The following is a 121896-nucleotide window of genomic DNA, read 5'->3' on the forward strand; positions in this document are numbered from 1 at the left end:
AGACTCCCTGCACGCTGCTGATGAGTATGACCTTGCTAACAAATTTTATCATGGAAAGCGAGGACTGAAATCTTCTCCATGCTATCAAATCATTGTCATGTTGAAGCTCAACAACAATTAAGCACTTCCCATTGGAATAAATCAAGTTGTTTTGCTCGATGGGACTACCATCTCCTAATAAATTTCTCAAACCATCGCTGTTGAGACAAATAATACAAGAGAATATTCTCTTCACCATCTCTTCATTCAATACATGCTCTACCAGCGTCTTTTTTCCAATTTCTTGAGGACCAATGATAGGAAGAACTTCTAAAGAAAAAATAGAAGGTTGCATCAAGAAGTCAATGATATGATCTTTCTCCATATGCCGGCCAAACATGCATCTCTCCATGAAAAGATATGTATTGTATGGTTGCCGAAGGATGCGAGGGCAGTCCATCAAAAACACAATAAATTATTTCATATCACCCATCATAGATTCTAAATTCTCTATGATGACCTGAATTTTGTTCAGATTGAAAGATCGGCTCACCTCAGCGTGTCCCTTGAAAGTGTCAAGCACATAGTGGCCTTTGTACATGACAATTCTTAGTTGCCTGAGCTGCAGGAGCATCCCTTGGTTAGAGATGTACCTGCCATCGACTTCTTCAATGATTGTGAAGGCTCTAAGGAGCAGCCGATGCAGCCTAATCATCTTATCCATAGTGTTCTGCTTCCGATACTTAGCAACGAGGAAGGAGATGACACGGCTGGAAATGTCACTAGCCAATGCAGTTAGCAGTATATCCATGGCCACCTTACACAAAAAGTGGCAAGATAAAAGTAGATTGGTGGTGCTATAGCCTTTCAGCTTGGGAACTTCTTTCAGTCTGCTGCTTGTTTTTTGTGTGCCTGTCATTAATAAATAGAGAGTTAATGAGATGGCGATGAAGCCTAACACGTAAGTTAGGAATGGGCATATGGATTTAAAAATATAGTTCAGTTTGTGGCTATCTGAGGTTGTGAAACTATTATAGAATATTGTGGATAAAATATATTGTACTACAACCACCAAAAAACTAATGAAACTTATTCTTCCAAACCAACCATCTGTAGTCACTTAACTTTGTTCTTGGAATGTATATTGCAGATCAGTTGTACCTAACCATTAATGTGCAACAGTGCATAAGGACATGGATGAGGATAAGCAGGTGCAGTACTGACTGTCAATTCTACGAAGAGTTGTGCATCAAATCAGAAAGATTCAAAGTATCTAAGTTCATATTTGGAAATGTTATGAGTCCACTTTCCAACAAATCAAACTGTGTACGATTTAGCCGCCACTTTTGATTGGAACATCTAAATCGTGCGCCATTTACTCAATTAGACAATAGACTTGATAACCTTTCTCTAACACACTGAGGAGCATTTGCACCTAGGGTTGAGTCGTAACTTGTTTCTCTAACACACAGCCACACATCGTACAAAGCTGGCAAAATGTCACGTTCCAAATAAAGATTAGGAATGGCCAAGCCTCTACGACCTCCATTTGTCAAAAATCAACTATGTCTGCAAAATATTAATGCAACAACAATGCTATACACTGCTACTACAATGACTATCGATTTGTTGCGACTTTCAGGCAATATATTTGTGTTTTGACCTTTGTGTGGCTGCGGTGCGGACTGGCAACTTTAACTATGTTGACTTGAATTAGTCCGAAAATCCTATTTAGCGCACAAGTGCTAGGATTCTAAGTCATGCACGTTTCTGGGTCCTTACCCTTACGCACGGCCCACCAGATGATTTTTTTCCCTTTTATTTTCTTTTTTTTTTCGTGCAACGAAGCTGCTGCATGTGCACAGGACTCAGAGGAGGGACTCGACCAAGGCCCTTATACATTTTTGTTTTGGTTTTATCAAATTGTTTTCGAATATGTTTTTCAGATTTGTATATACAAAGCTTATAGACTCAAAATTTATACACCAAAAATTTATATCCAAATTCAGATTCAAATATTTTTCATAAGAATGTTTATAAAGTTATGTGTACAAAGTTTGTGATGTTTATATTTGTATGTATATAGTCTATACACATGATTGGGTATAGTTTTTTTTTTCATTAGTAGAATTTTCTTTTTCTTTTCAAAGTTATTTTTTGAATTGGTTTGTCATCAAACAAGGTTTGGATGGCCCATATGGGCATGGGAGACAGGGGGAGGCATGCATGTTCAGCGTCGGTATATACCCAAATCACATTTTATTTATGACAACTAGAAATAGATCAGTAACAAAAGATTTGTACCAGCTTCTAGTGATTCTGGTCGTCATACAAAAGTGCTAGGTGTCTTTTGGTTCCGTGCTAGTCGCGACCGGTGACTGGATATTAAGTAAATTTAGCAATCTTTTTTTTCGTTAGTGTAGATGGCAAAGGATATAAATTAGCAAGTAATACTCAGAACCTAGCAAGGCAGTATGAAATGCTATGTACGTGCAGGCAATAATCTAGTGTGTCCTTGTAAGTGGCAGAGATAAGCCTAGGGCAGCTAGGACTTGAGCCCTAGGCTTGTCTCCTAAACTCTTACTAAAATCTATCAAAACTTAATGAAAATTTTGAAAATACAAGGTGTATAAGCAAGTTGAGCCCTACTCTTGGAGATTTTCTAGCTCCGCCCCGCCTTGTATGATACTCCCTCTATTTCATATTATAAATCATCTGATTTTTTTTCTTAGTCAAAGTCCTCTAGGTGTGACCAAATTTATAAAAGAAATGCTAATATTTTCTATACAAAACAAACGTATTATCAAAATATACTAAGAAAAAAGCCAAACGACTTGTAATATGAAACAAAGAGAGTAGCATTCAATGTACATATGCCTGCCATATAATACAGTACCATACCATAAGAGACGGGCGTACTTATCCTTTATATGCTTAAGAAAATAGATTCTTTTTTAAACAAGTGGATTTTGAGTATATTTTTAACTAAATCACCGGGGGGGAGAACTTCCCCATCTGAATTCGTCATTGCATTTGTGATAGAATAAGGTACATTACATAAGATTAAGAGTTTGGAGGGAGGGAAGAGAAAATTTGTTTCCAAACAGAAATTACATGTCTGTTTTCAATCTTCAAATTTTCTGCCTAGAGGGCTGCTTCGCTTACACAACTTTGCAGGCTGGATCCAACTGATGGGGTTCGTCCCCTAAAAACAACATCGTGCCTGTGATTCCAAATCGCCTACAGACAGAGCAGGTAGAAGACTTGAAAGTGTTGTGTCGGCATTTTTGTTTAACTGTGGAAAAGCAGAAGACCTTGCTAACTTCTATTCTATAGCAATCAATATAACATACCAGAAACTCACTATTAAATACAGCCATCAGATAATTATACACTCAATAATTAACACAGAAAAAACTGTTGGTCACAACTATGTTTCACAGGAACTGGTGATTTATACCCTTCTCTTTCTCTTGAGGCCTCTATCTTCAGGAACAACTTCCGAAGCTTTCTGAACAACACATTCCTTTACTAGATAGCTGTAGTATGGGGGTATTGGAGACCTCCATTTCACAAGTTCAAAGCTTCCTTCACTTGGAGCAGCAACACCTTTGAGAGAAATGTCTTCAGATGCTATTTTCCGCGTACCACATTCTACCAAATTCCTAGTGGTACTGTATGAACTACTGCACAGAATGAAGGTACCATCATTATAATTAGAAATGTAGTAAGAGAGGCCTTTCCTAAGGCAGTACAATGGGTGTTCTCCAAAGACATGGAAGTGCCACTGTACTGATTTGTTAAGAAATCTCAAGATATGGCTCCAGAACTCTGCACTAAGGTTAGCTCTTAATAACCTCGAAAGCACATTTGCACATACAAAGTCGCCACTCATTAATGTTGCGATCTTTATTGCTATTGGCAATAGCACCTGATGCTCATCTGGGTTTTCACTTCCAAAGCTAAGGGTCCTAAAGAAATACCAGAACTCATCAGGATGCATCTCTTTTAGTTGTAATGTTGGTGTTGTTCCTAACCTCGAGACCTTCTGCAGACAACTAATTAGTATGACCTTGTTTAGATGATTTATCTTTGAAAACAAGGAATATAACCTTTTCCATGCTACCAAATCAGTATCATGTTCAAGCTCAACAACAAGTAAGCACCTCTCACTGAATGACATTAAATTGTGTCGCTTCATGGCACTACCATTTTCCAGACTGTTAAGATCATTGCCGCTGAGACGAATAATACAAGAAAAATGTTTCTTCACCATCTCCTCATTACATACATGTGCAACCAGAGTCTTTTTCCCGATTTCTCGACGGCCAATGACAGGAAGAACTTCTAAGGTCGAATTAGAAGGTTGCATCAAAAAGCTAATGATATGAGCTTTCTCCTTGTGACGACCAAACGTGCACCTCTCCATGAAAAGATATGTAATGTATGGTTGGCGAAGGATGCGAGGACAGTCCATCAAAAACACAACGAATTCTTTCGTGTCACCTATTGTAGATTCTAAACTCCCCACAGTAACCTGGATTTTCTTCAGATTGAAAGAATGGCTCACCATGGTGTGTCCCTTGAAGGTGTCAAGCATGTGATGGCCTTCATAGACAACTTCTCTTAGCCGTCTGAGCTGCAGGACCCTCCCTTGGTTGGAGATGTACCTGCTATCAGCTTCTTCAATGATTGTGGAGACTCTAAGGATCGAGCATCTGATGTAATCTATCCATCATATCCATGGTGGTCTTCTTCTGATAATTCAGAAGGAGGTAGGAGATGATGCGGCTCGCAAGATCACTGGCTAATGCAGACAGCAGTATATCCATATGCCTTCTTAATACTTCAACTGTGGGAAGAAAGGAAGTACTTCCTCCGTTTCATATTATAAGACTTTTTAACATTGCCCATATTCATATATATGTTAATGAATCTAGACATATATATACATATACATACATATATATATATATATATATACATATATATGCGCGCGCGCGCACCTAGATTCATTAACATCTATATAAATGTGGGTAATGCTAGAAAGTCTTATAACCTGAAACGGAGGTATTATGTATATGGGCAAAACTATGTGTAGCAGCTGTGGTTGGGTAATTTTTTCCATTCCACACATTGTTTTTATTAGCTATAGGAGCTAATTAATTAAGGAGAAGATGAGGAAGTTCATATCTCCAAATTCTCAAAAACAAGGCACATGGCTTGACATACTGGTTGAAATATAATGCTTGAAAGCTCCCATTTGAACAGTGGAGCTGTCCTTGTCAAGTGCTTTGGTTTCTTGAAAGACGTATAGGCATAAAGTCAACAAATGTAATTGTGCATGCAATGACTTTGTATTCAACGGATGTAATTGTGCATGCATATGCTACGTATTTTGGAGTTGAAGAAATAAAGTCATTGCATTTGAACTTTGAAACCCTGTACTGTCTACATGAACCAAAAATTCCTCTTAAGAACTTCATTAATGTTCTACACCATGACCGGGATATTTATAACTGGAACCTGGACCAATCTTTCACTACTAGGAAACATCAAATATATATATGTTGGCACTATATGTGCTGAAAGTGATAAAACCGGCACCTATAATGCCTTTCCCGCCCGCGCGCCCGTCAGCCCACCAAAATGCCAAGAACTGACATCTTTATCTCCTAATAGGTGCCCATTTTTTTATTAAAAAAATCGGCATCTTTTACCCCTGTCAGAAATAGATGCCGGTTTTAATTTACATCCAACATCTTTTAGTTGGCGCAGGACCCACCCAAAAACCAGCATCTTTGTGGTAAAAGGAATAGGTGCCGGCTTTTTAAAAAAATGATACCTATAATATATTATAGGTGTCGGTTTTCTAACCGAGCCGAGCCGCACGGGGAGCCGCGTCCGTTTTTATCCCCCCACCCCCACCCCCTCTCTCTCTCCTTATCTCTTTCTTTATTCTCTCATTCTTCTCCTCTTCTCTTCCCCTTGGCTCTCTTGCGCCCTCCCCTCGGCTCTCTCGCGCGTCGGCTGCGGCCGGGTGGTGGAGATGGCGGCGGCGATGGAGGCGGAGGCGGCAGCACCCTCGGCCAGATCCGGCCTGGAGTGGCGGCCCAGCGGTGGACGTGGAGGTGGTGCGCTCTCTGCCAGATTCGGCCGGGAACGGCGGCCCAGCAGGACGGGAGGCGGGGGCGGGGCGGGAGGGAGGGCGGCGGCGGCGCCCTCCGCCAGATCCGGCCGGGAGCAGCGGCCCGGTAGGAGGGGAAGCGGGGGCGGCGGTGGGCGGTGGCAGGAGGGAAGGCGGCGGCGGCGCCCTCTGCCAGATCCTGCTGAGAGCGGTGGCCCGGCAGGAAGGAAGGCAGGAGTGGCAGCGGCGGGCGGTGGCGAGAGGGAAGGCGTCGACCCGACAGCGGCGGCGGCACCTCCCCTCCGCCAGATCTGGCCGGGAGGATACTCGGCGATGGCCCAGCGGTGGCGAACGAGAGCAGAAGCGACAACGACAGCCTGGTAGCGGCATCTTGTGTTTATGTGTGCTCATGTGTTCTTGATGTTCATGTTGTGTTCATGTGTTCATGTGTTCTTGAAGTGAAATTGATCGATGCATGCATCGAGCCAACTTTTTTTTTGCATTCCTAAGACATCAAAGGTGTCGGTTCTAAAACCGGCACTGATGACCAAAAGTCATCAGTGCGGCCTCCGTGGTACCGGTTGGGAAAACCGACACCTAAGGGGGGTTCCAAACCGGCACCAATTAGGGTTTCTATAGTAGTGTTTCTTTTGTGGTACACTCGATCGGCCGCCATTTTCTCGGGGAGAGGGGGCCTTTGTCTGGTTGGAGTACAATAGCACACATACTTAGAACCATCCCAACTAAAGGCAAAAAAAAAAAGTAAAAGTGATTGTAATTATAGGATCACACAGCAAGAACCAAGCTAATCAGATAGGGGTGAATGGTTGGTATACCCAAAAACCAAAACCGTTAGCGGAATTAAAAGTTGCCCTCGAATTGATGGAGATCGGTCTGACCGGAGTAGATGCGCCGGTCTAACAGCTTGAAGACCTCTTATCTGACCAGCGTTGTAGCTCCGGTCTAACAGCACGATCTCGCCGCCGTCACTTGTCACCATCACCAGTCTAACCGTCATATTGTCGCTAGTCTAATCGGGCCAATATCGTCGGTTTGACCACCGGTGTGACCGTCGAAACCCAAGAAAACACAAATTGAAAATCTCTCCAAGTAGATTGAACTTTATTGCTTATATTCGTGTTTAAAAGTGCAACAACAACACTCCCTCAAGCATCTCGACTAAACTCGAAACCCTAACTTTTCTCTAAAACTAAACTCTCACAAAATTAATATCATGAGGCCTCAACCTCCTCTCTATTTATACCTGAGGTAAGTAGCCTAAAGAAAGAAGTCTTAATATACTAGGAAACCTTCTCGCACAAGAAATAAACAAACTCCAATCATACCAAATTTGGACTCCTTCCAAATTTGACTCCACATCCCATACGCACTCAATATCTCCATCATATGCCATATGGAATCTTTACAAACCAAGTGCATTGATATTTAGCCTAAGCATCCCGCATGATATCTTGGTCGTCTCGATGTCATGTTCTCCCAAGTTGACTCCCGATTCATCACAGGCAACACTCTCTCGAGGCATCAAGACTCACATACACATGAATCAACCAAGAAACCATATTCGAGCACAACTTCTCTTCAACTTAACATTAGCAAACAACAGTATTACAAATGCATAGTATCCATCTAGAAGTAATAAACATGAATTAATCATGAGTATCCAAACAAAAAACCCAAAACCAAAACCGACACAATAATGCACAATAATATACATGAGCAATAAAAGTAAGATCTATTTATAGCATTTGTTTAGTATTGCTAGCATGCACAATAATATACAATAAGCATAAAACAAAGCTTTCTTTTTTCTCATTTTTCATTTATTTTCAGATTTGCTTGATAAAACCAAGAGCACAAACTCCCATCAAAGCATGCCAAAAGGATGAATAATTCCCAATTCTCATGAAGAAAAAGCAAACTGAGAAGCATCCAATGGTTTAGTGAAAATATCAGCAAGTTGCAATTTTCTATCCAAAAACTTCAATTCAGCATAATGATGACTAAGGAAAAATGAGTGAGTTGATTCATTGTCTAAAAACTCTATTTCTATATGATATGATATGATAATATGTCAAAACAAGTTCGATAGCCCATTCATAACACAAGCAATCCCTTTCTCTTGGCACGTGTAACTATTCCCCTCCTTGTCTAGGATTTCTGTCTTCAGGAAGGCCCTAATGAGATCTACCAGTGCTTCGTTTTCATTCCCCCAGCTCCCCAGAGCGCTGAAAAAGCCTATGATAGAAGTATTAGGATTAAGACTAAAAAGAATACCATTGATACCGAACTACCGTGAATAAGATGGATTGGCTAAGGTCTTCACCTCAACGGGGTATTCCAATAGAGTTACTTCTAAGGAGGTTCGCTAGCACTCAGAAACCTGGGAGTCCATGCAGTGAAACGTTCCATAGACTACTCACCCGGCCACACCTCGGAGCCGATGAAGGCTAGCAATACAAGCATCATCTGTCCAACAGCCTACTTCTTATCCGTAAACATCACAGTTCGTTAGTGCAAGCGAGAATGAGAACGGCACTATCTTAGAAGAAATTAGTAGAACTTAGTTCAGACTTCAGAATGCACATACGTATGCTATATACTCTCACTACGATTCCAGATTAGAACCGGAATAGTTAACCGATGGAATAGGTGTAGGCGATTTTTGATCATTTCCTTTTCTCGTAGATAGCTGTACTAGTACTAGTGGCAAAAGAACCCATCCCAAGAACCCTCAAACCAGTATTTACCCTGGAGAACACGGCTCCACAACGTATTTGGTAGCAGATCTACTTTTCCTTATCTGTTAATGAGACTATACCTTTCCTCTGCCTATGAGCTAGCTAAAGATACATCGTTATCCTTTCCAACAATGCAGGAGGAATCAATGGTCATGTCAGGTTTCAGATCCAAAGAGAGATGTCAAACAAGCGCCGAATCTGAGTACTTAACTTGCCCAAGGAACAGATGATTGTAGCATCTGGGGTTTGCAATTCTTCCTATCCAATAGGTCTCTCGTATTCACTTTATCCATTAACAGTAACCAAGTGAAAACTTTTTTTCTCGAATACACAAAAGAGTTATGTATCATTGTATTAATAGAAGAAGAAAGACGTCCAATCACACTAAAAACAACAAAAAGAAATATAAGAATTTGTGCCACCACAAAACAAGTCACCGCAAGACAGCAACACATCAAAAAGAATTAAAGAAAAATCCTAGCAGTGGTCCACAACTAGGGATAGCCCATTAGCTCTTGCCAAACTCCATAGGCGGGCTTCCTCACTTCCCGCCAAACCTAGTGAAAAAAGCTTTGCTTTTCCATATCCAAGAGAGAGTAATTAGAGGATTCAAAGTCCAGAAATTGAGCTTGTTGTTTTTTGAGGTGAAAGCAGCAAGAGCATTGCCGAATATATTAGAAGGATAGAGTTGACCCTGTAAATTGAGCTTGTTGTAAAAGTATTGAATAGTGTACTTGGCATTACCCAAAAATAAATCCAGATATTTGAATTGTTGGATACTGAGAAAGAAGCTAGCTCTTGGTTTGTTTTGAACATATTCATCATAGGCTTGTGAAGACAGTGGTAGCAGAAATTGACTTTAATTTGGACATCTCTCTGGAAATGTTTTTCCACATTATCATTCTTATTCCTGGCATATGATGATAGTCTTGATAGTCTTGGCTAAGATTGAGCTCTTACTTTCCCTTCCCGGATCCTCCTAAAAGGAGTACAGGAATCACCAACACCAATGTTTTGACAATACTTTTAAGAGGAATGTCTTCGACTGTTATTTTCTTTTGCATCCCCTTTATAACCTTGCAGTTATGTCCAAACTATTGCATAAATGAGGGAACCATCATGATAATTAGAAACAAAGTAGAGGACCACAGCTTTTACCAGTGAGATCAAATCAACAATCAAGATTCATGACTTCAAGTGATTTATAATGCAACATATTCACTAGAACATATGTTGAATAGAAAAACCCCTACATATATACCTATTGCATTATTACTCTTTCTCAAATTAACTCCATCACAAAAATAACTAAGAGAACTTTCAATATTTTTTTGAGCCTTTTGTGCTCATTTTAGCATAACCTCTCAATCATTCCGGGTACGTCCTTGTCGTCAAGACTGTTGCCAAGGATTCGGCACCTATTATTTTCCTCATTGCGAATATATCTTTGTCATCAAGACTGTTTCCAATGATTCGGTATTTACTTTTACCTCTCTTAAAAGTAAATACAAGCAATATTAATACTTGCGGCATTTGGATCAAACAAAGAGCAATTTCAGGAATAACATCCAACAAGCATATATACAAGCATTACTCATCCAAACTAAGCACTAGTTTCGACATTGCTTATTCTCTTGATTCAAGTAAAAGAATTTAAGTGACATGCATCACTTCCTTAAAAGGAATATCTAAGCCTCATGAAAAGCCTACAATGCATACAAGCTATGCTCGCGATAAATAAATCTTACTTATATTGCTAGCATGCACAAGAATATACAATAAGCATAAAACAAAACTCTCTTTTTTCTCATTTTTCATTTATTTTCATATTTGCTTTATAAAACCAAGAGCACAAACTCCCACCAAAACATGCCAAAAGGATGAATAATTCCCAATTCTCACAAAGAAAAGCAAAGTGAGAAGCATCCAATGGTTTAGTAAAAAAATATTAGCAAGATGCAATTTTCTATCCAAAAACTTTAATTCAACATAATGATGACCAAGGAAAAATGAGTGAGTTGATTCATTCTGTCTAAAAACTCTATTTTTATATGATATGATAATATGTCAAAGCAAGTTTGATAGCCCATTCATAACACAAGCAATCCCCTTCTCTTGGCACGTGGAACTATTCCCCTCCTTGTCTAGTATTTCTGTCTTTAGGAAGGCCCTATTGAGATCTACCAGTGCTTCGTTTTCATTCCCCTAGTTCCCCAGAGCACTGAAAAAGCCCATGATAGAAGTGTTAGGATTAAGACTAAAAAGAATACCATTCATACCGAACTATCCTGAATAAGATGGATTGGCTAAGGTCTTCACCTCCAGCCAATCAGAATCTGAAGTCAGCGGGGTATTCCAATATAGCTACTTCTAAGGAGGTTCGCTAGCACTCAGAAACCCGGGAGGCCAGGCAGTGAAACGTTCCGTAGACTGCTCACCCGGCCACACCTCGGAGCCGATGAAGGCTGGAAATACAAGCATCATCTGTCCAACAGCCTACTTCTCATCCGTAAACATCACAGTTCGTTAGTGCAAGCGGGAATGCGAACACCCTATCTTAGAAGAAATTAGTAGAACTTAGTTCAGAATGTACATATGTATGCTAGATACTCTCACTACGATTCCATATTAGAACCGGAATAGTTAACCAATAGAATAGGTTTAGGCGATTTGATCGTTTCCTTTTCTCGTAGATAGCTGTACTAATACTAGTGGCAAAAGAACCCATCCCAAGAACCCTCAAACCAGTATTTACCCCGGAGAACATGGATCCACAACGTATTTGGTAGCGGATCCACTTTTCCTTATCTGTTAACGAGACTATACCTTTCCTCTGCCTATGAGCTAGCTAAAGATTCATCATTATCCTTTCCAGCAATGGAGGAGGAATCAATGGTCATGTCAGGTTTCAAATTCAAAGAGAGATGTCAAGCAAGCACCAAATCTGAGTACTTAATTTGCCTAGGGAACAGATGATTGTAGCATCTGGGGTTTGCAATTCTTCCTATCCAATAGGTCTCTCGTATTCACTTTATCCATTAACAACAACCAAGTGAAAACTTTTTTTCTCGAATACACAAGAGAGTTATGTATCATTGCATTAATAGAAGGAGAAAGACGTCCAATCACACTAAAAACAACAAAAAGAAATACAAGAATTTGTGCCACCACAAAACAAGTCACTGCAAGACGGTAACACATCAAAAAGAATTAAAGAAAAGTTCTAGCAGCAGTCCACAACTAGGGATAGCCCATTAGTTCCTGCCAAACTCCATAAGAGGGCTTCCTCACTTCCCGCCAAACCTAGTGAAAAAGCTTTGCTTTTCCATATCCAAGAGAGAGTAATTAGAGGATTCAAAGTCCAGAAATTGGGCTTGTTGTAAAAGTATTGAAAACTATACTTGGCATTACACATAAACTGTATTAGGTGTTATATTACCCAATACATAAAATTGTCACATATTCTAGTCCTTAACTGTGAGTTGTCAGAATATGGCTCCAGAACTATACCCTAAAGTTATCTCTTAGGCCGAGTTTAGTTCCAAATTTTTTCTTCAAACTTCCAACTTTTCTATCACATCAAAACTTTCCTACACACACAAACTTCGAACTTTTCTGTCACATTGTTCTAATTTCAACCAAACTTTCAATTTTGGCGTGAACTAAACACACCCTTAATAACCTAAGGCTTCCTAAGGCTTTTATACCTTTCTTTTTCTCTTGAGATACCTCTCTTTTGGTACAACCTGTGAAGCTTTCTTATTGACACAATTTCCCAGGTAGCTGTAATAGGGAGCTATTGGAGATTGCCACCGTAACACCTCAAAGTTTCCCTCGGTGGGAATAATTGCGGTTTTATTAAGTAAGTTTTCAACCGTAATTTTCAGAACACCCGTGTCCTCCAAGCTTGTAGTAGAGGTATATATTTTATTGGCTAAAATGACGGTGCCATCAGCAATATCAAAAACAATGTGAGAACGGTTTTTCCCAACACGGTCATTTGCGTGTTCCCCAAATAAATGGAAGTGCAGCCGTTGTCCTTTTATCATGCGATCCAACATATGGCTCCAGAATTCTGTACTAAAGTTAGCTCGTAATAGCCTTGAAACTATATTTGCACATACAAAATCACCTTTCGCCAATTTTGCCATCTTCATGGCCATTGATAACAGAAACTGATGCTCATACGGGTTTTCACTTCCAAAGCAAAGGGTCCTGAAGAAATTCCAGAACTCGTCTGAGCGCATCCGTTTTAGCTTCAGTGCTTGTGTTGTCCCCGATGTTGAGACCTTCTGCACACAACTAATAAGTAAGACCTTAATCATAATATTTATCTTCGAAAGAGAGGAGCGAAATCTTCCCCATGCCACCAAATCAGCTTCATGCTCAAGCTCTACAACAAGTAAACTCCTCTCAGTAAAGGAAATTAAGTTGTGTCCCTTGCTAGTACTGTCATTTTCTATATTGTTAAGATCATCGCTGCTGAGACGAATAATGTGTGAGAAATGTTTCTGTACCATCTCCTTGTTCAGTACATGCTCTACCAGCGTCCTCTTTCCGATTTCTCGAGGGCCAATGACAGGAAGAATTTCTAAGGACAAACTTGAAGGTTGCATCAAGAAATCAATGATACGATCTTTCTCTACATGCCGACCAAACATACACCTCTCCATGAAAAGATATGTGTTGTATGGTTCGCGAAGGAAGCGAGGGCAGTCCATCAAAAACACAACAAATTCTTTCAAATCACCTATCGTAGACTCCAAACTCTCGATGCTGACCTGGATTTTGCTCAGGTTGTTGAAAGGTTTGTTCACCTCGGTCTGTCCCTTGAAGGTGTCGAGCACATAATGGCCTTCATACATGGCGTTTCTTAGCTGCCTGAGCTGCAGAAGCATCGCTTGGTTGGAGATGTGCCTTCCATCAGCTTCTTCGATGATTGTCCGGGCTCGAAGCAGCAGCTGATGTAGCCTAATTGTCTTATCCATGGTGGTCTGCTTCTGATACTTGGCAACGATGAAGGAGATGGTCCGACTGGCAATTTCACTGGCTAATGCAGAAAATAGAATATCCATGCCTACTTAGTACATAAAAAATGCGGCGACAAAAAAAGAAAGTATTCAGATAGTTCGAGCTGTATATAGCACTTCTGGTTGGGGAATTTTTCATTCCACTGCTTAGTTTTTATGTGCTAGTCACATTCATATAAAGCTGAAGGCGTTAAGGAAGTCCAACAAACAACGCATATGACTTGGTATTCTGGTTGAATAGAATGCCTGCAACTTTTCATTTGAACCGTTTAAAGCTGTCTTTATGAAGTGCTTTAATTTCTATGAAATACTAAGTGTTTATCAAGTTCAACTTTTCAATTGTGCGTGTATACGCTACGAGTTTTTGCAGTTGGAGAAACAAAGTCATTGCATTTGAACTTGGAGACGTACTAGACAGATGAACCTAAAATTCCTCTGAGGTTAAAATTCCTCCGAGGTTTTCCTGGTCTTCACTCGCCAGCCATTTTGCCCCGGCGAGGGGCGGTAAATGTCTAACTTTTTTTTTTAACAAATCGAGAAGCGCCAATTTCATTAAATAGAACAGAAAAAAGCCATCATGCTATGAGTAAATGTTTAATTGAAGCACAATCGTACTCATACGTACAACCATCCCAAGTAATGGCAAAGAAAAGGTCAATCATGCGGTTGATGTATATGACACGGCCACATTCAACCATCATTGCTATGAGTACGAAAATGAGATTCAATCGGTTGCAAAATGTAGGCGTGTGCTTTGACCTCCGCTTGTGGACACGAGAAAAGGCAAAGATTTCAATTATGTTGATCCATTCAGGAAAAAAAAACTATGTTCATTTGGATTAATCACGTTGAATTGTTTGCACTAATAAGAGTTAGAATTTTTCAACTGCGTAGGCGAACCTCCTTTTTTTCTTCCAACAGATTTCTCATTTGTCAATTTAGCGGATTGCTCCGATCACTTTTTGGCAGCTCCACCACGAAGTTAATACCGTTAAGATGACTTAACACAGTAGGGACAAATCAAAGCTTCAGGTAGAAAAGGAGAGCAAAATCATAAAACCTAAAGGGAAGGGGTAAAGTCACAATTACGTGGGAAGAACACAACTTCCTTTTCTAAACTACTCCAGTTGACAAATTCAGAGCCGTGGTGGACATTCCTAACCCATGACGTGGCTGCCGGCTTTCATTTACAGGGCCCATGTATTGACGCCCATGGGCTTGCATATGAATTGTCTAAGATCTCTCTAATAATACTACTACTAATGGCTGGACAGCACCGAACTGCTACAGTCATGCAATAACCGGGAAAAAAATACTTCATCCACTTTGGAAAATCATGCTACAGGCTGTGTTTTCTGAGGCTCGTAAAACCCTTAACGCGGCAAGCCTGCAATGCGACTGATGGTTGCCTGGAAGAGCATGCTGTTCTGTTCCAAGATAAGAGTCGGATCAATTTATGCGGTTATATAAATAATCTGTCCTGTAGCACATGATACCACAAAAGAAATTCCAATAAAAAAAAAAGACCACTGCAACTTAATAAGGGCATTATGAACCTCTAAGTTTAAAACAATTGTTATTTACAGTTTGATTGACAATGATACAAATGTTAATGTTAAAAGCACTAGTCTACAGGTGGTCCCTCTACCATGAACCACAACATAGCGAAACGCAGTGTACAGTTACAACACCATCAAAACTGCAGTAGTGGCACTGTTATGATATGAGGTAATCTTTTGCACGGTGCACCTCTGAGAGGCAAAAAAAGGATAAATTAATGTAAGCTGGAAAATTCAGGAAGGCCGCTTATGAAGGAAACAGTAAAGCACCTCAAGCAGCTTATGCGGTCAGGTCAGAGATCTGCCTGCCCATTCACGTTCTCTCCGCTTAAGCTTTGCTTGCATCTTGTTGAATTTTTGTTTTCCTTTCTCAAGGAGAGGATCAACCACTACATAGTCATCTGGATCATCTTTCCTCGTCATTCCATCCTGTAAATATCAGATAACAACTCAGGCACTGCACATAATGAATCTATTTGCCACTTGTGTGCTGAAAAAGATGAGAGCAAGAAAAGTAGAGGTTGTGGTAGCATACCTTAGAAGAATCAGGTTCAAAAGTCAGCCGGTTGCTGTGCCACCCTGTGTAATCCTCTTCATCAGTCTTCTTTTCTGTGTTACCAGTTGCAGGGTTCTTACTGAGAAACGATGCCTTGAACTTCTGTAGCTTCGCTAACGTCTAACAAGAAAAACAACAGGTAAGCAACATTTCACAGCTCAACTTAGAGAACATAGAAGCTAAGAAGTAGATGTGATGCTAATTGGAATATGATTATATGAATAGGCATGAACATCTTGGCATGGGATAAAAATGTTGAAATTACAAACAAGCAAAAAAAAATCACTACCTCATCTTCACGGCCTTGAAGACGGCGCCTTTTCTGTTTTTGCAAATGCTTCTCTTGCTCAGCTGGATTCAATAGCTGCAAATTAGCATCGCCTTTGGACATCCTTTCAGCACTGGCTTCTGAGCCAATGCCTTTTTTCTTCATAGAAAATTTTCTAGACTTGGTTAGCTGGTGGTCTTCATTGTCATCATCATTGTCATCGTCACTCCTGCAAACATCAGATAGGTAACAAATTTACTAAAACCATTGGAATAAAATGAAGTTCAGAAGTCCAGTACAGCATGGTCCACTGATTCTGAACAACGTTACGGTTAAAGGATGAACAGAAATAAACCGAATCTTTTAAGATTGAAATAGACCATTTCTTTTAAGATTGATTCTGGTTTGGAAAGATAGTCCATTTGGAGTTTCAGACAGATTCTCGACCCTGAATATTAGTTTGCCAATAACTAAATGTAAATACTGTACCATGACATTTCAGAACATAATCATATAATATTGTATAAGAGAGAGGTATTTCAGGGGGCTGCAGGATTGCATGCTAAGTAGTGAAGTCAAAAAGGGGTATATTATAGTTGTTCAATAGGGTCAAATCCGATTTATCCCCTCCTCCCCTCTTTCAACTATTGCAAAAGTACAGTTCACCGTTGTTCAATATTACATAATAATGAGGCTTTGAAATAAACAACCTTTTCAACATTACACAGCTATTTCAAAGGTATGGTACAGATAAGGTTATACAGAGATATGGTAGATATGAACCTGTGAACTGGTAACTCCTTGTCTTTACGGTGTGCTTTATCTGTACCAAGCAACAAAACAAAGTATTAAACAATATTTAGCAATCATAATTCCGTAAGTATTAAAAAATTGCAAACATTGGCAGGAAATTGCAGAAGCACACTACCTGCTAAAACTGTTACACTACTATCAAATTGTTCAACAGTTGGATATTGATGTTTCTAATATAAACAGGAAGATAATTTACCTGTTTTTTTGGAGGTTTCACTAGAGCGGATGTCCCCAAGCTCCCTGCGTTTTCTTAGAATTTGAGAGCGCATTCTGTTATCAAAATCCTCCTCGTTTTCATCGTCAGGATAATCATCTGTTTCTGAATCATGCTCTAGCTCTCTGAAGTCAGATTTTTTTGATACTAAAGCCTCCCTGACAGATTGAACTGTCTCCTTTTTTTTGTCCTCTTGCTCCTTGGTCTGCAAGATTGGAATAAGCACAATGACTTTTTACATTTAAGAGGAACTAAAACTAATTCATAATAAAGTAAATATGTCCAATGCCATCGTAAAGGAACGCAAAAAAATACCATCCAAAAGGTCTTCTGTAGTAAAATGCCATCATCAGACATGAAAAATTCTGGGGAATACTACTGCTGCAACATTTCCCATTCACTTAACATCTATTTTGGTGAGAGAATTCGAAAGGAGGCAAAATAGATTTTGAACTTGATAATTACATGGATTAGAAATACTTTATTAAATCTGCATAAAGAATTGTTCGCTTGAAAATTAAATGTTTAATCTGATTTTTAAAAATGCTTCCAAGTTTTGATATGTTATAACAGGTGAAACTGCCTAAGTAACAACAAAAGAAAAGAAAATGAAAGTAAAAAGTGTGGGGGAAGGGGGGAATGGGCATTTCATACCCATGGGATGGAAAATGTGATGGTAATGATAATTATCAGAATATTTCATGTTCGCGATAGCATTTTTCTAAATGAGACCATTGTAATGGTTCCAAGATGACATTCCTCTGTAATGTCTCTTAACAAGTTAACTCTTAATCTGATCTAAAGGTGGCACAGTAATTGCAAAACCATAGCAGAGTAACAGTTTATGCCCTAAAGTAACAAAAGACAGATTGTGCATGACTGAAGAACAACATATAACAGGAAATCAGATCATAAATGAGAGTATTCTGATTAGTACTAAGTACAGAGTGGTCCTGAGTTCATAGTACATGTTTCCTGGAAAATAAACTAGGACCTCCTTTGTAACAAAGGAATTTCTAGGAAGCGGTTCAGTTCTCTCAGGAACCAGGAAAAAAATCATGTGTTCAAAAGGAGGCCTAGTATGAAATATTTATTTAAAAAAATACTTTTTTGACTCAATGTCTTGTAGCTAGATACTTGGCTATGAAGTATTATGGACTAGTGAAAACTGAAAACACATAACCTACATAAACAGCTCAAATGAACCACCTTCCTTGGTAAAGTAGAAAAAACAGCACATCAAGTCCTGATTTCATACTGTAAGGTGCTGAAACAGCAGCGTTACTGCAGAGTTTGTTTTGTCCTGTTATTGTTACTGTGAGTGTGTTCACTGGCCAGTTGCCAGTTTTAAAGGCTTATCTAACTACAAATGATATTACTCACCAGTTGTTCATCCGGTGCCTCTCCTTTAAGAAACCGAGGATCATCCAACACATCGTGAATACTTTTTATTTTGTCCTTCACAGAGGATGCTGCCTCATTCTCCTCCTCTTCTACTTCATCTCCAAATGAAAGCACATTAAGTTGCCTGTATGATGAATAAAACAAGTCAAAACAAACGCACATCTCCCTATCTTTTCAAGGGCAACATGAAGTGGCAGACAACTTACTTAACGGCTTTCTTCTTTGATTTCCCCTCGATATCACCCTTGGCAGTAGGCTCAGTCTTCTTAAGTTGCCTTGGAACAATATCATCAAATGGGTTCCAGAGTACCTTCAGAATTAGAAGCATACGTAGCTAACCATTAAATAAGTTGGCTTCACCATAAATAGTTTTTAGAAGGTACTATATCATCAAATTGTAAGTACCAAAACAAAGTGGAAGTGCACCAAAAACGAGAGAACAAAAGACAACCTCAACTGAAAGAATTTTCTGCGGATACACAGGTCGATCATCCTTATCAGTCTCGATATCAGCCAAGGCTAGAAGGTTGAAAATAGAATCGCCAGTGACCTGCATACAGCATACAACATCATAATAAGCAACCATAATCACCCTAAATGAGACAAATGCATAGCACCAAATACCGCCCTGAGATCAATAATCAAGCCAAACACAGTACCTTCCCAAAGATGGTATTCTTCTTATCGAGCCAATCACAACGGTCAAGGCTGATAAAGAATTGACTCCCATTCGAGTGAGGCGTGCCGGCATTGGCACACGCCACTAAACCCCTGTGGTTAAACCTCAAGCGCGTATGGAACTCATCTGCAAATGGGGCCCCATATATGCTCTCACCCCCTGCATATAGCAATTAGACACATATCACCTTCAATTCAAAAGCATTATACAACTCCCCAATTACACTATGGCTCACATACCCAACAAATTAACACAATCAAATTGTTAACCAGGCAGCATATATCCTACTAACTTTTCGGTCACTGTTCAGCAATTCGATCCAACCCCCCCCCCCCCCCCCAAGCAACCTAATCAGGCCAACAAACAGTACAGTCTGGAATCACAAACCCTAGATACAGATAGGCGAAGGATTTGGGGATCTCACCGGTGCCGGAGCCGGTGGGATCGCCGCCCTGGACGAGGAAGGACTTGATGACGCGGTGGAAGAGCGTGCCGTCGTAGTAGCCCTCGAGGCAGAGCTGCACGAAGTTGCGCACCGCCTTGGGGGCCTCCTTCGGCCACAGCTCGATGTCGAGCGGGCCGGCCGTCGTCTGCACTACCACCTTGCCCTTCGTCGGCGGCTCCAGCACGTACACCGACGACATCTCGCCGGCCTCCCGTTCGCCTCCGGCCTCCGCCTCCGCCGCCGCCGCCGCTGCTCTGCCCTAGGGCTCGCTCTCCGGCCGGTCGGGATGGCTCGGGTGCTCGGGTTCGTATGGTCGTCGGTCGGTCGGACCAGGTTGGTCGTGGGGTCTCGTTTGGATGGGTCGTGTACTCAAATCCCAGACTTTCGACATGAACGGGCCGAGATTACGGCCCATTCCTGAGGATGTACCCGGATTGAGGCCCGTATAGGCCTTCTATGGCAAATGCTACATTCCGGCCCATCCAGGGTGGCCATCCCGTGGGATAGTAGGTGATTCTTCGAACTTTGTTATAAAAATTACTAAGCAATTTTTAATATATATTTTTCAACATTGTGCTAGGAGTAAAAAGGTAAAATAATAATGAAACATGAGAGTTTATTGGTACATATCATAAAATAAACTAATGATACCCGCGATTTAATGCGGAACATATTGATAAGTATATATTAAATATTATAAAAATGGTAGATAGATTTGTTAAAATATTGTGAAGATTATGTGAGAGAAGATAATTAGATATACTTGTATGTTGATTTGTATGCTTGCACGATGTTAAATATGTAATTATTGCTAGTGGAGGATAATGTGGCATAGTTACATATTGAGCTTTAGAAGTTTAGTGAGTAAAAATGGCATACGTACAACGCAAGCACAGTGCAAATGATATGGTACTTGATAATAATGGCGTCGTAAGTCATTACGGGTTGATGCAGCTATATGCCACGAGTTATGAGATACTCCCTCTATCCCATAAAAAATCAATCTAATACTGAATGTGACATATACTGGTATACGAATCTGGATATACTACTAAAATATGTTATATCCGATTCTAAATTCGTTTTTTAGGGAGGATGGAGTAAGGTCGAATACAAGGTTGGAGGTCTTTTTTAAATAAGGAATGTGACTAACGACTTCATGGTTTATTTTGCCTTGAATTATACCGTATTTCTTGGTTGTTCTACTGATTATAATACAAAGTAGTTAAGATCGATCTTTTACTTGTCTTTTAGCCATCACTAAGAAAAGAACTGGACAACACAAATTCAAGAGAACCCCTCTCTTTATGAACGATTCAACGATGCATATTGTTTCACCTTCAAGTAGCTTTAAGTGCCTCGCAAATACTCCCTCCGTTTTTTAATATATTACGCCATTGACTTTTTCTCACATGTTTGACCATTCGTCTTATTAAAAAAATTTATGCAAATGTATAAGATATAAATCATACTTAAAGTACTATGAGTGATAAAACAACTCATAATAAAATAAATTATAATTACGTAAATTTTTTTGAATAAGACGAATGGTCAAACATATAAGAAAAAGTCAACAGCGTCATCTATTAAAAAACGGAGGTAGTACTATAAAAGGTCTCAATTTAAGTATAACTAAGCACTGCTTAAATTTTCAAGCACATAATAGCCGAGACAAATGAGTTGTGTAATCTGTATTAGTTCTGTCATTTTTCAGGGATCCAAATCACCGGAAATCCATACCTATACTCGTAAGATAAACTTCTGGGTCTCTCTTTTTTTTTGCTAAAGCTTAATTTTAAATTCTAAAACTTAATTTTGAAGCTTCTTTTCATCCTTTTTTATATTGCCTTTTAAATCGTTTAAGATATATAAATAAAAGTTTTGCCTATTTTTCTTTACTAACAACCGTATACCTTATTAAAAAAAATATTCCCACTAGCTGAATTTATACATAAGGCCTGTTTGGGAGCTTCGGATGGCTGTAACTTCTTCTAAATTAGAAGCTTTCCTAAACAGTCTAGATTTTCGTTCAGATTCTAAGAAATTGTCTATCAACTAGAAAATAAATTAAAAGTTAGAAGTTGGTTTTCCTATCTTTTCTAAATTCTCGAAAGTATCAACCAGCTGCTTTTCCGAATAACTTCCCCAAAAGACCCTTACACCCATTCTCATTCATCCAAAATCTTTGCCGGTCAACGCTTCATGCCCTGCCTATCTCCTTCAGTCAGCAGTCAGCACCACCGGCTACTCGATCGGTTTGCTTGCCCTTATGTTAATGTAATGACGATCACGACGCTAACTACCCGGATCAGCCAGCTCTGCCGTAGCCATTTGTTGGGTTGGCGTAGGCGGGGGCCGCGTCAGCCTGGCGTCACGGTGACGAGGTCACCAGTTTTCACCACCAGACACAGACAGACACGGGCCTCACCTGCGCGCAACCAAAACCGCGTGGAGCAGCGGATTGCGACGGTAGGTGACCGTATGGGGGCGCCAAATGATTCATTCACGTCAGACAATGCGTGGCTTTCAGCATCGCAGATGTGTTTCACGCCGGTGAACCTTGACAGCTACAAGTACGGATTTGTTGGTTCTACCCATTCCTTTTGAAATGTAACTTTACCCTTGAAAAATTATGAATCTCATACTAGTAGCTAGTTAAATTTGTAAGCTGCTGTAGACACTAGAAATTGTACAATTTAAAGTTTTTTCCTACAAGCACTCCAAAGTTATTTTTTAAATATATTCTTAACACTTGCCTTTCTTACAAAGCATTAGAAGTTTAAGATATTTTGCGTTGGACGTCCCAATATTTAATATAGTATCTATCTATGAATATATTTTGCTTCTCCGTTCACTCCCCCCACCTACACACACAAAAACCCAATGCTCGAATTGCTAAGCTTGTCGGACAATATATCTAGCTGTTTGCTACATACACTAATTCACTTCACCCACCAAATTTGCGCTAAGATTGCCTACAGAAAAATAGCCACCATGTTGCTTCTCCGCTCTACCAATAATAGTCACTCTTCCTCTCAACACACTCTCCTTTTTAACACATTATTATTGCTCTGTCTAGCATTGCCCGGTACTGGCTAGGGCCATATCTATCATCTTATCTCAGTTTGATCCATGTAGTATTGTTATGGAGCTACCACCACTCCAAGTCCCATCTAAATCCAGGAACCCCTGTCTCGGCTCCCTCCTCTGACTCCTTTACCTCCTCCCATATTGCTCAATCTGGCAACCATTGAAATGTCATCATGGAGAAGGGGTACATCACTAATCATGACATACTCCAAATGTCAAAAATGTCATAATCTTCATGCCATAAAAAGTCAACTAACGTTTAGCAAATCTATTTGGTACAGTAACTTTCAGCGCATTGCAATGTCTGTTCTTTTCCTCGGGAGATTGGTACGTGTATCAATTCTTCAGTGAATAATCATCACCAGTTTAAATTTCAAAAGAAGAGAAGAAAAAAAAAGATCAGGCATGTGAATCAAATGCCTTCCATATGCCGGGGTATGGTTGCCTGTGACCAATTCAAGTATGGCATCCTGTAGCAAACAATGGAACCACCATAGTACTACATAATTATCATCCTACATGGCCATTCAAATCGATCATCCAAAGCACGGCCAACCTCGGAGACCCAGAAAAAAATGGCGATTTCATTCATGGATACAGCACTTGTCCGGTTGGATCGATCAGATGGAGAAATATTTGCCAGTCATCACAACCAACCCGATTTGACCAAGAACTTAATTAAACCTGATCAGGCCGAACATGGTGTGGCCTCCCCGGCCATTGATGGCGAGCAGCAGCACAATTCTTTCTCTACCTACCCCACAATTAATTATTGGTTTTATCCTTTTATTTTTCCTCCTTTGCTGCTGCGCTTTTTTTATAGTTGACCTTTTCTTTTTCCAGTCGGCCACTAGCTAAGCGCTGCCCAAACTGGACATGTGCGTCCGGTTTGACCGACCCGTACAAAGTCTTCCTCTCCCTGTTCATACTTCCTTTCTTCTGTCCTCCCTTTTTGCGAGTAGCTGTGCCGGTTCATACTTGCTCAGTTGCACTTTCAATAGTTTAACCTGTTTTTTCTATTGGTCCACTAGTGCGATGGTTTCATTAACAAAAGTTCTTTTTTGGGTGCTGTCAAAGGTCTGATCACCATGTTCTATACTGACAGGCAAGATTAAGGCTGAGTTCTCTCCTTAACTTCTCCAGCTTATGTTCCACGTGCACGTTTTTTAAACTGCTAAACTGTACGTTTCTGTAAGAAGTTTCTATACGAAAATTGCTTAAAAATTCATATTTCCATTTTTTTAAAAAAGTAGGTAATACTTAATTAATCACGTGTTAATGGACCACTTCGTTTTACGTGTGCTGGAAATGTGTTCCCAACACACAGCAACGAACACAGCCTAAGTTGTGTTCTGATGTTCTAAAGGCTAATGAATTATGGATGAAACAAGAGTTTATAACAAATATTGATTCAGGGGCACAGACGAAATAGTTGAATATTAGAAACCTGAAAATAGGAATGAAAATGGAGTGAGTTAAAATGGATAAATTGTTTCCATATCTTACACCGTATTTTTTTTCGATCTAGGCCTTGTTTGGATTCCAACTTTTTTCTTCAAACTTCCAACTTTTTCGTCACATCGAATTTTCCTACACACAAACTTTCAACTTTTCCTTCACATTATTCTAATTTCTTCAAACTTTCAATTTTAGCGTGGAACTAAACACATCCCTAGGTTTGGTGCGGATGCAAATACCAAAAATGGTATGGAGTTAGAAGGAGCTCAGCTTAGGAATGGATTCAAGTTATTAGATGATACATGAATATGCATACAACACAACAAAGGTAACAAACAAAAATTTATCATTAAGCCACGAAGCCAATTAGGCTCCCAAACTAGTGAGAAAGTCTCTAAGCCCTTGTTTAGTTCCAAACTTTTTCTTCAAACTTTGAACTTTTCTATTACATCAAAATTTTCCTACACACATAAACTTCTAACTTTTCCGTCACATCGTTCTAATTTTAACCAAACTTTCAATTTTGGCGTGAACTATACACACCCTAACTTAAAAAAAAACATATATATATGAGCCATTTTGAACGGCTGATGATGTTGTATGATCTAATCCATGTAGTGTGGTGATATAACTTAAAAACAATTCACATGTACTGGATTTTATGAATATCATATCCTAATTCATATTGGATTTTTTTTCAAAAAAAGCTTACCATATCTTCAATACGATATATCGTACTCGTATATAAAGCCGATCAGACCGAAAAGTATCCTATCTGTTTTCGCTCATAATTAAGAGAGTTGATTTTGAAAATTTTCTAACAATATTGACTAAGAAAGTTTTTTTTTTCAAAACGCGTGTAATTTAAGAGCTTCATATATAAGCATGTGCCTGGATGATCTATACCAGGAAAGGAACACACACTAGGGGTATTATGCCCAATTCCAAAGGGGTATTATGCCAAATTCCAAAGTTTGGTTGAAATTGGAACGATGTGATGGAAAAGTTGAAAGTTTGTGTGTGTAGGAAAGTTTTGATGTGATGAAAAAGTTGGAAGTTTGAAGAAGAAGTTTGGAACTAAACTCGGCCTTAGTTCGATAGTGTTAACAACCAAATTTGGTAATTTCAGTATCGGAGATAGATATAAAGTCGAAGCGGAATCCAAGATGGAGATCGTTCCACAAATAGAGAAAGAATCGACTAAAGTCCGAATCGGCTGCGACCAGAATCAGCAGAGTCCAAATTGGACAAGGTTAGCCGATTGAGCCGAATCCGACAATATGACACGACATACGTTGTCGGATTGAGTTAATGTGCTTCATGAGGATTGCCACGCATGGATATAGTCCTGAGAAGGCAATTGTATATATTAATTAGGATTTTTCATGTAATTTCCTTAGAGATATGTTTAGGCAAAAGTCCGCCACAAAGACTTATGGTATCTTAGAGTTTGTTAGAGATAAGAGTCATGTCCGACACGGACATATTTTGTAAATCTCGGGTATAAATAGATCCCGAGCCCCATGTAATCAATCTAACACACGTTCAATACAATCTCGGCGCATCGCCACCCTTTTACTTTCGTTTTGTTTCGACGAGTTCTTGCTTTCGATCTTCAACTAGAGGTAAAACTTGTTATGGCGGCTTGCGTTCTCGGGATTAGTGCTTCCATCGTTATGATACTCTAATCTTGTTTATGTAATTCGTCGAGTTATCATATATTTTATATAATCTTCGACAATATTGTTATTTAACCCTCAATCGGCTAACACCTACTGTGAGAAGGCAGCCAATTAGGTTAAATACCAACGTTGACTTAGATTATATAGGGTATCCACCACTCTATAAAACTTCCAACGGCTTGATTGTCTAGATATTATTGTTCTTTACATACTTATAGCTGCATCAGTTGAGTTTGACCTTATAAGTCGTGATTAGAATCTTAATCTCTAGCCTGTCTTTGGTTGCCGATTAGGGTAGTATCGGGGTTTCAGCCGATCTTACCTGATTTAACTACTTTTATCTTATATGCTTGATTGACATGTTAAATCCGCCCTTTATGTTAAGATCTTGCTGTATTTAAGTATATTAGGCTTTTGTTTGATATATTTTACTTGCTTTGATATCTTAATATAGAGCGGTATCGGAGTATTAGCCGATACATACTAGATCTATCTGATCGGCTATACTATGAACATATATAGTCTTGTTGTTAATATATATTTCGATCCAAGTGATTTATACTGTCTCGGCATGGCGACCGATCTATCCCAATCACTTGATTTAAGTATATATCGACATAAGGATTATATATTGTTAATATCTACAGCCGATCAAGTAGATTTAGTTCTTTCTTATTTATTCATGATCGCCGATCGACCTACATATGACATCGGCTCAAAGATAAATGATATGTCATCGGCAACTAGCCGATCGGATATTGTTTATGGATTTAACCGCGGTTTCTTTGTCTTTATTTCTTGTTGATTGCAGGATCAAATCAACTGGCACGCTCACGAACCTGAAGGCAAACTTTTTGGACCTGCACTGAAGTTAAGCTGATATTCCAGGCCTCGTGTTTTCGCAGATAGATATGGTTGGCACTCGTAGAAGTAAGTACCAGTATGGTGCTTGATTTTAATTCGGCAAGAGCAGTGTCATGAATTCGTTTCATCATAAAAAAATGTGTCTCTACGATAATTTAGCAGCACCTTTGGCTGGTTGGGTTGGTCTATCCGATAACTCTATTGTACCAAGAGTGTCAAACGAAAGAATATTTGGGATTGAGTCTACATCAAACATGTTGAACTCTAAAAAAACATCTGAACTCATTGACTAGACGCATGCACGCACACATATATATGCTGATTGGTCAGCAATGATCCTTTCCCCGTGCACTTTGCAAACCACTAATGTGCAGGTCAGGGTGTGTTAATTTCACGTTAAAATTGAAAGTTTTGTTGAAATTAAAACGATATAATGAAAAAATTGAAAGATTGTGTCTGTAGAAAAGTTTTGATGTGATGGAAAAGTTGGAAGTTTGAAAAGAAGTTTGGATTATTTTCTTTTGCCAGAGACCTTGATTAGAAACAGACAGTTACCCATTTTTTTAATACTAATTTATACCTAAAAAACAAATTGATTGACGCAAGTATAGTACTACTAGTTCATGGGTAGTTTTGCTGTGTACACCGGCACCGCCTCGGCAGATAGCTGTGCAGCAGATAGAGCGGAACATGTACAGCACGGCAAGCAACGTGGCCTTTCTCCGCCTCTCCCGAAACGTCAGCGCCAACGGACGGCACGAGGCATGTCGGCTGAGCCCCAAGAAAAGTGCTCGACGCGCCGCCGCGGTTTCTCCTTGTTGTTACCGTGATGCCGTTGTCTACCACGACACCTCATAGCCCCCCATCCCTTGGCCTAATAAATCAAAGTAAAAACTGAAATTCTTTCAACGTTTACTTTTAAACTGCTACACACAAATATAAAAATTTTACATATAAATTAAATTTTATTCACTAATAACACGTTTTGTCTCATTAGAAAATACGGGTATGCCCTCGTCCATTCTCGCGTCGCGTCCCCGACCGTCAAAGAAGCAGTAAAAACGTTTTTTTCCTACGCTGCCACGCCGACATGGCATGGGCGATTCGTCGCCGGTTTGACCGCGCGTCGCATCCCGTCATCCCCGTGCGTCGCGTCCCCACCACCACCCCCCCGCGGCGCGAGGATGATATGCTGCTGTGCGGTGCGCGCGCGCGGTGGCCTCCCCTCGCCGCTCCCCCTGACCGCACGCCACGCCACGCCACGCCACGCCCCCCCCGGTCCACGCGGTGTCGTGCCAGGCCAGCCTATCCAGACCACCACCGCTATCCCCCACCTGCGCGACCGAAACCGCGTCACCCCCAGCCCCAGGGCACGCATCTCCACGCCCCCACCCACCCCAACACAACACACGCGGTCACCTTCCCCGCCGTTTCCTGCACCACACACACAAACGCCGCGCGCACACGCACGCAGAGAGAGAGAGAGAGAGAGAGAGAGAGAGCAGGTCTCCCCTTCCCCCCCTTCCTTGTCCCGAAAGCAACCCCGCGTCATCACCCCCACCGCGTTCCCACCTCGCCGTCATCCTCCCCCTCCCCGTCAACATCACCGGATCACGCCGTATTTATATATGCCTCCCCCCCATTTCACACCAGTCTCCTCCGATCCTCTCATCCACCACCACCATCGCAAGAGAGACGCTCGCCTTCCGTCTCCTGACGCGCACACGCCACCAACACCGCGACGCGACGCGACGCGAGCGCCAAACGTGAGCGCGGAGAGAGGAGAGGTGAGGTGAGGTGCGTGGCCTTGGACTTTCGAGGCGAAACCCCGCGTGCGTGCGTATATGAGATCCACATCCGGCGCCCGCCCCAGCAGCGGTGGAGGAGGAGGGGACGACGACTACGCCTTCTACTACTCTTTCTTCCAGGACGCCGCCGCCGCCGCCGCGTCGCCGCTCGGCCTCGACGACGCCGCCGCTATGACCAACGGTGGACGGAAGCGGAAGAGGGGAGGAGGAGGGGATGGGGCGGACGGCGGCGCCCCCGCCGCGTCCAGGAAGGATGGGCCTGGAGGGGACGGTGAGGGGGGAAACGGCAGGAAGCGGTCCATCGCCAAGATACTCACCTCGCTCGCCGCGCTCGAGGCGGAGGAGCACTCCGACCGCGCCGGCGCCGCCGACGCCTCCCGCCGGGAGCTCGCGCTGCTCGAGTCCAACGCCGACCACAAGTCGCAGGCCATGATGGACTACTACGCCAAGATGGAGGGGAGCTTCGACGCCGCCGCGGAGTCGGACGCCGCCGCGCGGTCCAAGCGCTCGCGCCTCGCCGCGTCGGCCGCCACGGCGGCGGTCGTGGCTACCGAGGAAGGGGCCGCCGAGACGGCCTCCGCGTCGGCGTCGCCGTCGCGGGCGAGCGGCGGCGGGGGCGCGGGGCACCACCAGCGGCGGCTGTGGGTGAAGGACCGGTCGCGGGCGTGGTGGGACAAATGCAACAGCCCGGACTACCCGGAGGAGGAGTTCCGCCGCGCGTTCCGGATGGGGCGCGAGACGTTCGACATGATCTGCGAGGCGCTGGGCTCCGCGGTGGCCAAGGAGGACACCATGCTCCGCGCCGCCATCCCCGTGCGCCAGCGCGTCGCCGTCTGCATCTGGCGCCTCGCCACGGGCGAGCCGCTCCGCCTCGTCTCCAAGCGCTTCGGCCTCGGGATCTCCACCTGCCACAAGCTCGTCCTCGAGGTGTGCGCCGCCATCAAGTCCGTCCTCATGCCGCGCTTCCTCCAGTGGCCCGACGAGGCCGCCGCCGCCGCCTTCAAGGAGAGGTTCCAGGCGGCGTACGGCGTCCCGGGCGTGATCGGCGCCATGTACACCACCCACATCCCCATCATCGCACCCAAGATCTCGGTCGCCGCCTACTTCAACCGCCGCCACACGGAGCGCAACCAGAAGACATCCTACTCCATCACGCTCCAGGGGGTGGTCGGCCCCGACGGCGCCTTCACCGACGTGTGCATCGGCTGGCCGGGGTCCATGCCGGACGACCAGGTGCTGGAGAAGTCCATGCTGCACCAGCGCGCCGCGGCGGGGATGATGCACAGCGCCTGCCTCGTCGGCGGCGCCAGCTACCCGCTCATGGACTGGGTGCTCGTCCCCTACACGCACCAGAACCTGACGTGGACGCAGCACGCCTTCAACGAGAAGGTGGGCGACCTCCGCCGCGTCGCCGTCGACGCGTTCGCCCGCCTCAAGGCGCGGTGGGCGTGCCTCCAGAAGCGCACGGAGGTGAAGCTCCAGGACCTCCCCGTCGTGCTCGGCGCCTGCTGCGTCCTCCACAACATCTGCGAGACGCGCGGCGAGGAGCTCGAGCCGGAGCTCCGGTTCGAGCTCGTCGACGACGAGACCTCGCCGGAGACCCCCGTCCGCTCCGAGGCCGCCAAGCGCGCCAGGGACAACATCGCCCACAACCTCCTCCACCGCGGCTTCGCCGGAACCACCTTCTTCTGACCATCGATCGATCGATCACACCACCGCCGCTTCTTGGTACAAAATCCCCCGACAAAGTAGCGATTCTTTTAGCCCCGCTAGAATAGAAAGATTTTGCTAGTTCTTTTTTTTGGGTCAGCAGTGCAATGCGATGGAGTGTAAAACATAATTTGGGCAGCTGTTTGTTTTCAAATTCAAGATATATACAGTTCAATTTACAACTAGGATACAGATTCCCGGAGATGATTGAATTCAAATAACACTTGCAGCATCTCCATATTACTATTGTGATTTGTTATTGTCCTGCAGACCTGCAGTTTAGTTGTTTGCTCTGTCGTCGGCGTGAACTCTTCATTGTTTGATTGCCTCAAAGGCTGGTTGATTGTTTACCAGTACTCCTTGATTGCATCTTCGTTCGCTGGAAGTACAGGTTGTACAGAAGTTTTGCAGTTGATCGTACACCTATTTGCGAACGAATTTGGGCCGTCTCCACGGTACTCGTCGTGGCAAATGTGACAAAGGCTATGGTACGTGCAGCCTGTCTTGTCTCAATCTTAGCCTAAACCTTATCCTAGCTTCTCCAACCATTCTGGCCAGTCATTCTTCATCATTGATCCGTAGTTGTAGTAGAGTACTCGTCTCCAAACTCGATTGTAGTTAGGCTTATCTGATGGTGGTTTCTCTGTTGATCGCAATTCATCAATTCAGTCCACTGAACACAAAATCAGAGCCTCACATCCTTTTCGGCAGAATGGGCTGCGATGAACACCAGTACACCAACAGACAAACGATGTAATCTTGGACAGGAAACATGAAAATTTCAGGGTGCATGCACAATGGTACTACTACTTGTAGTACAATACAGTACTCAATTAGATTTCACCGTACTACAGGATCGCAAGAGCTGAAGAATAGAGATAAGCTTTTGCCCCCAAATGTCCATTCTTGCGGCGCGTAAGGTGCGTTGCATTCGTCGGTGTGTTGCCTCGTGACAAATTTTGGGGAGGGAAAGAAAGCGTTGGGAGCAGATCGAGGGTCGGTGCAGGTTTGTCAGAGGCACAGACGACGCGACGAACCGGCCATCGCGTTTAGCTGGTCAAACGATCGGCAGAAAAAAAAAAACGGCTGCCTCTCCATGTGAGGTGTGGCGCCGCCTTGGACCCCATGACATCTCGATCGATCACCCGTTTTCTTTCCACCGTCGCCGTTGGTTGGATGCTTGTGCCGTCCGTCCGCCATTTGTGCGTCTTCTTGTCAAAGCGCCAGGTTTCAAGGAGAAGATGGCTGGGCAGTTCATGTTATCCGCTGATAGCATGGCCGGACTCTTCTTCAATGCGCAGCTAACGTGCATTGGTTTGAAGCACACAAACAGTTTCCAGAAAGGAACAGGAGAGGACTAACAAACTGCAGCGTATCTCTTGGATTCGTTCCATGTATAGGAAGTTTTGATGCATGGATTGAGACAAGGATATTCTGTGCTTCCGGACTGGACTAGTAGAGTGAACGGGAGGCCCAATTGAACCATTGGGAAGGCGGAGTGAAAACGGTCGGAATCGATAGTATCTCTTCGGAAATGACGCTCGATCGACCGTTAATTGATCAAATTTATCATGTAAATTACTCGGTGTATATATTAATATGATGCAGAAAGAAATTAAAAAAACAAAATTTAGAAATAACCAAGAACAGTACGGTCAGAAACGGTCGATCCGAAATTTCCGTGACCATTTTCACCCTCACATGTCACATGTGCAGCTACAATTAGGGTGTGTTCAGCACTGCCAGTTCCCAACTTTCTCCTCTCGTTTTCCGCGCGTACGTTTTTCAAACTACTAAACGATGCATTTTTTGCAAAAATTTCTATATGAAAGTTACTCAAAAAAATCATATTGATCCATTTTTAAAAAAAAAATACTAGCTAATACTTAATTAATCACGCGCTAATGGACCGCTCTGTTTTCCGCACGCACCGTTCCCCAATTGGGGACCTCCAGCAGCGAACTCACCCTTAGACCCCTTTCCAAACCGGCAAAATTGCCAGATTCTAATTTGAGCTAAACTGTTTTTCCTGTTAAATTCATGCAGTCGAAAGTCGAAACAGGGCGTCCTCCTGTACTTGCTGGTAGAGGACTTCCCTTGGGCCATGGACAGCTGAACAGAGAGAACTGGCAAATCAAGATGTGTGTGCCTGCTTGCAGCCGGAGTACCACTTCCATTTGCCACATCGTCTACAGCAGGCAGCCAGCAGAATCTCCCTTTTTCAGGTGGGGTTGTGGCGGTTGATTGACTGATTTTGCGCTCGCTTTGGTTCTGGGATTTGAGGATCAAAAGCAGGCCAAAAGCAGCTTCTGCCGCAAAGCGATTCCTGGCCGATGCTTCCAGGAAAAGGGCTCCATTCAACTGTGCCATCAGATTCCTGGCCCGCCTAAATTGGATACGGAGTTGTACTACCATTCTATATTCATTTTCGAAGAAACTGGCATGCTTGTTTTGTGCCCGGCACATCTGGGTACTGTTTGCACGTGATGGAGCTCCTGTAATATTAGGCCATGTACAACATGGTGTCTTAGACATATGGGCTCAAGTACCAACGAGATTCGCGCTAGAGGTTTGGAGTGGTCTCGCAGGGTGGTAGAGGAGCCTGCAGAGGTAATTATGGTTTTACGGTGGCTTTAGAAGAGAGAAGAGGGGTTTCTGTGGTTCAGGAGAGAAGCAAGACGTGCCTACACCGAGGTCGTCGCTGCTACCGCTGCATGCATAACCCACCGCAACCACAACCCGTTGTTGCCACCGAGGTCGTCGTTGCACTCCGTCGCAGCCACTGCACCCCGTCACCACCACCGTGATCGTTGTCTGGTCCCCACATATCAGGGATGTGTGCCTCTGATATAAGGGCATACGAGGATGTTTTTCACCTGGCAGGAACTCGTGTTTCAATTGATTCAGTTTGTGTGGCCCCTTAACTCTACTTTGTCTTTTCTTTTACTAACTATATCTTAAAATAACTTTGTGTTTGCACTCATCCTATACATGCAAATAAAAGAAAGAGCAATATACTCTTCACTCTATCAAATTCCAATCCAATTTTCTCCACTCTATCTAGCTCCAATATACTCTTTACCTACTTTTACAAACTCCAATAAAAGATTGCTTGAAACATATAGTTATTTTATAAACTCCAATAAAAAGATTGCTTGAAGCATATAGTTATTTTATGACAAATAAGATGGTGAAAGATAAAGTTATTTTAAGACGAAACAAGTAATAATCTAAATATTTTTATGCAAATACAATAACAATATTGTCTAGTTAGAGTTGCAATGGAATTTTCGAACATAACATTCTTGTCAACCCTTTTATCACTACTTTCTATATATCTCATATTCATTTTCTTTTAATTTCTGTACTCCCTCCACTCAATAATAATTGATGTTGGAAAATCTTAGTACAAATGTCAAATACTGTTAATTGGAGTGAGTACCGTTTATGATAGATAGGCCTTATGACATGGATTCAGAAGATCCTCTTAACTTAAGTTACCTGACTTTGAGTCATTGACATATGAGTTCTCTTTAATATGACTCATATGTGAGTCAATCTAAAGTTATCTTACTTATGTTGAAGGATCTCGATCCTCTTAACACACTCTTCTTTTTTTCTTAAAAAAAAAAGGAACTTGTGGGTCACATGATAGCTTCTTTTTAAGTAGTATATATAAAACTAATTGATCTCACGAGTTATGTACATGGTGGATGTGGGACTAGTGCTAAAACGGCCATACTTTATTTTCAGTATATGTCATAATAATAATAATAAAACTAGTCCTTCTTATGCCATTTCAAAAGTAAACTTTAATTTCACACTGTTGGTAGTGGAATGGCAGCAATATTTTATAGATATTATCGATCCACCAGTTTGCAAACAAAATTATTCTATTTTATGAGACATGTTTTCAAAATTAACACGTTGCTGGTAGTGGAGTAGCTTTCTTACGAAGATACTCCTTTCATATACTTTTGATAGTCATATTTTCAAATCTGAAAAATTTATTTTTGATAGGCATATTTCAATCCAACAACCTATCATCTTAATGACTTTCTCGGATTTAATGTGTGACTCTCCATTCTTCCACATAAGATTGGTTATATGAGCATCGAGAAATGTAAATATCAATGAATCGCTTGTTTACGAGGAATGACTAGTAGCATGTTTAAATAGATGATAAGGTTGTGTTCGGATCCACCTTTTCCCATCACATCTCTCTCGTTTTCCGCGCGCACGCTTTTCAAACTGTTAAACGGTGCATTTTTTACAAAAAGCTTCTATACGAAAGTTGCTTAAAAATCAAATTAATCCATTTTTGAAAAAAATTTAGCAAATACTTAATTAATCACGCGCTAATGGATTGCTCCGTTTTCCATGCGGAGGAGATTAGTTCCCAACCGGTTCTACCGAACTCAGCCTAAGTAGAATTATTTATCTTTAGTTTGTGTGCCAAGATGAAATGTAACTATCAAAAGTAGATAGAGGGATTACTACTGAACCCAAACTCTGAACATATCATGAAAAACGTTTTTTTTTTAACATTATGAAAAACGTTTTGTGCCCAATTTTCCCTAAACAGTACTAGTAGCACTTAGCGAACCGTCACTAGGTGAGCCACGTTCTGGGCCACCTAGATCAATGATAAAACTTTTGTGGGCCGAATTAGTCGTGGCCAATCCAAGTCCTATCCATGGGCTGGGCCCGTCCCGGTGTTACCGTATATGCCCCTGAACCCATCTTGTACGTGTTAGGATCATTCATAGGTTGGTACACACACAGGACGGGTCTCACGTGCCAGTGATGCCACCTGTTTACTACTCCTACTAATCTCAAAGCACCATCTTCACTGTCCTAGATTCCTTGGACTGCGACCTTAGGTCATGTACAACGCATGACCCTGGCTTGTGGTCTCAAACCTCCACGTCGGATATGTGCACCCGTGGCAGTGGGGACCGTGGCTCCGCAGACCGATTCCGCGCTTGCAAAAGAACCGCCCAAAGCGCCATGCCTGGGCTCGAGAAGGGCAAAGCCACGGTCCAAGGCCACGCGTTGGCGGAGCCGGAGCCCCGTGAGTTGCCTCGTCCGGTCACCAGATCCACTGCCACCGCTACTCCTCGTCGCCGACACTTGCGAAGAAGGGAGGAGGAGAGGAACCGCCGTCGTTGTGGCTTTCGCCATCAGATCCGGCGAGCTCGCCGCTAGATCCGGCGAGCCCGCGCCGTCAAGAAATCCTCCTCCCCACCGCCGGTGACCTCACCGTCGCGACATGGGGATGGGAGGGCATCCGCTGCCGCCGGTGGTCCGTCGCCCGCGCGAGAAGAGGAGGGGGGAGGGAAGAAGACGGCGGCCAAATCCAGCACCGCCGCCATGGGGCTCCGCCGCGGGGGAGAGGCCAGAGGTGGAGGCGGTGTTGAGGGGAGGAGGAGCGTCGGCTTTGAGAGGAAGCGGAGGCGGCAAGACTGAGGAACGCGAACGGGTGGAGAGGAAGAGGATAAGATAGAGAAAATAAATAAGAGAGAGGATTGGAGCGGTTGACAGTGGGTCCATATAGAGATTAGGGGTATCCATCTATTTCTTTTTGTTATTAGAAGGTCTAAAATAGATAATTTTATAATAACAAATATCATATGGACTAACACAAATAAATAGAGGCTAAAACACAAAATACACTTAGCAGTGGTCTTCATTATAGACATCGTGGTTTCTGTGTGGTCTTATCCTATGTTGCAACCTGAGACCACAGGTGGTTGTGGCCACCATTGTACATCCCTTAAGCCACCGTGTTGTAAAGATGCTTCTTGGCTCGTCATGGCCAGCCGCAGAGCGATCGGCTTGCGACCGGAGATGCTCATGCTCCCCCGGCCGCATCGTCCATCGATGATGACGAACCATATGGCGCGCGTACGTAAGACGTACGGCTCGGTGATGGAGTCGATTGGGAAACGGAAGCCAAGCCGCGCGCGGACACGGACACGGACACGGACAGGTCTTTCTCATGGGAGATCTGCCCAAAAATCGCGTGGGGACCGTGCGGGCGCCCCAGGCGTCCGCGCTGTCGGCGCTCCGTTGGCTCGCGAAGCCCCTCTCGCCAAAATGGGCGCGGGGATCTCGCAATCTCTCGCCAATCGCCGTGTCGCTGCGCCGGGCTCTTCCGGATTATTGTGCTTGATTTGCTTCCCTTCGTTGTGGTGGCACTGCCACTGTTCCTGCCATGCTCCTGGGGGAGGTGGTATCTGCCGTGTGGTTCGTAGAGTCGATGCAAAGCCTTTGCGCTCAACAACTCACCTCAACGATTTACTATAGTTATTTATTATATTATTCCCTCTTATAAATACTTTGAATCTTATTTACTATATCTATCACTACTACTTAAAACGTTATTAATCTTATCTCCGTTGTCTGTTATGCACGGACTTTCCCTTCCTGATGCGCGACGGGCAACGACCCATCGTTAGTTTCGTTACGCAGCCTTTGTGAATCTGTCCGCTAACAAGCGCCAACGCGAATCCGATTAGTTAACAAGGGCAAAAGCTCCGTCACCACCCTGCGCAGGAGACGACGTCATCTTCCCCCTCGATATTTGGCTACGGATGGCCATGGTTCATGAGATTAATTACGTACAAGTAATTTGCTTCCAGTGCTCTTTCTTGTCGCTGATGTGAGAACGAGGATCCTCTGATTTTGTGCAGTTTGCAAGTGTGCCACTGACATGTGGGCCCTAAAAATGGGGTCCACATGTCAGTGGCACACTTGCAAACTGCACAAAGTTAGGGGATTTATTCCCTGATGTGAGGTAGTAGAGGATTTCAAGAACAATTTAGAAGAGAGGTTACCAACACAATATTGTTACTATTCTGCATCGCTGCGTCAGCATCTTCCAGAATCCAGATGAATGTTCACACCTTTTCTTGGTTAGCTTGTACAACTTTTTTTTATTGCCCAGCTAAATAGTTATATTATGGCACTGTAATTCGAAGACAGGGGGGCAAATGTATCCTTTTGCCCCCTAGCCCATGCACAAGATCGGAAGCAACCCATCACATGTTATTGTACAACATGACGTGGTGATATACGAGATGGTGTCGTGCGCCGCCGCGCACGCGCGTTGAGGATGAGTGGACTGGAGCGGCGGCACGCTCGTCTAGTCCGGCGGCGGTGGCGTTGTAGAGCAGTGGACTGGTTGAATATGGTAGGGATGGCATTGGGTCGAGTCGGGTATAGGCATAGCGAATCCATGCCCCGCTGGAGACCTACGTACCCGTGACCGTGCCCGACCCACGCCCGCGAAGCCAATCGGGCAAAACCCCATGCCCGTCGGTCACGGGCATGCCCAATGGGTACCCACTGTGCATGTGCGCCGCCATCTCCTTCCGTCCTTCGCCCGTGCGTCGCCGGCGCTACATCGCAGTCTAGCTCCCTCTGACGAGCGCCACCGCCATGGACCGCCTCCGCGCTGGGAGCTTTATATACGGGTGGCAGCAACATGGGCTCCTCCTCCCTAGGCGGCATCCGCGAGGCTGGCTCAGGTCATGGCTTCGCCATCGCCGTCGTCACCTTGAGCCACCACCGCTGTCACTTGCCCTCACCAACCCATGCCAGCCCGCGCTGCCGCCATCGACTGCCTGCGTCGCCGCCTGCCGTCGTTGTGTGATTGGGGTAGGAGAGGGGAGTGGGGAATTAGATTAGGTTTCTAGTTGAGTATATATATATATATATATATGCCCTTGGTTGATAGGCCAAATGGACCAAGAGAAAGAGGTATGGGAATTAAGAGATGGGCCAAAATTAGCTAAAAATAGGTATCGGGTTGGGCATGGGTTACCAAGGGCAAAAAGTATTACCCAGTTGTCGCCCACTGCGTTCTTGGGTCTCGGACGAGCGTGCCCATGGGCAAAATATTACACCCATGCCCATGCCCATCGGATCGGTTATTCACGGATACCCGGACCCACGGGCGAAACTGCCATCCCTAGAATATGGGGATGAGACTAAGGTCTAGGGTTAGGAAGTTATATACATGGTCATTGGGCCTTAATTTTATGGACCAAAACGATTGATAAATTATAGAATTGGTCTACAGGTACAGTGAACGTGAGTCACCGCGGAGGGGCGGGGACAAGGAGTGGAGTGTCATCACCGCCCCTGCCATCCTCGATGGTGATGATTTTTGGACCATTAGATTTTCTAAGTAGATATATCAACCATCCTCATCTAATAATATGTGTATTTACCGTGGGGAATCAATGATCGGGTCTCTGTTGGTATCTCTAGCTAACTCCGCTCCTATTTTAGATGAATCCTAGCTTTAAAAGATATAAAGCTAGAGCTAGATCAGCTAGATCTACGTAGTACCAAACATGCCCTTAATTATATGATTAATTTGCGCTGATTTAGAACTTTCATATGATTTTTGTTTTACAACTTAGGTCTGTAGGATCAACTAATCATTTCTCCCCACTTGCGTAGTTCATCAACCGAAAAAGAAACTGAACATCCTTGTCATTCACTTTAGCATATGACGAGGCAGCTAAACATCAGCTTTCATTCACAAGCCACAAAAGTTATATGCCTGATGCGCAAAAAGAAAAAGAAAAAGGGCCCCATCATATGACTTTTTCCCTAATAAGTCAAAACGGTTTATTAAAAAATAAAAATAAATTTATAGGTAAAACTTTTATATGCGTGTTCTTGGTGATTTAAAATCAATACTAAAAAAGAAACTACATTGAAATTATCTTAAAATTAAGTTTAAAAATTTTAAAAAATGTTTTTTATTCGGTTGATTAGGCTATTCGATAAGAGCCAAAATCAACTTTAAATGTTAGTAGAGAAAAAGAAACTACTTTACGCTTTTAACCACGGTGCAGGTTGAAGCACACGGTAGTAGAAGTACTACTACCCTCATTTCAAAGTAGTCGTCGCTTTGTGTTTTTATTTGTAACGTTTAATCATTCGTTTATTAAAAAATATATAAAATTATTATTTATTTTATTTGTAATTTACTTTATTATCAAAATTACTAGAAGTTGATTTATCATTTTCTATATTTACACTAATTTTTTAAATTAGGTGAATAGTCAAATGTTTCTTAAAAAAAGTACTAGTATAATAAAATTTTTAAAATAAATCAAATCTGAATACCGATGCGATCAAATGGACGTTGTTCTGTTCAGAATTCGTCAGAAAAAACAAATCGCAGAACGTACGGATTCAACGAACTTGATGAGGCACTTGAGTACCCGGACGGACCGATTCGGTGTAAAGTGTACACGTAGCATATCCCGTCCCCCGTCCGATGGAGACGCGTGTGTTCCTTGGCCACGTGTTCTCCAAACACCATGCCGGGGGCTCTGCCGGCCCCACCGCCACGGTGGGGCCCTCCTCCCTGCGCCTCCCCCAGACTGATTTCACCACGTGATCGGATGGACGGTCTTGATCACCCCATCGTGCCGCTGGGACCACCCCCCTACTTACCAAATAACCCTCGGTTATTCCCCCCGCAACAAAAACACCCTCATGTGGGGATGCCATCATCACTGACAGGTGGGCTCCACGTACTGACAAGCCCTGCACGAGAGGGGTGTTTACGTCATTGCACCCCCCCAAAAAAAATCTTCTTCTGTTTTTTTTTTCTCTGGGTGGCACCAGCTGCACGGCGCACATGGCGGCACGAGCACGACGGCGTGGGCGGGCCGCGCAACCGGACGGACCCGACCGTGTTTGCTGTGCGGCCGCATCGCCGTCTGATCCATCCACCCGTCCATCCTTGTGCGGCTTCCGATCTGTGCGCCGTACAAGTGAGAGAGAGGGGGGGAGCAGCGGCGCAGCGCGTGTCGCACTGTTGCCCTGCTCGTCACGTTGTCCAGCTGCCGCCCTCCACGTGGCGGGCGGACACAGGGGGTGGGCGTGTGTCATTTTCCCGGTTTCTTTTTTTTTTCCCTCCCTTTTCTGGTGCTTAGCTTTTGAGAGATGCTCGCATCTTCACGCAAGCACGACACGCCCACCTGCTACTATCACAGACTTCATTATTCTTTTTTTTCGTGTAAATTAATAGTTTATTATACTCAAGAAAAGAAACCAGGAAGTAAGCAATAGCCTGATAAAAATCCTAGGGAAAATACTATTATTGGAAAAAAATATATGAGTAGCTAAAAGGCAGCGACTGTGACCTCATCCAACAGAGGACATTTGTCCATCGCAGCGCACACACACCAGTGAAGGCGCGACAAGCGAGCGAGACATGGACATGGACGGCCACGGCAAGCTACACCACAGTCGCCTACTAGTACTATAGTACTAGGAACCTGATTAGGGAGCTTTTAACTGCTGTAACTTTTCTTGAAATCAAAAGTTTCGTTTAAATTTTAGTCCAGATTTTAAAAAGCTGTAATTGTAAAATCCAGAAAATAAACTAGAAGCCACAACTTGAAAAACCTAGCTTCTCTATATTTTGAGAAGCTCGCTACCAATCAGCTGTTTCTCAGAATGTTAGGGTGTATTTAGTTCACGCTAAAATTGGAAGTTTGGTTGAAATTGGAACGATGTGTCAGAAAAGTTGGAAATTTATGTGTATAGGAAAGTTTTGATGTGATGGAAAAGTTAGAAGTTTAAAGAAAAAGTTTGGAACTAAACTCGGCCTAAGTGCAAGTATAATAGTAAGCTATAACCGGCTAAATGCTGAGGTGGAGGAGAGAGGAGAGGAGAGAAAGGAGAAGCGAGGTATAAACTTACAGCCGGCTTGGACACAAAAACCAAGAAACTCTGTGAGAGAGATAAGTGGGTCCTGTATTAATTGTAAAGAGCTAACTATTATATAAATAGATTAAAAGAATCTTATAATCAACAGATCGGCTGTATTATTAGTCTCTAAGCTTCCCAAACAGATCCTAGCACGGGTGCTACATCTGCAGCCCTTCCGAATCATCACGTGTTCACACCCCCACCACGGGGAAGACAACACGTGCCCCCCGCCGCTGCCCGCTGCTCGCGGCGCCGCACCCGATCCGGCGATCCCCTCCGTGGCCCCCACCACGCCCACGCTGCCGTCGCTCGACACCTGTCCCCAACACACGCGGCGCGCACGCAAAAGTGGACGTAGCTTTCCCACCCCGTCTCCACTTCTGCTGCTAGTACTACTATACGAGAGTAAAAAGCTTGTATCCGCAACTGCCCTCGTGTGTGTGCGTGCGCGCGCGCGTGTTTTGCCTTTGCCTCGCTGCGTGCTCTCTCTGCTCGCTCTCGCGCGCGCGACGCGGGGTTGCTTCCTCGCGGGGGCACGCGACGCGCCACGCCACGCCGCGCCGCGCGGCGCGCTGTTTGGAGGAGGGGGGGGGGGGGGGGGGGGGATTTGGATCCGCGAGGCTGTGCCTGCGGGTGGTGCGTTGGCGTGGCCTTGAGGGAGGTGAGGTGGATCGGGGGCGCAGATCTGGAGGGCGCATGAGGAGGCGGCGCCGGAGAGGAGGAGGAGGAGGAGGAGGAGGAGGAGGAGGGAGAGGGTGGTGTAGTGGGAGCGGCCGAGATGGGGCGTCGACGGGGTGGTGATCCTGGAGGCTGTGGTGGCGAGTGAGGCGGCGGTGGTGGTGGTGGTGGGGGTGGGGGAGGAGGGGGCTGGGATGGAGGACGTGGCGGTGGCGGCGGCGCTCGCTCCTGCGCCGGCGCCGGCTCCGGTTTTTAGCCCCGCCGCTGCGGGGCTCACGCTGATCGCCGCCGCGGCCGCGGACCCGATCGCGGCCGTGGTGGCGGGGGCCATGGACGGGGTGGTGACCGTGCCGCCGGTCAGGACGGCGTCGGCGGTGGAGGACGATGCGGTGGCACCGGGGAGGGGGGAGGAAGGGGGGGAGGCGTCGGCGGTGGGGAGCCCGTGCTCGGTGACCAGCGACTGCAGCAGCGCGGCCAGCGCGGACTTCGAGGGGGTTGGCCTGGGATTCTTCGGGGCGGCGGCGGATGGCGGCGCCGCTATGGTGTTCGAGGATTCGGCGGCGTCGGCGGCCACGGTCGAGGCAGAGGCACGCGTCGCGGCCGGGGCGAGGAGCGTCTTCGCCGTCGAGTGCGTGCCCCTGTGGGGGCACAAGTCGATTTGTGGCCGCCGGCCAGAAATGGAGGACGCCGTCGTCGCCGTGTCCAGATTCTTCGACATCCCGCTATGGATGCTCACCGGCAACTCCGTCGTCGACGGCCTCGACCCCATGTCGTTCCGCCTCCCAGCACACTTCTTCGGTGTCTACGACGGCCACGGTGGCGCGCAGGTAAAGGCCGCCATTAATGACGCATCTCTACGAATTCCGCAATTAATTTTTGCTTGCAAGTGAAAGCTATGTGCACGAACCAACCGATTTCCGTACAATTACAGTAGATTTCGGTTGATTCATGTTCAGGTTGCAAATTACTGTCGGGAGCGGCTCCACGCTGCTTTGGTGGAGGAGCTGAGCAGGATAGAGGGGTCTGTGTCCGGTGCTAACTTGGGATCTGTGGAGTTCAAGAAGAAGTGGGAACAGGCGTTTGTGGACTGCTTCTCGAGGGTGGACGAGGAGGTGGGAGGCAATGCGAGCAGGGGAGAAGCTGTAGCACCCGAGACCGTGGGATCTACGGCTGTAGTCGCTGTGATCTGCTCCTCGCACATCATCGTTGCTAATTGTGGAGACTCACGGGCAGTGCTCTGTCGTGGCAAGCAGCCTGTGCCGCTATCAGTGGATCATAAAGTATGCTTCCATGCCCCGTGAGATTGATGGGCTTTTCATTGCTTGCACTGAACTTTGGTTCACATGTTAACTTGATGTTGATTGGCTTTCTCTTTGTACGTGCTTCAGCCTAACAGGGAGGATGAATATGCAAGGATCGAGGCAGAAGGTGGTAAGGTTATACAGTGGAATGGCTATCGAGTTTTTGGTGTTCTTGCCATGTCGCGATCAATAGGTACACATACCATTCTCTTCTTTAGAACACGTTTTGTTGATATAGTGGAAACCGCCATGGTTTAATATTGTCGTTGGATGCTTTTGACATGTTCCAGCAATTTATGTGTGTTATTGCATTTAGTTCTTGACCAACAGCTTTATACCTTCTGGGTTGGCTGATATACCAGTTGCAATGCTGCTTGATGTTAATCTTTGCTACTTTGTTACCCTACTATTTTGCAATTCTTAGAGGTTTTCTGGTCTGTCAAAGTGAAGGAAATGAAGGAATGAATTTAAGGACTACTATAAATGAACCATCAGTACTGCAGAAAATATGCTACATGTTTTGTCTGTCTTTGTCAAAAAGCCATTGGGCGGCAAGGCTGCCAAACATGACTTTTGCCTAACTGAGTGCAAAAGTTCAATAAGGACTAGTTCATGAAAAGTGATTTCTTTACCAAACAGCTTTCACGGTTTTTGGATTAGACACCACTTGTGTTTGTTCTTCAGGACTGAACAATTTTACTGGCCACCTTGTCATTTATGTACCATATGGTCTTGATCATGTCTGATGCTCCACATGACCTGGTATTCTTGGAATTCAACACCATCAGGATGGACCACAAGAGAATTGCACTGTTTACTGTACGCTAGAACTTTCTATTGATTATGGAATAAGCATCCCATAAAGATAGTCATAATTTCTTAAGCGTCCAAGAAACGGTCTTGTTAAAAAACTTCAATTCACAAAGTTGCTTGTGCTTAAGTGATTCTTATTCTTGTACCACTTATTCGGTTCCATCACAAGCTTCTGCTGTCTAAGAAAGATAGTGGTCCCACTGTCGATATTTTGTTGCCTATTATTGTAGCACTAACATAATTTTAAAAAGCTAATTAACCTAATAGCACGTGGAACTTCTGTTTCAAGGAAACATTATTTGACTATGAGGATTGCCCTGATATTTAATAAGCAAACGGAGAAAAAAAGTCACTGCATTACAAATCGATTTTTTAATTTTGGTTTAGCCCTTTATTTTCAGGTGCATAAGTTAAATATACCTTCCAAATCCCAAGTGCCTGCTCAAACAGTCGTGTGTATTCAACAGTATACATTAAAGTGAGGTTTCAAGGTCTTGTGGCCCATCTGCCATTTAAAAATTTATATTTGGAGCAGTTCCAGCAGTAATTGTGTAGATATTTGGCACTCACTTTCCTTAGATGACAAAGATTAGCAGCATGTGTTAGGAACATTTCCTAGATCTCTAATTGACAATATATGGGTTTGTTATTCGACTTCCCTTACAAGCCAAAAGGTAGCAACATGTTTTAGAAGCATTTTGCTAGATCTGTAATTAATAGTGCAAGTTTTGGTGTCTGATTTTCCTTGGATGTCAAAGAGTAGCAGCATGTGTTTGGAGCATTTTCCTTGCTCTCTGATGTTCCTTGAGGCTGTGAGCTTTTGATTTCTATGTAACTGTTTGCTTTTTAATTAGTTAATCATTTTGTTTGTTTTTTGTTTGGGTGGATGAGGCTTGTTAGGGAGTGTAGGAGCGAGGTAGAAATATCAACACTTTGTCCTTGTAACAACTCATTGTCATGTGTATCGATCTTCTGGTATTCTTTCCTGAAGTGTTCATGTTGAATCTTTTTCATAAAAAAAAGCTTGTCTATTTGTAAAGTTCCTGCCAACCTTTCTTTTGTTCTTTTTGGGTGAGCATCATGTGTTTTTGCTGTTTGTTTCCTTTCTATTGCAATGCTAAGTACTGAGCGTTGCACATGCATGTAGTAACCAATCATACGACCCTATACTCCTATGAGATGGCTACTTTGGTATGCCAAGTTTTGTTTCATCCACAACATGTTTTTTCCTAATCCACGTAGCCTATATGGTTTTGTATGTCATACCAAAGCAGTCTTGTGTTTTACAGCTGTCACTATTGCATTTTAAGACACAAGTCACAACCAGTACATGTTTCTTGACACTTTCTAGTTGCTTTTGTAAAATTGTACTTGTTACCACTATAGAGTGCCTTTTTTTTTTTTTTTTTGCCAAAAGCTCCTGTTCATCATTTGTACAACCCCGTCCTCCACATATTTGTGCTTCTTTATCATTTTACTCTACCAAAAGATAACAAGAGATAAATCTTATGGAAATATATATTCTCAGTCCACGTTTATTACTGGAAATATATAGTAATGAATAAAGTTTGGAAATATTGACTACTGATCCCATGGTGACTTGCATTTCTCGACACAGGGGATATCTCACTAGCTGTGTCATTCCAATGCAATAGATCATGAACAAATGACTAGGTAAGTAGGTCATAATTAAAATTTGCTACATATAATCAAAACCGCATTATATCACCTGTATGAAATACACCTTGCACAATAATCACCAATTGGTGCAAGAATAGTACCAATAATAAGGCAAAATTATGCTGTATGGAGACCAAACAAAATTCATATTCAACCAGGTAAGTTGCACTTAACACAAGAGAAATCAAAAACTGCTAAGCAAAAACCTTAGTTTGAGTTTTCACTTCCGTTTGCATTAGCTGGTCTGATTTTCCAGCAACTCTCCTGCTCAATACAAGGTTGACAAAACACACAGAAAAGGATAATTAGTCATGTTCTATATTATAAAAACACTGTTTTCGCAGTTGGCTAAAACAATACGATGTACATGAGGATGCTCATAACTTTTCGTTTTCCATTACTAGAAACTGTAAAACTACACAAGAACGACACCCGCTTTTGTACAAAAAAAAAGGAGAGGAGAAATCACAACACAAATGGTCAGGTTCTTATTCACTTTGAACAAATGTGTTCTTATTCACAATGAGGTAACTAGTGGCCAAGTACAACAGGGCCTCAACTCTCTCGTCACTCTCGGTGCTTGGACGCTTTGGAAACATCGAAATCTGTTTTTTGATTGTGTTGTCCCAAACTTGTCAGGAAGAGGCGTGATTTGGTGTTTGGCTGGGGGTTAGAGGGTTTCCCTTCTTGACAGCCATAGAGCTTGGTGGTTAGATCCAGGTCGTGGTCCAATTTAATCTATTATAAGCACGCATGTATGCTCTTCTAATGAAGATGAAGTTAGGGCACGGAAAATAAGAAAGCCATTAGCATGTGATTGATTTAAGTTTTAATTATTACAGACTTGAAAAATATATTTATTTGATATTTTAAAGCAACTTCTATATAGAAAGTTTTCGCACGAAACATATTGTTTAGCAGTTTAAAAAGGGTGCTAACGGAAGCAGAGATAGAATATATATCTTAATCAGAAAAGAAAATTCACCAACTGTGTATGCTCAGGGTTTTCTACCCTTTCTTCTTAATATAATGATACACAGCTCTTCTAACTTTGAACAAATGTTAATGAAAATGGACTAAAATGTATTGGGAGTTAGTGCAAGCAATTCAGGTATGAACATAAGAACATGACAACAGAATTTCTTTTGTTGGGAATTTCCGTTATGTTGTTTCTTTGTGGTGGATTTTTAAAAAATCGTTGTGAGGAAGTGGTGGTGGTTTGTGTGTGTGTGTGTGTGTGTGTGTGTGTGTGTGTGTTTTGGGGGGGCTAATATGTGTTTCTCCTGCATATCCGAGAGAAAAAAATGGGGATGCAATTGTTAGGACTTAATGGTACTCTGTAACAACTATGAGCCTCACGCATGCGCAAATCAGATACTTATTTGTTCCTAGAGGCACAAGAACTGCTAAGTTGAACAATATATGATTAGACTGGGTAAATAAATGGAAATCATGTGCCCCATGATATTCTCTTATTTTGTGATTTTGTAGGATATTTTTCATTAACCTCTTTGGATCTGTGGTCTACCTGACCAGTTCAATTAAAGATTCACCTTCTGAACCTACATACCTCCTCCTTTGCTTCTAATGATGGTTGATGCACCTCTGTTATCGAGCATGCAATAACTGTTAAGAGCTTCTGTCCGCTATTTTTTTAGGAAATACAATTTCTTGTTATAGAATAACAGTCACTGTTCATTCTGCTCTTACATCAGCCAATAGCTTTTATCATGCAATATTTTTCTCTGATCAAGAATACACGATACAAAAACATTTCAGCCTCACTTCCTGCGCTGTGTCTGTTACAGGTGACAGGTATCTCAAGCCATGGATAATTCCAGTCCCCGAGATCACTATTGTTCCTCGAGCAAAGGATGACGAATGTCTCGTTCTTGCTAGTGATGGTCTCTGGGACGTCATGTCAAACGAAGAGGTATGCGATGTTGCTCGCAAGCGAATACTGCTGTGGCACAAGAAGAATGGCACAAACCCAGCATCAGCCCCGCGAAGCGGTGACTCGTCAGATCCGGCAGCTGAAGCAGCTGCTGAGTGCTTGTCGAAGCTTGCTCTCCAGAAGGGGAGCAAGGACAACATTAGCGTCATTGTCGTTGACCTCAAGGCACATAGGAAGTTCAAGAGCAAAAGCTAACATCTTCTTGATGAACAGCAACAGTGACAGAATTTCTAGGGATCTACAGAGATTTGGAGAATCCAAATTCGATCGATTTAGAGGACTCCTTTTTAGTACATTACTTAGCCCAGTTCTCCCTCTTATTTTCTTTTACCATTTGACCCTCCCAAGGGCTGTATTCATGTATACGGTACAGATTGCAAAATCCGCACCGGGGTCTATGTTTCCTGATGGCGGTGGATCATCCCCGTTTTCTGTTCTTCTTTCGTTGTTGCCCCCTTATTCTTTTTGTTAAGCTGGGCCATCATGTATCTGGCAAATGTATATTTGAGCCTGTAGGGTACAAAGAAACTGAGTGGTATAAAGGATGATGTACTGCCTTCTCAACTATGAACTGGGGTCCGGATTAACTTCTGTTTCCAAACTAAGAAGAAGCAACAATTAATTTGTACACAAACACAACTAAAATACCCCTCTAATGATAGTTCCGCGATGTCTTGCCGTCATATCATTGGGCATAGCAAAAATGTGAAGCAACGGCACGCCAAAAAGTATATTATTCCCTTCAGTATCACCGCTAAATGATCGTATATCACGCGCAATGCCGAACAATGACGAGCAGGAGATATACCGCCTAGAAAGCTCTAGATGCGGTTCAGGCAATTCCATCGTTCCTTTTTTCTTTTACATGTCGAAATGTACAGCAGCAGAAGGATAAGGGATAATCAACACAAATCATATACGATCCGATCCTAATTCCTTTTATGTTTTAGTTTCGACTAATTAAGAATAAATAGATTTGTTTCGCGAATTAGTCTAGAGTTATGAAATGAGTTTTATCATTAGTCTACTTTTAATATTTTTAATTAGTGTCAAACATCCGATATGGCAAGATAATTTAGTCCCTGCATCCAAATAGTCACTCAGATGAATCGATGAATCAGCGTGAGGGCAGGACAGGATGACGGGAACGCGAAGCCGCGGTAGCTTGAGCCTTGAGGCTGGCCACCGGGGAGATACAAGAGCTGTCTATTCCATCCTTCATCAACCAAACAAAAAAAATTAAAATCATCCTACCCCATAAACCAAACAAACAAATAAAATCACCATAACCCAAAAAATCAGGGGTGGACTTATTCCGCCCCCACCTTATTCTCAAAACAAGTACAATCTTCGTTTTGTAATATATGATGATGCCATTGATTTTTCGACAAACGTTTGGCCATTTGACTTATTCAAAATTTTTATGTAAATATATAAAAAAATCATGCTTAAAAAACATTTGATAATAAATAAATCACAATGAAATAAATGATAATTACATTTTTTTAATAAGATGAATGATCAAATGTATCTGGAAAAATCAATACTGACATATATTAAAAAACAGAGAAAGTACATGCTTAGATTATCTTGACATCTTACCATTGTTTATGCCCACATCGGCTCCTCCCATTTGTTCAGAGTTGTGCGATGCCACCATTGCTTTCATTTGCTTACGGATGAAACATGTATCAGCTTATTTAATTTAAAATACACAAAACAAGGCCATGAAATATTGATTTGTCATTGATAGCAAGCCGTGTTGCCAAGATCAGTTTGCGATCAGATCGGCTGTTGCTCCCAAAACAATCAAATGCAAAATTCACATCAGTTCCACGGATCGTATGGATGATCCAGGCAGTACATTGTATCAATAATAGAACCAAAACTCGGCTTTACGCCATAACAAACTGTAAGACCATCATTGATCTGTCGACAAGGAATCAGCTGTCAGGGGGCATGATCCATTACTCTCAATCCTTTGCAACCAATCTAATGCGCTTGCCATCAACAGAAAACCTGGAGCTTGAAGAAATCTGCGACATAGTAATAGTTCATCATTTTCTGTCACTTATCAACAGCACATCTTGACAAATACTGAAGGAGAACAAGTTAATTACAGGCAAGTAAGCTACAATTTTTTTGACATTGTACTACCTTATCCATCAAGATAGCATGCATCTGCTCCTTATCTTCTGTCAGACCACATTCCAGAAGTTCCTTAGTTACTAGCTTTTGTAGCTTCTTTAACTTCAGAACTCCATCTGGATTCTGAAAGGGTAAAAGGAGAACTGTCAACCGCCGGATAATTTAAGCACAAACACAAAACAAAAATAGAGCAGTGTTTGTTGTATAGAAGTCCTACCGTCTGAAGTACTTTGGTAATAATTTTCTTCCACTTGATTTTCTGCTTTTTACTGTCTTTAAGGTTGGCACTACTAACTAATTCATCTTTAGTACCCTTGCTCTTTGCTTTGGTTTCTGCCTCTTCATTTGAAGATTGTACCACTTCTCCACTGTTCACGCTCAAGTTGTTCGGTCTTTTCGTGTTATCTGGCTCTTCTGAGGTCGTATCACTTGCTCTCTTTCTCTTTGCTGCATCGTTGTCCACACCTCTTTCATTTTCAGTACTCCTCTCATTGTTTACTTGTGCTGATTCTGTCACAGGTGCACCAACAGTTTCCTTGGGAGTTTGTTCAACTCCATTTGCTTGCTTCTGAGAAGCATGATAGGCTTTTGCTTTTGCCCTGTGCTTCTTGCCATCTGCATGTGATAAGAGTGTTTGCTTGCTAGTGGTTGTCGTCTTGCAAAGGCTGTGATACAAATCCACAATAAGTGCAAAGTTTTTAAACGTTTCCACAGAGTATTTGAATTAAGACCTAATAAATATCGACCCAGAACAATGAATACTAGTGAATGCTGCTTCAGCTGATATGGCCTGGCTACAAGGACAAACACGAGATTGTTTATCTAAAGAATGATGACCTATTTTTTTTTTAACTCTGACATTGTCTTTCCAAAATAATTGGATGACCAATACTAGCTCTAAGAGTAAGTGTTATACGGTTGTAGCTACAACCAGTAGAAAAAACAAGGACAAAAATGATGTTAAGCGTAGACAATTGCAGCTTAAAAAAACATCACATTTGTTTCATTAGTGTTATAGACACAATCACACCTCACATACTAAAGAATCACCTTAATAACAAAGCAAGGTGTTTCTCTATGGTTGCACCAATGCACGTAAAACACAAGTTACAAACATTAATCATACTCTACACCTTAACATTTTAAAATATAGAATGTCCAGAGCTAACATGATGGGACATGGCTTCCGCTGTTTCCACAGTTCCACTACAGAACCATCTGCAAATGTAACTATTAATATGTTGCACGGTGAAATTAGCAAACCTGCAGAACCAAGGGGGATATGTCGACAGCCCGACATTGATATCAACATCAGCATTTGGCTTTGGCTTGTCTTGCTTGCCCTGTGCATTGTTGGATGCTTTGTTCTGTCCCTTGGGACCATACTTCTCCTGAAAGGGAATGCAGCATTAAGATTCAAAGCACAATTTACACATGAATCTATAGCCAATCTGAACAAATAGAATCATCTCCAAGAGTTAAACATCCCTCAAAGAATTCAGATAAGACCTGTGTGATGTGGAGCTCAACTGCTCAGTAAATTTTGACGGAACATACTCTTAGTACAGACCTACTCAGTGTCTGAGTGGATTACATTAATAGACTTTCAAAGCATAAGACAGCGTTTGACCGATCGATTTCACAATAATCAGATCCAATCCCAACCAAATAGAACCAAATCACCCTGATCTCTGTAGTTTACTAATTAGAACATAATGAAATTGTCAGAATTCACAAATTCCACCTTAATCCCTACTATCCACTAAATCGAATGAAAGAAATGAAAGCAATTCGACCTGGCCTCACCATACAAGCAATAGCATGAAACATTTCCAATCCAATACCATTCAATTCGACACTAATTCAAACACAGGTTACATGTGCAAACCAAACGAATCACGTTTCGCTAGTACTTAATGAGCAATCAAGAAACGGGCATATGGGGAAGGTGTACTCACAGCCTCGGAGATGCACTGGGTGTGGCCCTGGACGGTCTCCTGGGTGAAGAACTCGCCGCAGTCGATGCAGGAGAGCTGCCGCCGCAACACAAAAATCGCAAACAAATCAATCACAATCCACCACTTCTCTCACCTCGAGACGATCAAGAGACTCTGCTCACTTCGGAGACGAGCAAGATCAGAGAGAGGGGGGGAGGGAGAGCAAACCCTGTAGGCGGAGCAGGAGCGGAAGTGGCCGGCGAGCTTGGGCTTCTTGAGGTCGTCGCCGCAGTCCTCGCACTGGAACCACACCATTGTCGACGCTGCCGCCGCCGCCGCCGCCTCTTCACCTCCGACGAGCGGGCGGCGCTAGGGTTTTGGGTGCGAGGCGAGGCGAAGGACGCAGCGGCAATTGGGATTTGTCCCTCGCAAGACACGCGACCGTGGACTTAACGGAGGCCCAAGCCCATTTGACCTCTTTTGCATGGGCCATCGCACCATACGGCCCACTACCCACATGGTGGCTCCCTTTGAGATTGAAATCGGAACACGACGAAAAAGCCTAGAAACGAACAAGATTTGTTCATCTTAAAATCTATCTATTATATTATTAAAGTAATAGAAAAAGGAGCCTCCACGTTCGCTCTCATAGCCTAGAAATTCTCACATTAATCGGAGAAAAAGAAAAAACAGAGTCCATATGGAATTACAATTTAGAAATAGCTGAAATTCGAAATTAAAAAATAAGAAATATTAGAAGAGGAGACTAGAGTTCATATAGAAATACAATTTAGAAATAGTTGAAATTCTGTTCTAAAAAAAGAAATAGTTGAAATTCGGAATTAAAAAATAAAGAATATTAGAAGAGGAGACTAGAGTCCATATAGAAATACAATTAGGAAATAACTGAAATTCGGAATTGAAAATAAGGAATATTAGAAGTAAAGTATAGAGTCCATATAGAAATACAATTAGGAAATAATTGAAATTCGGAATTAAAAAATAAGGAATATTAGAAGTAGAGTATAGAGTCCATATAGAAATACAATTAGGAAATAACTGAAATTCAGAATCAAAAATAAGGAATATTAGAAGTAGAGTATAGAGTCCATATAGAAATACAATTAGGAAATAATAGAAATTCGGAATTAAAAATAAGGAATGTTAGAAGTAGAGTATAGATTCCATATGGAAATACAATTAAGAAAAAAAAAGAAATTCGGAATTAAAAAATAAGGAATATTAGAAGTAGAGTATAGAGTCCATATAGGAATTTAAAACTAACTAAAATTTGGAATAAACATAATAAAATTAAAAGTAGAGTTTAAAGTCCGTATAAAAATACAATTTACAAATAACTAAAATTCGAAATTAAGAAAAACATGGGAATAAGAGTTTAAAGTCAATATAGGAATACAATTTAGAAGTAACTGAAATTCGAAATTAAAAATTAAAGAATATTGATAGATGAGTTTAGAGTCCACATAGAAATACAATTATAAATAATAAAAATTCAAAAATAAGAATAAATAATATTGGAAGAAGAGTATAGAGTCTATATAGAAATACAATTTACAGAAAATTCGGAATTAGAAAAAAGAAATATTAAAAGATGAGTCTAGAGTCCATATAGGAATATATATAATTTACAAATAACTAAAATTTGATATTAAAATATTAATAACTAACATGTATATAAAATACAATATAAATATTACACATTAGTAGTTTTGTAAAGTTATTTAAAAATTTAAAATTATGTTGTCATTTTAATATATTTGAATAATATAATGAGAAAACATATATGCTATTATATGAGAGAAAATATAATGATGCCAGCCACGCAATCTGCGCGGGCCATCATGCTAGTTATATTATTAAAACAGCTTTGAAAGGAGGCACCACGTTCGTTGTGGGGGCTAGAAATTTCTACATTAATCGGCGAAAAAGAAAAAAAAAGAAAAGGAGAGTCCAAGTAGAAATACAATCTAAAAATAGCTGAAATTCAGAATTAAAAATAAGCAATATTGAAAGAAGTTTCCATATAAGAACCCAATACGAGATTAATCAAAATTCAAAATAAAAATAAAATAAAATCCAAAATTAGAAAAAAAAAGAGAGTCCAAGTAGAAATTCAATTTTAAAATAGCTGAAATTCGGAACTAGAAATAAGAAATATTGAAAGAAGTTTCCATATAAGAACCCAATACAAGATTAATAAAAAATTCAAAATAAAAATAAAATAAAATCCAGAATTTGAAAAGAAAATGATAGTCCAAGTAGGAATACAATTGTAAAATATCTGAAATTCTAAATTTAAAATAAGAAATATTAAAAGAAGAGTCCATATAAGAACCCAATACGAGATTAATTAAAATTGGGAATAAAAATAAAAATAAAATCGAAAATTAGCAAAAAAAAAAAGAAGAAGAGTTCAAGTAAGAATACAATTTAAAATTAGCTGAAATTCGGAATAAAAAAAACAATATTGAAAGAAGAATTAAAAAATAAAATAATATTCAATATTAGAAAAATTAAAAGAGAGTTCATATAGGAATATAATATTGAAACAACTGAAATTGAAAATAAAAAAATAAAAATATTAAAAGAATACAATACAATATTAATTAAAATTTGAAAAAAAAATAAATTCTGAAATTAGAAAAAGAAAAATAAGATTTCAATTAGGAATGCAATTTATAAATAACTAAAATTTGTGATAAAAATAAAGACTATTGAAAGGAAAGATCATCTAAAACACATGACAAGATAAATTAAGTAATAGGCCTATAAAAGAGTGGTGGCGGTTGATACGACATATAAAAACTGTTAATGAAACACCAAATAGAATCTTAATTACGATTAAAAGGAGGGACGACAGACAGACCGTGAAGCAAACGAGCAAGGCAGTTGCCGGGACTTCTAGAAAGTAACCCCCCATTGATAATTATATTCGATTTTTAAAATCTCAATGACAATAAAAAGGAGAAGCAGCGGGCGGGGTGTATAGGAGTATAGTTGCAGAGCCGTCGACGGTTGACAGGACTTCTAGAAAATAAAAAATGAATTCCAACGATAGTTATGTTCGATTTTTAGAATCACAATGACAATAAAAGAGTAGGCGGCGGACGGGCCGTAGAGGAGTATAATGGCATCGTCTGACGAGACTTCTAAAAATTATAAAAAATGAAACCTAACAAGACAATAAACTCTAAAAACTACTAGGTCCAAATTTTAAAGGTTCGGAACTTCTAAAAAGTAAAAAAAAAACAATGATAATCATGTTCGATTTTAAAATCTCAATGATAATAAAGAAGGGAGGCAGCGGACGAGCCGTAGAGAAGTACAATTGCAACAGTTTGGCAGGACTTCTCGAAAGTAAAAATGAACTCAAATGATAATTATGTTTGATTTTTAAAATCTCAATGACAATGAAGAGAAGAGACCGTGGACGAGCCATAGAGGAGTATAATGGAAACGTTTGACGGGACGTCTAGAAATTATAAAAACAAAACCCAACGTGACAATAAACTCTAAAACTATAAGATCCAATTTTTAAAGGTTTCAAGGAGAATGAATAGAAATAGTGGTAGATCAAACAAGCAAATAAATAAGAAGGAGATGACATAAAGGGTAGCAACTGGTGTGACTTTTAAAAAATTATATAATTAGAAACACGGGGATGATAAAGTTTGGTCTTTCAAAGTCTTAAGACAATAAGATAGCTATTTAATAAATTTTAAGTAAAATCATACTATAAAAAATATATGATTTTGTTTGGGTGCTAGCCGCGCAATTGCGCGGGTCACCCATCTAGTTGCTCTTGTAAGAGACATATCTAGTGGACTCATCGTTTCGCTTGTAAACGATTGTACTATTAGAAGCAAATGCTTAAAAATAAACTAAGATGGAAAAAAAATCCTAAAGTCAACTCAAAATTAAAATTTTTGTTTATGCTTATAAGCTAAAGGCTAAATGATGTGGATTTTAAATCTGAACTACCATTGTGAAGGATTTGCTGAACTTTTATTCATTGACGAATTTAACTCTCTGATTCTGAATCAATAATCTCAATCAGTATACGTGGGCAATTACAACTTCGGCGCAATTTAGATCGATCGGTCAGGAATAACAATTTCTGACATCACGTAATATACGTTTAGTAATGAATTTTATTAGCGTAACAGCCTCTCAGCACACCACTACACTGTGAAACTGCTGTGCATATCCGGATATTTCATAATCTAAATTTCAGCATAAAGAGCTACTAAAACATTGTGCACAACATTATCCAAAATCACTCTATGAATATTTGCACTTTTGAGGTGATCCCATCCATGAGTTGCTTGACTATGGAGGATTTCTCCTTGTCGCCCTTGGGATACCTTGATCCTGTCGGGGTGGGTCGATAGTAATTGCAACTCTCTTCGTCAGTCAAAATGATCGTCTGTAAAGCCATAGCTAGCTCCATGACCATTCTTACAAACTCCATGTATTTCTCCTCTACTTTGAAGCCAGCAATCTTCAGGCTCTTCAGATGCTTGTGCTTGAATTCTGAACAGGTCGTCTCGCAATACGGCGTCTCTTGCTGCCTACCGTGTCGACTGCGCATGTCCTTCTGTATCTGTGATCAGCAAGGTCATAACTTTGTTAGGATTGAACACGCATGTCACAAAACGATGACTCTGCTATATATGTTTTTGAGGCCGTGGCGACGGGGACGGCGCGGCGATGGCGCGGAGCTGGGCGCGGCGGTGGGGCGCCACGGTGTCGGCTCTCCGCGGCTCCAGCGACGGGCGACGGCGTCGCCAGATCTGGTCTCCCCGCTTGGCCGAGGTGACCGGCGACAGGCTCGGTCGTCGCCGGCGCCGCTCTGCGGACCTGGCAGGGGGTGGCTAGCGGCGGCGATGGTGGCGGATGTGGCGGCGATGAAGTTGGCGACGACGGCGGCGGACTGTGGCGCGTGCCGCGACACCGGCCCTCGTCAAGAACCTCGTTGCCACGAGGGAGGCGTGGCGCCCTCGTCAATGCTCTGGCTGTAAACACCGTGCCCGTGACGTCTTTCTCCACGATGCCGGCGACCCGCGCTCCATGCTGCACCTTCGATCCGCGCCACCCCGGCCGGATCTGGACGACTGGCGTCTAGCGGCGCTGGCTAGCGACGGTGGCGGCTGGCGACGGTGGTGGCTGTGGCAGTGGCGGTGGCGGCTGTCGACGATGGTACCTATGGCAGCTATGGTTGAAGGCCATCATCCGGCTGACGGTGCGTCGGCGGCGACGACAGTATGTGGAGGCGAGGAAGGGGTCTGGCGGCGGGGAAGGAGGAGTCCGGGTGTAGGCACGCCGTCGACGGCGGGAACAACTGTGGGCGGTGGCCTTGGCCGAATCGCTGAAGGGACAATGTTGTTGACCGACGATGATCCTTCTTGTGCGGATTGGTGGTGTGGGTTTGGACAGGGAATCGCGGGCAAAAGCCTTGCCGAGCCATTTGGCTGGTTGACAACGGCGACGCCGTTTGTCGTCGTTCCCCTCCTTGGAGGCGTTGTTTTAGCATATCCCTTTCCTTTCTCTACCATATTCTCCGGGTGAAAACCTTGCTTCGGTTCCGAACGAGCGGTGGCGGCGATCCACGTCGCATCCTCCTTAGGGGCACCGCTTCAGAGAAACCTCTTCGTGCAAGGATATTGTCATTGGTCTATGCATTGGCTTCGAACTTCAGTCCTAGGCCTTAACGAGGCCTTCTAGCTCCACATTTTGTTTTGCTTTTATCAGTTTGGGTCCTCTCTTCTCTTGTTTAGTGTGTTCAACTTGTCTTGAACTACACTCTCTTCTGGAGTGGATCTTTGTAATAATTGACTGTAGTTCTTTTTGAGCAAAGGCTGGGATATTATATTCCATTATCTAAAAAAAATATGTTTTTGAGGCTGAAACTTGATGGAGATCAAGAGAAAGAGGTACTCATTTTGTGTCAGACAAAATGCAGTGCCCTAAAGACTAGGTGACATTATTAGAGTGGTTTCAGTTTTTAGTTCTGTGTAATGCGTATTAGTTTCATTGATAACAAACTGAATGAACTTGCAGGTAAGAATTAAAAAAAGGCATACCGAAAGGTTGAAGTTCTGGAGGAATGGTGCTGCCTGAAGGAAGATCATCCATAACAGCTCATATTGGCCATCACCAAGATTAAGCACGGTCAGCTTGCTGAAGGAACCCTGCAATGGCCTTGGATGCTCAAGTTCTATCCAGATCTGAACGAAAAAAAAAAAATTCAAAAACAAGAAACTGTCAGTCAACTGCCACTCCTCGCTTACGAACATGAGCAAGATGGATTAAAGAATAAATATCGATCATAGCTTGCCTTTCCGCCGTTCAAGAAACGCAGAGAAAGTTGGCTGAGGCTTCTGGCATTGGCCAAGAGCTTACCCCCCCCCCCCCCCCCCGGGTACGGATGTCTGCCCCGTGGATGAGGCTGAGGTCGTCAAGGATCGGTACAGAGCCGAGGGACACCGGAGCACCATCGGGGAACCAGCTGTCGACGGAGAGCCGCGTGAGCTTGGGGATGCTGCGCAGCACAACAACCAGCACTCAAGCTCCAGCACCCTGAGCGCCGACGACCCCGGTGCGACGTCGATCACCCGCTCCTCGCCGGGGACGACGCCCGTCGCAGTCGAACACCGCCAGGTGCTCCAGCCGCGCGCGTGCACGCGCTGAGGAGGACGGCGACGTCGGCGCTTCTCAGCTGCAGGTGCCGCAGCTCGAGCTTGGTGAGCGCGCCGAACACGCGTGGCGAGTCCACAGCAATTCCAAACGAAAGGGTTTCGAACAAAGGATTCTTTAGAGTAATTTTAGAGGAATTCAATCTTATAAAACATTTTGTTATGTGGTCATTTGAATCAAAAGAATAACTATAAAAAAATCATATGAATTTCCTTTGGATTAGCTCAAAACCATGCAATTTTTGAAAAATTCTAACATGAGCTTCAACCACCTGGTTGCGTCGGAGATCGCCAAGAACCTGGATACCGCGCGGCAGAAGCGACCCGCAACCCGGTCCAGCGCGCGTTTGTCCACCATCCATAGCTCGACTCCCCTCGGGATGAACTTCTTGACGCTTATCCTTGGCTCCAGCAGCAGCCATGGGAGCCACCGCCACCGCCTCGACAGGCTGCACGTCCTGATCGCCTCCACGCGTGCTGCCCAACTCCTGCAAGATGAGCAGAAGGATGTCGTCCGGGAGAGGGCTAATCCTGTCTTCCCCTTCAGCTTGCCTGGATGTAGCTGCAGATGCAAGGTGGTTGCCTGCGCACGAAGGGAAGATCTCCATGGATGCTTTGTTCTGTCCCTTGGGAGGACCATACTTCTCCTGAAAAGGGATGCAGCATGGTAATGATTAAGATAATAAGATTCAAACCACAATTTACCATGAATCTATAGCCAACCTGAACGAATAGAATAACCTTAGAGAGTTAAACATCCCTCAAAGAATTCAGAGAAGACCTATGTTATGTGGAGTTCGACTGCTCAGTAAATTTTGATGGAACACAGGCTTCCTTCGTTCCAGCTACCTCCGCCTTGTTTTCCGCGCGCACACTTCCTAAACTGCTAAACTGTGCGTTTTTTACAAAAAATTTCTATACAAAAGTTGCTTACAAAAATTATATTAATCCATTTTTAAAAACAAATACCTAATACTTAATTAATCACGTGCTAATGGACTGCTCTGTTTTCCGTGCGCACGGTTCGTGTTGGGAACACAGGCTAATGAACGCAGTAGAGACCTATTCAGTGGATTACTTTAAGGCTTTGAAAGCGTTTCACCCTATTCAGTGGATTACTTTAAGGCTTTGAAAGCGCTTCACCGGTCAGTTTCACAATAATCAGATCACCAAATCATCCCCATCTCTGCAGTTGGTTCACTAATAAGAACATAATGAAAACTTACGAATTCCACCCTAATCCCTATCAACTAAAATAAACGAAAAACTGAAAGCAATTCGACCTGGCCTCACCATACAAGCACGAAACATTTCCATCCAATACCATTCGATTCGACGCCAATTCAAACACAGGTTACATGGGAAAAACAAACGAATCACATTTCACTAGAACTGCACGAGCAATCAAGACATGGGTGGAGGGGGCAGGTGTACTCACAGCCTCGGAGATGCACTGGGCGTGGCCCTGGACGGTCTCCTGGCTGAAGGACTCGCCGCAGTCGATGCAGGAGAGCTGCCGCCGCAACACAAAAACCGAAACAAATCAATCACAATCCACCACTTTCTCTCACCTCGAGACGAGCAAGACCAAATTAACAGAAGCTACAGAGAGGGGGGGGGGGGGGGGGGAGGGAAGAGCAAACCCTGTAGGCTGAGCGCAGGAGCGGAAGTGGCCGGCGAGCTTGGGCTTCTTGAGGTCGTCGTCGCCGCAGTCCTCGCACTGGAACCGCGCCATTGTCGACGCCGCCGCGAGCTCTCTTGCTTCACCTCCGACGCGTCTCTCGCTAGGGTTTTTGGCTGCGGGTCGGCGAGGCGAAGGACTGGAAGGCGGAAGCTTCTGCATGCAAGGCCCGTGGAATGGTTGCCGACTTGCCGTAGTGGAGCGGAGGCCCGAGGGGAGAAAGAATTGCTAAAACTTGAGGCCCAAGGCCTAGCCATGTGACCTGATTGCGGCCCATGTTGATAAGTTGCAATAGAGATTTCGGCCCAGTGTTTCTCAGGTTGCATCCAGCCCATGCGCGCTGCAGCCCGATTCGGCAACGGCACCACGAGTCCTCGGCGCGTGCACGCGGCTGGAGCACCTGGCGATGTACGACTGCGACGCCGCCGTCCCCGGCGAGGCGCTGGTGATCGACGTCGCGCCGGGGTCGTCGTCGGCGCTCAGGGAGCTGTGTTGAAGATAATCCTAGCGCCATCTTCTATTTCAGCTCCACTCCTTCCTCTACGCGCATGTTGTAACATCCCGGCCTAAAACTTAATAGAATTAATGGAATACTCATATTAACAAGTTGCAACTTCTTTTTCCGGAAGCCGATCTCTAAAGAACTCTGAGGTTAAGCGTGCTTGGCCTGGAGCAATTTAGGGATGAGTGACCGATTGGAAAATTCTTCCCGAGTGCGCATGAGATGAGTGACCGATCGGGAAATTCTACCAGCAATTTAGGGATGAGTGACCGATCGAGAAATTCTTCCCGAGTGCGCATGAGTGAGGACAAAGTGTGCAGAAAAGACTTGTGTTGGTTTGTGAGGGCACTCTATTACCTATAAAAGCTGTTCTACCAGCAATTTAGGGATGAGTGACCGATCGGGAAATTCTTCCCGAGTGCGCATGAGTGAGGACAAAGTGTGCAGAAAAGACTTGTGTTGGTTTGTGAGGGCAGTCTATTACCTATAAAAGCTGTCAGATGTAAGAGGGCGAACTCTGAGGTTAAGCGTGCTTGGCCTGATCGGGAAATTCTTCCCGAGTGCGCATGTAAGAGGGCGAACTCTGAGGTTAAGCGTGCTTGGCTTGATCGGGAAATTCTTCCCGAGTGCGCATGAGTGAGGATAAAGTGTGCAGAAAAGACTTGTGTTGGTTTGTGAGGGCAGTCTATGACCTATAAAAGTTGCTAGATGTAAGAGGGCCCGGCCCGGGAGAGGCGGGCCGCTACACATGTCTTCGAGTTTGTGGTTGTTTGTGGAGGTCGTGCGCATGTAGCGCTCTGACGCATGCTGTGTTCATGCGGGAGCACGTCCGAGTCTTGGGGAGTGCGTGCGTTTGCATGCTTTCGGTCTTAGGATGGCGCGGCCCAGTCGGGAACACATGGACGCATGGTGAACGCTGGGGTTGTAGGAACGCATGGTGGACGACCTCGATCGTGGGATGGCACGATCCAGTTGGAGGTTATTAACAACCGTGTATTTGCTTGCTATTTAAGTTCCTAATACAATTAGAAAAGCTGCCAAGTTCTTAGCAACACAAAAACACCCTCTCGCAAACTCTGTTCTTGATTGGAATTTCATTAAACACCTTGTGGTAGCTAGGTTGTTCGCCAACAATTGGTATCAGAACCTCATTGGCTCGCTGGTGCCATGTCGCAACGCTCGCCCCCGCTGCTGCGGCCATTGCGCACACCGCCGCACCGGTCGTCACGCACGCCACCACGCCGCCGACCTGTAAAATCCCTGTCGCGCCGTGGGCACGGGGTGTTGAGCGACAACCTCTGGCCGTCCAGCCGCGCGACGTCAAGGAGTAGAGCGCCTCCGTCTACTACCCGGTTCCGACGAGGGCCAACTATGAGGAATGGGCGCTCTTCATGACCATCAACCTGCAGGCACAGGGTCTCTGGCATGCCGTGGACCCCTTCGACAGCGAGGAGATCGAGTACCGCGATGACAAGCTAGCGTTGGCTGCGATTTTACGCGTAGTGTCGCCAGAGATGCTGCGCTCCCTCTCCTCCAAGCGCACGGGGCAGTCGGCATGGGAAGCAATCAAGATGGTGCGCATCGGCACACAGCACGTGCAGGAGGTGAACGAGCAGCTGTTGCGCCCGGAGTTCGCCGATGCAAGGTTCAAGGATGGTGAAAACGTGGAAGATTTCTCCGCTCACCTCACCGGTCTCACCAACAGCAGAGTCACACAACATCTACCTCAAGGAGATCACCTCCAAAGCCGCGAATGCTATTGGCGAGACCGGTGAGGCGGACGGAGAAATCTTCTACGTTTTCACCATCCTTGAACCTTGCATCGGCGAACTCTTGGCGCAACAACTGCTCGTTCACCTCCTACACGTGCCGTGTGCCGATGCGCACCATCTTGATTGCTTCCCATGCCGACTGCCCCGTGCGCTTGGAGGAGAGGGAGCGCAGCATCTCTGGTGGCACTGTGTAAAATTGCGGCCAACGCCAGCCTGTCATCGCGGTACTCGATCCCCTCGTCGTCAAAGGGCTCCACGGCATGCCAGAGACCATGTGCCTGCAAGTTAATGGTTATGAGGAGCGCCCATTCCTCGTAGTTGGTCCTCGTCAGAACCGGGTAGTAGACGGAGGCGCTCGACTCCCTGACAACGCGTGGCTGGACGCCTTGAGGCTATCGCTCACCACGCCCGCGCCCATGGCGCGGCGGGGATTCTGCAGGTTGGCGCGTGGTGGCGTGCACGACGGCCGGTGCGGCGGTGTACGCGACAGCCATAGCGGTGGCGAGCGCTGCGACATGGCACCAGCGAGCCAACGAGGCTCGGATACCAATTGTTGGCGAATAACCTAGCTACCGCAAGGTGTTCGACGAAATTCCAATCAAGAACAGAGTTTGCGAGAGGGTGTTTTTGCTGCTAACAACTTGGCAGCTTTTATGATTGTACTAGGAACTTAAATATTAAAGCAAATACAACGACTAGAAACGTAGGAATCGGTGCGGATGCGGGTGCGGCACCAGGAGCACCCTGATGACAAGTGTCGGAATTGCAATAAGATAGGCCACTGGGCTAAAGATTGTCGCTCAAAGGCCAAGAAGACCGAAGGCCACATCGCAGCGGAGGACGACGACGAGCCCACGCTGCTGATGGCCCGGGCGTGCTTTGGTTGAACGGTGATGCCCGCGCGGGTGTTGACTGACAGTTTCTTTTTTTTTTTTTGGGTTCAGATTTGGATAGAACATGAGGATCCAAGGACATAGCAGGGTGCCTTCAGCAAGCTGACCGTGCTTAATTTTGGTAGAATCTTAGCCGGGCGTGAGCTCTCTTGGACGATCTTCCTCCTCCCGGAATTCGACCTTTCGGTATGCCTTTTATTCTTACCTGCAACACGTTCATTCGGTTTGTTATCAATAACGAAACTACTATGCATTCCAGATAACTAAAGACTGAAACCACTCTAATGTCACCGGCACTGCACTTTGTCAGACAAAATGAGTACCTCTTTCTGCTGTTCTCAATCAAGTTTCAGCCATAAAAACAGATAGCGGAGTCATCATTTTGTGACATGCATGTTCAATCCTCTCTATGTTAATTAGGATGCATCCTCTCTATATTAATTCTGTTGCAAATATTCCAGGTCCTCATGGTTCTTCCTGTTTGTCTTGCAATGGCATAGTTATTGGCAACAAAATAGAGTGACAATCGCCTGCTCATGATGAATATTTTTCAGTTCAAATCCCAGTCCCAACTTTAGAAACCAGCCCGAGTGGATGTTGACAATTTGGCATGCCAGACCATCACAACACAGTTACAAAAACAACCTCAGACTTGACTGCTGGCCCAATAACACAAGATTGATTAATGATTACTGTTCGGCCAGTTTGCTCACGAAAAAGAAAAGGACCATTTAAGATGTAGTATCGACCTGGACTAGACTTGCCTATTCTGAACTTGTGATATCAGGAAGTACTTAACGAACATCACCATGAAAAATTGAAACATGATGCCCTCAAGTGAAGGAACAGAAGAGTAACAAGTTAGGACTAGATTATCCCCAATCACCGGCCCCAAAAAAATGTGAATCAAATCATCTACGGAGTAGAAACAAACCAATCATCCGAGATCAGTTCCTATGATTCCATGAGAGTACTAGAACAATCAGAGATTCACAAAGCAGTGGCACTTGACACGAAATTAGGAACAAGAAACTGAATCATCTTAAGGATTGGACTTTCAAACTTGACTGTTCTTGATGCACCGATCGACACATGGCTCGCTTCTTCTCCTGGAGGAACTCCACGAGGGCCCTGAGCGCGGCGTCGACGTCGTCGCTAGCTGCGCAGCAGCATCTCCGACACCTCGGCCGGCGTGGCGTCCACGCCGGCGAGCATGCATGTCCATCCGCCCCGGCCGGAGCAGCGCCGCGTCGAGCCGTTCCTTGTAGTTGGTGGTGAAGAGTGAAGACGACCACCCGCTCCTCGCCGCTCGTCGACCACAGCCCGTCGATGAAGTTGAGCAGCCCGGACAGCGTCAGGCTCTGCTGCTCAATCTGAAATCACAAAAAAAACAATAATAATATTCGATCAAGAACAAGAAAGATTGTGTTATTGCTCGGATGTGGCAGTTGTATCTTGTCTGACAAATCATGTTGTGCTCTTTGCCATCGTCTTCCCTCGACCTGGAGGTGAAGCAGCAATCGATGTCCTCGACGACGAGGATGGAGAACAGAGTTGTCGTGCACCTGGAAGAGGTCGAGGTCGTAGAGGTTGAAGCGGAGGTGGTTGGCAATGGCGGCGACGAGGCTGGACTTGCCTGTCCCGGGCGGGCCGTAGAGGAGGTACCCTCGCTTCCACGCGCTGCCGATGGGCAAGGCGGTAGTACTCCTTCCGCTTCAGGAACCGGTCGAGGTCGGCCACGATGGATCGCTTCAGCCCCGGGTCCATGGCGACCGTGTCGAACGTGGCGGGGTGGTGGTGGACGATGCCGCGCCACGACCAGCTCTCGTTCATGTAGATCTTGAGCTCGCGCTCCCGCCGCCGCGCCTGCCCAGCGCCATGTCCGTGTGCTCCGCGTCGAAGCTGAGCTCCAGCGACCACGATTCGCGCAACCTCCCACCGCCTTCCGCGGGGACGGAAGTCCACCTGAACTCCACGCCCTCGAAGACGTCGGACATCGAGTAGCCGGCACCATGGACAGCGAATTCCGTCGGCCGCGCTCGCCCCCGCCCCCGACGCCGCTGAGGCGGAACCGGCCCAGGGCACGGGGATCGATCTTGGTGGCGAGGTACGCGTGGGCGTCCGCGAAGCAGCTGTCGTGGCGGCCGTCCTCATCGACGCGGTTGATGATGGCGGTGCGGCGGTCCGCCGGGCGAGGCCCGAGGCGGGCGTGGACGAGTGTCGTGGCCCAGCTCACCACCGCGCATAGGTCGTGCGGCACGACGAGCTCCCTCGCCATGCCGCGCGCCAGCACCGCGTAGGCGGTCATCGTGGTAGCCGTGGCCACCGCCCTCCTGTAGCCTGTAGGTCTCCACCGCCTTGGCGTACGACGGCGACACCCCCGCCGCCGACGAGAGGTCCATGCCCACCAACTGTTCGGCTTGAGGGCTACATGACGTCGCCACAGAATTGGAGGTAGATTCCTTTTACGGAGGTGGGACCGAACCATAGAGGGGAGGAATATATAGACTCCACTAGATGATACCCCGCATTTTACTTTGGGATTCATTGATGAGTTCATGCTAAATATTATCGGAATGATGAAAGTTGAAATGTTGAGAAAATAATACGAGAAAGATGATTTGACATATACTTGTTGATCTATATATATAATATTGTAGATGATGTGTCATGCTTGCATGTGATTTAAAATAGGCCAGAATAGTAATTGCCAGTGAGTGAAGATGTGGCATGCTTGCATGAGATTTTGAATGGGCTCGAATAAAAATGGTTAGGGGTGATGATATGACATTATAGTATGTTGAGCTTTAGCTTGGGTACCAATTATATAGAAAATATAGATTTATATTATGCTTTTTTTCTTTGTTAAAATAAAGGAAGAACAACACTTCATTTTGGCAGACAAATCCAAAACGACATACTACTACTTACTAAATGTAGACCTCCCTTTTTGGATCCAAGGATATTTTTTAGCCCTCCCTCAAATAGCTAAAATAGCCTAAAAAATCCAAAAGGGTGAGCTATTTGAGGGCTATTTGGAAATAACACACCCAAAAAAACCATCCCACCCAAGGGGTGCTAATTGGGGATATTTCAGGTGAGGCCCACTGAAAAGTGTCTTTTCTCTATATCTCTCTCCATGGGAAGGTACACTAAATGACAAATAGCTCTCAAAATAACCTTTGGATCTAAATAATTTAGGGCTATTTTATTAGAGGGCTATTTCCTTGTGCTAAAAAATAGCTCTCAAAATAACTCTTGACTAGTTCTCCAAACAGGGCCAATGTCCAAATCTTTTTATGGCTTATACTTTTGAAGGTTTTGTTATCACTTGCAAACTAGTAAATCTTTACTAGCGAGTTCTTTCTGTTTTGTTCGCTACTTACCTTTCTCATTTTCCGTGCGCACGCTTTCAAACTGCTAAACTATGTATTTTTTTTCAAAAATTTTGCTATACGAAAGTTGCTTTAAAAAACTATATTAATCCTTTTTTAAAAAAATAATAAATACTTAAGTAATCATAAGAAAATACGTCACTCTGTTTTGTATACGCGGGAGGTGAGATCCTCCCGAACACCACCGTTTCTGCAACTAAAGGAGGGCACTACGCGTCGGGCACCCACTTTAGCTGACTTCAGCATACATGCATGCAAAACTAGTTTAAACTATTTTTTTCTTAAATTATTTATCCAAATCATGATCCGATTGCACCATTATATTCATTGCAATTAAATCTTTAAAATAAGATCACACATGGATATATTCCAATGAATTTTTTAGCTTATTATTGAATTATTTTTTAATGTTGTATGTTGTTCCACTAAGTATATCAGAATTGTTTCACTAAGTAGATTGAAAATATTTCAATCATTTAAATCGGACGTTGTTTCACTTTATATAAAAACAATGTTTCAGCAAATAGCGAAATAATGTTTCAATTCACTGCAACATTTAATCTATACATAGTAAAACGTCACGAGTACACTAGGTGAAACATTTTTTATGGAAAAAAAGTAAAACGCATTACTTAATAGAGGGTTTCTATAATATATGTGTGATTTGTTGCAATGGAGTATATGGTAAAGACACGTGGCAGGTGGGCAGGGGCACGTGGGGGGCCCAAAAGGCAGTGCACGCCGTGAGGGTAGGGAGTGCCCGATTTTTTTCCCTCCCCCAAGCGACCGACACGAAGGATTATCGGCAACTAAATGTTGTAATATTCGTGCTTGTCATCGATTGCAGTTTATTTTCGGGACCACCATAGATGGGTTTTTTTTTTTAAAAGATTGATATGTGCTTCAAATTAAGTCTTCAAAGGACCAGGTGTCCAGGTGAACAAGTAACCGCAAAGTGACGAAATTAATAAACTAAATAAAACAATTACCCTGCCCTTGACTATGATTTGAAATATTCTAAAAACATTTTTTGTAAAGAATCTATTGTACTGCATTGTTTAGACTCCTCCTTTTAAGCTGCCGCTGGCAAGTTCATTTTCTAAAGTATTTTATTAATCTCCAAAATCAAAGAATACTTGGCAATTTGTGATCACAGTACATCATTTGAGAGGGTTTTCTTCAAATTAGTAGCAATTTTCTGGGCCATCTAGAAAATGTTCCGGTAATGAAGAAGACAAGACGGCACAAAACCCTCTTCTTCCTTCTTTTGCACGTTCCGTCGCTGTGTTCTTCTCCCTCCTCTCTCTCTCTCTCTCTCCTCACCTGCTTCCTCCAAAATGGCAAAACCCTAACCAAACCCTCCCACAAATTCTTCTCCCGATGTCTCCGGTGATGGCCCGCACAGCGAGTGCCGCCACCGGTGGCGACGAGCCGCCGCCCGAACCCCACCATCAGGCCGGCGTCCAGTGGCCGCCCAAAAATGACGGCGACGGCGGCGAGGAGGTGGGGGGCGGGAATGCGGGTGTTCCTGCGGCCGCCGGCGACGAGGATCCAACCGCCGGCGCGGTGGGTGCCGCGGGGAGGGGATCGAGGAGGAGGAAGAAGGCGGGCAGGAGAGCGGCCGCGCTAGACGAAGAGGACCTCGACACGATCCTCGCCGAGATCGACCAGAATCTGGCCAGTGCGGTGCTCGATTCCACGCTGAAGATGAATCTGGCCCAGCCTTTGGCGTCCACGGCGGTGGATGTGGCTACTGCCGTGAACGATGTTGGTGCCGAGGTGAAGGATGACGAAATGGAGGCGGAGTCGGCCGCTGCTAAGAGGAGGAAGCGGAAGAAGGAGAAGGAGAAGGAAAGGAAAACTACCTCGAAGGTGGCGGAGGCTGACGCGAAGAAGCCGCCTAGGCACGTGCGGGGGATGCTGGAGGTGCTCGCCAAGAGGAAAGAGGCGGAGGAGCTGAGGAAGCGCGAGGAAGAGCTGAGGCAGAGGAAGGCAGAGGAGGAGCGGCTACAGAGGGAGGAGGACAAGAGGATGGTGGAAGAGATGAAGATGCAGCAGAAGGAGAGAGATAAGGGCAAAACGATGAAGAAGAGGCAGGATGTGAAGACCTTGACTGGGAAGCAGAAGGAGGAGGCTAGGAGGCTTGATGCCATGAGGCGACAGTTCCTTGGGTAGAGTGGAATTCTTGCTCGCAGCGACCTTGGCAATGATGGTGGTGCCAATGAGAGAAAGAAGAGGCCCATATATGATTCCAAGAGGAAGAAAGTGCAATCAAAGGCTGATGAGGCTGCTAATGGAGATGGCGGTCACATGCAGGAGCTTCATAAGGTTAACAAGGAAGAAGAAGAATGTGCCATTATGGAAGAGCAACCCCACTACCGTGTGGAGGAGGATGGGGAGAAAATCAAACTTGAGGAGATTAAAGGGGCTGAATCAGTAGAAGTGAGCAAAGAAGATGATGAAGAAAGCTGGGAGTATCAATGGGATGACAAGATGTTTAGTAACGATGTCAATGCTGATGTGAATTTGTTTGAGAGAATTAACTTTGAGGAGAGAATCACAAAGGAAGAGAAGAATGAAGCTATGAAATCCTCCAATGAGGAGGTTGTTTCTCTGGTCACAGGCTGGAAGAATAGAATTGAAGAATGGGATGTTGATGTTGATGAAAATGATAAGGACACTAGAAAACTTACTCCAAAGAGAGATCCTGCTAAGGTGGACAAAGCTGAGAAATATATGGACCTCCGCTCACCGATCTGCTGCATTCTTGGCCATGTTGATACTGGAAAGACTAAATTGCTGGATTGTATTCGATGCACCAACGTGCAAGGAGGGGAAGCGGGGGGTATTACCCAACAGATTGGTGCAACATTCTTTCCAATCGAAAACATTAGAGAAAGAACCAAGGAGTTGAAAGCTGGTGCTGCTCTTCATGTTCCAGGATTTCTTGTTATTGATACTCCTGGTCATCAGTCCTTCTCTAACTTGCGTTCTAGAGGTTCCAGTTTGTGTGATATCGCGATTTTAGTTGTTGACATCATGCGTGGTATTCAAGCACAGACAATTGAGTCTTTGAATATTTTGGAGAGACATAAGGCAGACTTCATCATTGTTTTAAATAAGGTTAAGCTTTGCATTAACATTGAAGAATTTCTGCTGATGTCTTGTCTTAGCTTGCTTATTGTCCTCAGCTTTCTTTCTTTTTCCTGTTGTCCAACAGGTTGATCGACTCTTTGGCTGGAAAAGATGTCCGAATGCTCCAATAAAGAAGGCTCTTAAACAGCAAGCTGAAGGTGTGAAGATGGAGTTTGATGCAAGGCTAACAGATGTATGTGAAATTGAAATTTGCATGTTATTTATGTGAATATTCTTGTGGCTCAAGTTGGCTTTGTTTCTCCATAACTTTGCCTTGTAGATTGTGATGCAGTTCAAGATGCAATGCATCAATACTATTTTGTACTACAGAAATAAGGAAATTGATTGTACTTATAAGAACATTGTACCTACCTGTGCAATAAGGTATAATCTATCACCAACCTTTCTGCTTCATTATTTTGGTTTCTGTAAGTAGTGTTAGAACTTTATTTGCTTTTCTTGACATGTAATGCAACACCTTCTCCAGTGGTGAAGGTATTCCAGATCTGTTGCTACTATCAGTGCAATGGGCCCAAAAGAAGATGAAAGAGCGGCTTATCTTTTCTAACAACATTGAGGTACACATCTAGAGCTAATCTTCATAGACCATCCATAATGTTGCATTTCTATCATGTTCTAATAGATAATTTACTGCATGGGTCCATTTCACTTGTGATGAAATAGCTATGCCACATTATGTTTTTAGTGTACTGTCCTGGAGGTTAAGGTTACTGAAGGCCACGGCACTATAATTGATGTTGTGTTGGCCAATGGTTTCCTCCGTGAAGGAGATCAAATAGTTACATGTGGCATGCAGGTATGAGTTATTCCATTCCTTTATTAACTAATTTAAAATGTTTATGGTCTTTCCGATACATTACTGATCATATTGCTTTTGTGCTTCCTAGGGGCCCATTTTGACTCATATCAGGGCTCTGTTAACACCTCATCCTATGAAAGAGCTTCGAATTAAGGTGTGTAAGTGGTGATTTTGATGCTTTCTTAGTTTCTTGTTATTATTATTTGTTAACACCTGGAATCCTGGATTCATTAAGTGAGCCATAATATCTTTTCACCGTTTTAAGGATGAAATACCTCTAGTATGAATTTGTTTGAGCAATTGGATTCATTATGTTTAGACAGTACTCCCTCCGTTTCACAATGTAAGTCATTCTAGCATTTCCCACATTCATATTGATGTTAATGAATCTAGACATATATATCTATCTAGATTCATTAACATCAATATGAATGTGGGAAATGATAGAATGACTTACATTGTGAAACGGAGGAAGTACTACTCTAGTCTATTAGGTGTTTAAGTAACAAAAGGAGTGAGAATTTGTTTCCCTTCCCTGCTTGAACTCTTTAACCACTACCTACCATTATATGTGAGGTTGATTGCTCGCTGGCTCTGTTGGTTTTAGGGAATATATCAGCTGATAAAAAAACTTTGCTTCAGTAGATATGATCACTAAAACCAATCCCATCTGAGAAGCTGTGTGCAAGTCCAAACGAGATGTGGTTGGTTCAGTTGGTTTAATCTATTCTAAACTACTAACTTATAGGTAACACCAAAGTGATTAGCCTGAAATTCAATCGAAACAAGACGGGTTGAGGGGGGAGAGTGGAAGAGAGGGACATGCAGTCATGTGAATGAGTGGGAAGAGCAAGGCTGTCGCTCTATGTAGGTGTAGGGAGGTGTGACGTGGGCAGGTTTCTAATCCAATGATAGACAGCTCAATGGACTGGGTAATCTAGTAATAAAGGAATCAGGAAATATAGACAGCCTATTTGGTAGGTTTGAGTAGACAAAGCAAACTAACCAATATTGCAACAATAAAGGCTATAGAATAAAAATCGGGATGAAGTTAATTTTTCTGTGGGTTTGCTAATCAAAGTACTGTTGAATGTAGTGATTGCCTGTTTATGATCTTTTTCTGATGCATGCAACTAATGTACTGCCATGATAATGTTTCAGTGCCCATATCAACATCATAAGGAGATCAAAGCTTCTCAAGGCATCAAGATATCTGCGCCAGTGAGTCTCAATTCCACATTTCAACATTTGAAATTTGGCACAACAAACTGATGAACATCCTCTCCCTTTTAGGGCCTAGAACATTCGGTTGCAGGCACAAGCCTCTTTGTAGTGCAGCCAGGTGATGATCAGGAAAAGTCAGTGAACAAAGCCATGGCAGAGATGGTTGTTTTAATGAACAGGATTGACAAGAACAATGATGGCGTTTATGTGCAAGCTTCTTCTCTCGGGTCATTGGAAGCTCTCATAGAGTTTCTAAAGAACCCAGCTGTCAATATCCCTGTTTATGATTTCAATATAGGGCCTGTCCACAGAAAAGATGTTATGAAAGCCAGTGTGATGCTTGAGAAGAGGAAAGAATATGCAGCTATCGTTGCTTTTGATGTCAAAGTGATGCCTGATGCCCGTGAGATTGCCAATGAATCTAGTGTAAAAATCTTTGTGGCAGATGTAATATATCACCTTTTCGACCAATTTACCACATACATTGAGGGTTTGAGGGAAATAGAGAAGGATAAAAAGATTGTAGAGGCTGTGTTCCCTTGTGTTCTCAAGATCATTCCAGACTGTGTGTTCAACTTGAAGGACCCAATTGTCTTAGGCGTTGATGTCCTTGAAGGAGTAGCTAAGGTATTGTACTAACCTACCACTCTAGCATATGCCAGCTTTTTGCTCTCCTTTCTGCTGCAAGTTTTTCAAATGTTGGAATCATTTGTTTAACCAATTGACTTTCAGTACTGTCATCCTTGTGAAATACTTCTATGATATTCATTTAGGAGCTTTCATTCTGATTTTGTGGTCTAGACTAGCTCTGTCTCAATCATTATCAGTTGAACGAAACCTTATCTAAATGTCTCCATTTTAGGTGGGAACTCCTCTGTGTCTCCCTTCCAAGGGTTTCGCTTGTATTGGGAAGATTGCCTCTATCCAGAATAGCAGTAAGCAAGTTGATGTGGCAAGAAAAGGAGAGAAGGTTGCTATAAAGGTATAATGACTTCTATATTTGAATTAAACTTGTATGATTTTGATGAAATCACAGAATATAGTCTTGGGTGTTTTCGACATATCACAGGAAGCACTCCAGATGAGCAAAAGAAATGTTTCGGTAGGAACTTTGGAATTGACGATGAACTGGTTAGTTTTATGACAAGGAAATCGATCGACCTTCTTAAAGAAAATCATCGGGTAACTTCAGTTTTGTTACCATTTTGTGTTCACTTTGTATACTGATTACGGAAATTGTAAAATGGTTTTGTTTACTGATTCATGCAGGGTGACCTCACGTTGAAAGAGTGGGAGCTTGTGAGGACGCTAAAGCACATCTTCTGTATACCTTGAGGATTAAACTCCCATATTTGTATATAGTACCATACGCTGTTGCTACTTGCCAGGCATGGGGTGTATGCCCATGACCTCTGTTTACTCGGCTGCTACTCTTCTCGGTGAAACTGATAATGGCTAATGACCATGCACAGCTGTAGCTTCTATCTTGAATCTTGATGCCCCATTGTTGTTGGCCTGTTGGCTGTTCCTATTTAGGGTAGCTTAAGGTGTTCAAGGTTTTTCATGTTTTGACTGAAGTATACCTTGTGAACTTTGTTGGGTTAATACTTTGGTATGCTAGTCTATAAGCAGAGTTTATGTGTATCTGGTTGCCCAAAGAAATGCTGAATTTGGCCTGCGTGGCTACACTCGTCATTGTCTGCCGGCCTGGGTTAGAAGGCTGGAAATGCTCTGTTCCTCTTGGAAATGGATCTTGAGATCTATTGGATGCCTAAATCAACGCCTGGTTTACATGTTTCCTACTGAATAGTACCGATCAATGTAGACAGAGACAGGTACTCGATCTATTCAAAATGCCCATATTATAATTTTTAAATGCCCATACTCCACAACCATTGGTTATGATAATTTTTATTCCATACAACCATTGGTTACGATAATTTTTATTTCATACCTTGCCCCTCTCTTGATCTATATTGATCTATATTGCTCCATCTCTCAATACCGTAGAAGTTCTAGCTTTTAACTCATTTGCCCAAAGAGATGATGGGCAAGTGTTGTTATTATATGTACATACCAAGGCCCACATAAAGCATGAGCTTTTACGGTGTTTGTGATACGGTGTTTGTGAGGTACTTAGAAATATTGAAACAAATACTTATAATGAGTTAGAAAACTACATTTTTTTCTCAAAACCACTAAAGTAGTGATTTAACATCGAAGTGGTGAAAATACAAAATGTATGGTTCAAGATCTTTCTGTTCACTCTGTGAAACATTCTACTACTATCATAGTACCAATACTCTGACAGGTGAAGAAATTCCTTCTGTCAGTTGCTTCTGTATCAAACGTTTCTCTTCTTTGTTCTTCGGGTAACTTGATCCTGTTGAGGAGGTTCCATCATCCTGAAAATCACACTCATCACAAGTCTTCTCATCTGACAGAATGACAACCTTTAGATTTTTAGCTTGCTCCATGATTAATCTTGTAAATATCATATATTTGTCATTTGCCTCAAATCCACAAATCTCTAGTTGTGCCAAATGGTAGTGCTGGAAATTAAAATCTATCCAGAACATGTTCCTTTTCTCTGGGAAGAGGATTTGCCTCTGCTTGACTTCACTTCCTCCATACTGGCAAGAATGTTTCTGGACCTGTAATCAAACATACCTTGTCAAAATGGTGGGAATCAATAAATTTAGAGAGAGAGAGAGAGAGAGAGAGAGAGAGAGAGAGAGAGAGAGAGAGAGAGATCTAATCCACATTTATAACTATAGTTTCAGGACTACTACATGCGTCAAGGACAAAGAATCTAAATATCTAATCCATCTCAGTATGAAGCATGGAGTAGAGACAGCTAAACCCTTTGTGCCATTGGAAGATTTCAACGTTAACAGTTACGCGAATTGCTAGAAAAATACAAAAATGGATTAATTTGTGTTGAGCCACTTACCCCAATACTAAATTTTCGGAGGGATGGTGCAGCTTTAAGGAGGTACAACGTCCATAGAAGGTCACACTCGTCAAATATCCGGCAGAGAGACAAGGTAGTCAGCCTGCCAAACGCAGCAACAAATCGGTTTGAATCCTCAGGTTGTATCCAAATCTGAGGAGAAAACAAAAAAGAGAAACAATTAGGCATCAACAGCATCAAACATAAATCTATGGGACTACAAGTTCTATCTTAAAATATAGCAATCTAATATCAAAAGAGTCATATATTAGTACAACATAAATTTGGATAAAACTAGAATATCCCTTAGCCGATACTAGATTGTTATATTTTATATAAAATTGCAGTACTCTATCTGTCCCAAATTAGTTCTCTCTTTATCATTTAAATTTTTTCTCGTAGTAGTTGTCGCTCCAAAATACTACTTGTCCCATTAATCACATGTCATTTGAATTTATCCTCATTCTACCCTCAAGCACCCTTCTATTCTCAATCATGCATTATTCGATAAGAGTATTTTTGTCTTTAATTTTAAACTTTAGCATATACCAAACAATCTAGAAAACAAGTACTCCCTCCGTTTCGAAATGTTTAATGCTGTTGACTTTTTAGCACATGTTTGACCGTTCGTCTTATTCAAAAAATTTAAGTAATTATTAATTCTTTTCCTATCATTTGATTCATTGTTAAATATATTTTTATATAGGCATATAATTTTACATATTTCACAAAAGTTTTTGAATAAAACGAACGGTCAAACATGTGCTAAAAAGTCAACGGTGTTAAATATTTCGAAACGGAGGGAGTAATTTGGGATGGAGATAGTAGGAACTAACTAAAGTTTTTTTCCAAGATGTCCACCCAACTTACCTCCTCATTTCTGAAATTGAGAGATAGGCAATCCAGGTTGGTGGCGCTAGCCAAGAGCTCGCTCAGCCTGAATCTTTGTGAAGAACGCCGTGTACAAGAATTGACGAGAGAAATCTCGCGGAGGCACGGAGCCGCGGCGAGGCGGAGCGGAGCAGTCGTGGTCGTCGAGCTCCAGCTCTCAAGGGTGAGCCGGACAAGCTTCGGCGCGCGTCGCAGCTCGACCCGCCGGTAGCCGCACCCCCTGACCACCAGCTCCCGCAGCTCCGGCGCGCCGTCGATCGCCAGCGCCGCGCCCTCGCCCCGGCCGGCGCGGCAGCCGTGCAGCGTGAGGTGGACCAGCCGCGCGCACGCGCCCAGCACAGCGGCCACGTCCGCCGCGGTGAGCCATAGCCTCTCCAGCCGGAGCTTCGTGATCAGCAGGCCGCGCGGCCGCGCCACGAGGCCGGTGAGGAGGAGGCGCCGCCGCGCGCCGTCGCGCATCTGCGCCTCGGTGGTGTCCGCCGTCGCGCGGACATCGAGCTGCACCGAGCTGCGTCGTGTGCCGCCGCCGCCGGCGTCAGCCGCCGCGCCCGCGGCGAGAAGGAGGTGGCGCACGGCGTAGACGAGCTCGTCGTCCTCCTCGTCCGTGAGGAGGAACCTCAGCGCGAGGCAGTGGGTGGCCGTGGGGGAGGCCAAGAACGCCATGGCTGCCCTGACGAAGGGAGGTATGGCTCGGTCGAGGTCTCGCTGCTGCAAGTTCTTCAAACCGTCTTCTCCTCCGGCTCTGGCTGATCTGGGGAGGAACTGGAAGATGCTGAGGAAGGGCCGGCGTATCCGCCATGGGAGGTGCAGCCATCGCCTCGACAGCACGCTGGTTGCCACCGCTTGGCGCGTGTTGCCCAGCTTCTCCAAGATGGACACCAGCACATCGTCCGGCAACTCGCTGATTCTATCCTCCCCTGCAATCGCCTGCAGCATCATGAATAATTATAATTAATTAACCTTATTTTAGTGAAGGAATTAATAAGAGTATATATGTGACAAAAAAAAAGAGAGTTAAAGCGCTTAATTAAGTGAGGATTAATTACCACTCGTTGATTGCTTGGGCGTGGAAGGAGCTCCATTGGATGCAACATCGTTAATCGTCACCTGCGCGGCTGCACCCAAGCTTGCATCATCTGTGTAAATAAATATTTATCTCTTCGTTGACAATTAAAGATGTTTATATCGGTATTTTGATACATCTATATTTGAGTCGATTTTTAAGTCCCTTCACTTTTAGAAATACAAAAGGAGTCGAATAAGAAATCAATTTTAAAAACTCGCACGTTAACTTGGGACGAGAGTCGGACTCCTAATTATCTAAGTGAATTCCCACGATAAATTTCGACCTAGTTAAACCGTATAACAATGATAAAATTAAAATAACACATTTTTTCTAGTTACTAATAATGAGGAAACATGAACGGAAGGGTAACTGAAATAAAATCGGAGAACGCTAATGATTTCCGCGACTTATTCGGATTAGGAACAAATTACTACTCCCATACCGCTTAGCTTAGTTTCAGAAATCCTAATCCTACCAGGCTAGGGTTATCTATTGAAGAGGAAGAAGTAAGAAGGAACATAGAGAAATCCTAATTTCCTTTAAATCTATCTCTCTCATCCTATCAGTGTGTTTTTTGTATTTTCTTTGTGTTTTGCAATCATTTATTTTACCACCTATTTGGTAGAGTTCCAACTCTTAAATTTAACTTAAGGAGTTTATTCTAGAGTGGTGTCGTGGAGCAGCCTAAACCCAACTTCACCACTCTGGTTTATTTTGTGAGAGAGTCTCAGTTAGCTCCACTCTTATTTTAGGTGGAGTTGAAACTATTTTGCTGCTGTTTAGTTGTAGGAGAATTGGAGTCGTGTTAAATAGTCGTTACATTATTGTTGGAAATCCTATGTTTTGCTCTCTATTTATTATTTTGGAATAAGTTCAGTTTGGGTCCCTTGATCGTCCCCGAACGCAATACCAAATATGACGCGTCCCCCAACTTTCAAAACCAATGTAAATAAAGTCCCAAGACGGTTTGGGTAGTGGTTTCGGCTGACGTGGCACATACGTGGTATTGACGTGGCACTTAAAAGTGAGAAAAAAACCGTGGAACCCACCTATTAGGGAGTGTGTGGTTAAAAGTAAAAAAAATGCAGCGGATTCTACTTTTTTTTTTCTTTCTCTTTTATCTTATCTTGCTTCTCCTTCCTGGCATCCAGCGGCCGGCTGGCGGGCGAGATTGCTAAGGGGCGATCGATCACCCCTAGCGATCAGGTAACAGATCCCTCTCCCTCCTCCTTCCACCTGGTTTTCTTTTTTGGCACCGCATTATTTTTCTATTTTAGTATATTTATACACCTAAAGTTTGTACACATCACGTTTACAAATCTAAAGTTTATACACCTAAAGTTTAGAGACCCAAAGTTTACAAGTCAAAAGTTTATATACCCGATTCAAATTTGAATTTGAATTCAAATTTTTTATATATAGTATTTCTATACATCGAAAGTTTATAGACCTAAAGTTTATAGACCCAAAGTTTATAAGTCAAAAGTTTCCATACCCGATTCAAATTTGAATTTGAATTATATCCGATTTAAATTTAAATTTAAATTCAAATATTTTTTAATATAGTATTTCTATACATCTAAAGTTTATACACCTAAAGTTTATAGACCCAAAGTTTATAAGTCAAAAGTTTACATACTCGATTCAAATTTGAATTTGAATTCAAATATTAGTGTATAGACCCAAAGTTTATAAGTCAAAAGTTTACATACCGATTCAAATTTAAATTTGAATTTAAATATTATTTTATAGACCCAAAGTTTATAAGGCTGCCATCGGAAAGCAAGTGATTTGGCTTATCGGCCAAACTAGAACTTCCTATTTCAGCCAAAGAATTTCCATTGATTGGCTTATTGCTGGAAGCAGGATCTTCTGTGGCTTACATAATTGTAGCTCTCAATTGATAGTAGCATACACTTATAATGGGTTTAGGAATTGGGGATGCAGCAGAAAAGGTCACATGATTAGTTTCCACGGACAAATATGCATATAGTGCTGGACCCACAATTTTGGCTGAAAAGCCACAACCTTATAAGCCAAACGATGGGCTTCGGCTGGACTTCGGCTGAAAAGAAAAGGCCCAAGCAAGCCATCCGATGGCAGCCTAAGTCAAAAATTTATGTACCCGTTTCAAATTTGAATTTAAATTTATTTTTTTTATATATAGTATTTCTATACATATTTTTTTTCAACTTTGTTTTTTATATATATATTTTTAAATTTATGGTGTAGTAAGAAGAGAAGAAGTGGAGGAGGAAGGGGGGAGAGAGCATATAGGGGGATGGGGATCGGCGATCGATCGCCCATTAGCCACACCCGCTGGCCGGCGCTCATGTTGAACTAGGCGGATGAATTTTAGACTTGAAGACAAATTGAGGGAACTAAAGTGAACTTATTCCTTTTTTTTTCATCGCTGCTATTCCTTTTTTATTTCATCGCTGCGATTCAATCTCCTATTATCCTACCCAGCGAGCACTTATTTCGAATTAGCAACCTTTTTCTGGGTCATTCCCAAAGTGTTCGTGGAAAAAGACAAGAAGACACGCCTCCCTTCCCTTCTCCTTCTTTACCACGCTAACCACTCACGCTTCTCCTCTCAAGGTGTTCGTCCAAAACCCCAAGCCAAAACCCTCCCTCAAAATTCCCCTCCCCGGCGATGGCCCGCACGACGAACGCGAACGCCGGCGCCGGAGGAGGCCACCGTCAGGGCGTCCCGCGGGTGCCGCCCAGCCGCAGCGACGCCGGCCGAGAGGACGGGGTTGCGGAGGATGGGAGTACGGGGGCTCCTGCGGCAACCACCGTCATCCCCGGCTGCGCCGCGGCACGCGCGGTGGGTGCGGCAGGGAGCAAATGGAGGAGGAAGGGGACGAGCGGGAGGGAGGTAATCGGGCAGGGTTCGCTCTGCGTTCGGTCTGGATGCCGTGCTCTCGTACACGCCGCAGGTGGTGATGGTCTTCACGGAGAACGATAACAAGGGAAGAGAAGATGGCACGCACACCCAAGGCCACAATCTGAGCCTCACTTGGCCGCCACCCAAGGATGACATCCGCGGCGATGGCCACGACGAAGCGGGGCATCGGATTGCGAGGGATGCTGCTGCGGCCACCGGCGCCCGTTCGGTGGATGTCGCGGGAAGGAATCCGAGGAAGGAGAAGAGCGGGAGGGCTGCCCCGCGCGACGCGGTGGATTTGGGTAAGCAAGACCCATCGGGCGTTTCGCCCACATCGGGCGTTTCGTCGCCAGCGTTGGCTCCTTCGTGTCTGTCGGAGGATGGTAATTTCCATCGGGAGAATGTCGAAATGCAAGCTGAAAGAGCCAATGGTTGGAGGAGGAAGGAGAGGAAGGCGGCAGTGGAAGCATCGGAGGTGGAGGTGAAGAGGCCTGGAAATCAGAAGGGGCATGGTTTGCTTGATCAGAGCGGAGATTCAGTTGGCAATAATCATGTTCTTATCAGCAGTAGTAATCATGAGAGGAAGAAGAGACCAATGTATAATTCTGAGGCCGCTAAGGAAAAGAATAGAGTGCAATCCAGCAGCAATGATCGATTCCACAGACTTAACAATGATAAGATCAAAGAATGTTCCAGTGCTGAAAAGGTACCCAAGTTGTCGGATGTGAATACCAAGGAGAAAAGTGAAATTGATCAGCTGACCAAAGGAGCAATACTTGCCAACGAAGATCAATATGAGTGGGATGATCTGTTCTTTGATGATGGTGGAAGTAAATTTCTGACTGTAGAAAACAAGTGTGAAGTGGAAGGCGTGGAGGCCAGTGATAAAAACGATATGGGTACCAGAGGTTTAGCTCATCCTGCTAAAATGGAACAGGCTAGGAAAGATATGGGCCTCCGCTCACCAGTCTGCTGCTTTCTTGGCCACAGTGGTACTGGGAAGACTAAACTGTTGGATTGTATTTTGCGCACCAATGTACCAGAATCAGAAGCTGGGGGGATCACCCAACAGTTCGGAGTAACATTTTTTCCCATGGAAAACATCAGAGAGAGAATCAAGGAGTTGAAAGCTGATGCAGTTCTTCATATTCCAGGATTGCTGTTAATTGATACTCCTGGTCATGAGACCTTCAGGAACTTTCGTTGTATAGGTTCTCGCCTCTGTGATATTGCTATCCTGGTGGTTGATGTTATCCTTGGGCTTCAAATGCAGACATTAGAGTCATTGGATCTTCTGAAGAAGCATAAGATTGATTTCATCATTGCTTTAAATAAGGTTTGATTTGCATTCATGAAAAATATGCTCCTAAACCTGAACTAACTTGCTTATTGTCCTGAGTTCCTCCTTCTCAAGTTTCAATATTCTTGCCCCTTCTTTCTGAAGGTTGATAATATCGATGGCTGGAAACAATATCCAAATGCATCTTTCGAGAAGGCTCTTGCACTTCAAAGTGAATCTGTTAGGATGGGATTTGAGAAGAGATTGTCTGATGTATGTGAGCACAATTCTTTAGATTTTGTTTATTCCACTTTTCTGGTATGCCAACTTGATATCTCCATGACTATGCCCCTATAGATTGTGAGCCAGCTCAATGCTCAAGGCATTGTTTCTGGTCTATACTACATCAACAAGGACAAGGATGACAAATTTAAGAACATTGTGCCTACCAGTTCAATCAGGTATAATACATCCCTAGACTGCTGTGTATAAATTTTGATTTCTGCCAATTACATTAATATTATGCATGCCTTCCCTAACACATACGCAATTCCCTTCCCCAGTTGTGAAGGCATTTCAGATTTGTTGCTCTTGTTATCAGATAGGGCACAAAAGATGAATGAACGGCTTACCATACGGGACAAAATTGAGGTAACATGGAGCTAAATACCTAATCTTACCTTCTTACCTTATGTTTTCAGCTAAAATTTGCAATCATTGTTGTGAAATACTTTTATCTTGTTTTTATTTCAGTGTACCATTCTGGATGTTAAGTTCATTGAAGGTCATGGCACTACCATTGATGTTGTGTTGTCTAGTGGTGTTCTTCATCTAAGAGATCAAATAATTATGTGTGTCTCACAGGTGTGAGCTATTTCACTCCCTTTTCCAATTGTTTGTGAAATGTCTATTGTGTTTTTGATACTTGAAACATTTTATTCTTTGTAGGGGCCCATTAAGACTCATATCAGGGCTTTGTTAACACCCAATAAGATGAAAGAACTTCAAGTTAAGGTGTGTCACCGAGGTTCTGAACTTCGTATGCTTAATTAACCCTTTGATTCATTGGAATAAACTATAGTCCCTTTCTCATGTTAAAGACGAAAAACTCCTAATCGGAATAGTGGAAGTTGTATGTTATGTTTTGGCAGTAGTATATCTTTTATTCTAGTATGATTTATTCATCTGTTCCTTTGCACTCGCAGCATATAATTATCTTTTTATTTTTTTTACTTTTAACTGTGTTTCTACTTTGAGATCAGATAACATTGTATTACTGATTATGATTTATGAGTGATATTAGTTCTTAAAAAAAAAGTTGCACGAAAATCGAAGCACATCAGTGGCTGTGATTAAAAGTGGGTTAACAGTTTAATCCTCATTAGTGAGGGGTATTTTCGTCCATAGAAATTTCAGCCCACAACGATATCGTTCTCTCCTCGTCAGGCAGCGCCACTGCCCGCTGGTTTCCTCTGCAACGTAAGCGCCACCCGCTTCCCCTCCCTGCCCTGCTAGACCACCCTAACTAGATCCCATCGATGGATCGATGGATTTGCGGTGATTTGAGTCGGTAGTTCGCTCGCAACACGATGAGCGGGAGCTCCAGTGAATAATATGCTGCCCCACAATGAAGATCGTCGCCGCCATGCTCAACATGATCAGCCTCGAGCACGAGGACTATATATAGCAACGTCGACGTCCTCATCAAGGGCCACCACCTCGCGCCGCCGCCACTGCCACATTGAGCACGCTGCCGTGCCGGCAGTAGTCAGGCCACCCCAGCGACAGCTGCAGCAGCTTCTCCAGTGCCATGATCTACACCTCATTTAAGGCCAAGTCGCAATTCGATTGAACCAAAGTTTAAACAGAAGAAATAACACAAAATAAGCTTGTGCCCTTCGTGCTTTGGCTTGTTTGATATTTGTCAGTCTGCAATCTGCAACGGCAAGTTCGATGTGACTTGTGATGGTGGTGAGCTGTAAATGAACGGGGTAGACATAATGGCATGCAGATACTTGTTTTATGACTACTGGCTGTGAGATGGACAAAATGGAGCGTCGAGAGGAAGAAGAGGGCGGAGCGGCGGCGCTGTTTGCAAGAGGAAACCGGGCAACGAGGGGAGGAAGAGGGAGGGGAGGTGGCGAGGCAAGGGAAGCGCGGGCGGTGCTTGCGAGGCTGAGGAGCGGCGCTACCCAAGGAGAGAGCATCCCGGACTAGCGGTCGTAGTCGTGGAGGAATCGGCGTCGCCATTGGTAATTTGGTATCGCTGCAGAGTTGGACCGGGGCTCAAAATTCCATGGACGAAAATACCCCTCGCTAATGAGGATTAGAGTGTTAATCTCTCTTTTAATCTCAGCCACTTATGTGCTTTGATTTTCGTGCAACCTTTTTTTTTTAGAAGTATAGAAGCACATCTCTTTTTTTACTTTTAACTGTGTTTCTACTTTGAGATCAGATAACATTGTATTACTGATTATGATTTATGAGTGATATTAGTTCTGGTTTTATTCTTAGATTGCTACGTACATATATTGAAGTCAGCGACCCAGTAGTGAATAGGATAATAAATCTCATCATCATCAACTCTTAACTAGTTTGGCTGGTTTACCAGATAGGCAAATACTGAAGATTCCTTATCTACTAAATATGCGGATGGCTTGGTTACCTTGTGTTATCTGAACCATGTAACTGATGTACTTCTATTATTAATGTCTCACAGCCCATACCAACATCATAAGGAGATCAAGTGTGCTCGAGGCATAACAATATCTGCACCGGTGAGACTCAATTCCATCTTGCATGTTTCAGAACTCTATATGAATATACTAATGAACATGTACTTTTAGGGGCTAGAGTATTCGATTGCAGGTACTTGTCTCTATGTTGTACGGCCTGGTGATGATCAGCAAGATGTAGTGAACAATGTATTGTCAGATATTGCTACATCATCGAACTGGATTGACAAGAGCAAGGAGGGTGTTTATGTGCAAGCTTCTTCCCTTGGATCATTGAAAGCTATAACTGAATTTCTGAAGAGCCCTGCTATGAACATACCTGTCTGTGACTTCAGGCTTGGGCCAGTCCTTCGGAAAGATGTCATGAAGGCCAGATTTATGGTCAGAAAGAAGACACAATATGCTACTATTTTGGCTTTCAACGTAAAAGTATCTCCTGATGCCCAAAAATTGGCCAGTCAAGATGGTGTGAAGATCATTCTTGCAGATGTAATCGATCATTTATTCGAGCAATTCAGAAAATACATTTTCCCAAGAAATGAGAAAACTGAAGAAGTTGTATTCCCCTGTGTTCTGAAGATCATTCCAGACTGCGTATTCAACAGAAAAGGCCCAATTGTTCTAGGTGTCGACATGCTGTATGGAGTAGCCAAGGTATTTACTTGCAGCTGATTGCTAAAATGTTTGTTTCCCATTTTTTTTTTCTTTCAGTAGATTTGAAGTGTTACCTGCATGCAGTTCAGTGGGTAATGTTTGCTCATGTCTTTCACATGAAGCGCAGTAGTTGTGGATTTGTTTAGAAGTTGTCATCCAGATTTTTTTGGTATGAAGTAGCTTGATTTCCATCAATCTCACTATAAAAACTATTTGATTGTTTCCTTTATTCCAGGTCGGAACCCCTCTTTGCATCCCTTCCAAAGGCTTCATCCGCATTGGGAAAATTGCTTCAATCCAGAATAGCCATAAGCAAGTTGATGTGGCAAGAGAGGGAGAGAAGGTTGCGATAAAGGTATGGTGACATCTATGTTTGAAAGCAACTAATACGTGTTTGAAGAAATGCTAGAGTATTGTCTTAAGTATCGGAACAGATTGTAGGGAGCAACCAAGACGAGGCAAACAATAGTTTTGGTAGAACATTTGGACTTGATGATGAGCTTGTTAGCTACATAACAAAGGAGTCGATTGATGTTCTTAAAGAACATCATCGGGTAAGTTGGTAGCTTATGTTGTATCATTAATTTTGTTTTACCTGTGTGCTGCTATAACTTGCCACTGATCTGTAATTTCGATTTGTGTAGCATGACCTGACAACGAAAGAGTGGGCTGTTTTACGAGCACTGAAGAGCATGTTCAAGATACCGTGAGGGTTACGCCAGCAACATCTTTGTTATTTCACATAACTACATGTAACGTTGGTAAGGTGTTGACGATTTGGCATGGAACACCTTTAGTCTTGTGCGAATGCTACATGAGCTCCCATTGTGTTTACGGTTGTGTTTAGTTGTACTTGCAGAACACAGTGCGCCCTTGCGATTAAACTTTGGAAGAAGTATGTATGAGACGAAGTATGGCCATGTCTATTTGCAATCTTAATCTGGATGACCCATGATTGCTCCTTAAATGTTTTAAGTTTATCCATTCTACGCTGAAAACATGTTTATGGTACAGTTCTGTTGAGAAGCAAGTACTGTATGTACTATTGTTGGCTGTTTTTCAATGCCGCCGCCAGAATAGCCGATCCCATGTCCTTGTAGTTTTCCAATTGTTCCTCTGTACTTTTCACGGACCGGTGAGGGGAGGAGCGAGCTTAGCGAGGTGGCTTCGGTTTAGGATAGGTCCAAGAAGGCTAATTCACGAACACGCACACGACCACTCCGCTCCGTGACAAAGCTGTTGGGTTAGGGTTCGGGCATGGGGTGTTGGGGAGGGCCGGAGAGGGAGGCGGAGGGATTCGTAGGCTGAAGAGGGATGGTTGGGAAGTGGCGGACGAGGAGGCGGCGGCAGCGGCATCACCGGAGCCGCGGGGTCACCAACGGGTGGTAGGCTGGTGTTGGTGGCGGGGACAAAGCGGAGCGAAATAGCAGATCAATTTATACTCCCTTCGTCTTTAAATACTTGTCGCCACACACTATCACCTTTAAACTTTGATCACTCATTTTATTAAAAAAAAAGAAAAAAGAAAATATATAAATATTTATAAGGGACGAAGCATCCTAAAAATATGTTTTCTTTTTTTAATTCAATTTAAAAATGTATAAATTTTATTCACGTTAAAAAATAACATTATTTTTTTGAATTTTGATTGTATTCACTTATCTGAATATTGTCACAGGAAATTGCAGATGAGGTTATGTTAAGCTCGTTACCTGAGGCTGACGACGTCCTGGTACCCATCCTGCACAAGCTGGAAGACACGCAGCAAGCAGTAGCAACCACCGTCCTCTATGTTCAGACATAGAAATTTCATATAGGTTTCTATGTTCAGCCATCGATCATTCGAAATTATATTGCGTCTGAAGAATTCCAATTTGAGACCCAGTTTTGTTATCTCTACATATACGTTATCTGGTATTGGGTAATGCGGTCTTCTTATGTGATGCATCCATGTCTTTTTAGTTTGGGACGTACGATATAAAAATATTTTAATTGGGCAATCTAGTTCACAAAATGGATACTATGTTCTTTTAATTTATTGTCCAAATAGGTTATCATATACTTCATTTCCTGACATAAGCTAGCTGTGGTGTGGTTGATTATAGGTCCAGAAGCATTCATGCTACTTTGATGAAGAGTTGAAGATGAAACCAAGAGGAGGCTACTCCTTTTCTCAGAGAAGAGGAGTATGCCCTGGGAAGATTTAGACTACAAACACAATCATTTGGAGGACCTACAGATTTATGGCATTGAACCAGATAAAAAAAAAGTACATGAGATTTGCAAGGTTGATCATGAGGCGAGCTACAAGTTTAAAGCTGATCATTCTAGCTGATGAGGAGCCATGCGAGGAATGTGATTTTGTGGCTGATGGAACTACCTCAACAAGATCAAGGTATCCAGCGACCAAACATAAGAAATAACAGATAAAGAAGCATCTCTTTAAAGGGGTCTCATGACGTGCCAAAGTACTCATATTATGATTTAGGTCGTTCTGTATTGTAGAGTACACAGAAAAGATCTTCAGTCATTAATTCTGTTCTTTCAGTAAATATCACGGCCCTTGTTGATGGTTTAGTTGTTCTTCTCAATGTCTTCAGACGATGTGTTTACATGATATGGGGAACACCAAAACAATTATTCTGATGACCCACTGGCCACTGCTGTTAATATTCAGTATGGTAATCTGCTCAACATGCTGTAAATGGCAACGTGATAAGGAAAAAACAGAGGCTGTCTGATTCATGTTGGCAATGCAAACACAATAAACTGTTTGGTGCAGAAGGGTAACACGCTGGTGGAATTGCTACCCTACACATTAGTTGCAGAAGACTATTCTGAAACCTGAACAGAAAATCTCCGAGTCTTGTTCAGGTGATGAATTCATGACTCGGAATCAACCAAACAATGAACTTTAGCTCCCACCGACGGGAACCTGTTAGAAATTTGACAACAATTTCGATAAAATACGTGCAAGTTCAAATTTGACATGAAAAATGTAAAAGAAATCTATAAATATTACTCCCCCTGTTTTCTAATAGATGAAACCCTTGACTTTTTGTCACGACGTTAGCCTGTTCGTGTTATTGAAAAAATATAAATATCATTTATTTTGTTGTGATATGTTTTATTATTTTATACTTTAGCATATTTACAATATTTATTTTTAAATAAAACGAATGATCGAACATTGTTTTAAAAGTCAACGACGTTATATATTAAAGGAATAAGTTCATAATAAACCTCGTGGGACCCACATGTCAGTGCCACACACAAATTAATAAAAAAGGTGGGGCCCAGATGTCATTCTTAGCCCCCCCCCTTCTTCCTCCTCTCTCTCTTCCCATCTCCCTCTCTTCAACTCTCTCTCCCCTCTCCTCTCTCGCGACGGTGGCGGCCTCTCAGGCGGGGCGGCGGCGGCGGCGGCAGCGGCCTCCTCCGGCGAGGGTAAATTCCCGGCTCCAACGTTTGACCCCGCATCTGCCGATCAGCGCACCACCAAGCTCTCCTCCCCCTTCACCGAAATCCGCAGCCACCTCAAGCCCACCTCTTCCGCAACCCCCAGCCCTCATCCGGCGGGACCTCCGCCGCCGCCTCCTCGAACCCCAGCCCTTCCTTCGTCGACATCTTCCACGCCAGGCCGGACGTCTGATCGGACGCGCTGCCGACCAAAGATCTGAAGACGAACAACTGTAATGATACATCATGATTTTGGTTTTCTTGTTTCTCGTTTAGTCGACATTGGTGAATGCCTGATGAAACTGATGGATAACCTTTGGTTACTGATGATGTTGTGGTTGTATTTGGTTTGCTACTGGCTGCAGCACAGAGTATGCCGGTTTTGATGGCCTTTGGCTGATTGGCTCTCAGGCCACAATGGCGTACTTGCTGGGGAAACCGCAACATGAGTTGGTGGAGAGGGTGAGCTGGGAGTGTTGTACATTTGATGCATTGTTGTTTAGATGAAATCGTAGTCAGCAGCAGATTGGTTGGCTCGCGGGCCCCTTCGCCGTCATCGTCGACCTCCTCGCGCCGCTCTTTGCCGACCTCCTGCAGCGCAGACCTGCCGACGCAGTGGTGTTCGACGGCGTCCTCCCGTGGGCTGCCACCGCGGCGGCCAGGCTCCGCATCCCGCGGTACGCGTTCACGGGGACGGGGTGCTTCGCGCTCCCGGTGCAGCGATCACTGCTGCTCCACGCCCCGCAGGACGGCGTCGCGTCGGACGACGAGCCGTTCCTCGTGCCTGGACGCCCCGACGCGGTGCGGCTCTTCCGCCCATAGCTGCCGGAGCTGTGCCTCCGCCGCCGCGTGCCGCTGTCTCTCCGTCGTGAAAGAGGAGAGGGGAGAGAGAGTTGAAGTGAGGGAGATGGGGAGAGAGAGGAGGAAGAAGGGGGCTGAGAATGACATAGGGGGCCCACGTGGGCCCATCTATTTTTTTATTAATTTGTGTGGCACTGACATACGGGTCCCACGAGGTTTATTATTTTTCTAGAACGAATTACCACATAAGCGACTCGTCAATGCCACATCAGATGAAGACCAAGTCAAATTAGCCACGCAGTCACCACGTCAGCCAAAACCGCTATCCAAACCGCTGAGGGACCTCATCTGCACTGGTTTTGACAGTTGAGGGACCTGTTGTATCTGGTTTTGCGGTTGAAGGATGAAAATCGGACTCATCGACAAGTTAAGGGACCTAAGATGAACTTATTCCTATATTAAAAAACGGAGGTAGTATGATCCTTATAATAGTTTGTTGCATAACTTTTATTAACAAAATTGAATTTATGGACTGGTTTAGTTTGTGACCTGGCCTTACCAATATTTGACAATTTTAAGTGTTTAATGTCTATATTTGGTTTGAAACCAAATTTTGGTATGCCTTAAAAAAAATATATCATTTCAATAGTTAACTTTGGCTATTTTGACTTTAACCAAACACAACATTGCTAAAAAAAAATTAACGTTCTACAGCACAGTTGGGTTCCCCCAATTAGAAAAAACACCACCAAAATTTCTCCACTTCATCTAAATACCGCAGCTTGGAAGAGTTTAATTATCTTCCATTCATACCACACACAACCATCAGCACTCGTTACAGTTTCCCGTCTGAGCTGTGTAGGGTCCACAGCTTGGTCTTGCAAAATGACCACACTAGCCTACCCTAACCGCATCATGGTTCGATACTTGGATCAACGCCGGCGATCGAGTTCGCAGGCGACCAACGCAGACCATCTGACCATGGAGTGTGCAGGGTACGTGCTCGAGCTCGAGGGCAAGCAGCGGCCGTGGTGCACGCTTCAGTTCAGGTGCGTCCGTGCGTGCGAGATGAGTGGTCGACAACCCGAACTTGCTGTCGAAAGGGCGAACCAGTGCACATATCTATATATACTCCTTTTAATGGTGGTGATGGTAGTATATTTGTCACTCCATCTACTCCCATTGTAAATTTTGCAAGTTACCTCTTGAACTTCTTAATATTAAAAATGATCAAATCTAAATGAATAGTCATAGAAAAATTAGATTAAGATGAATATTCTCTATAGAAAAAAATAGATAACACATTAATATATTTTCTTTTATTTGCAGCAAAGCATGAATATTTTGCTAGTACATCTAAGTATCGAAGTCTGGCACATATATGTATAAATTTAGCATTCACCCATGTCTTGAATTGATCCATGCAAGCTCGCTAATGAAATTAAGCGAGCTTTCTGGGTGACACCAAACGAGCTCGAGGCCTCGAGGGCAATGCCACAAATCAACGGACGCGTGGACAGTGATGAGCTCAGGGCTACGGCCTACGGCATATGGCACGATGAGATATGGCCGTGTGTAGTTGTTTTGATAAAAAAAATAATTTGACGTATACGGATACATATTTAAAGTATTAAATGTAAACTAATAACAAAACAAATTACAGATTTCGCATGTAAACTGCGAGACGAATCTATTAAGCCTAATTAATCCGTTATTAGCAAATATTTACTGTAGCACTATATTGTCAAATCATGACGTAATTAGGCTCAAAAGATTCGTCTCGTAATTTACATACAAACTGTGCAATTGGTTTTTCTTCGTCCACATTTAATACTCCATGCATATGTCTAAACATTTGATGTGACGGAAAAATTGAAAGTTTGAAAGGAACTAAACACAGCCTATAGCTAGCAAGGTCATGGATTTGGCTATTTTAATATGCGCGCGTTTAGGGTAGGGAGATTGAGTAGGGGTGGGCTTAGAATTTTTAGGTTGGGTATTTGAAATAGGAAGAGATAAAAAAATACAATATCAAGCGATACATATGTATAGTTTCGTATAGTTCTAAACTATATAATATATAATGGCTTTAAGAATATTTTTATAAATTCGTAGAATTGGCCGTGAAATGAATTGCATGTATTTTAACATATAGCTGAATGGGCTGAGTTGTGGCCCAAACTCAGTGTGGGCTGAGAAAAAAGGGGAGGGGAGAAGGAAATTTGGACCAAACAGAGAAGGAATGGTGAAATAGAGCCCAAGATGAGTAGTGAGTAGTTTAAGGCTTCTTCTTTACTTTTTTTAATGGACGTGACTAGACAACTACCGGTCGCTGGTCTGTCTTATCCAGCTACCATTCCATCCAGTATAAATCCCCCTTCAACTTTAAAAATACAATAGAGTGTGCCTTTTTTAACCTATTTAATAACTTATATCTTTTAAATCACATATTGTTTTTAAGATCTATTTGCATCATTGTACTCCACTCAAAATATGTGACAAAACGAGATCCATATTGAATATATTTAAACATTTTATTAATTGAAAAGTAAATTATTACATGTTAGGAAGTAACTTCCATGTTATCAGGAAGTAACTTTTATATCTTATACATGATTAATTCTCATTATGTTACTCCATCAATGTTATTTACAATCCATCAAAGATTTTATCTTCTTTTCTCGTACTACATGAAAAACAAAAGTGAAAGGGAAAAAAACAATCAGTGCTTAAAACAGATTTATGGAAAGTTACTTCTGAACCATGCAAAAGTTACTTCCAATTAACATTAAAGTTACTTTTGAAAATTGTTAAACTTACTTGTACTGATCTGTGCTGATTAAATTTAGTTTCTAGATATAGTCATATTTTTATCACTACGACGAATTTACTTCTAATGTCGTGTCAAAATTATTTCTTTTTGTTTTAAGTTACTTTTATAATATATGTAAATTACTTTTAGAATTTATTAAATTTATTTTTATATGTATAAGTAATTTAGTGAAATCTAAAAGTAATTTAGATATATTATAAAAGTAATTTGTAATTTATCATTAAAATATAATCATGTGAGATCTTGTTATAAAGATTTAATTGTTATGAACACAATGGTGTAGTTGGATCGTAGATCGGATGAGTAGTTTAATAGAAAGTTTTATTTGAAGTATAGGTGGTTCCTATTTGCTTGATGGACAAGTAGTATATTTTCGGAAGAGTAATGGCTTCAGTGGTGTTACGCTGTAAGACTAAACCGAGAGGCTTCTCGGTTTAGATTTTATGTTTTTAATACATATATGAAGTATAGGGTACATGTACCTATTTTTATCTAAAAATCTTGGGTATACATCCGAAAACCCTTGAATCACTACTGTGTCCGCCCCTGAGATTGTGGAGTGAGGACTAGGATAGAATGCCTACGTATGGGTATTTTCCGTCCAAACTCCAAACTAACACAATTAGTGGCAAAGGTGATGGTAGTGCTATAAACCAAAGCAAACACAGCAATGCTGTGGTATTGTACAAAGCTTAAAAAAATTGTGTGGTATTGGTTGATTTTGATCTTCGAGAAGGAATTTTCTCTTACATACAGGAGGGATTACAGGAAGCAGTGTGTATTTTGTGGACATGTGCTATCATGAACATGTTACATGTCACCGACGAAAGCCGATTGGATTTCGTGGTTTTTTATATTCCGATGACATGGCTCGGAATTTCGAATGCTTTCATATAAATTCAAATGTCAAACATTAAACTCGATTAAAATTCGGCCTGAATTTATTAAAAACCATGGTACCGATAGAGTTCAAAATTCATTGGTCAATCGGTAATCTAACCCTGCGTAGAGTAGCCACACGCACGATTCCAGGAGAAAGAAAAGAAACTAATTAAAAACGCCGGTCGCCAGGTGGTGAGGGGGACGCGGCGCAAGTCAGGGGCGCGCGCCGTCCCGATGCCGCGCGTACGCACGTAGACGCGGCATCACGCATGGAGCGGCAAACGCCTCCGTTGCAAAACGCAAAACCAACCAACGCCAACGCACGCGGTGCGTGTGCTGCTGCTGCTCACCGAATCAGCTAGCGCGGCAACAACTGCGTACCAAGTGAGGGAGATCGATCTCACGTACGGCGCGGCGTGGTCGTCGCGTATGCTACGCGTGAAACGCCCGTGGAGGCGTGGACTGATGGCTAGAATTAGCTCAGATCAGGGACGACGACTCTCTGCTCGCCTTGACTTGAAACGGAATTTTCAATCGCTGCCTCTGCCTGCAAACCCGCATCATGTAACATCACTAGATCTACTATGCGTGTACGTATGTACGCGACTATAGGGGTGTTTGGGAGAGACTCACAGAAACATAAGTCTCTAAGGGAGGGACTTATATTTTTGAGAGAGGGGCTTCCCTAACACCCCCTATATAGTATATACGCGTCGGTGTTCCACATGCATGTCTGTCTGCAGATTAGCGTACCTGTCTGTCGAGCGTGACATGTACAGTACTAGTATTATACTCGTACTAGTAGTACTCCCTCCGTTTCACAATGTAAGTCATTCTAGCATTTCCCATCTTCATATAGATGTTAATGAATCTAGACATATATGTCTAGATCTATATGAATGTGGTGAATCTAGACATATATGTCTAGACATATATGTCTAGATTCATTAACATCTATATGAATGTGGAAAATGCTAGAATGACTCACATTGTGAAACGAAGGGAGTAGCATTCTAGCGGAATAGACAATGTTTGCGCTGAACTGAAACCCTCCTGGAGAAAGTGCAGCACGCCAACCACCGCCGCCAGTCCACACAACCTCCATCTCACTCAACCTCACGCAGCTTAGCTCCTGCTGGTTTTGGGGAACGAATTGGGGCAAGGCAAGGTAAAAAAACCGTCACATACTCACTCCTCTCGCTGATCATTGCGATCAAATTTGACAACAGCATGTACCTTATTACCCTTCTTGGCTCATTTTCCAGATCTGTTTTTATATGAAAATCAACGGAGGTTTAGCAACTTACCAAGTTTTATATGAAAATCAACGGAGTACTTAAGACCAGGTGTTTGGCTGTAAGGTAGGAGTATGTACAGTCGGAATGTCGCATTGTTTTCCACGCAGTTTCAGAATTCAGACATTGACAGAGCAAGGTACTAGCTAATTAAGAGGTCAGGCCCGACCTAATCCTGCACCGATCGTACAGGGAGAGAAGCCATAAGTTGGCGACACTTTTGGACAGCGTCCATGTCGCGAGCTGTTGCCGCAGCACCATCTCACTGACCTCCATTGCCCATGGACCATCCATCACTGACAACAACCGGCGCCGGCCAAGACTAAAACCAGGGTCCCTTTGCCATTAGCTAGGCCCCCCCCTGCATCCTTCTAGTTCTATCTACTACTCTATCTGTCTATCTATCTATCTACATCGATCTATTGTTGTCAATTATCATCATCCATCCATCATCCAATGATATAAAACCAACACACAGCTAAATAAAAAGCAGAAAATGAGGGGCAAAAAATAGCCATCGAATTTCAGATAAGCACGGACAGATCGGTAGACGGATCAGCACTGAATGCAAAATATCAGGGGATGGAAAATGGAATGATTGTGAGAGAAGAACGAAGAACCCTGAAAGCATGCATGCATGTGGTTCCATCTCTTGACAAGCAAAGGATACATATTTACACATGCGTTGCAACTTTCTGCCCTTCTTTCTAGCTTGATGCAGTTGCTTTCTCCAACCTCCTCTCTCCCTTTCTGTCTGCAGGCTGATTGATACTACTACTACTACTATTTGGTAGCCCCATGGATTAGGCATGAGCCGCAGCAATGCAACATATAGACAGGAGACAACTACTACATAATTCTCAAAAAAAAATAATAAACTACTACATGTTAAACATAGCCAGAAATCAATTTATCTTGAGACGAAGAGATTAATAAGTAGCGTGTGATACGGAAGACGTCTACTTAGGGTGTGTTTGGAAACTAGGGACTAAATTTAGTCCCTCTCACAGGGACTTATGCTTTTGTGAGAGGGACTAAAGTTTAGCTCCACTTTAGTTCCTCCAACCAAACACCACCTTAATATGGAGATGATACCACTAGTACGTACGTGAGTGGCTAGCGTCCAAATCGCCGCTTTTTCCTTGGCATCAGCTGCTAAACTCTGCTGTTGCTTTGTGTGGACTTCAGCTCATCAGCTGCCTCCTTTTTGGGATTGGAATCTTCTTCAGGTAGGAAAACTGGAACAGTACTACTCCTACTAGTGTACTACTTGTAGTGTTCTACTCCTTGATGGTTGAGAAGAGAACCATTAATTGATGCAAATTACTGCTGCTACAGACCCCATTAATATAGCATTTAATGACGAAATCTAGCAGCAGTAACATTCATTACCCATGCAAATAAATCTGGCTTCTCTGAAACACATCCAGCATGGACAAACGAAAGTAGTAGTAGTTCTTCATCAGAGTTTTCAGGGGAAACTCTGTGATCTGATCCCTTTCTGCTGAAGCGTCTGAAACTTTGAACGAGAAAGCGTCAAGACACTAAACCGGGTATTATGAACGGGAAAAGGTGGTGTTAATTAAGTATACTAGTGTTAGCTCAACATCAAGCTCAAGAGAGTGTGTTTTGTGATGATAGCGTGAATGATAGCTCAAGAGGAGGGGGGGCCCTTGGGCCGCCGTCCACTATTTGTTGATTTGCTCAGCTGTAAGCCACGCATCGCGTGCCGATGATCCACCCAAAAAAAAGAACACGAGGGCACTGGGGTGAGCCGAGCAAATCATGGCTCCAACTTGGACAGACCGAAAGGCACCTGGCAAAATTTCACTACCGGTAGTGTACTGCTGTGAGAGCTGTGTTCGTTATGTTGGAGACTAATCCTCCACACACACGCAAAACAAAACGACGTATTAGTATATGATTAATTAATTATTAGCTAAACAAAATTTAAAAATAAATTAATATTTTTTTTAAAAGAACTTTCCTATAGAATTTTTTTTTTCAAAACGCGTACCCTTTATCAATTTGAAAAGCATGCACATGAAAAACGAATTACCCAAAAATGAAGAAAATAACAGTCTTAGGTGCAGTGTGAACATGGTTACTCGGTAGTACTGCAATGATAGGTAGGTGGTGACACGGTAAAATTGTGTCTGCTACAGTAGACTAATGCAGAAAAAGAAGTATTGGTATTTTTTATGAACTGTTGATGGCGGTTTTACAATGTCTATCGATTTCGACCATCAGTAATGGCTTGGAAAAACTATTAATGCATTTGACTATTCATTCTATTTGTGTCTAACACAATAAATTAATGTCTATGGCTCTGATAAACCATCAAAGGTAGCTTTACTATGGCTATTAATTTCAGCCATTAGATTTCAATCCGATCACTCGATAAAACAACTAATATATGAAATTCTTCATTCTATACCTATAATGTAGAGTATCCGTTTTCGGTATGGATTATAAATTGGGATATCTCTATTCTGGTAAAAGTGGAGTTGTCTTACCTCTTCCTCACCATGTAAAAAAAAAAACACCCTACCTAGAAAACCAAAAAAAAAAAAACGTTGTTTCCGTAAGAAAATCAACCTGGTCACCAGACTAAACTGGATTGATAAAACTAAAACCCATTATTAAAACCATTCGTTTGTTTTCCTCCCATCCTATTACAGAATGGTTGTGTTCCAGTGAACGGGCATGGAATGTGCATCCAGCTAGAGTGCCCAAATGGTTGTGTTGTTGTGGCTCACAAGTCACCTTTCTGACAAGGTATGCAATGCGTGATGCGTGATGCTTCAGGGAGCAGAAATGAGGGGGGGAGCTAAACTGAAATTGTGTTTGGTGTTTGCCTTTGAGGGTACCCTGGCTGGCTGCAGATCATAGCAGGTTGTTGACACCTGCTCAAATCCCATGTTCGTTTGTTCGTTCGTTTCAGGAGTTTTCTCCGGAGGAAAACACTCGGAAGACGTTGCAAGTTGCTACTACTAGAAAAGAACACGCGTTGCTTGCTTGAGCTAACAATTAACAATCTATGCAACAATCTCTCGCAGGGGAAAAAGATCTATATAATCATCTACATTGCATGTCAAAACTAGTGGATGTTCAATAATAAACCATCTTCCTAGTTTGAGAAATCCAAATTTTCATTTTTTTTCGAACTTAAAGAATTACCATTTGAATTGGGCATGCATTATGTAATTTCAATGTATTACTTAATTGCGTTTTACTAATTAGCTAAACACTATTCAAATATTTGAATTCGCGACTCTGGGATTCAGATTTTAACTCAAAAATCACATTTTAACTTGAAATTACGAATGCAATGGTACTATTAATTCAGCGGTTAAATAGTGCGTAGCCACATACCGACAAATGGTTGATTCAAGATTTTGATGAAAATTTTCGTACCTATTACCCCCTCTCAAAATATAAGTATTTTTAATATTTATATTCTGTAGCTGTATCTAAGTACACATGCTTAAAACATACTCCCTCCGTCCAAAAAAAAAAGACAAACCCTGGTTTCCGTGCCCAACGTTTGACCGTCCGTCTTATTTGAAAAAATTATGAAAAAAAATAAAAAGACAAGTCACGCATAAAATATTAATCATATTTTATCATCTAACAACAATGAAAATACGAATTGTAAAAAAATTTTATATAAGACTAAAGTTGGACACGAAAACTCAGGGTTTGATTTTTTTTTTTGGGGACGGAGGGAGTAGTAGTAAAGAGGTGGTATATGAAAACACAGAGTGATGCAGGCATACAGCTACACCATACTAGGCCTACCTGTCAGTTTGACAGAAATCACCATTTCAGCTGGCTGTGCTGGCTGCTGCAACTACTACACTGGGCACCGAAGCTTCTTGGACACAGAAAACCGCGTAATTAGCCAATAATCTACTCCTACTACTAACTTAATAATAATCAAACATTTTCACTCGCCTAGTCCAACGCATTACAACGACTAATCATTCCCCTCCTTAACCAAAAATAAATAAATAAATAAACAAACGTACGCTCCCTCCTGTCTTTCTTCCAACCAAATCATTTCGTGTCGCGTAATATAACCCTCCCAAAAAAAATTAAATTCAAACCCCCCCAACCTGCCTTCACTCGAAGCAAACCTCACACCTCACCTCGCGTGGTATATAACCACCACTCCATCAACGAGTCAGAAAGAGAGAGAACAGAAGAGGGCAAGAATTCCACGAAAAGATCAATCAAAAAGCCAAAGCGAAGCGAGAGAAGGAGAGAGAGATCCAAAAAGCTCGCCACTAACCTCTAGCTGCTCCCCGCTTTTGGTTTCGGATTCGCGTCGCGGCGTGCGTGTGCTGAGGAATCGAGTCGAGCTAGGGAGGGAGGAAGGTGGCTGGCGCGCGGCGGCGGCGGCGATGGACGGCGACGCGAGGGCGAGGAGCGGCGATGGCGCGGGGGCGGGCCCTGGTGCTAGTGGCGCCACGACGTCGTACATGAGCATTGACGGCGAGGAGAATGGTGGCGCCGGCGGGGCGAAGGTGTGGGTGCTCGTGCTGCTCTTCTCGTTGATCGTGCTCATGCTCTTGCCGTCGGCGGTGCGGCGAGGCGGGCCATGGGGAGGGGGAGGAGGAGGAGGAGGAGGGGGAGGGGGAGGGTACCAGCGAGGACGAGGAGGCGGGCTTAGCCTCAAGAGCGGCTGGGACGTCGTCAACCTCTGCCTCGTGGCGTTCGCCATCCTGTGCGGCCTGCTTGGCCGCGCCGGCGACGGGGAGTCCTCTTCCGGCTCGGCTTCTACCGCGGCGGCGGCGGGGGCGGCGTCCGAGGGTGGCAGGAGAGAGCATCAGGTCTCGCCGTCCTTGGCGGCGGCGCCGGCTGCCGAGGCGGTGGGGGAGGAGCCGTCGACCGCCGAGGTGTGGGCGAGTCTGAACACGTCGGCGGCGGCGAGCTACGGCGGCAACAACCACTACGGGAGCACGGGGATCCGGCGGTTGAAGAGCAGCAGCTCGTACCCGGAGCTGCGGCTCGACAGCGACGGCGTCTGGGGCCTCACGTCGCCGGAGGCGGCGTGGCGGTTCTACGACGACGCCGAGCTTTACCGGACGCGGCGGCCTGAGCGGAGCTGGGACGTGGACGCGCCGCACAAGCGAACAACGACGACGCCGGAGGTGAAGACGATCCCGGTGGACACCTACGAGGTGCGCCGGAAATCGCTCCCGCCCAAGGAAGAGCGGCGGCGGCGGCGGGGCAGCATCGAGAGGCTCCCGAGCATGGCCGAGATCGCCGAGGAGGAGAGACCACACCCGCAGCCGCAACAACCGGTGGAGACGGTGACGCCGACGCCGCCGCCGCTGGCGAGGAGCAGGAGGTGGAATCCCGAGATGTTGGAGGTGGTGCTGGAGCAGGAGTCACGGGTGGAGGAGACGACGATGCCGCCGCCGCTGACGAGGAGCAGGAGGTGGAACTCCGAGAGGCTAGACGCGGTGCTCGATCAGGTGGCGCGGGTGGATGAGACGGCGATGCCGCCGCCGCTGACGAGAAGCAGGAGGTGGAACTCCGAGAGGCTGGACCTGGACGCGGTGCTGGATCAGGTGGCGCGGGGGGAGGAGGAGACGGTGATGCCGACGCAGACGCTGGCGAGGAGCAGGACATGGAATCCCGAGATGCTGGACGCGGCGCTGGAGCAGCAGCAGGACACGGTGATGCCGCCGCCGACGCTGACGAGGAGCAGGAGGTGGAACTCGGAGAGGCTGGACGCGGTGCTGGAGGAGATGAGGGTGGAGGAGGTGGCGCCGGCAGCGCCGCCGCCGCCACCTGCTCGGCCACGCCGGCGCAGCCGCAGCGTCGAGAGCCTGCCAAGGACAGAGGAGTTGGAGGCAGAGATAGTCGTGGAGGAGATCAAGTACCCCCTCTCGTCGTCATCGCCGGCCATGTTCCCGCCGGGAACGCCGCCGCCGCCTCCTCCTCTGCCTCCGGCGACGGCGCCGCGGAGCAAGAAGAAGCGGAGCGGGAGCGTGGGCGGCGCCAAGGACCTCGCCTCCGCCATTGCTACGTTCTACCAGAAGAAGCGCAAGAGCATTGGCATCAAGAGCAAGAAGAAGCATCACCACAACCACCACCACCACCACCACCTCTCCGATGGCCACTACTCGTCGCCGTCGTCCGACGCCTCGGCGAGCCCTGACTCCACAGTCCGCACCACCAACCCCGCTCCGGCGCCGCCGCGGCCGCCGCCGCCCCCTCCCCCGCCGCCTCCATCATCCATCTTCTACAACCTCTTCAAGAAAGGCGGCAGCAAGAGCCGCCGCATCCACTCCGTCGCGCCGCCGCAGCCGCCTCCGCCACCTCCGCCCACCACGCGCCGATCCAGGAAACCGCCACAGCCACCGTCCCGCCCCGCTCCTCCTCCACCGCCTCCGCCGCAGCAGCAGCCGCCGTTTTATCCCAGGCGCGCTGTCGTCTACTACACCTACCCGCTCCCGCCGCCGTCGCCGCCGCTGCCACCGCCGCCTCCTCCTCCGCCGCCGCCAATGTCGGAGGGGGAAGAGGAGGCGCCTCCTTCCGTCACGGCGTCGCCGGCGCCGGCGTACTGCGCGAGCCCCGACGTGAACGCGAAGGCCGACAAGTTCATCGAGCGATTCCGCGCGGGGCTTACGCTGGAGAAGATCAACTCGTACCGCGAGAAGTGGCAGAGGCAGATCCAAGACGACTCGTCGTCGGCCATGGCCGTGGCCGAGGAGGAGGGAGAGTTCATGGTCATCGGCTCCCTCTTCGACCACGACGACGAAGAGGATATCATCTCCTTGCCGGAGACGCCGGCGACCGCAACCGCCGTCACCGTCGGCTTCTAACTACTAAGGTAGCGACGTGAGGTGTGGCACTGACCCTGAAAAAAAAAAGAGAAAAAAAAAAGAAAAAATGGGGAAAAACAAAAAAAAATACATTTCAATTTCGTTTTTGTTTTTGGGTTATATACCCATCAGATTTATTCTCCATTCTTGGGTAATTAGGAGAATCAACAGTTGAGTTATTGATCGCTATTGGAGAGGATCAATGCAGCTAGAGTGTGTGAAAAGGGAGAGATATAATTACTCCATTGAACAGAGTGGTAGAGAGAGAGAGAGAGAGAGAGGGGGAGCATTTTGTGCTTGTTTTAAAATGGCCAAAAAGCTCTCTTGATATTGCATTAGGTGATTAACTTGATGTGAATTACTACATATGTTTGGACATTTTGTGTTTGTACTTTGTAATATACCAACAAAAAGTAATAGAGCTTTACTTTTTTTTTCTTTTTTTTAATCATCTTCGTTGTACATGTATGTACTCCCTCCGTCCCAGAAAGACTCAATTTCTAGGTTTTGGTGTTTAACGTTTAACCGTCTGTCTTATATGAATTTTTTTATGATTAGTATTTTCATTATTGTTAGATGATAAAATATTAATAATACTTTATGCATGACTTATTTTTTTAAATTTTTTTCATAACTTTTTCAAATAAGACGAACGGTAAAACGTTAGGCACGGAAACCCAGGAATTGAGTTTTTTTTGGGACGGAGGGAGTACAAACTAGTACTCCCTCCGTTTCAAAATGTTTGACACCGTTGACTTTTTAGTACATGTTTGATCGTTCGTTTTATTCAAACAAAAATTGTGAAATATGTAAAACTATATGTGTACATGAAAGTATATTTAACAATGAATCAAATGATATGAAAAGAATAAATAATTACTTAAATTTTTTGAATAAGACGAATGGTCAAATATGTACTAAAAAGTCAACGATGTCAAATATTTTGAAACGGAGGGAGTAGTACACATCTATGTACGGTAGTATGGATATATACTTATCTGATTTGCTTGCTGATACCCAAGTACGTACACGTACAATGCAGGGTAGCTGTCAAATAATGATTTGATTCGATGATTCGATCGGTGTTTGGTAGTGTGGTTCAATTTTAGTTTGGTTTAAATGTGGCCGGTTGTGCTTAGTTTAAACTGGGCCTCGTGTGGTTGTGCACCAGCCATCAAAGACACCGATGGAAATGGCACATTATATTGTGTCATCATCAACAACCTCACAAAACATCATCTCATCACCAGCAATAATTAACTCAAAAGGGGTACAAAATGAGTAGCAATAATCCACTTGCGATGCTTCCCTTAAAAAACAATGTGTACTCTGCCACCACTGTTTTGGTGGATGTGGTTGGATGTGCAATATGGTATAGCTTTCAAAAATTAAAAATTTGATTAGTGCTAGTAATGGTTTTTTGTATGGCACCCTTAATCTAGTCCTTCCACCTTTTTCCTAGTTCTTTTCCACTTGAATCATGCTCTAGATGGGGCCAAGCTAGCTTGATCGAGATAATGGAGTGCAAGCCACTTTCATGTCCTAATCTTTCTGTTGGGGGGCACTGCACCACACTTGACTATTCTTCCGAATATGAGTGCATCTAGCTGGTTTGTTCAGCTATATATTTCAAACACGGGGAAATAATTCATGGGTCAATCATAAACTTCTCGAGTGTTAAGCAGAAATTTTTTTTTCCATACAAAGTTTGAATTATATATGCGAAAAGTTTTTTAAGGGGTTCATTTTTCTAGCGAGTTGGAAGGACTCAAGGTCATGGTTCCTCTAAGTTTTATTTTTAAAAAATAATTGAAAGTTGTGTTGTGTAATTGTGTAAATGCTACTCCTAGCAGTCATATTGCTTTATTCATGTGTTTCTTAGTTTATGACGATTATTCATGTGCACAAATAAAACAATTAAATATTAAAAGGTTGAAAAGTCGGTTTAAAAGAGTTATGAGAATGTTGGTGCAGAAAGTTTTTTTAATACAAATAATATTATTTAGCAGTTTAAAAAACATGTTGTGATAATCTCTAAGAGGAAAAGAACGCTCCCTAAGCATATCATGCCCGTGGGGACAGATCCTAACATACATGCATGACTATATGAGAACCATTAATTCCACACTTGTGTACTCATATGTTGCAAAGATAGATACAATGTTTTTTTTCAACAAATTTCTTACAAATGCTCCTCTATTTTTTTAATAGGGACTGTTTATAGATCATTTGACAGAAAACCCCCTCATAAATCTTGCAAATTTTGGACCACATGATTGCTTTAAGATTCGTGCAGGCAACCAAACCCTAAAAATCCTCTCTCCTCTCCCGATTCCTCACGCGCCGCCACCCCAACGCGCCGCCGCCCGGCCTCGCCGGCTAGCCGAAAGGTGTCAACGGCGCCGGCGAGGCCCCCCCAGCCGGCCCCCTCCCCCTCCCTCTCCTCTCCTTTGCCTCAAGCCGGCGGCCGCGAGCTGTTCGTCGTCATCCCCATCGCTGGCGGCGGGCGCCACCACCGTCCGCCTCCTCTTACAACTCTTTCCGCTTTGCCCCCGCCGCCATCCTCCAGCCCCGCGGCTTCGGCGGCGGCGCTGCCGCCCGCCCGATCCGCCACCCACCGCCGGGCTGCCGCCTCCCACGGCCATCCCTCTAAAGCCGGTGAACTCCCCCCTCTTCCCCCTCCCCCCCCCCCCCTCCACACCCCCACCCCAACCCCACCCCGAGACCCTAATTCGTCAGCCCTCTACCGGAATTTAGGTTTGCCAGCGCCGGAGAAGAAAAGGTGGTCGCCGGAGTTGGAGAAGAAGAGCACAAATCGTGAAGCACATCCAGTAATCCAAATTTTGCAAGATTTAAGGTAGGATTTTCTATCGACAGAGTTTTAGCAATTCCGTTTTTAATATCATAGCATATGCTTGTCAATGAGCATCACTCCAACGCTGCGTGCCTGGTCACTCTGCAAAATGAAAGCCGACAGTCAGATTACTTGTTAAATCGCATGAGGCCTATATATGGGGGGCCTAATGGGCGATCGCCCAGCGATCGGATCCCCTCCCCCCCTTTCCCTATAGGCAATACCTCCTCCCACTTCTCCCCTTCCTCCTCCCCTTCTTCTCTTCCTACTACGGTACACCATAAAAAATTAAAAAAAAAGCTAGAAAAATTTATGTATAGAAATACTATATATATAAAAAAAATTTGAATTCAAATTCAAATTTGAATCGGGTATGTAAACTTTTGACTTATAAACTTTGGATCTATAAACTTTAGGTGTATAAACTTTAGATGTATAGAAATATTATATATAGAAAATATTTGAATTCAAATTCAAATTTGAATCGGATATAATTCAAATTCAAATTTGAAACGGGTATATAAACTTTTGACTTATAAACTTTAGGTCTATAAACTTTAGATCTATAAACTTTAGATCTATAAACTTTAGATGTATAGAAATACTATATATAAAAAAATATTTGAATTCAAATTCAAATTTGAATCGGAAATATAAACTTTTGGTCTCTAAACTTTAGATGTGTAAACTTTAGGTGTATAAATTTACTAAAATAGAAAAGTAATGCGGTGCCAAAAAAGGAAACCGGGTGGAGATGTGGAGGGAGGGAGGGGGGGGGGCAAAATCTGATCGCCCTTCGCCCAGTAGCATTTCCGGCCTATATATGCCATTCTCAAGCATGTTGGCCGTGACATCTTTGGATGATCATCAGCAATTTTGCTACCTCCGTTTTTTAAATATACGACGACGTTAACTTTTTTACCAACGTTTCATCTTTCATCTTATTCAAAATATTTATACAAATATAAAAATATTTAAGTCATGCTTAAAAAATATTTGATGATAAATCAAGTCACTATAAAATAAATGATAATTACTTTTTTTAATAAGATGAATGGTTAAACATATCTTAAAAAGTTAATGGTGTCATTTATTAAAAAACGGAGGGAGTATTAGTTAACTAAAAAATCGCATGCATGGATTGTTTGACTGGTTTGTAATTTCAAACCGGATCAAACTGTTTGATTGCCTGCTGTATTAATTAATTTGCACTTGCACACAGGCAGTGTTTGTAATCCTTGGCTGTGTTTAGTTACTGAAATTGGGGAGAAGTTTGGAGAAAGTTGGTAGTTTGGAAAAAAATTGAGAGTTTATGTGAGTAGGAAAGTTTTGGATGTGATGTGATGTGATGGAAAGTTGGAAGTTTGGGGGAAGTTTGGTCTTAACTAAACAGTGCCCTTGTGATGCTACCACTTCAGCAAAACAGAACCAATCAGTCCTCTACATTTTCATTGTTTGGTGTCTGCATGAACAACGTGGCGTGCTATTTTAGCTGCATTGTGACAAATACATCTTGTTCACCCTCTTCTCTCAGGAAGCCAGGCAGCGGTTCTTGATAAAGATATGTGCAAGTGTTCAATGATTTTGATTTGTATTTACTGTTACGTCGCTGTTACTAATCTTGCTCAAAAACTCTGTTTGGTACTTGAGCTTCGAACAATTATTTCCCATTTCTTGGTCGGTTCAGGATCACGTTGACAGGATGCGGACAAATAATGATAGGCTCATTGGCATGCAATTCTAGTGCTAGTACTAGATGTTCAGCAGTCAGATGTCACATTCAGAAAATGAGTTTGATTGATTTTATCTACGGTGTATGCGTCCAAAATGAGTTTGATTGATAAAAGTACAGTAGTATACTACCTCCATTCTAAATTAGTGGTTGCTTTGATTGTTTTTTCAACGTTTGACCATTCGTCTTATTTGAAAAATTAGTGCAAATATAAAAAAGATAAGTCATGCTTAAAGTGCTTTTGATAATAAAGCAAGTCACAAACAAAATAAATAATAATTTCATAATTTTTTGAATAAGACGAATGATAAAAGTTACAAATAAAAACTTAAAGCGACAAGTATTTTAGGACGGGACGTAGTATCATATCAACCATACTAGAGCACACGTGGCAATGTATACAGCAACATTGCTTGACTTGCAAGCTTCACACTCTGAAAGCTCCAAACCAAAAATCGTTTTTCTTTCTTGGCTTAGTACGTATCAGCTCAGCTCTGTACACGCAGGCACACACAACTCAACCAACCACTCTCTGTTGAAAGCGAAAGGGAGACCAAACCAAACAGAAAAAAGAAAAAAAAACAAATCTGTATATGTACTCCTCTCTTTTTTTTCTTTTTTCTTTTTGAAGTAGTTATATATACTCAAAACTCAAAACCCAAAACTCAAAACTGTGGTTTGTATCATGCGCTATGTACATCATCAGAACACGAAAAAAACGCGTGTAGATGTAGATCAGTTGTCGTTTTCGTTTTAGGGCATCAGATGTGGAGAGCCCTTGTTCTCCTGAATCAGGGGTGGCAGATCCATATCTGCTATGTCGATGTGAACCATCAGCTTTGCAATGTCATCGATGGAGAACGGTATACTGCAACAAGAAATCGGAAATGGATCAGATCATTAGGTGACCGAGATGGTAGTCAAGGAAACAAAGGGGAAAAATGTACTGTACCTGAAATCGTCATCTAACAGGAAGGAATTGATGTCATCTTGTGTCGATGGACTGTTCGATCCCTGCTGGACCATCTTGGTTCTCATGCTCGAAACCACCTGCAGTTTAGATTGTTTAGTCCACGAGGTGAAGAAGATGAATCTTGTAAAAGTTCTTGTCTGGAATGTATTGGAATCACATACTTCTGGAGGAATACCCAGAGTTCCATACTTGTCGTCGCAATACATTGTGCCGATTCTGTATAGCTGCTGCATGCTAAGTGCCTGTTTGGCAGGATAGAATGCATCATCCAATTTTGTTATTGACATAATGAGATTAGCAAAGCAGGTAGTGTAGATAAAGTCAAAAACTTACTGGGCAGTACTCATCAGTGATTTCTTTGAGAGACTTGCTGTGCTTCTCTTCAAGTATCAGAAGTGCTACGGCCTGCCTAATATGCTTCAGTTCGTCCCAGGAAGAACCTGCATACTGTTTTTCACATGAAGGTTAGAGACTGCTTCCTGAAAGACTTGTTCAGACAACGTAAAGACTTTTTTAAGTTTTTAACCTCTTCAGTCAGCCAAAAGCACCAGTGCTCTAGCTCATCCAACCCAGCTTTAACATACTCTCCATTACTGAATGAACAGCATTCACGCCGTAGCAGAAGACTACCATTGAAGTGATAAAAATTTGTCATATGAGTTCATGGTGCTAGTTTGAGAAATATGGAGAAGTGAATCGTTAGTATGCATGTGTACCTGTTGAAGAGTTGAACATTGATGAATGAAAATAGTTGGGTGAACAGCTTGCAGATTAGGAAGGGAGGCACCTGCAATGTAAAGAGGTTTAGATGGCGTGTATACTTGAATTAAAATTGTATCTACTGCCAATTTAATTTTTTTTATCTTACATAATTGGATTTTAGGACATTCAGCGAATTTGTAAGAATTTTGATGATGCTCTGCCAATGTGCCATAGAAGCTTGCTGTGCCAAGTCTGTTCCTTGAGCGCCTGACCCTCTGGGGCTTACAACAAATGTTCTTGGTGCCTAGAGAAAATTATATCCGTCATTCTTAACTTTCAGCAAATATACTTTTGAAACTGAAAGAAAGATATGCAGAAAGCACAATGCTACCTGAATACAGAGACCAAGCAGTGGGGACAGTTCCTTCTTCAAATTGTGCCTGATAATTCCATAGACCTTCTCCAGCAATGCAGTGAGCTGCTGCTTGAAAGCAAGAGCTGGATACTTGGCTTCAACCTGGCAAACTTCACCTAGTCCACCGACTAACCGTCCATCAGGAACTGGACTACGGTCAGGATGATTAGGTGCTTGATTTTCCTGGAATTTTTGCAACTAATATTGAGTCCAGAATCCCAAACTCACTTACAAAATCACTTAGGTTGTTGAGCATACAGAGTTTAGTTTTCGGTACATTACCTGTGGCGTCTTCAGGGGTGATGCTCTTCGCCTCTGACGAGCCAAAGCAGCTGCCCCGTTGATTTTCAGTGTTTTTTGGAGAAGCAGCAGCAGTGTGCATGAATTGGATAGCCAATATGCTAATGTCTCATTGTTGTCTCGAGCCTTGCAAGAGAAAACAAACAATTGATGCATATATCTTCTTATGAATAATAGTTGTAGATATGTGCATACCACTGCCACATACCTCAATTGCAGCACTTATCTTCTGAATAATGCGATCAAAAACTGTTGTCCTGTCCTCTTCAAATGATTTCCAGTGGATCAGGCATCGGTAGATGAGGTATGCGGCAATAGGCCTTCCAATAGAGAACCCAAGATCTTCAGATATGCACTTGATCAACAGCTCCTGGATATTCAGAAAAAAATGTTTAAGGCGTGACACCTGAACGAAATTGTGATACTGCTTGAAACACAAACAGAAGTTCAGAATTACTAAGCATCATACCTGCTGCTGCTTCTCAGCTTCAGGATCATTCAGGCCAGGCAGTTGAGAATTGTTCTCCTAGATTGAAATTAAATGTTGTTAAATCAGGAACTCATTCTACGAATATACTGATCAAATATAATTTGATGATTATACTTACATGAATGTCAACCCCTCTATCCACTATCATTGGCTTCACCTCACAATAAACTGCTTTCTCATTCTCATTCTCATTCTCATCCTCATTCTCTGGAGTTGGCTGTTAAGATGCACATGATTGAGCACGCTGAGCATCAAAATTGTGCGTCGAAATTCATCAATGTGATTTCAGGTACCTCAAGATCAGGATCATCACGGTTTACGTTTGACGGCAACCTGACATAAGGGACTGACGCGACAGCTCCTCGAAGCTTCTGGTTTTCTTCCTCAAGATCAGATGCCTTCATCTCCATCCTAAGTAAAAATAAATAAAAATCCATGCAAAACACTATGAGTTCTCCCATGAACTCGCATACTGGGATCACACATTAATTGTGCAGGCACATCAGAGATTCAGAGCTAACAAGTCTGAATTCTGAAATACTGAACCTTTTCAGGGATTCTTGCAGCTGCCTGTTCTTCACCTCCTCGACTCCGAGCAACCTAGCCAGCTTCTCGTTCCTCAGCTCGGCTTCGGCGACCGCCTTCTTCGCGTCAAACGTCGCCTTCATCTCTGCTCCCAGCAAATCCTGCAACTCGAAATGTCAAAATGTAGCATCTGGTTTGGTTGGTCACTGCATCTTTCTTTCAGCTGAATTTGTTCATGGATCACATGAATCAGACCACTTTCTTTAATCTGAATTTGTTCATGGATCATATGAATCAGACCGATTTCTTTGATCTGAATTTTGTTCATGGATCACATGAATAAATTGCACATTTAGAGGCATCGATGGTGTCACCTTGAGGCGGGCGACTTCGGCGGCGAGCGAGTCCACCTTGTCGGTGTCCACGACCTGCACGACGATCTCCTTGATCACCGGCGGCGCCTCGGCGATGGCCTTCTTGGCCGCCTCCCGCTCGGCGATCACCCGCACCTCCGCGTCCTCCACCGCCTGCTGGAGCACGTCCACCATCTCCCTGAGCCTGCACGCCTCCGCCGCCCTCTCCTGCTCGATCCGGAGCCTCGCGAGCCGCCGCCGCGCGGCGCGGCGCCTCCAGGCGCACTGGCAGATCACTGCCGCCGCGTGCTCCCGCGCCGCCGCGCGCGCGCGCCACCGCGCCTGGATGAGCGCGGCGGCTGCGGCTCGTGCGGCCCTGCGCCGGAGGGACAGCTCGCGGCGGGCGGCCATCCCCCGGAACGCGGCCTGCAGGGTGACGGCGGCGGCGGCGCGCGGCCGCAGCCGCGACTCCTTCCACGACAGGTAGGCGCGGCGCAGGCCCCGCTCCGCCAGGAGCGCCAGGAAGAGGAGGAACGCCGTGCGCCACCTCGCCACCTCCCCGTACCTCTGGACGAACACCTCTGCGACACATCCGGCGATCGATCGAGAGAAGTCAGAGTGAGCTCGGATTTTCTGCAGCTAGGATCCATGGATGGATCGCCGCGCGAGCAAGAAGGTGGAGAGATCACTCACTGAGTAGTTGAATCCAGGCGATCATCCGCCGCCACGCCGGGCCGCCGTGCGACGGCGGCCGCGTGATCGCGGCGGCGCTCCTCCTACTCCGATCTCCATCCATGGAGAGGAGTCGTCCGAGCTTGACCTTGACCTTGATGAGGTTTCTTTCTACTCTTGTTCTACAACAAGATGCATGTGAAGATCTTGGAGATGGAATCGATGCAACAAATTCAAACAAACACGAAACGAATCATGAGTGATTCGAATGACAACGATCAAACTTAGCTTACCACAGTGTGAGATTGATCAGAGATGATGACGCGATCTCTTGATCGATCGCCTAGCTTGCAGCTGGCATGGCATCTGCCAGCCTTACTTGCTTAGCTACTTTCCCTTCTCCTGCACAGCTGCACTGCCTTCCTCTTCTCTTCTGTTCTTCACTTTACCATGTAACAATGACATGTCACCTCAAAAGATCATTAACAAGGGAGAAAAAAGATACAGAGAAAAATAATCTTATGCCCAATTCCATGAATAAATTTCAATGGTTTTGGACAGCGAAATCCATAGGTTACATGAAGCAGACAAAAACTTGGCACTTTCTCAGTATATAAACAGAAGAATTGGTAGGAGGAATTGGCAATTTGCAGAGGTTTGGTAGGCCAGTGCCTGCCAATAAATTAATTAGTTAAATCGATTTATTAATAGATCAAATCATACATTTCAACTAAACCGGCCATTTCATTATGTGCACAGTGCACGTTGCAATATAATGCAAGAGCTGCACGGCCAGTTCCAAACTTCCAATGGGAATGGAGGCGAGGTGGTGGGCCGCACATCTCTTCCAACAGCTGGAGTGTATCGCAGTAATAAAAATCTTTTTTTTGCTACTTCTTTTCCCTCCATTTCTCCTTTCTGTTCACCAACCGAAATTGGATTTGTAATTTATAGCACTAGTTTGGCAGCAGAGATAATTAAATATGTTTAGTTTTGACAGGTGAAGGAACAATAGTTAGCCTATCTGTCATGCATAGATACATTCTGTAAAGTTTCAGGGAACAGGGAGGTAGTAGGGCCATTGCCAGGGAGATCGCCAGTGGAAGTGTGGGGCTAGTACTGGAAATTAGTGAGGATAAGAAGCGAAAAGGAGGTGGGAAAGGTAACATAAATAACTGCTGCAAGCGTGCTATTTCCTTATATTTTTCTTTTGAGTAAAATACATCATCGATCCTTAAATTTGGATCACGGTGTCACTAATGCTTATAATCTTATAAATGACTCATCTAGATCATAATCTTTCACATACGCTTTGGAACTCGACAGTGACGAACGCAAGACTAAATTTTAGGAGGTGCTAATGAAATAACATAGAATAAATATAAGACAAGTTTAAAGGTTATAATATCTCTGTTTCAGGTTATAAGACGGTTTTGACTTTGATCAAAGTCAAGCTGCTTTAAGTTTGATAAAGTTTACAAAAAAAAAATAGTAACATTTTCAATCCAAGATAAATTTATTATGAAAATATATTTAATTATTGATTTGATGAAACTAATTTAGTATTATAAATATTACTATATTTGTGTATAAACTTAGTCAAATTTGAAATAGTTTAACTTTGACCAAAGTCAAAAACATCTTACAACATGAAATAGAGAGAGTACGTATATATATATATGAAGAATTGAAGAGCATGCATAGTGGGTCTAGCCAATAGTAGGAGGGGCTCAAGCCCACCTCCCCCCCCCCCCCCCCCCCCTGGTTGGGATCGCCATTGGACCTCGAGTGGTAAATCAAACAAGATCACTGATCTAGATGAACAATTTACAAAATAATGTAACTAAGTGGCACCTAGATCCAAGTTTATAGGCCATCAACAAAGTTTACTCTTTTCTTTATAGAATTGGTATGTCCTAATACTGCTTCAGTGGAGTTACTGGATTGTTTCGATCGCATAGTACATAAAATTAGACTGTATACTACTACTAGATAGATTTATGGAGAATAATTTTGTGACGTGATAAAGCTGTTTGATAGAACTTTAGTTTCACTAGAGTCGGATCCTTGTCCGTTTTGTAGTCATCTGCTAACTGGCAAACTGTGTGATTTTTTAATGTCTCACCACCGTCTGGAGCACTTGTTACTGTGAACCTGCGGTATACTCCCCCTGTTAAAAAAATCAAACTTATTTCTATAATTTATTTTTATTAATAATTATTATAAATAAAAATTCGGTAACAGAATGCCATCTGACCTCATCTATAGCAAGTCAATAACTATCCTCCGACCTTTGATTCTAGGAATCCGGCAAAGGCTACAGACGGGACTGTTCTAGTTATACCTAGCAGCCGAACATGCCCAATATTGATATGGACATGTGGCATCATTGGTATCCTTCTCTTTCCTACCTCTGTTGTGAAACACACACAAAGCGCATGAAGGTGTCAAAGGAGAAGAGAGCTGGTAGCAAAACTTGGTACACCAATGTTTAGAAAGCACATGAAGGCATTGGCGCAGGTCAGGAATAGTGAAGCACAACAATGGCTGGGAGGGGAGGAGGATGCGGTCGGGCTGATAGGGTCGGAAGCTCGAAGCAACGATGGTGGCAACAGTGTTCTGCAGGGGAAAGGAAAAATAGAAAATGATTGGTCTTTATTTTTCGAGACGAGAGAATATTTGGCCCCGGTTGGTAGCTTGACATAATTGACGGTACAACCATATTTTCATGGGCCACCCCAATAGGATCTAGATTTGTTCTTATCCCTCTAGCGATTAGTAATCCAAAAAGCCCAACAGGCTAAAGCAAATCCCATCCTCCAGCCTACAAAACTGCCTTCTCCCTTGACGTCATTTTAAATAATGTCTTCATGCTGATTTGTATTGCTATGAAAATTTATAATCTTATTTGGCATTCTAAATAATTTTAAATAAAAAAAAGTCATAGACTACAAGTTGTCGATTTTATTGAGCTCTATAACTTTAAAATGGAGTTTATCTCCATCGGAGGACTTTGAAATGTAGATATAATATTTTGTAAAAATAGATTTAAGATTTTGTAACGAATGTTTGAACCCCCTAAATGATCTTAAATAAAAAAAAATTGTATGTCTCGTCGAGCTCTATAGTTTTGATATAAGTTTGATTTCATCCGATTTCATATTATGGGTCTGTTTGGCACAGCTCCAGCTCCAGCTAGCTCCACCCCTTCTGGAGCTAGAGCTCAGCCAAACAATTTCAGCTCCACCAAAACTGGGAGTGGAGTTGGGTGGAGCCCTCTCACAAAATGTACTAGAGTTGTGGAGCTGGGTTTAGGCAGCTCCACAACTCCACTCCAAACCCAATTCCTGGAGCTAAATTTAAGAGTTGGAGATGTACCAAACATGCCCTATATATTTGAAAATTGTGAAAATATAGAGGTGACAAGCTATGCGGGAAAATTTGCTTTCAGCCACTTCTCTTATGAGAGGGCGCACAGCTTTTTTATATTAATTAAAAAAGTGCCCTCCGAGAGGGCAGGAGGAGCCTCTCCTCCAAACCCTGTATGCGCTCTCTAGTAGCGTGAATGCACACTTCTTTCCTTGAACAAGCTGCCCCATTGTCTTTATGAGCAAACATCTATGCAACAAAATAAACATAGCATATGCATTCATCTTTGGGCTCAAGAATATCACGGGATATAGATATATGGTATAAGAAATGAGCTCGATTAGGACCCTATATATGTATTTTCTAAATTTATATATATATTTGTAGAGGGATTATTTTGCAGGAAATTAAGTTGTAAAGGGGGATTGGAAATACTAGTACTTGTGAGGTGGTATATATAAAAGGTAAAAAATGTCCATGATATCGATATCTATAACTAATATAAATATTTGGATTTTTCCGGTCGTCACATAATGCTTCTGATCGATTTTTTTGTCTGTCGTCCGTGTTTGAATCCGAGACCGTCTTGGAAAAAAAATTCCGAGCGGACTCGAAAGAAGCCAAAAAAAAATAAAAAAACAAATTTAAACAATCGGCATTGGAGTGAAAATAAAAGAAGCCGACTCGATCAATCGGCTAATAGAGTCGATTGCTCCCAATCCCATTGCCCCCAATTCCCAAAATACATGAATCACAAAATTACTCAATTGCAATCCCAAATCAAAATAAAAAATCTCCACAAAATCAATATCCCAAATTAAACCGCCGTCGTACTGTGGTTACTATATCAACATTCCAAATCACAAAATCCTCAAAATATTCACAAATCAAAAAAACAAAATCCTCAAAATATTCACAAATCAAAAATCGAACCACCGTCGGCTCCACGTCGGGGAGGTGAGAGGCAGCCAGGGGGCGGGGAGTTGCTGCCAACACACAAGGAGGGAAGCAGCCGCCGGCCGCCACTCCGGGGAGGGGGAGCAGCAGCCATCGGATAACTGTGAGAGGAGCCGCTGCCCTCGAATCCGCCGCGGGAGGAGTTGCTGCCACCCGATCCACTCTCAGCCGGCGCCACCGCCGCCGGATCCACACGCGGTCGCCGTCCCCGTCGTCAGATCCGCCGTGGGAGGGAGGCGAGAGGGGGCAGAGGGAGCCGCCGCCGCCGGATCCGTCCTCATCCGCTGCCACCGCCGCCGGATCCACCCGCGGCCGCCGCCGACGCCGCCATCGATGCCGGATCTACCGCGGGAGGGAGGCGAGATGGAGAGGAGGAGATGGCGAGCGACGTGAATCCATCCGTGGCTCGCTCGGCCTCCCCGTCTCCGACCACTCTCTCCGCCTCAAGCTGCTCGCCTCCGAATACCACCGCCGCCTCCACGTCTTCGCCCTCCAGGAGGACCTCCGTGGTGATGGCATCGTGGATCTGGCCGGCAACTCGAGGGAAAAAGAAGGCCGGCGACGATGTTGTGGATAGGCCGTCGACGATGTGGTGGATCGGCCGGCAACGTTGAGGGAGAGGAATAAACGGAGAAAGTGAGGACGGAGAGAGGCGGAGAAAGACGGGAAGAGAGAGGAAAAAAGAGGGTGCGACTGTCTAGATATTTTTACTGGTCGTATATAGTGTACGTGCTTGAGACTTTAGATAATTACAGTCAAGTGCCATTGTGCTCTATATTGCGGTAACCACAAGATTGAATTTCGCTAAAAACAAACTATTTTTGACATACACGTACCAACTTTACAGACAAGTAATATTTTATTTTATTATTACTAGCAAAATACACGTGCTTCGTTACAGGTAAAAGAAACCGTTAAATAGTATAAAATGCAAACAATTAAAATACTTGCACATTAATATTTGTGTGAGATAAAAATTATCGATTGTAAAAAAAATTAAAATTTTCCACGAGACGACATATTAGAGACACTAGCGGTGGAGCTATCGTGGGCCTCTGACTCATTTCATGCATAGGATAGGATAATTATTACTGAGATGTGCACGAGATGTGCAGCGAGGTTCTTAGTGTCGATCAAAGCGATCGCCTCAGCTGTATGGCGCGGCGTCGTGCATGCCACGTCGCATATGGCGGTGAGCCGCCTAGCCCGGTTAAGGAATCTCACAGCGGTGAGCGACATGTCAGAGAAAGATGGCGAGGTTGACTTGCGAGGTGGCGCCGCGGCCAAGACTGGATGGGTGGAACCCGCCCGTGCCGCAGCGGACCGCATGATGGGAGTATCTGCGGAGCTAGCGGTCTGGTGGCAGCAATAACGGGAGAGTGGGACGGCAGTGGTGGCTCCAAAGGTGGAGCACGATAGTCAGCAAGAGCAGAAGGAGTAGCATGGCTGTGGCGGTGGCCGTGGCAATGATGAGGAGGTGGTGGCTGTGGTTGTTCTCAAGGACAAACTTGTCTTTTGTAAAATAATAAAATAATGCGTCGGGTATCAAACAACTAATTACCATGTTTTTATGTATCCATGAATAGAGACGCGTTCTTCGGGTGTCTCACAACAAAAAAAACCACAATAAAAAACCACAATCTTTCAATGTCCTGTAACAAATTGTCTTTAAATACTTTTTTTTGTTAATCAAACAAATTTTCATCCATTGCCTCTTGTGTGAAAATGATTGAGAAATTCACCATTTGTTCATCTCATGTTATAATCATTACACTAACGTGTCAGGGGCATCATTTAAATCATACAAATCTAGAGTGCAATAATTGTCCAAAATAAAAATACCTTTTGGGATTATTATACAAGCCACATATGATTATTGTCACACTGAAGTGTTTCAAAAAAAAAATCGTTGAGATAAATGCACAGCCATTTTACAAAGAAATATACCCCATGAATGGGTGCTTCCCACCTCATCGATTGGTATACCAAATAGCTTATTACTGACAAAAAAATAAGAGTAAAATACACCACCGGTCCTTAAAGTTGGTACGTGGTGTCACTTAGGTCCACGATCTTGTAAAATCAATATTAAGATCCATGAACTTGTTTAAGTGAATCATTACAGTCCAAAACACGTCTGACCGGGCTGACTGTCCTACATGGCAGTCCAGCGTGACTACATATTTGCAATTAGGCTCCTCCACGCCCGATCCACGGCCTTCACGGTGTCGGAGACACGGTTCTTGCCGATGACCGACATGACGGCCTCCTGCGCCTTAGTGAGCACCGGGCCGTCATGTCGGTCATCGGCAAGAACCGTGTCTCCGACACCGTGAAGGCCGTGGATCGGGCGTGGAGGAGCCTAATTGCAAATATGTAGTCACGCTGGACTGCCATGTAGGACGGTCAGCCCGGTCAGACGTGTTTTAGACTGTAATGATTCACTTAAACAAGTTCATGGATCTTAATGTTGATTTTACAAGATCGTGGACCTAAGTGACACCACGCACCAACTTTAAGGACCGGTGGTGTATTTTACTCAAAAAATAATTTATGGGTAAAACTTTTATATATGTCTCCTTAAGTTCAATTCTAGCAAGAAACTACATTGAAAATACCATACAATCCACTTCAAAATTGAATTTTAAAACTTAAATTTTGACATTGACTCACAAGTTGTAGGAAAAAAATCCGTCGCCGATGCCGCTACCGCCGCCGTATCCGCTGCAAGAGGGAGGCAAGAGGGAGAGGAGGAGATGGCGAGCGAAGCATGAGGGGGCGGAGGGAGAGGAGGGGCGGGGGAGAGTGAGAGAGAGCGAGAGTGAGAGAGATTTTCTGTAGGGTGGGGAGCGAGTATGGACAAGGACGGGACGCGTTTGGCTCGTCTCAGTTTTTCTGGTGTCATTTTTTTTAAAAAAAAACCAATATTTATAGTATAGGTGTTGGTTTTGTTTAAAATCGGCACCTATAATTCCTGAAATGTGCTAATTCTGTATTTTTCCACCCCCGCATAGGTGGGAAAAGTTGTACATGTGATGGTTTTAACTGTTTCGACACTTATAGTGCCGTCATCTATGTGTTATTAGGTGTTATTAGGTATATATTTGTCCTCATGCGATTTATAAATCGAAAACAATACTCCCTTAGAAAAAACAATTACATTGGTTTCTATGATTTTTACGTGCCACGATTTAGACGTGTCATCACTTCAAGTCCATACTTTTTTTCACATAGCAACGCACGAGATTATTTCCACAATTACATTAAAAATACAGTTTCTGTATGTAGCTATTCAGATGTGTCGTCGGTTCAACTTCACGTATTTTCTTCATGATGAGTATATTCAACAATTACATTATACATATTATAAGAAAATAAAATTTTTACGTGTCGTGATTCGGATATTGCATCAGCTCATTTCCACTCATTTTCTTCATGTAAATAGTTCAAAAGTGTCATTATCCGGCATTTTGCTAGTAAAAAACAAAAGAGAAAAAAATTGTTGTCACGGGAGCAATTAACCTTTTCCGATTCTTCCAACTTTCGTGGATTTAATTCTATATGTATCAAGTTAATCCATGGCAGTTAATACTAGCAATTAGCAAAGGAAGGCAATAGTCGATCTTTTCGATTCTTGCGAACAAAAGGTAAGCTAGGCACGGCAACAGTCATGAGCACATATATATTTCATTTCCAAACAATGCGTACCCATATTATACTACATGCATGGTAACACATCATCTCAAAATGTCTAAGTGCTGTACATATTCCATATCTGAAATTTCCATAGCATACGTACCTGGGAATTCCATATTTTGGAGGAAATACTATGACTATAAATTCACGTCCATACCGTGTGCAAACCTCAAGAACAACCAAGATCAACGCAGAGATCGAGCAACAGAAACTAGTCGAGAAACTACGACGCGAAAGAGACGACGACCATGGCTCGTATTGGCACTTGTGCAGCGATCGCCCTTCTTGTCCTAGTTGCTTTTGTTGCCTCGTCAGGTAAGAACTCTTAGCGTAGTAATTGTTCAGAGAGTTCTTATTAATTTGCACTTGGATTTCACAATTAACATTTCCTGTTTACCGAATAATCGTCTAGATTTCTGAAGAATTTTATGTTTGTTTAATTTCACTGTGCTAATTAATTGCAGGAGCGGCGGCAGATCAGCCGCGTTGCTGCGTGGACTTCCACTCGTGGGGCGGGAACACTGGGTGCGGCCCGGGGCAGAACGACGCCTGCAACTCGTGGTGCCAGTCGCAGTGCCGCGGCGGCGAGTGCAAACCCCGCGGCGACCGTCACTTCTGCCACTGCTTCTGCTAGCCATCTCTACAGCAGATGACCTAGCTTAGCTATGTATCAACAAGGCCATGCATGCATACATGCATGATATATACTTAAGCCTTATTAATATTAGGTTCTACTACAAGTATTAGTGTTTGCAATTAGCTACCTTGAGGAGCTATATATTGAGCAACATGCATGCTGCATGCGTGTAATAATCAGTTTTGGTATCAATTAAAATAGAGATTTAATTGGTTACATGTGCACAATGTCCCATCCAAGATCTTACATGGATATAGATGCTGGAAAATTGATAGTGGTATTTTGTGAATTTGATTTATTGAATTTGTGGTGGACCCTGAATCTCTCCAAACTTAAGGGCTAAAAACAGCCACTCCCTGCTGCCACTGGCGAACCTACGTACTTCCTCCGTTTCATATTATAAGATTTTTTTTAGCATTGTCTAAATTCATATATATGTTAATGAATCTAAACATATATGAATGTGAGTAATGCTACAAAGTCTTGTAATATGAAATGGAGAGAGTACTATTTACCGGGGTCACATGACCCCGGGTAAATTATTCAATGCTAGCTATTTTATACCATGTTAATTACTCCATCCGTTTCATTTTATAAGACTTTGTATAATATGATAATTTTATAATTTTATCAAAATTTGATAATTTTATACCATGCTATTTTATACCATGTTTAGATTCATTAACATCTATATAAATGTGGATAATACTAGAAAGTCTTATAATATGAAACAGATGAAACAGTATATTACTCAATAATAGATAATTAGTATGTATAGGATAATTACAGAAGTACATAAGAATGATCATTAAATTGAAATTTAGCTCCTTATATATTGCATTAGCGTATACTCTTCCAATTAGCGTACAAAACTTCGGGACTTCACTATTGTATAGTACTACGGGACTTCACTATATATATCGTGTACTGGCCGGTGTGGCTTATATTCGTAGGCCTGCGTTCTTTTATGTAGTTAAGTCCTTCTCGCGGTGGATGGACGAAATCAACATTGATGTGTACCTCGGCTTTCACACAGTGAAGTTCAGGGCAATGGAGCATTGGAGCGGCTCCTCGTTGAGTCGTTCTTCCTCAGTGCCCTCATGGAATGGAGGGGATCGCCGTTCAAATGCTTTTTTTTTTTTTTGCCACTCTCAACTCAACCAAAGTTTAGCATTATCAGAATCTAACAAGGTACTCCCTCCGTATTTTAATGTATGACGCCGTTGACTTTTTGACCAACGTTTGACCATTCGTTTTATTCAAAATTTTTGTGCAAATATAAAAAAAATTTATGTCATGCTTAAAGAACATTTGATGATGCATCAAGTCACCATAAAATAAATAATAATTACATAAATTTTTTGAATAAGACGAATGGTCAAACGTTGGATAAAAAGTCAACAGCGTCATACATTATTAAAATATAAGGTAGTATCAACCAAGCACACCATTAACAACACATCCTCTACCAAAATTTGTTAATTTCATATCTCAAAACTCAGCCAAGATTTAGTAAGGCCTTTGGCCAAACACCACTCTTCTGGGCCACACACACCCGAAAAAAAAAAAACAGAGAGAGAGAGGGAGAGAGGGGAGAAAGGGGGAATATTCTGTGCAAGGTCGGCAGCTTGGCATAATTCACTGGCATGTCATGTCACATTATCACGGCACTGGCCGGCCCAATGCATAGCCCAGATATCCATCTGAACCAATAGGCCCAAAAGACTAACCAGCTCTCAGTCTCAGCCTCCGGCCTGCAACAAAGTGGAGCGCCTTGCCGCCATTTCGCCGAGCGCCTTCCCGGCGAGCCCGCGCTCCACGGGGGGAGAGTCCGCCGCAGCGCGAGCGCATTCGGCGGCACCACGCCGCTTGGCAACACACAACGATTCCGGACTAGGTACCCACCGCCGCGAGCCCCCCGAGCGGCCGAACGCGCAGCTGCTCCGTGTCGAAGCGGAGGCCGCTGGCCGCGCGAGTCCGAGCGGCGAGCGAAGCGGCGGAATCCATCGATGGCCGGGTTCGGGCCTCTTCGGTTCGCGTTCCATTTCGTGCAAGCGAAGGCACCACCCGCCCTGACGCGGCTATAAATCCCCCATTATCTGATCGAACCGGTAGCCACCCCACCCAGTCACCCACCCGCGCTCGCCAAAAATGTTAGAGCCCACGAGATACTACTATCGCCGCCGCCGCGGGCGTGGCGCCGCGGCGGCGGCCCGGCGGTTGCCGACGGTGGCCGCCATGGACAGGGCGAAGTGGGGGGACCTCCCCGACAACGTCCTCCTCGGCGTCACCGCCTGCCTCCCCTGCCGCGCCGACCGCGTCCGCATGGCCTGCGTCAACAGGCAGTGGCGCGCCGCCGTGCGGGAGGGGCCGCGCCCCCCGCCGCCGGCGCCCCAGCTCCCGCCGCTCCCGCCCCAGCTGCCGTGGCTCATCTTCCCCAGCTCCGCGACGCCCTCCTTCTACAGCTGGATCGGCCGCACGAGCCACCCCCTCCCGCTCCCGCCCGACGTCCGCGTCGCGCGCTTCTGCGGCTCCTCCGACGGCGGCTGGTTCGTCCTCGCGCTCGACTCCAGCCACCGCTACGCGCTCTACAACCTCAACTCCGGCCACCGCGTCGAGCTCCCGCCGGGGATCGTGTCCCCCTCGGGCAAGCAGTTCCCCTTGGTCGCGCGCTTCGCCACCCTCTCCGCCTCGCCGCCGACGCCGTCGTCGTCTCCTCGGCCCTACATGCTCGCCGCCGTCGTCCTCGTGTCGCGGCGGCTCGACGTCGCGTTCTGGGTCCAGGGGAGCCAATGCTGGTTCCCGCACAGGGGCCCGAGGCTGAACCAGCCGCAGGACGTCGTCTACTACAATGGGGGCTTCTACTTCGTCACCGCCGACGAGGGCGTCGTCGTGTACTGGCCGGGGTACGGCCGCCTGACCAACAACCAGATGCGGATGCGCCGCGTGGAGTACAACATGCTGCGGCGCGACGATTACCTCGAGGACATGGGCTTCATCGGAGGCAACGGATCCATCACGCGCTACCTCGTGGAGTCCCGGGGCCAGCTGCTGATGGTCGCGAGGTACATCTACAACGAGGGCGGCACGGAGGTGCTCCGCGTGTTCAGGTTCCATGTCATGCCGCTGACGCCCGCCGCCGCCATCAGCGGGCGACCTCGCGCCACCTGGTTGCCCGTCGACTACCTGGAGGGGCGGATGCTGTTCGTGGGGAAAGGCTGCTCCAGATCGTTCGAGGCCGCTCGGTTCCCCGGGTTCGAGGACGCCATCATCTACTTCCTCGACGAGGGCTTCGTCCACGACACGACAGCGTCGGCGGCGGTGCAGGAGAGGCCGCGCTACTCGTTCACCGACATGGGCAGGTACGAGATGGACGACATGGCCAGCGAGGCGTGGCCTCCGGTGGATCGCCGCCCGACGACGTCGGACAACGCTCCCCCCACTTGGTGGTTCCCCTGACCTGACCATGCGCTCTCCGGCCCGGTTACTCTTCAGCTTATGATGATACTTGCATACGCTTCATTTTCATCATGAGTATGGTTGAATTGCTGTTATGAGATGATCAAATTGTTTGATAACACTAGTAGGATTGCAGGAGAATGAATGATACGTGCGTATGTGCCTCAGTTGATGGTTTTGAGGCTTCAGTTCAGGTCCTGCGAGGCTGCAAGCCTGCAACAAAGGATCTCGGGGAAATTTTGCTTTACTGATTGTTGCCCCATAACTGCTGTGTCGTTTGGTTCACCGTTTTTCAATTCTCATTTGTTCAGGATTTCAGGTCGGTTTAGCTTCAATGCGATGATG

The 121896-nt window shown here is 43.8% G+C and overlaps 9 protein-coding genes, 1 long non-coding RNA gene and 3 pseudogenes across 11 annotated transcripts; 6 read left to right on the forward strand and 7 right to left on the reverse strand.

The window, feature by feature from the left end:
- Positions 1–15335: 15335 nt before the first annotated feature.
- LOC127760061 (peptidyl-prolyl cis-trans isomerase CYP57) lies at positions 15336–20156 on the reverse strand. 2 transcript variants are annotated; one of them, XM_052284273.1, is made up of 11 exons: positions 19813–20155; positions 19369–19547; positions 19161–19259; positions 18916–19019; positions 18689–18833; positions 17288–17510; positions 17062–17101; positions 16300–16507; positions 15990–16130; positions 15725–15883; positions 15336–15646 (listed from the first exon to the last, which is right to left on the reverse strand). In XM_052284273.1, the coding sequence occupies exons 1-10, from the start codon at positions 20030–20032 to the stop codon at positions 15743–15745; spliced, it is 1500 nt and encodes a 499-aa protein (XP_052140233.1). In that variant the 5' UTR covers positions 20033–20155; the 3' UTR covers positions 15336–15646; positions 15725–15742. The 2 variants fall into 2 exon arrangements, with proteins under 2 accessions (XP_052140233.1, XP_052140231.1); XM_052284271.1 differs by having other exon boundaries at positions 15336–15883; positions 19813–20156.
- An 8411-nt stretch (positions 20157–28567) lies between these two features.
- LOC127760527 (protein ANTAGONIST OF LIKE HETEROCHROMATIN PROTEIN 1-like) lies at positions 28568–30630 on the forward strand. The gene has a single exon (XM_052284809.1). The coding sequence runs from the start codon at positions 28772–28774 to the stop codon at positions 30425–30427; it is 1656 nt and encodes a 551-aa protein (XP_052140769.1). The 5' UTR covers positions 28568–28771; the 3' UTR covers positions 30428–30630.
- An 11408-nt stretch (positions 30631–42038) lies between these two features.
- Positions 42039–48184, forward strand: LOC127773875 (probable protein phosphatase 2C 6). The gene is made up of 4 exons (XM_052300130.1): positions 42039–42696; positions 42826–43149; positions 43258–43363; positions 47472–48184. Exons 1-4 carry the CDS (start codon positions 42064–42066, stop codon positions 47810–47812), a joined length of 1404 nt encoding a protein of 467 aa, XP_052156090.1. The 5' UTR covers positions 42039–42063; the 3' UTR covers positions 47813–48184.
- Positions 48185–49345: 1161 nt separating this feature from the next.
- Positions 49346–52188, reverse strand: LOC127773955 (UBP1-associated proteins 1C). The gene is made up of 6 exons (XM_052300240.1): positions 51931–52188; positions 51724–51798; positions 51029–51156; positions 49983–50430; positions 49775–49888; positions 49346–49653 (listed from the first exon to the last, which is right to left on the reverse strand). The coding sequence occupies exons 1-6, from the start codon at positions 52015–52017 to the stop codon at positions 49591–49593; spliced, it is 915 nt and encodes a 304-aa protein (XP_052156200.1). The 5' UTR covers positions 52018–52188; the 3' UTR covers positions 49346–49590.
- A 3658-nt stretch (positions 52189–55846) lies between these two features.
- On the reverse strand, positions 55847–57946 carry LOC127774141 (uncharacterized). The gene is made up of 2 exons (XR_008017712.1): positions 57807–57946; positions 55847–56326 (listed from the first exon to the last, which is right to left on the reverse strand). It is a non-coding gene; the product is annotated as an uncharacterized LOC127774141 (long non-coding RNA).
- Positions 57947–58066: 120 nt separating this feature from the next.
- LOC127774046 (uncharacterized) lies at positions 58067–60276 on the reverse strand (annotated as a pseudogene).
- Positions 60277–63969: 3693 nt separating this feature from the next.
- LOC127759869 (protein HYPER-SENSITIVITY-RELATED 4-like) lies at positions 63970–65723 on the reverse strand (annotated as a pseudogene).
- A 2162-nt stretch (positions 65724–67885) lies between these two features.
- LOC127760477 (eukaryotic translation initiation factor 5B-like) lies at positions 67886–73842 on the forward strand (annotated as a pseudogene).
- Positions 73843–74128: 286 nt separating this feature from the next.
- Positions 74129–76778, reverse strand: LOC127761238 (uncharacterized). Its single transcript, XM_052285506.1, has 4 exons — positions 76731–76778; positions 75664–76611; positions 74794–74946; positions 74129–74494 (listed from the first exon to the last, which is right to left on the reverse strand). Exons 1-4 carry the CDS (start codon positions 76776–76778, stop codon positions 74129–74131), a joined length of 1515 nt encoding a protein of 504 aa, XP_052141466.1.
- A 2628-nt stretch (positions 76779–79406) lies between these two features.
- LOC127779024 (eukaryotic translation initiation factor 5B-like) lies at positions 79407–85290 on the forward strand. Its single transcript, XM_052305722.1, has 12 exons — positions 79407–79631; positions 79693–80976; positions 81085–81192; positions 81277–81380; positions 81483–81570; positions 81673–81783; positions 81868–81935; positions 83639–83696; positions 83766–84308; positions 84544–84663; positions 84743–84862; positions 84953–85290. Exons 1-12 carry the CDS (start codon positions 79407–79409, stop codon positions 85016–85018), a joined length of 2895 nt encoding a protein of 964 aa, XP_052161682.1. The 3' UTR covers positions 85019–85290.
- A 12456-nt stretch (positions 85291–97746) lies between these two features.
- Positions 97747–100942, forward strand: LOC127760670 (formin-like protein 20). The gene has a single exon (XM_052284959.1). The coding sequence runs from the start codon at positions 97985–97987 to the stop codon at positions 100415–100417; it is 2433 nt and encodes an 810-aa protein (XP_052140919.1). The 5' UTR covers positions 97747–97984; the 3' UTR covers positions 100418–100942.
- A 4458-nt stretch (positions 100943–105400) lies between these two features.
- Positions 105401–110014, reverse strand: LOC127762817 (myosin-17-like). Its single transcript, XM_052287349.1, has 17 exons — positions 109727–110014; positions 109455–109615; positions 108783–109342; positions 108430–108569; positions 108177–108294; positions 108002–108100; positions 107863–107919; positions 107602–107763; positions 107376–107519; positions 107070–107276; positions 106845–106982; positions 106693–106763; positions 106503–106602; positions 106310–106423; positions 106138–106218; positions 105956–106053; positions 105401–105871 (listed from the first exon to the last, which is right to left on the reverse strand). Exons 2-17 carry the CDS (start codon positions 109555–109557, stop codon positions 105757–105759), a joined length of 2307 nt encoding a protein of 768 aa, XP_052143309.1. The 5' UTR covers positions 109558–109615; positions 109727–110014; the 3' UTR covers positions 105401–105756.
- A 10229-nt stretch (positions 110015–120243) lies between these two features.
- Positions 120244–121551, forward strand: LOC127772388 (uncharacterized). The gene has a single exon (XM_052298403.1). The coding sequence runs from the start codon at positions 120244–120246 to the stop codon at positions 121549–121551; it is 1308 nt and encodes a 435-aa protein (XP_052154363.1).
- The last annotated feature ends 345 nt before the right edge of the window (positions 121552–121896 follow it).

This window comes from Oryza glaberrima, chromosome 1, assembly GCF_000147395.1.
Source record: "Oryza glaberrima chromosome 1, OglaRS2, whole genome shotgun sequence".
Classification (NCBI taxonomy): Eukaryota; Viridiplantae; Streptophyta; class Magnoliopsida; order Poales; family Poaceae; genus Oryza; species Oryza glaberrima.

Excerpts from the sequence above, each read along its gene's own strand:
- LOC127762817 (XM_052287349.1), bottom strand. The coding sequence starts at position 109,557 with ATGGATGGAGATCGGAGTAGGAGGAGCGCCGCCGCGATCACGCGGCCG. Across the intron at positions 108,295-108,429 it reads CTGCAAGAATCCCTGAAAAG|GATGGAGATGAAGGCATCTG; the intron begins GTTCAGTATTTC and ends ATTTTTACTTAG. Across the intron at positions 106,054-106,137 it reads CTCTGGGTATTCCTCCAGAA|GTGGTTTCGAGCATGAGAAC; the intron begins GTATGTGATTCC and ends TCTAAACTGCAG.
- LOC127761238 (XM_052285506.1), bottom strand. The coding sequence starts at position 76,778 with ATGTTGCATCCAATGGAGCTCCTTCCACGCCCAAGCAATCAACGAGTG. Across the intron at positions 76,612-76,730 it reads GCCCAAGCAATCAACGAGTG|GCGATTGCAGGGGAGGATAG; the intron begins GTAATTAATCCT and ends ATGATGCTGCAG. Across the intron at positions 74,495-74,793 it reads TCCGAAAATTTAGTATTGGG|GTCCAGAAACATTCTTGCCA; the intron begins GTAAGTGGCTCA and ends GTTTGATTACAG.
- LOC127760061 (XM_052284271.1), bottom strand. The coding sequence starts at position 20,032 with ATGTCGTCGGTGTACGTGCTGGAGCCGCCGACGAAGGGCAAGGTGGTA. Across the intron at positions 19,548-19,812 it reads TCCCACCGGCTCCGGCACCG|GGGGTGAGAGCATATATGGG; the intron begins GTGAGATCCCCA and ends TGCTATATGCAG. Across the intron at positions 17,102-17,287 it reads TGAAACCTCCAAAAAAACAG|ATAAAGCACACCGTAAAGAC; the intron begins GTAAATTATCTT and ends TGCTTGGTACAG.
- LOC127773875 (XM_052300130.1), top strand. The coding sequence starts at position 42,064 with ATGGAGGACGTGGCGGTGGCGGCGGCGCTCGCTCCTGCGCCGGCGCCG. Across the intron at positions 43,150-43,257 it reads CGCTATCAGTGGATCATAAA|CCTAACAGGGAGGATGAATA; the intron begins GTATGCTTCCAT and ends TACGTGCTTCAG. Across the intron at positions 43,364-47,471 it reads TGCCATGTCGCGATCAATAG|GTGACAGGTATCTCAAGCCA; the intron begins GTACACATACCA and ends TGTCTGTTACAG.
- LOC127779024 (XM_052305722.1), top strand. The coding sequence starts at position 79,407 with ATGGCCCGCACGACGAACGCGAACGCCGGCGCCGGAGGAGGCCACCGT. Across the intron at positions 81,571-81,672 it reads CCATACGGGACAAAATTGAG|TGTACCATTCTGGATGTTAA; the intron begins GTAACATGGAGC and ends TTTTTATTTCAG. Across the intron at positions 84,309-84,543 it reads TGCTGTATGGAGTAGCCAAG|GTCGGAACCCCTCTTTGCAT; the intron begins GTATTTACTTGC and ends CCTTTATTCCAG.
- LOC127773955 (XM_052300240.1), bottom strand. The coding sequence starts at position 52,017 with ATGGTGTGGTTCCAGTGCGAGGACTGCGGCGACGACCTCAAGAAGCCC. Across the intron at positions 51,799-51,930 it reads GCTCCTGCTCCGCCTACAGG|CTCTCCTGCATCGACTGCGG; the intron begins GTTTGCTCTCCC and ends TTGCGGCGGCAG. Across the intron at positions 49,889-49,982 it reads TTACCAAAGTACTTCAGACG|AATCCAGATGGAGTTCTGAA; the intron begins GTAGGACTTCTA and ends TTACCCTTTCAG.
- LOC127760527 (XM_052284809.1), top strand. The coding sequence starts at position 28,772 with ATGAGATCCACATCCGGCGCCCGCCCCAGCAGCGGTGGAGGAGGAGGG.
- LOC127772388 (XM_052298403.1), top strand. The coding sequence starts at position 120,244 with ATGTTAGAGCCCACGAGATACTACTATCGCCGCCGCCGCGGGCGTGGC.
- LOC127760670 (XM_052284959.1), top strand. The coding sequence starts at position 97,985 with ATGGACGGCGACGCGAGGGCGAGGAGCGGCGATGGCGCGGGGGCGGGC.